The sequence below is a fragment of the Mustela putorius genome, unplaced genomic scaffold (genome assembly GCF_011764305.1).
Source record: "Mustela putorius furo isolate JIRA1106 unplaced genomic scaffold, ASM1176430v1.1 tig00003834_pilon_pilon_pilon, whole genome shotgun sequence".
Lineage (NCBI taxonomy): Eukaryota > Metazoa > Chordata > Mammalia > Carnivora > Mustelidae > Mustela > Mustela putorius.
The window spans coordinates 95106500-95249666 of NW_025421987.1; the positions used below are offsets into that span (position 1 = coordinate 95106500).

Sequence of the window (143167 nt, forward strand, 5' to 3'; positions counted from 1 at the left end):
TGCACCTTGCAGACAGAGTTTCTAAGGTCTAAATCTCCTGCCAGTTGTGCTTGCCACCAAGGACCTATTATTAGCTAACTTGGATCTTTGACCGTGCCACTGCCTTTCCAGGGCCGTCTCAAAGCCCTGTATCCAGCTGGGAGTATCCAAAGGACTTGAGAGATAGAGCAATAGTCAGGAGAGCAAGTTTCTAAACACCTTGTAAGGGTTGAGGTTGCTGCTGCTTTCAATGCCACTGAGCACTGGGGACCAAAATGATGCATTTTTTAAATGCTAGTTTTATTAAGGGACTATGCTATAACTTCATGGTTGTGAAAAAATTTGCTCAACCCCAGATTTGAGAGGCATCATCCAAAGGCTTATTTTAATTAATTTAAGCCCATTACATTGAATTTCTGAGTGTTTCTGGCCTAAACTAAGTTGTCACACTCAGATTAATTTCTCTTAGAGGAGAAGCAGGCAATTATGATTGTACACATGGTGAGTCACTCATCACTAGTAAAGGCTCTTGATATTTGAAGGACTGTTATTTACCTAAAACAGCCAGTAATACACTGTTGAATGATAATATTTCATTGACCATTAAGTCAACATACAACTGAATTCTTTCTTGACTAAATGGAGAGCTCCACCTCTGGCCAATTGTGGTTTCTCCCAAGTGTTGGAACCCATGCTGGGACGGGGTGCTGGGCTCTTTTCTGGCTCTCTACCTTGTCTCCTGCTTGAATACCCTGGATCACAGCTTTGAACTTGAAAGGACAGAGAAGTTTATGGGGCGTCAGGAGGACATCACACTGGATAAAAATAATGGAACCTCAGAACTCTAAGCAATCCTGTGTTACCCAAGCCCACCTTGTCGTTCTATATACACAGGGATGGACATTCAGGCAGGAGTGGTCTGTTTTTTTTTTTTTTTTCTGTTGTTGTTATTGTTGTTTGTTTGACAGAGAGAAGAGAGAGAGACAGCGAGCGTGCTCAAGCTTGGTGCACAAGCAGTGGGGAGGATCAGAGGGAGAGGGAGAAGCAGACTCCTGCTGAGCAGGCTGCCACTTGGATCATGACCTGAGCTAAAGACAGAAGCTTAAGGAACTGAGCCACCCAGGCACCCCAGGCGAGGTTTTTTTTGTTTTTCCCCTTAAGGTTTATATTTTAATTTGGGTATAGCTAACATCCAATGTTATATTAGTTTCAGATGTACAATATAATGATTCAACAATTCTATACATTACTCAGTGCTCATCATGATAGGTGTACTCTTTAGTCCCCATCACCTGTTTTACCCATCCCTCACCCACCTCCCCTCTGGCAACCATTAGTTCGTTCCCTGTAGTTAAGAGTCTGTTTCTTGTTTTTTCCTCTCTTTATTTTCCCCTTTGTTCATTTGTTTTTGTTTCTTAAATTCCACATATGAGTGAAATCATATGGTATTTGTCTTTCTCTGACTTATTTTACTTAGCTTTATACCATCTAGCTCATCCATCTCATTGCAAATGGCAAGATTTCATTGTTTTTATGGCTGAGAATATTCCGTTATATATATCCATCTATCTATCTATCTATCTATCTATCTATCCCACATCTTCTTTATCCATTCATCCATTGATGGACACTTGGGCTGCTTCCATAATTTGGCCATTATAAATAGTGCTGCAGTAAACATAGAAGAGCATGTATCTCTCTGAATTAGTGTTTTATATTTTTTTGGGTAGGTACCCAGTAATGAAATTACTGGATCCTATGGTAGTTCTATTTTTAACGTTTGGAGGAAGCTCCATACTGTTTTCCACAGTGGCTGCACAAGTTTGCATTCCCACTGATAGTGTGTGAAGGTTCTTTCTCCTCCACATCCTTAACAACACTTGCTGTTTCTTGAGTTTTTGATTTTAGCCATTTTGACAGGTGCAAAGTGGTATCTCACTGTGGTTTTGATTTGCATTTCCCTGATGGCGAGTGATGTTGAGCATCTTTTCATGTGTCTGTTGGCCATCCAGATGTTTTCTTTGGAGAAATGTCTGTTCCTGTCTTCTGTCCGTTTTTAAAAATTGGATTATTTGGTTTTCGGGTGTTGAGTTGTATCGGTTCTTTATACATTTTGGATACTAATTCTTTTTCTTTTTTAAAAGATTTATTTATTGGACAGAGAGGGATCACAAGTAGGCAGAGAGGCAGGCAGAGAGAGGGGGAGGGAAGCAGGCTCCCTGCTGACCAGAGAGCCTTATGCGGGGCTCAATTCAGGACCCTGAGATCATGACCTGAGCCCAAGGCAGAGGCTTAACCCACTGAGCCACCCAGGCACCCCTTGGATACTAATTCTTTATTGGATATGTCATTTGTAAGTATCTTCTCCCATTCCGTAGGTTGCCTTTTAGTTTTTTTGATTGTTTCTTTTGCTATGCAGAAGATTTTTATGTTGATGTAGTCCTGTAGTTTATTTTTGCTTTTGTTTCCTTTGCCTCAGGAGACACAACTAGAACAAATGTTGCTACCACCAGTATCAGAGAAGTTACTGTTTATGCTCTCTTCTAGGATTTTTATGGTTTCAGATCTCACATTAAGGTCTTTTTTTCTTTTATAGATTTTATTTATTTATTTGACAGACAGAGATCATAGGTAGGCAGAGAGGCAAGCAGAGAGAGGAAGCAGGTTCCCCTCTGAACAGAGAGCCCGAGGCGGGGCTCGATCCCAGGACCCTGGGATCATGACCTGAGCCGAAGGCAGAGGCTTTAACCTACTGAGCCACCCAGGCACCCCCATATTTAGGTCTTTAATCCATTTAAAAATATATATTTTATTTATTTATTTGTTTGTTTGAGAGAGGTGGGAAGGGAGGGAGAATGTGAGCAGGAGGAGCAGAGCCAGAGGGATAAGCAGACTCCATGCTGAACACTGAGCCTAGCACAGGCCATCTCAGGACCCTGAGATCACGACCTGAGCTGAGATCAAAAGTCAGGTGTTTAACTGACTGAGTGACCCAAGCGCCCCTTTAATCCATTTTGAGTTTATTTTTGTGTATGGTGTATGATGTGGATGGTGAAAGAAAGTGGTCCAGTTTCATTTTTTTGCAAGTAGCTGTCCAGTTTTCTCAACACCATTTACTGAATAGACTGTCTTTCCCACTGCATATTCTTGCCTCTTTTGTCAAAGATTAATTAACCATATAATTGTGGGTCTGTATTTGCAGATCTATGTGTCTATTTGTGACATCACCATACTGTTTTGATTAGTACAGCTTTGTAATATAACTTAAAATCTGTAATTTTGATACCTCCAGTTGTGTTTTTCTTTTTCAAGATTGCTTTCGCTATTTGGGGTTGCAAATAAAATTTATGATTATTTGTTCTAGTTCTGTGAAAAATGCTGTTGGTATTTTGATAGAGATTGTATTAAATCTGTAGATTGCTTTGGGAAGTATGGCTATTTTAACAGTGTTTGTTCTTCCAATCTGTGAGCATGGAATATCTTTCTATTGGCTCATGCCATCTTCAGTTTCTTTCATCAGTGTTTTATAGTTTTTATAGTATAGGTCTTTTACCTCCTTGGTTAAGTTATTCCTAGGTATTTTATTATTTTTTTGTGTAATTATAAATGGGATCATTTTCTTAATTTCTTTCTGATGCTTTCTGATTAGTGTATAAAAGTGCAGTGGGGTTTCTGCACATTGATTTTATATCCCACAACCTTACCAAATTCATTTATCAGTTCTAGTAATTTTTTTAGAAGATTTTATTTATTTATTTGAAAGACAGAACAAGAGCAGGGGGAGGGGCAGAGGGAGAGGGAGAAGCAGACTCCCTGCTGAGCAGAGAGCCTAATGTGGGGCTAGATCCCAGGACCCCAAGATCATTACCTAAGCTGAAGGCAGATGCTTAACTGATTGAGCTACCCAGGCACCCCAATTCTAGTAGTTTTTTTGTGTGTGGAGTCTTTAGGATTTTCTGTATATGGTATCAGATCATTTGTAAGTAGTGAAAGTTTTACTTCCTCAACAATTCCAATGATTTTATTCCTTTTTCTTGTCTGATTGCTGTGGCTAGGACTTCCAGTACTATGTTGAATAAAAGTGGTGAGGTGAACATTCTTACCTTATTTCCAGGTAGGAGAGGTTTTCAGGTCACGTGGCAAGATAGTGGCAGAAACTGAATGCTGGTTTTGGCTGTTGAGAAGTGTTCAGATCTGCTGAACAGCTAATTTACAATTAGACTCTAGAAGAAGAGTTCTTTGCAGCTTTGTCATTTTAATGCAGGCCACCGTTGAAAACTCGAAGCACTTTAAGAATGGGGAAAACCAGAACAGGAGTGGGCACCATTTTTCAAGGCTTCCCTTTGGCGCTCTCCCCTCAGGACAAAGGGGAAGTGGTAAATAAAAGCAAAAAAACTTTTGTTTCTTTCCACCAAACTCAGGAAGCAGAAATACTAGAGAGACCTTGGAAGATGAAGTAAATATGGGCACAGATGTGAGTGACTGTCCCAGACTTCTCCATATTAGCTATTATCACAGTGTCCCTCGGCTAACTACATTGCTGTCACCTCAGGAATCAGGTTGCCTGATATCTCTTGGGGGGAGTTCCTTTCACTTTGTTCTCTGCCTCTGTAAACATTGGAAGCGGTTTCAGAACAACTCTGCCCACTTGGCCCCCAGTGGAATTAGGGCAAAAGTCTGTACTCCTGCCTGGGTAGGAAGGTAAAGAGTAAAGGGGAGTAGCCTTGGGCATACCTAACAAAGGAACCCTGGGCAGGAGCTGGGGCTGTGGGGAGCAGCTGCACTCCAGAATGTTGGATTCTCCCTTCCCTCATTCCCTTGGAAAGTCTTACTGGAGTGTTTTTTTTTTTTTTTTTTAAGATTTTATTTATTTACTTGACAGAGAGAGAGGTCACAAGTAGGCAGAGAGGCAGGCAGACACAGAGAGGGGAAGCAGACTCTCTGCTGAGCGGAGAGCCAGATGTGGGCCTCCATTCCAGGACCCTGAGATCATGACCTGAGTCAAAGGCAGAGGCTTAACCCATTGAGCCACCCAGCCGCCCCTTACTGGAGTTTTTAATGATGAAGAAAGCAAGGGTGAATGTGCCTACTTAGTGTTGTTATTCCTTCAATTATTTATTTAGTAAATATCTATACAGTCCCTATTATGTGTCCAGAATTGCTTATAATATCCCCTCATACTCCTTCCAGCTGGCTTAGCCCCTTCCACTAAGTCCAGCTTGCCTGTTGCAGTGTATGACAGGCTTCCCCACGTATGGCTGTGCGCCGTCATGTGCACTGGCCACATCTCCAGGCTTGTTCCTCTCTCTCCCTTTCTCCTACTTCCCCTTCCTCCTTTGGAGACTGTGTCTTGCTCATGCCCCACCTCCACTTTTGGTTCCATATCTTAGTTCCTTGGATCCTGGAGGCTTTTGTCTGTTATTTGTTTTTTTAACCTACTGTACATTCAGTATTTGTTTAGAATGTGTGCTCCAGAAGGGTAGAAATTTGCTGTATCCAGTGTCTACATCAGGGGCTAGCATTCCACATAGCAGGGGCTCAATAAATATTTATAGAATAAATCAATGACTATTGTAGCAATTTTTAAAACTGAATAAGGCAGCACCACTGCTCTCAGATGTCTTCTTAATTTTAAATTAATACACTAGGATTAGGAGCTTAATTCCTTCTCCCTGAGCAAGTCACTAGACTTAGTGACTTGTCTCCAAAGAATGAATATGGAAACAGAAAAGTAGGGACTTTACTGGGTAGAAGTATGGCAGGCATTTCCTTAACCACGTGGCAAGATTAATGTCATCTGTGTTAAGTTATATGATATGATATGATAAGGAAGGCACTTCACCTCTGTAGTATTCTCCCCCAAGACCAAATCCCAGTCTAACCATGAGAAAAACATCAAACAATTGAGTAGTCCACAGAACACCTGATGCACTCTTTCAAACTATCAAGGTCCTGAAAATCAAAGCAAGACTGAGAAGCTTTTATAAATTAGAAGAAACTGGGAGACATGACATCCAAATGTGATGTGGTATTTTAGATTAGATCCTGGGACAGAAAGAGGACACTAGTGACAAAAAAAAAAAAAATAGTGAAATCCAAATAAAGTCTGGCATTCAGGAAATAGTGATGTGCCAATATTAGTTTCTCAGTTTTGACAAATATACTCTGTTTATATAAAATGTTCACATTAGGGAAATTTCCCATATTCTCTTCTCCTAATTTTCCCTAATATTCACATTAGGGAAAATTAGGAGAAGAGAATATGGGAAATTTTTTGTACATCTAAAATTATTCAAAATAAAAAGTTTATTAAGGTGTCAAAAAAGCAGTACATATATATTTTTAAGATTTTATTTATGTATTTGTCAGAGAGAGAGCGCAGGAGAGCCCAAGCAGGGGGAGTGGCAGAGGGAGAAGCAGGCTCCCGGCTTAGTAAGGAACAGGAAGTGGGTGAGCCACCCAGGTGCCCCTGAGCTCCATTATCATTCTAATAGCTATGATGTTAATTATCCTGAATAGTCTGGATTAATAATTACTAGGCCTGCAGTAAGAATAGTTTTGACTCCTTTTATTTATACTTCCTTTCCTTTTCTTATCTTTCAGCCTTGCCATTGAGTGTCTGGGTTTAGCGTGTCTTTCTGACACTCCTTTGGCACATGACACTGGGACTCAGCCTTCCTGCTGCAAGTCCTTCAACCACAGGTGAAGCTCTATTACTATTGTGTGTGTAGGACCCATGCTCTGAACCGGCTTCTACTTATTAGAACACTCTCCCTGCAAGCACGGCTCTCATCCTTCACTCTTGTGGCTGCCGCATCCTCACGTCATGCAAGAAAATGAGCAGCCATTTGAGGAGACACCTCCAAGAATGACTTGCTGTGCCCTGAGGAACAGAACCAACAGAATGTGTATGGATGAAGAGAGGGGTGGAAAGAGCAAGGGTTTGGGCGGGAGAGAGAGGGAAAGAGAGAAGGATTTTAAGGAATTGTAGAGGCTTGGCAAGTTCAAAATCATCAGCATAGGCCAGTAGCGTAGAGACCCGGGGAAGAACTCTAAAGAAGATTCCAAAGGTGGTCTCTTGGCAGAATTCCCTCTCCTGAGGGAGTCAGACTTCCTTTGGAGACAAGTCACTCAATCTTTCTATTTGGTTGGCTGAGGCCATCCAAGTTATGAAGGGTAATCTGTTTTACTCAAAGCCCACTGATTTAAATATTAATTTTGTTTAAAAACATCTTCACAAAAAGATTCAGAATAATGTTTGACCAAATATGTGGGCATTTGTGACTAGCCAAGTTGACATTAAAATTAAACATCAATAGCCACTCTGTCAACTTGGCCCCCATGCATAGCTCCTTAAACCATACTTACTATCCAAATGAAGACAATTAACAAGGCAACAAATCCACCTAATTTGACATGATTATCCTGTATACAATCGAAAATGTACTAACCTCTTCCCTAGAGGAGGATGCAAAGTCCTTGGATGATGTTTACTCCTCTCCTTCAAATCCCCTAACTGAAATACTATGTTGTAAAGTTAACAATACTATGATATAAAGTCAAAACATCTTCTGTTACATAAAGGAATAATAGAGAAAAGAAAACAAAGACATTATACGCAGACACACACCACAAAGTAAGGAAGAAATCCTCATGACAATTACAGTCCTTGTTTTCTGTAACTGGTCATGTGGTTGAAGCTGATATTTATAACTACCTTTTCCTCCTGCCCATTCCATATTCCCTTTGTCCTTGTCTGGTTGTGCTTCTTTACTTGGTAGAAGGCCCCGAACCTTCATTCACAGAGGATCAAGGTCATTAGTAGTCCTGCCTGAATTTGATTGTTGTAATTTTCCACTGACTTTAATGACAGGTTATGGGAATACTAAGAGATCCCTTAAGGGATCTATACTCTATTCATATGTCTATACTCTATATGTCTACATATGTCTGTATGTCTATATTCTTCCTTACCTCCATTGATGATGTTCAAGGAGTATGTTTTGGTCCCACCTTCTGACAACTAACTCTGTTTAAATTTGTTTGGCCATCTTGAAATCTTCTCAGGTCCTGATTCTGGGTCATGCTCAGGGCATTCTCCGGATATTTCTGGCAGGGGGAGCTTAAGGTGAAGTCTGCTGGAGCTGCCCTTTGGCATCATTTTTTCTTAATTTGTTCCTAATCAGTGACATTTACTCTTGACTCTCTGCTTGTCAGAGGGCCAAACTCACAGACATTTTAAGCTTAAAACAAACATTTACAAGGCTGAACTTTGCCTATTTAATGACAAACACACAAACATCCAGAACTCTAAATATTGTATTTATCATTAGTTCATTTTATTTCAAATGAGTGTGAGAATTTCCCTTCCCTGCTAAAGACTAGCATTGAAATAATACACATACATTTTGGAAGTGATTTCCAGGGGTGTGTATTATACCTTATTAACTGAGCATTAAGAGGATTCCAGGTGTATCTATCTGCCTTGTAACTTACCTGGAGAGCACCCCGCGAGCTGATAGTGCTGAGGGACGTTGTTACCCCACCACCAGCTAAGGTGAGTGAACACTGAATGCGAGAAATATCAGCAGAAGGAAAAGCTTCAAATCTTGGGAAGAGCCTGGTTGAGGGGAGGGAGTTGGGGAGGAGCAGATATGCCTCGGGAAAGAAGTTCTGGCAACCCAAAATGGAGAGGTAGCAGCCTGGCGATTTGATTTCCCTTCTGAATTAGTAGGCTCTGTCCTTGGTGCAAGAAGCAGTAAATGGTTTAAAAAATACATATTCGTTTGAAAAAAATTATGAAGATATGAATCAAAATAAGCATGTGTTTTGTTATCCCGATTTTTAAGAGTTTATTGTAACAAATATTTTTTGAAAAAACTGAATTTGAAGGTCAGAAAATTAAATCAGATTTAAGGTTTGAGAATCTTGTCCCATATTTTTCTCTTTCAAAGTGTATATGGTCAAATAGAACCTATAATTACTTTTCCTAGCTGAGGGCATGAGACGTTGGCATCTGTATTGTATTTGTTGAAAGAAATTTCCATGTAATAAGGCATTTGAGCTTCTGTTAGATCATTCACAGAAAGAATACCCAACAGGTTATAAAAAATTCTCTATTCCAAAGGCCCTTGTAAACTGGAATTTTCAGCCTTTTTTAAAGCAAGATCCTTAGGACAGTTGGTGGTAGGCTTAAAGAAAGTCTCTGAAGGGCCCCTGGGTGGCTCAGTCTGTTGAGCATTCAACTTGATTTCAGTTCAGGTCATGATCTCAGGGTCGTGAGATTGAGCCCCACATCAGTCTCCAAGCAAAGCATGGAGCCTGCTTGAGATTCTCTCTCTCTCTCTATCCTGCTTCCCTGCCCCCAGCTTTTGGACATTTTCTCTCTCTAAAAAAAGAAAGAGAGTATTTGGAATATGATGGACTTATGTGGCATCTGTCTCTGTCACTTGATAGTTGTGTTGCTTCAACTTCCTTCGGTGCAAAATAGGGATAATCTTAGGTCACTTTTAAAATCGTTAGAGATTAAATGAAATAATGCAGACAAAACTCTTGACATCGTGTCTGGAACATAGCAATTAACTGCTAAGTGGTGTTGTTGAAAACAGGGACCCAGCATTTGCTTATCACTGCATTCTGAGAACAAAGCACAAAGCCTGTGATACATGATATGATAAGGCTCAGGTGTAAACTGATAGAAGGAAGGAAGGAGATTCATGGGTTGCTCTAGCTTGGGGTGAATGGTCAGAGGTAAGGACACTGTTTTTTACCTTCTTTTTAAAAATTTTTTAATTTTTTTAAAAGATTTTATTTGACAGACAGAGATCACAAGTAGGCAGAGAGGCAGGCAGAGAGAGGAGGAAGCAGGCTCCCTGTTGGGCAGAGAGCCCGATGCAGGCCTCAATCCCAGGACCCTGGGATCATGACCTGAGCCAAAGGCAGAGGCCTTAACCCACTGAGCCACCCAGGAGCCCCTGTTTTTTACCTTCTTGTTGCGGAAAATCTGAGGTGACCGAGGAAACTCAAACAGCACACGGGAGAGCAGGGAAAGCTTAGCTTTATTAACGCCAGAGGGCTTAGCCGGATTCCTTCCCAAAGACTGAGCACCCGACAGAGTTAGGAGTGAGTTTTTATGGTTACAGGCAATGGGGGATGTTAATGGGGTGTTTTCGAGGTCTCTCAAAACCTGAAAGCGTTCCCATTCTCTCAAGGCCAAATGGCACTTTCACCTGGAAGTATAATCCATGTGGAGGTATCTCAGTAGAGTGCTGAATCACCCTGGGGACTGTTTCTTTTTCTTTCCTTATTCAAACAGGACTGGGCGTCAGGTCTTTTTCTTCTGTCTCAGCAGGAGCAATGACTTGTTATCTTATCTTAGTCAAACCGGATGGCTTTTTGGTCTTTTCTTGGCTTTAGCTGGAGCAAAGGGGAGCCAGGAATGGAAAGGGGCTGGAGCAGGGAGTCTCTATCCGCCTTATTCTCATACTTTCCCTCTTCAAAGATCCCAATTACTGCAAAGATACTTTGCTTACATTTCCAAACTACTGGGGCACCTGGCTGGCTCACTTGGTAGAGCATGTGACTTTTGATCTCAGGGTTCTGAGTTCAAGCCCCATGTTGGGTAACAGAGCCCACTTAAAAAGGAAAAACAAACAAACAAAACAAACAAACAAAACCAAAAAAACTCCTTATGCCAAACTGTGGTTAAAAGGTAAACAAAAACAAAAACAAATTATAGTTAAATATATTGGAGTCAAAAGACAGAAAGGGGGTGAGGATGCGGGTGCCTGACACGGCCCCTCTTTCTCCAGAAAGGTCCAAGCTCTTGTTTTACTTGCTCACTCACTGCAGGGAAAAGACTGGGCCTCCAGTTCTCATTCATGAGCAGAATTCAGTATTATGGTCACGTCGGGATCTAGGGCTCTTTTCAGCGCATTAAATTCTGAGCACCACCAATTTTAGAAAAATCCACTGAGCTTTTTCTTCATTTCACTGTCAATTATAGAAAAAAAAAGCTACTTGATACTTCTAAAATTCTGTAGAATTAATGACATGATATCTAGTCTCCCTCCCCCTTTTTAAAATATTTTATTTATTCATTTGACAGACAGAGACCACAAGTAGGCAGAGAGGCAGGCAGAGAGAGAGTGTGGAGGAAGCAGGCTCCCCGCAGAGCAGAGAGCCCAATTCGGGGCTTGATCCCAGGACCCTGGGATCATGACCTGAGCCGAAGGCAGAGGCTTTAACCCACTGAGCCACCCTCCCTTTAAAACAAAATTCAAATTGTATCAAAACAAAGAGAAGCCCTGTAGGGTTTGGATTAGTAAGTGGTGTTATTCTTCTCTCCTCCCCAGCAAGGCTCAGTGCTGAGGGTTGCACAGGTGGGCTCCTGGAGTGCTTCAAGGTGGCTGGCCAAAGGGCGGGATTTAACCTGTACCATTTGACATTCAACACTTAACACTGAGGACAGAGAAGACCAAGGGCATTTAGAGATGGGGCAGGGCTAGGTCTGGAAGAGGAGGGCTGGGGCCTCGGAAGATGAGGGAATGGTTAGCTTGACAGGGATTCAGGAAGTCTGTGAGTGAGGAGGCAATTAGGAACGGATATGGATGGGAGCCAACCCTGAGGCCCTCTGGGCAGTGGGATTTCTTCAAGGGGCTTCGTTCCAACTGGGTCTTTAAGGATGCTACCTTAGTCTGTCCTAAAGCCCTACTGGAAGTCCCACTACACTACACTTACATGTCCCTCTTTTAGAAGACTTACAAGACTTCTAATGATTCATTAACTTATGTACATGTCTCATCTCCTTCCTTGAAGGCAGAAGGGAAGGGCGGCTTCCCTTCCAGACTAGTTGCATAATTTGCAACAGCACCACTGGTGTTGAAATGAAACATGCTAGGTGCCACAAACCCTGGCCTGAGACTTCGTATCTGGGTAGAGGAACTGCTTTCACAAGGGGGTGAGAGGAAGAGGAGGGCAGAAAGGAGACAGAATCTTGGCACGTGCTGCACTGGGAGTGAACTGGGTCTCACATTGTCTCTGCCTCCATGTTCAACCGCAGAGCTGAGAGTTTTTCAGTTTCAAAGTCAGCAGTCAGAATCTTGGAAACAGGGGAGAGAATTAAGGAGTGTTGAGAATGACTTTGTCAGACTCTCATTTTGACCCAGGCCTTCAGCTGGTCCTATCCCTTGGGAGTCACCAATAGTCCTGCCTTTCTCTGAGAGTTTATTGGGGGATTCCCTAGAGGGCAGGGCAACTGGGAGAGAAAATGAGCAAAAGCTCAGGCTGAAAAATTCCTCATTAGCAGACGTGAGAAAGGTCTGCCGAGAATGACCCTGAAAGGTGGGCAGAGATGCCTCTTTTGGGTTAATGACTGGCTTAGTCGGGTTCCCCCAAAAAAACACTCTGAGCAAGCATTTCCATACAGTTAGTTTATTTTGGGAACAAATCCCAAGGAACAGGAATGGAAGGGTAGGAAGATCAGCCAAGCAAGGAAGAACAGAAAAAAGCAATCCAAGTGTGCAGTACTGAACTGATAAAGTTGGGCACCACGGTGGGCAACCGGGGCTCTGTCCTCTTAGGAGCTACACAGAATGCACCTCAGAACTGCCCACCGGAGGAATGTTAGAGGGGAATATTTCTCCACAGGTTCCTTCTGCCTCAATGCATGTCTCTAACAGTGCTCGCGCTTTTGCATTTGCAGTTATGCGCATGCGTCAGAGTGGGCAGGGCTTTCCCACAGGGGTCCTTGGCTGCTTTGACAGCGAAGACCAGAGCTGCGAAGGTGCAGACCAGCTGCGAGGTGCAGCTGAGGCAAGGTGCCCTCAGGTACCACCTGAATTCAGTCATTTGCCATAGCAAAGCTGGAATAAAAAGATAGGCTGGGAAGCTGTGAGGTCAGCCACAGGTGCTGTCTGATATAACTTCAGGTCCAATGTCCTTTCCCTGTTTTCTATTAGTTGAACTACATTTCCGTTCAATTCTCAGTCCAAAGTCAGGACCTCTGATTTTTCTAGGTGGAAACGGTAATTCTTCCTTTCATTAAATGCTTTACTAGCCATGCATAACTTTCAAAGTGTAACCAGCAACCCATTGTAACGATTTATGTTATGGCTGTGGCGTGGAGAGAGCCAGTATTCTGAAACACAACACTGAAGAAAAATACGCTGGCTTCAGTTTGTCTGTAAAATGGGTACAGAGAATAAAGTGAATCCTGCCTTTGTGATCCTCCCATTCTTCAAGACACTGTTGTGTTAGGAGCTGGGGATAAAGTAGAAACAAACTCTCAAGAAGCCCGTGGAACGGAGCTGACAAGTTTCTTCTAAATTCTCACCAGGCCAGCACTTCCGTCCCTTTTTCATCTGTCTGGTCCCTTTCCAATCAGCGCTTCTGTGATTTGACGTTAACATAGCCCCTGTCACTAATTTGTCGATAGTCTCCTTCTCTCCTCAGGCGGCTTTTCATCCTAAAAACTTGGCGCGGTCATCCGGCTCTATGGCCAGTTCCCCTGACGTTTATTGTTTAAACTCTGGGACCTGTGCTTAAATTACCTTTAAAGATTCATAGGAGCAATTCTTTTTTTTTTTAATATTTTATTTATTTGACAGAGAAAGATCACAAGTAGGCAGAGAGAGAGAGAGAGGGAAGCAGGCCCCCCGCCAAGCAGAGAGCCCGACGCGGGACTCGATCCCAGGACCCTGGGATCATGACCTGAGCCTAAGGCAGCGGCCCAACCCACTGAGCCACCCAGGCGCCCCCATAGGAGCAATTCCTTAAATGCATTCCATCCGATCAAAAGACAAATATAAAAACCACCCAACGAACTCCGATGAGTTCGAAAGTCAGCAAACACGCACAGAAGCTGGAAGAAGCCTCACTCCTCACCAGGTTCCTTCAGTTCCCGGTGCGGCATCTGCTCCTCCCAGCTTGAGAGCCCCAGACTCTCCAGAACGCGGCTGGCGGTGGAGCTCAGCGCCTGGGAAGGGGTTTATCTTGGGCCGAGAGCCAGATTGGGGGTACCCTCTGCGGGAGGCGGGCTGGGCGGGACGCCCGAGGAGGAAGGAGAGCGCGCAGGAGCGCTCCCCGCCCCGGCGACGCCCGCGGCCCGCCCCGCCCCGCGCTGCCAGACAGCGTGCACCCACTGTGTCTGGGCTCGGCCGCCTACCGGATCCGAAGTAGAAAGCCGCAGTAGCGGGAGCGTGTAGGACTTCGAGAGGGCAACGGCGGCAGCGCCCCCACCGGGCCGTCCAAGCCAGGAGCGCGGGTACCCGCGAAGCGTTGGGCTCAGGGGAACGCGCCGGCTGGGCCCTCCGCGGCCGGAGCCCCTCCACCCATCTGGTCTGGGGTAAGAGGAGGGGTCCGCATCTCTGCAGCTACGGCGGCATGCGCCGACGCCCCCTGCTCAGTTTGGTTTGGCCTCGCGCGGCCCCTTGGATACGGGTGGGGATGTGGCACGGATTCCTGTAGGTGTGGCCCTGCAGCTGCGGCCAGGGTAAGGGTGGGAAGATGGACGGATCCTGCCCAGATCCGTCTCAGTCCCAGGCGGCCCTCACCCACCGCCTTCCGGGGCCTTCAGTCCTCGCCTGGCTTTTATTATTAGGCAAAATGTGCTCGGCGGGAGGAGTCCCAGGTTGAACGCGCAGCCCCGAGGAGCCCAGGGGAAACCCCCGGCCTCATCCTTCCCCGCCTCCGCATTTTACAGAAGACCACCCCGGCTCCCCAGTACGGAAGGAAGTGGCCCAAGGTCATCTCGTAGTCGGAAGCCGAGCCGGTACCGAAGCTGGCAGTTCCAGTCCCAGGCTGGGACCGCCCCCTTCTTCACCGCGCCTCCCTCCTCCTGCCCCACGTTGCGTCCTCCGCGAAGCCCTGTCCTCAGGACTTGGGGAGTGCTGCCTCCCCCTTTCCCCGCACCGCCGCGGCCGGGGAAGGACGGTAGAGAGCGGTTAGGCTGCCGGTCCAACCGCCTTGAGCACGAGCTGAGCCTCCGGCTTCTGGAGGACCGAATAGGCAGCCGGACGGGGACGGGGAGTGGGGGTGGGGAGCATGGTGGAGGCGCGGCGGGGGCAGCCTGGGGATGGGATGCCTAGGTGGTGGTAGGCTGGGGCACGCCCAGTCGCGGGCGCCGACCGCCGGGCTTTGTCTGGGCGGTCCCTTCTCAGCCAATGGGAGCGCGGCTCGAGCCGAGCCCCTGGGCTCCCGCCTCCCGCCGGCGGGAAGGAACTGCGGCCCTGCGATTGGTTGCGCATCCCTCCGCGCGGGGTGGAGCTGGGTGGCGCGCGCGCTCGCGGGCCGCCCGGCTTCTGCTTGAGTCCACGAGCGTGCGAGAGAAGGTGTCCTGGCTGTCGGTCCGCAGCCGCTTCGGGGCGGGTTTGGCTCTGTTCGCGTCGTTGAGCCCTGCGCGTTTTTTTCCAGACCGTCGGCCAAAATCGGCCTCGAGTCAGCTGATGCAGTCAAGGGCTAGCCCGGGTTGGGGGTGTAGTCGAAGAGGCAAATCTTTCATTACTGACGGCTGCTCGCAGGCCTCCTGCAGCCGGGATCCTTCAGGACGCCGCATATGTCCTACTTCCTACCTGAGCCTTGGAGCCCGGCTTTGCATGGGTTTAAATACACCGCTGGCGAGCGTGGAAGCTGACCTTTGGAATTGCTGCAGATTTCATGCTCTCTCCATACACATATGCATAGAGTCTGTTTCCAGTCAGACACCAGAGTAGGTATTTTGGGGAAGGCGAAAGTCAGTGCTATAACAGGTGGACCCTATCTGTGGGGAGCGCACAGTCCAGGTGGGAGTTGGTGGAGTGCTTATAAGCAGAAATATCTAATACTTGCTTAGGTAAGTGCTGTTCTACGTGCTATTACAGAGGCACAGAAGGAAAGGATGGAATGGAACTGTAGGCGCGAGATTGATTTTTTAAAGTCAGGGCATCAGGAAAGGCATCTTGGAGGAGTATTCTTTGAATCAGGACTTGGTCTTAGGAACAAGTCATATGTGGTATGGAATGAGCAAAACATGGAAACTGGAGAGTACAGGGCTTCTTGAGCGATGGTATAGCAAATGGTAATGAGTAGATGAGAAAATTATAGTGATTTGGAGGCCCAGGTGAGGTCCGGCTTGTATACCCTGATTTGAAATGTGGTAAGAACTTATGAATAGAATGGCTCTTTAATTTGTCAGGTGTGCTGTTATAATAATAATTATAATAATAATAATTATTATTATTATTTGACATCTGCACCAAAAATCTTGGAAATACCTTTGATTTTTTTGTTCTTGCACATTCTCCTTTAAATTTGTCCGTTAAATCATATGGGGCTCTACCTTCAATAGCTAGCCAGACTCTGACCACTTCTAGTTACCTTCATGGTTTCCACCAGGGCCCGCAACCCTTCTGTATATCTCCAGAGAGTACCTTTGCACATTTCACTGGACTTGTGCAGTGCACAACCTTTATGGCCATAAACTGTGGCTCTGGATTACTGCCTCAGCATGTAAGTGGTCTCCCTGCTTTTGCCTTTGTTCATACTCAGTTTATTCTTAACCCAGTGAGGCTTATTGTATTAAAAAGTAAGTCTGATCATAGTATACCTCTGCCTAAAAGCCCCTTAAGTAATTCACATATTATGTGCCTACTGTGTAGAGGGCAGTGTTAGGTGTTGGGGGTATAACAGTGACCAAAGCAGACAAAATCCCCTGCTCTCAGAGTTTACATTCTAATGGGACTGAAAGATAACAAATAAGATAAATAAGTACAGTGTGTATAATGTTAAAGTGTAGTAAGTCGGGGGGGGGGGATAGAAGCAGGGGAAGGGGAATAGAAAATACCATGGTGGGGGTGATACATGGGGTAGCCAGAGAATGTCTTACTGGGGAAACATTTGAGTAAAAGATTAAAGTGTGAGAAGGATCCCTGTGGATAATGAGGGGGAAGAATGTTCCAAGTAGAGGGAAAAGTAAGGGCAAAGTTTCCGAAGCAGGAGCTTACTTGTCATGTTCTAAGTATAGCAGGAAGGCCATTGTAACCAAGGTGCAGAATGGTGGGGGCGGGGATGAAAACCCAGATTGTGGAGGGTCTTGGGGACAATCTACAGTGATTTTTTTGGCTTTTACTGCCAGCAAGAGTTTGGTGCCTGAATGACCCGATCTGAGTTACATTTCACAGAATCCTGCAGGCCCTTGTCGAGCAGTGTCTGAAAGGGGACAAGGGTAGAAACAGGGAGCCAAAGTTGGGTGGTGACTGCAATAATCCGGGCAAGAAGTGAAGACGGCTTAGACAAAGATGATAGCAGAGGGCTCTAGATACATTGTGAAGGTGGAGTCAGGATTTGCTGACAGCTTGGCTGCAGAGTGCAAAATAAAGAAGGATTAAGAATGAAGAAGACAGGGGCGCTTGGGTGGCTCAGTGGGTTAAGCCACTGCCTTCGGCTCGGGCCCTGGTCTCAGGGTCCTGGGATTGAGTCCCGCATTGGGTTCTCTGCTCAGCAGGGAGCCTGCTTCCCTCTCTCTCTCTCTCTCTCTCTCTGCCTGCCTCTCCATCTACTTGTGATTTCTCTCTGTCAAATAAATAAATAAAATCTTAAAAAAAAAAAAAATGAAGAAGACATAGAGAAACAGGTACTCAGTGCCATAGCACAAGCTTGATTTTGGATAGGTTTTTTTTTTAAGATTTTTAATTTATTTATTTGACAGAGGTCACATGTAGGCAGAGAGGCAGGCAGAGAGAGGGGGGGAAGCAGGCTCCCCGCTGAGCAGAGAGCCCGATGTGGAGCTCAATCCCAGGACCCTGAGTTCATGACCTGGGCCGAAGGCAGAGGCTTTAACCCACCACCAGGCGCCCCTGGATGGGTTATTATAAGTTATAATAGATAACCTATTAAACATTCCAGTGGAGTTGTTGCATGGGCAGATGGCTATGTGAGTCTGGAGTTTGGAGGAGAAGGCTGGTTGGAGGTAAACATGTAGGAGTTGGTAGCATATAAATCCTATTTAAAGCTCTGAGCACTCATGATGGGTGTGGGAAGAGTCCACCAGTGGAGCCCTGAGAGTCCCATCGTTTAGGGGTCTGACTTGAATTTGATAGGCGACCCCTATTATCCTACGGATGGAATGCCTGCTTAAGCTGGCACTTATGGCCATTTTGACAGCTCTAATACTTTCTCTTGGGGCAGGACAGATGAGAAGTGGAGAGGGGGAGACACGGTTTCCTGTTATCACTGCCAAGATCTATTGGCATTCTCAAAATGGGGCAAGCTTAAGAATTAGTAATAATGTTCTCTCTGCTTCTGTGCATTTTCACTGGTATTGTTTTGGCCACAAGGAACAGAGACTTTGAGTTTATTTCAAGTGCCTTATAGAGCACTTGAAGTCTTTATAGAGTCTCAGGTGCAGCTCTTTCAGGAGGAGGCTCTGCTGTTCTGTGTCTCTTGTTTCTCCCTGTCCATCTCTCCTCCTTGCTGCGTGTGTGCCTGACTCTTCTCTCTGCAGGTTGGGTTTCTCCATCCTCTCTGGCTTCAGGGGCAGTGTAGCACAGCTGTCTCCCCCACCCCCACCTGCTGATCACTTGCCCCTGCTCCCCACCCCCAGGATGATTTGCATTCTTTCACAGCCACAGGGGTCAGAGGGATGGGTTCTCTCCCTGACCCAGTCCTCAGTGACCAGAAGGGAGGTCTCACTGGCCAACTGTAGCTGCGGAGGCCAAATCCTATGGGCGAGAGACAGGTCTGAGAGGGCAGGGATCGGGTGAGCAGGACAGACACCCGAAAGATCACCACTTCAGAGAGTGTTGGTGCTGTGTTATCTGAGGAGAGCTGACATCATCTGACTTTAATCAGGTGACTGGACTGTCTCAGACTAACGGAAGTGCCTGCGTTAGGTTTGTCTTCACTGAACTGGGCTGTATAGGTAAATCCTTGGCTTTTACTAAAGGTCTCTGTCACAGACAGCTGTATGAGTCACCTCTGCATCTGTGATAAAATGGTAGTGAGACCATTGTCGGCTTTATCATTTAATGTTCCTCTATAATGCTTTTAGACTTTGGGTCCAGAATAGTCCTCTCTCTAAGGAATAATGGTCATCTTTTTTGAATTAGGGCTTTAAGCCTTGGTAGGTTTCCCCTTTTGCATGGCCTTACGGAAGCCCTGTTAACTATGCAGTTAGCATGTGTAGCTAAGCTGGCCTGGAACTTTCAGGCAAGCCTGTGCTAAGTAACAAGAAGGGAAATAAATGGCCAAAGGAAAATATATCTCTCTCTCAGTAGGGATTTCAAACTCAAAAGCCCATAGAATCCAGGAAGTTAACAAAGGTGATTGTGGGGAGGTTTAAGACAGATAGTAGGTGTAAACTTTGTGTTGTGTTAAAGCATAACTTAGCTGCCTCGTTACATTGCCTTTTAAAATACTAGGCTGGCCAAACAGAAACAGCCAGGTAGAGCACATTGGAGGCAGGCTGCTGGTTGTCAGACCTTCGAATTTCACTCAGAAGCTCACTGGTCTTAATCTCCTTAGTGTGGGGTTCCTACATAGGAACATTTCTTGCCTAAACCCATCCTGCCCTCAGTAGGATAGGGGTTACTTTTCCCATGTGGTAGTGCCAAGACCCATCCAGACTTCATGTCTAAAGACACATACATTCTCTTTCCTGCCTAAGGCCTACCTCCTGTGTTCCTGTTGCCTGCTGATGACCACTTTTTCCAAGGATTTCAGGATGGGGAATATCTGTCCCTTGCAAGAGAGACCTTGATCCTAATCCACAGGAATGCGACCAGCTTCGTCCTCCGAGAGTTAGTCCTGGGGAGCCCAGCACTGGGGCGAGGATGCACACACTATTTTTTTGGAGAGAAGGTACTTCCACAGGTTATGTGTGGGTGCCACATTGAAAATGGAAAGAGGGTGCCCTGGAGAGTAGACCCAGGTGCTCTTAGTATTAGAAAAGTTTTTCCCTTGGGATGCCTGGTCATTCAGCAAGTTAAGTGGAGAGTCTGCTTCTCCTTCTCCCTCTGCCCTTCCCTCTGCTTGTGCAGCACTTCTCTCTTTCTCTCTCAAATAAAAAAATAAAATCTTTAAAAAGAAAAGAAAAGAGAGGAAAAGAACACTTCCTCCCAGATTCCAGATTGGCATGTAAGCATCTTGATTTCATGACAGTATCTTATAAGTTTGGTCCCTGGCAGTCAAGTCCTCTGTGCCAAGTTCCCCTGGGGCAGCTGCCTCGGTTCAAGGCCCAGGAGACTGTCCCCGTCGCACCTCCCCCAAAGGTGCTCTGCCTTCTTGCCACACGCACCTCTTCCAGCCACCTCTGTTTCCAAACCAAAAGGCAAGTGAGGGCTTTTCAAGTTTGAGAATTTCATATTTACAGAGAAGAAAGCCCAGCACCAGGCATTAAGATGGCAAACATCCCCGAAGCCTACATGGGAATCCCACGGGCTGTAGCACTGTGTTTGCCATGGGGAAAGCAACATGTTTTAGAAACTTAAAAAGGAAGAAGAGATCTAAAATCCTACCATTCTGTGTGTCAGAGACGTCACCAAGAATGCATTATTCAAAGGGCCAAGTTTTCTTGTATTATAAGCTATTTTTACTTGAGCACTTTCCCATAGTGCTGACTTGAGGGAAAATAAAATTGAAAGCAGCCCTCTGTGTGGAGATAATACCGAAGTCGTCTCTGCCACAGGCACTGAGCAGAAGGGATGAAGGGCTTTAATTATAGACCGCTGGATTTGGAGTGCCCCAGTGGCAGTGAGCTCAGACTCCAGTCCTGAGGGGAGAGGCTGAGGTGCCTGAGCTAGGCCCACTCAGCTGCAGGGGCGGAGGAGGGGCACACTGTGGAGCCTCTGTGCCCCATGGCCTTGTGCCTTCTCTGAAGGGCCGGTTTGGGCTCTGTGTTGCTATTGCCTGCCGAGTGCTGGCTGTGGTAACTCCAGTTTTGGCCGCAGGCCACCTTTCTACACACCGCTCATCCCCACTCTCACTGAACGCCTCCTTTATGTTAGGCTTCTTCCGGGCATGAGGGATGTGGACAAGGCTCCTGTCCCCTCCGAGCTTACGATCCAGAAGGGGAGGATAAAGTAAAGAAACATGGTGGTTTGGGATTGAAGAATGATCTTACAGAGAGCAGGCTGTGTGTGCTGCCTGGGGGATCTGGGACAGCCCCTCTGAAGTCCAAAGAGTCAGAAGGACTCAGCTACCTAGAGTGAGGAAGGAGCAAAGCCTGGGGCCCTGAGGCAGGAAAGAGCTTGGCACACATACCAGAAGCTTTCAGAAGGTCAGCGTGGCCCAGGGTAGCGTGGTACCCGAGGAGGTTGGGAAGGGAGGCAGAGGCCTGTGCCCAGCAGGCATGGAGAAGAGGCTTTTAGGCAAAGAAGTCACATAAGTTGACTGATTATACACACACACACACACACGCATACACATAAATATATGATATGATATTATAAATATATATATGTATATATATTTAAGATTTTATTTACCTGAGAGAGGCAGAGAGCATGAGTAGGGGAAGGGAGATGCAGACTCCCCGCGGAGCAGGGATCCTGTTGGGAGGCTCAATCCGAGGACCCTGGGATCATGACCTGAGCTGACGTTTAACCGACCAAGCCACCCAGGCCCCCACTTGATGGATCTATAAAGATCTTTCTGAGTACAGTGCTGAGAATACCGTGGTGAGGAGGGACAGGAGTGGAAGGAGTGCCGCGTAGTGCAGGAGGGATCACACAGGCCAAGTGATCCCTATTTGTTTCCCTTTCTTAAGGATTGAACAGATCAGACAACTCCACCTGCTGCCCACAGTGAACTGTGTGGTGGCTGGCTAGATAGATAACAAATTGTTTCTCTACCAAGTGGCCCTGTTTGCTGGTCATCAGTCGGGTTCAGGTGGCAGCACAAGGGCCCGGAGGAGCTGCCTCCCAGGCACAGCCCCGTTCCCAATAACAATGGTGGAATAAACCACAGGCAGATGTGCAAAGGAGAGGCTAGGATGGTCCACCAGGAAAAGACCAGCAGCTCCTCTGGCTGTGGTTGCCTTGCTCAGCTTCCTCCTGGCTTCCACTCCCCACCCCCTTCACCCCTTCACTCCTACCCCCCTACCCCCGCCCTCCAGCCAGGAGGGCCACTAAGGCACACAGCAGTCAACAGTTAATTGTGCACAGCTAGTCCTGGTGCTGAGTAGCCTGAAGGTAACTTAAGGTGACACCCTTGTTGCAATTCAGTTGATGTGACTTAAGAGGGTGGTGGAGGGGTGTGAGACTCAGTGTGTGTGTGTTTTAATTAAGGTTGATGGAAGTGTGTCTCACCGTCTAGCTCCAGGCTCCAGGCTCCAGAGCTACTGCTGAGTTGAAGTCAGAGCCAGACCCTGTGTGTGGTGGGCTGGGGGAGAAAGGGGCTGGGTGGAGCCCAATGATTTGTGCGGGGCTGGAAGAGCTGCAGGCTGATGCCCGGGGTCACCCCAGACTGATGATCTGCTGATTATGGGGAACACATGAGAATAGGGCTCCGTGAGGCTCCATGACCCATGGGGTGGGTCCTCAAGTGTCCCCTGTGGTTGCTACTTCACTTGGGTGTCAGATCAACAGTCTGGTCCCACCTTCTCACGTTATAGGTAGGTGACAGCGCCCACGGTTGCCCAAGGAGGTGGTGGCACAGCCAGAACTAGAACGCATTTCCTGACTCTTTCCATCACAGGAAGTAGCAGCTTTGTGAGGGATGTACAGGAGGACCCTGCCTCAGCCCCGAAGGGTACGCCCATGGAGACAAGGCAATGCTGAGGGTGCATTTTGTGTTTCAGAACCGACCAGAAGGAGATCCACCATTCTACCTCTCGTGGCCACCATGCTGTCCACCCGCCTCTTCAGACCCCTGTCACAGCTGCCGGGGAGAACCCTGAGTTGCTATGACAGAGAAAATGGAACAAGGTAAGAAGCGAAAGGCTGGAGGTGCCCTTGAGGGTCACAGTTTGTGAGCAATACAGTTTGTTACACATGGATCTGCAGGAGGCAAGAAGGCCTGTCTCTCAAAAGATGTCTGTCAGTTCCTGCTGTCACCAGCAGAGGAAACAAAGGTGTCCTCAGAAGACAAAGACCTTCACAGGGCACAGAAGAGCTTTCATCCCTGCTTTGTGTTTTTCAGCTTTTTCTTTTGAAATAATTGCCGTTATGTGAAAGTTGCAGAAGGAGTACAGAGAGTTCTTGTATCTCCTTCACCTCACTTCCCCATATGTTGACCTCTCGCAAACTGTAGCGCAACCATATAAACCAGGAAGTGACCGCTACAGTAATACCGGTGAACTAATCTGCTAATGCAGATTTCACCAAGTGGCCTACTAATGGACCTTTACTGGTCCCGGGTACAAACCAGGCTCCCACAGTACCTTTAGTAGTCATGGGTCCTCAGACTCTTCCTACTGGGGATGATTCTTTAGTCTTGGTTGTTCATGACCTTGCCACTTTGGAAGAAAGTTAGGGTTTGTGTGGTGTTTCTTTGTATGTACATTCACATGTGTGTTTGGAAGGATCCCCCTTAAGTGAGGTGATGCCCCACTTGGAACATTGCATCAGGAGGCATAGAGTTTTTTTTTAAGATTTTATTTATTTGACAGAGAGAGAGAGAGAACACGCAACGGGAGTGGCAGGCAGAGGGAGAGGGAGAAGCAGACTCCCCGATGAACAAGGAGCCTGATGCAGGACTTGATCCCAGGATCATGACCTGAGCCAAAAGCGGATGCTTAACCGACTGAGCCACCCAGGTCCCCCAGAAGGCATAGAATGTTGATGTGTTTCAATCCTTTGATCACTTGGATAATTGCTGTATTTAAATCTTATACATGAAACCAGTTAATTAAAATGTCCCAAGGTTTCCCAGAATGGTTTGAGTGATTTAGAGAAAGCATTAAGTACAAATTAAACAAGTAGCTCTTCTTTGAGAACTTCTGGAATTGCTTTTTCCAAGGGGATTCAGAGTGCTTTATTACCCCATTTTCTTCTTTTGCAGCCAGGGCAAGGAAAAAACAATATGCTTTCTATTCTTTTATATTTGAGAAGAGTGAAATTAAGGGTCAGGTGAAATGTAGTCTCAGCAGCTAGAAAATCAATGGATATTTTCTCTGCCAACAAATAAGTCTGTCTGGAAGAACATGCATTTAGGCTTTTAGGACCGTTTGCTTAAAAGCATTTCCATGGGCTGCAGAGGCTTGGTTGGAAACAGGTTTCAACTAGCAGAGGACATCATAGAAGAGGAGAATGAAACAGCCTTTCCCACAAGGGCCGCATCCCCTGGAAGGGGGAATGGAGCCCAGCTCTCTTGAAGGACTCTGACCTGACAGCCTGCCCTACTTACTGGCTCTGCACAGCCCTCGGATTTTGTGTTTCTGGCTTTGGTAGAAGGCTCTGGTGCTGGCCCCGGAGAGGTGAATTACTGATCATTTCCCACCTCCGGGATCCTGGTTACACAAACCAGCTGGGCCAGTGCTCAGCTCCGCCTGCTTGGGCCTGACATGCAATACTTCAGGAGAGCCTGATCTGGGCAGAATGGAGAGGGGCTCCTTTATCCCTTCCAGCCTTGGCTCCTGTAGATTCCCTTAGCCGCCATATCCCTTCTGATTCGTGGTTGACTAGACTGTATTGTTTTTGCATATGCTGCCGCGTGAGGCCATATTTCTCCCAGGCTGCACTCTATCACTGACATTTGTCCCTCCTAGACCCCATCATCTTGGTATCATCAGCCTGTCCAATTACTTAATCATGACTCCTTGCTACAGAAAGCTGGGTTATTTTGGCTGATTCATGATGGAAGAGACACAGATTGGTAAGATGGAGAAGAAGCCAGAATTGATGCCCTGGCCAGCATGGGGTGGTGTCTCGGCAAGTGGCCCGGCAAGTTCCTGGATGCTCTGGGGACCAGGAGGTTCTTCCACAGACCCTTGGGGGAAGTGCTGGGTTGTACCTCCTCTGCCCCATCTGATTGCACTTGTAGGTTAGGACAGCAGTCGGCGAGGTTTTCTCTGAATGTGGCTGCTGCCTCTTTGGGGTTCCACCCCGCAGAAAACTGTCCTGAGCTGAACTTGTACACACCTGCAAGACGAGCATGGCGGCTGGAGTAAGGGGTGGGTTGACCTGCAGCTTGCTGCCACCTCTTCCTGCTGAATCAGAGTGTTAATGGGAGGGACCTGGGAGTGTGCATTTTAACATGGTTCCCAGATGCCTGTCAACTGAAGTTTGCGAATGGAGGTAGCGAGGCCTTCCCAGGCCCAGGGACCCTCCAGACTGAGAAGCAATCCCAAGCTGGGCATCCTGCCGCGTCTGCAATGGCTATGGGGTAAAGGGTGGGAGGCCAAGCCGTCCCCAGCAGGATACTCTGGTGTTGTGGAAGCTTCCCCATGCTACCACTGGCTCCCTTCACTCACCTTGTCAGGGTTCTGCCTCTTAGTGGTAGGGGTGGAGGGGTGGAGGGGTGTGCTCTCTGGAGAGGAGGAAATCTCCACTGACAGCTGGGTTTGATCTGTAGAGCTTACTGTAAGACACCCAAAGAGAGTCAAGTTTGGGCCCGAAAAATATTTGAGAATGGGCAGGTAGATTAGAAAAAATCTGGCAGCAAGTCAGTTTGAAATAAACTCTTTCTCTTGCTGTGACCTTTCTGTTACTTTTTATAGTGTCAAGTAGCACAAAGGGAACTTGCAGGGAAAGAACACATAAAATCTGGTCCAGGAGAGACACATTCTTTTTTTTTTTTTTTTTTTTTTTTTTAAGATTTTATTTATTTATTTGACAGAGAGAGATCACAAGTAAGCAGAGAGGCAGGCAGAGAGAGGAGGAAGCAGGCTCCTGGCTGAGCAGAGAGCCCGATGCGGGGCTCGATCCCAGGACCCTGGGATCCTGACCTGAGCCGAAGGCAGAGGCATTAACCCACTGAGCCACCCAGGCGCCCGAGACACATTCTTTTTGCAGATTAACCCCTGGGGTCTTGGGGAAAACAGTGATTCTCTTTGAATAAAGTCATTTAACTACCTTTGGGTGTACTCACACTTAAGACGGCCATGCTCCAAGACTTAAAATCCGAAGAGACTCTGCTGTGGCAATTCAAAAGGACAGGAGTTTACTTTGGCTGACTTTCCTAGTGGGCCCTCGTTTCTGTCTAGTGAACCCATTGTTCTTAAAAATGTTGGATAACACATTTAAAAAAAAGTATTTTTGTAGGGGCAGAGAGAGTGGGAGAACCAGACTCCCCTGCTAAGCAGGGAACCTGACACGGGGCTCAATCTCAGGACACTGAAATCAAGACCTGAGCTGAAGGCAGCTGCTTAACTGACTGAGCCACCCAGACACCCCGGGATAATACATTTTTATGAATATTTTAAAAGCTTTTTGTTTTGAATAGGTAATATATTCACATAGTACAAAATAGTACATAGTAAAAAGCAAATTTATCTCCTACCTCCTCTCCCCTGTTAACCAGCTGCTCAGGTGACCCTGCCACCTCCATTTACTGTTTCTGGTTTAGTATTCATTTAAAAATTAACTGTACTTTGGAGCACCTGGGCGGCTCACTTGGTTAAGCGTCTGCCTTGGGCTCAGGTCATGATCTCAGGTCCTGGGATTAAGCCCCATGTCAGGCTTCCTGCTCAGCTGGGTGTCTGTTTCTCCCTCTCTCTCTGCCCCTTCTCCCTCTCTTGCTCTCTCTCTCCTCTCAAATAAATAAATAAAATTTATAAAAATAGCTTAAAAAAAACGAACAGTACTTATCCTTCTGGAAAGATGGAGTAGATATATTTTTCTCTGTTCCTCCCATTGGATAAAACTAAAGCCCCCAGTTTATATAAAAAGGCATAACAAGACTCTAGAAGATGGGGAGAAGAAGATGGATCAGCTAGGGACCTCGGGGCCCAAGAAACAACACAGTGATGAGCCCTTTAGGTTTTCTTTGCCCTTCACCTGGAGCTGAAGTGGCTGGCAGCACAGAAATGACAGCTTAGGACAAAAAGCCCCAGTAGGAGCCTGCTCTCTCAGAAAACTGGAGACAGTAATTGCTCTACTCCCCCCAAACACCACAGGAAGTGCTGTGGCTCCACCCCTCCCTGCACCTGCAAAAGCTGTACTGAGCCTCCACTTCCAGTTCACCCCAGCTGTAGTGGGGTACCCCAGTCCCTTCAGTAGAGGTAGTATCCGAGAACGCCAAGGAGGGGCCAGGCCTTTTGTTCCTACCCAGCGGTAATCAGGCACCCTGCCTGCTTGGGTGGGAGTCCGGGAGAGTCAGGACTTCACCAGTCTCCCAGCAGTAATGAGACCCCACACTCCATGCATGTGGGGAGCAGTAGTGAGACCCTCCAGCCCCTCCCAGCCAGGCAGTAGGAGTGGAGACCTCGTAGGGAACTCCATCCCTACCCAGCACTACCACTTCCCAGTTTACTTTATGAAAGTAGTTCTACCCTGATTCCCTAGCCAGACAAAGACTGCACAAAAAAAGAGACCCGCGCACTAATATTCCTCATGAATAGAGATGCGAAAATCTTAAAATATTAGCAAATAGAATTCAGCACTACATAAAAATAGAAACTGTAAAAAATGGGTTTGTTCCAGGAATTGAAATAACACACAAAAACAATGTATTTTTATAGCCTGGCAATGAACTTGAGGATGTCAAAATTTAAAACAATACCATTTAAAATGCTCAAAAAAATGAGATACAGTGGTATAAATACAGTAAGCATGCACAGGATTGGTATTGCAGAAAACTGTACCATGCTGATGAAAGAAATCAATGGTCTAAATAAATGGAGACCCATACTAAGTTCAGGGATTGAAGAACTTGAAAAAGTAAAAATATCAGTTTCACCCAAATTGATATATGAGTTTAGCACAATCTCTATCAAAATTACAGTCAGATTTTTGTGGATAAGGACAAGATTGTTTGAAAATTTATAGGACTAAACAAGGGAAATAAAATAGCAAGAACAGTTTTGAAAAACTGTTTTTCTTTTGAAAAAGAAAAATAAAATGGGAGCAGATAGCTCAATGAAATCTAAGAGAGAATCCAGAAACAGACCCGCACAAATATCTCCAACTGATGTTTGACAAAGGCACAAAAGCATTTCAAGGCAGAAAAGTGTACATTTCCAAAACAAAACAAAACAAAAACGTTCTGGAGCAGTTGGACATTTGTAAGCAAAAAAAATAAACTTTGACCCATGTCTTACATTGTATACAAACTCAAAATGGATCATGGACCTAAAATGTCAAACATAAAACTATCAAACTTTTAGAAAAGAAATCAAGAGAAAATCTTGGGTTCTGGGATAAGCAAAGAATTCTAAAACTTGACAACAAAAGTGTGACCTGTAAAAGGAAACATTGCTATATCAGACTTCATCCAAATGAAACACGTTCCTTCTGCAAAAGACCCTGTGAAGAGGAAGAAAAGACAGCTTGCCCAATAGGAGAAAATATTTGCATCCTGCATATGTAACAGAGGACTAGCCTCTAAAACCTTTAAAGAACTCTCAGAGCTCAGTAGTGAAAGAACAATACAATACAATTAGAATATGGACCAAAGAGGGGCACCTGTTTGGCTCAGACAGTAGAGCCATATCTTGATCTCAGGGTTTTAAGATCAAGCCCCACACTGGAGATTATTTGAAGATAAAATATTTTCTTTTCTTCTCTTTTCTTTCTTTTTTAAAAGAAGAATATGGACAAAAGACACGAAGAGACATTTTACTAAAGAGGATACACAGATGGCAAATAAGCACAGGCAAAGATGTTCAATGTCAGGGCGCCTGGGTGGCTCAGTGGGTTAAGCCTCCGCCTTCGGCTCAGGTCATGATCTTAGGGTCCTGGGATAGAACCCTGCATTGGGCTCTCTGCTCAGTGGAGAGCCTGCTTCCCCACTCCCATGTCCCCCGCCCCTGCTTACTTGTGATTTCTGTCAAATAAATAAATAAAATCTTAAAAAAAAAAAAAGAAAAGATGTTCAATGTCATTAGCCATCTGAGAAATGCACATTGAAACCACCATAATCAACATGACTAAAATAAAAAAAATAGTGACACCACCAAATGCTGGTGAAGATATAGAGAAAGTAGATCACTCATCCCTTGGGGCTGGGAATGTAGAATGCTCGCTGCTCTGGAAAGCAGTTTGACAGTTTCTTAAAATCTGACTACGCATTTGCTGTATGACCCAGCAATGGTTCCCCTAGGTACTTACTTAAGAGAGCAGACTTGTACAAGAACTTACACAGGAATGTTCATACCTGCTCTATTTGTAATAACCCTAAACCGGAAACAGCATGGATGCCCTTGAATAGTTGAATGGTTAGGGGTGCCTGAGTTGGTAGAGTTTGCGACTCAATCTCAGAGTTGAGCACGAGCCCCACATTGGGCATGGAGCCTACCAAAAACAAAAATGAGCCAACAAAGATAATTGATAGTTAAAAAAACTGTAGTATACCCATACCATCGAAAACAATTTAGCAATAAGAAGACAAATTATTGATACGTGCAACAATCTGGTTGAATCTCCAGAAAATTATTGAGTGAAAAGGCAATCCCAAAAGGTTATATACTGTGTGACTCCATTTATATAACATTGTTGAAAGGACAAAATGATAGAGATGGACAGCAGATTAGTGATTAAGGAGGAGGACGTGGAGTGGACAGGAATGGGTGTGGCTCTAAAAGGGTAACGGGATCCTTGTGGTGACAGAAATGTGCTGTATTTTCACTGCATCTGTTCCAATATCCTGATTGTGATATGGTGCTATAAGTTTGCAAAATGTTACCACTGGGGGAAATTGGGTAATAAGTTACTTGGCGTCTTTCTGTGTTATTTCTTAACTGCATTTGAATCTATAATTATTTCAAAACAAAAGTTTAGTTGAAAAAAACTAACAGGGGATGCCTGGGTGGCTCAGTGTGTTAAAGCCTCTGCCTTCGGCTAAGGTCATGATCTCAGGGTCCTGGGATCGAGCCCTGCACTGGGCTCCCTGGTCAGCAGGGGACCAGCTTTCCCCCTCCCTCTGCCCTTCCCCCCACTCATGTTTTCTCTCTGTCTTTCTCCAATGAATAAAATCTTAAAAAAAAAAAAAAAAAAAAAGGAAAGAAAAGAAAAAAAAACTATCGGGAAGCAGCATAAAACCGAGGTGAAGACATTGAATTTGCAGAAGGCTCTGGTAACAAAGCTGTATTGCCAGAGGGTGATTGCTACACAGTGGCAAAAATGGCCACTGCACCTGCTGGCTGACTTTGTTGCAACCTAGCAAGCCTGGCAGACAGAGTTAGGACCATCTTCCCCAGTAGTACCAGCAGATTGTCCTCAGTGGCTTGGGGTGGGGAGCCATGGGGGCCGCACTGGTGGCTGAGGGTCCTCTGAGTTGTTTGTCCCGGGAGTGAGGTGCAGGTAGGAGCACAGCCTTTGCTCACGGCTCCTCTTCTCCCGCAGGCGCTCGCTGCTGTTTTACTCCGCCTCTCTGGTCCCTAGCAGCCGTCGTGCTTATTCCGATGAGGTGAAGCCGGTGAGTGGCAGCCCCGCTATGGTGGTCACAACCCTTCCCTAGGGGCCCCCAGCCCTGGGCCACTCAGAGCGGGACTTCAGTGCCCCTGGGATGCTTGGAACCACTTTCTCACTCTCTTAACCGCCCCACCCCCACCACAGGTGAAGTTAGGGGTTAAGAGTTCAGATTTGGGATTCTCTCTCTTCCAGTTTTACCACAGGCTGACTACTTTGGGCATTTAGAAAATATGTCTCCTCACTTGTAACCTGGTGTAATAATGCTACTTACTGTGTAGAGTTACTGTGGGGTTTTAAATAAGAAAAATGTGTGCGGAGTGCCTTGCACAGAGTAAGAAATTATAAATACTGTGGTGATGGGGGGCGTGATGCTGGGGGTTGTAGATGAGGAAACTGAGGTCCAGAAGGGGGCCATGACTTCCCCAGGTAGTGTTGTCAGTTGGTGGCAGATTTTGGGTTAGAACCTCGTCTCCCGATTTGGAGTGCCAAGCATTCTCTGCTCTATTATGGTGCTTCTCTAAGAGCCAAGGGCAGGTGGGCAGGGCTGGGACTGGCCCACTCAGGAAGCACTAATTGTCACTGCCCAGAGGAGGTTTGCTTGGTCACTATGCTTTTGGGATCCTGGGTTCCTAATGTGGGGTCTGATCTTCTGAAATAGGTTGGCAGCAAAGCCGTCCTGGTCACAGGCTGTGACTCGGGATTTGGGTTCTCCTTGGCCAAGCATCTGCATTCAAAAGGCTTCCTTGTGTTTGCTGGCTGCTTGATGAAGGTAAGACAAGGGTCATTTTTGTCACCATCGTCCTTTACATAGTTACTATTTTGTAGGGTTTTAAAAATTGTAGTAAAATACACGAAACATAAAATTTACCTTAACTTTTTTGTTTTTTTGTTTTTTTTTTTTGAGAGAAAGAGAGTGGGATGGGGAGGGGTAGAGGGGGAGGGAGAGAGTCAGAATCTTTTTTTTTTTTTTTAAAGATTTTATTTATTTATTTGACAGACAAAGATCACAAGTAGGCAGAGAGACAGGCAGAGAGAGAGGAGGAAGCAGGCTCCCTGCTGAGCAGAGAGCCTGATGCGGGACTCGATTCCGGGACCCTGGGATCATGACCTGAGCCAAAGGCAGAGGCTTTAACCCACTGAGCCACCCAGGCGCCCCAAGAGTGAGAATCTTAAGTAGGCTCCATACCTGGTATAGAACCCAATGGTGGGCTTGATCTCATGACCCCGAGATCGTGACCTGAGCCAGAATCACGAGTTGGACACTTAACCAACTGAGCCACCCAGGCGCCCCTACGTCTTAACCATTTTTAAGTGTATTGTTCGGTGGTATTAAATAGATTCACATTGTTGTACAACCATTACTCCCATCCATCCCCATAACGTTTTCATCTTGTAAAACTGAGACTGTACCCAATAATAATAACTGTCCATTTTCCCTTCTGTCTACCCCCTGGCAACCACCACTACAATTTCTGTTTTTATGAATTTATCTAAGTACCTCATATAAGTAGAATTTTATAGTATTTGTCTTTTTTGTGACTGGTTTATTTCACTTGGCATAATGTCCTCGAAGTTTATCCCTATTGTAGCATATTACAGAATATGTTTCCTTTTTAAGGCTGACTAATAGTCCATTACATGTCTATATCACATTGTGCTTATCCATTCATCTGTCATTGGACACTGGGGTTGCTTCCAACTTTTAGCTATTGTGAAAAAGGATGCTACAAACATGGATGTATGAGTATCTCTTTAAGACCCTGCTTTCAATTCTTCTTGGTATACACCCAGAACTAGAGTTGTTAGATCTCATGGTAATTCTGTTTTTAACTGAGAAACTGCCATATTGTTTTCCACAATGGCTGCACCATTTTACGTTCTCACCGACAGTGTACAAGGATTCCAGTTTTTCCACATCCTTACCAAAACTTGTGTGGTTTTTTTTTTTTTGTAGCTATTTTAAGGCTGAGGTTAGTATCTCATTGTAGTTTTGATTTGCATTTCCCTAATGATTAGTGATGTTGAGCATCTTTTCATGTGCTTATTGGTCATTCATATATCTTCTTTGGAGAAATGTCTATTCAATTTCTTTGCCCAGTTTTAAACTGGATTGTTTGTTTGTTGTTATTATTGTTGAGTTTTAGGACTTATATATTCTGGATATAAATTCCTTATCAGATATATGATTTGTACATATCATCTCCCATTCTACGGGTTGTTTTTTTATTCGATGGGTAGTGTGTCTTGATGTACAAAATTTAAAAATTTTTATGAGGTCTGATCTGCCAATTTCTTCTTTTGTTACCTGTGCCTTTGATGTCATGTCCAAAAAATCATTGCTAAATGCAAAGTTGTGACGCTTTTGTTCTGTTTCTTCTAAGCACTTTATTTTGGGGGGTCTTATATTTAGGCCCTTGATCCATTTCAAATTAATTTTTGTATGTGGTATGAGGTAAGGGTCCAGCTTCTTTCTTTTGCATGTGGACACCCAGTTTTCCCAGCACCATTTGTTGGAAATACTGTCCTTTCCCCCTCATTGAATAGTCTTGGCACTCCTGTCAAAAATCATTTGACCATCTCTGTCACTTCTTCTATTCCATTGTTCCATACGTCTGTCTTTACGCCAGTTTTAGACTGTTTTGATTACTGTAGCTTTGTGATAAGTTTTGAAATCCGTAAGTCTGTATCATCCAGGTTTGTTCTTCTTTTTCAAGATTGTTTTGGCTCTTTAGGATCCCTTGAGATTTCCTGTGAATTTTAGGACATGTTTTTTTTGCAAAAGACACCCTTCAGATTTAGACAGGTGTGGGATTAAAATCTGTAGATTGCTTTTAGTAGTAGGTACACTTTAAGAATATTAAGTCTTCTGATCCATGAATGGGGGATGTGTTTCTATTTATTTCTGCCTTCCTTTACTTCTTTCAGAAATGTTTCATAGATTTCATTGTACAAATCTTTTACCTCCTTGGTTAGGTTAATTCCCAAGTATTTTATCCTTTCTGATGCTACCATAAGTGGGATTATTTTTGTGATTTCCTTTTCAGGTTGTGTGTTGCTTGTGTACAGAAATGCAGCTGCTTCTATGTGTTGACTTGATATCCTGCTACTTCGCTGAATTCATTTATTAGTTCCAATAAATTCTCTGGGGGAATCTTTAGCGTTTTCTACATATAAAGTCATGTCATCTGAAAACATAATTTTCCTTCTTCCTTTCCAATTTGGATGCCTTTCATCTCTTCAACAGACTCCAGAGTTCCAAAATAGTGCACCTGTCTAGGTGGGGAAAGCGATTCCTGGTGCTTCCTACTTTCCTGTCTTCCCAGAATCCCACTTCAAGCTGATTATTTAATACCAGGACTACCCAGGACTTGGGCTGGGGTTGGTAGTTGTGTTTTCATTGCTTTCTTAACGATTGGTTCATCTGTCTCTGTAGACAGCCCATACCTTTTCTCTTCACGTCTGACTCACTTGTTCTTCATAGCTTTGTTCATTCATTCATTTACTTGTCCATTTGGCAAGTGTTCCTGATGTGCCTGCCCCTTTGATAGGTGCTGTGGAAGATGATACCCTGGTCCCTGCATTTAGGAAGCTCCATGTCCAGTGGTGAAGGACAGCCATGCACAGACTTACCTGGAAGAGTTAGAGTGAAGAGGGTTCTCAGAGTTGTGTGGAGTGTTTAATGAGAGTGCGTAGAAGGAAGGGGTTGATCCTGGTCTGGCAGAAGAGGGGACATCCATTCTGGACCATGGAGAATAAGTAATGCTGTCCCAGGTAGCGACTGAGGATCCTTTGCAATTCATCAAGTGGAATTTAGGGTGTCGGAAGGGAAGCCCTGGGCCGTGAGGCTCCAAAAGGGAGAGGGAACGGTTCTTCCAATTTGGAGAATTGTGCAACGTCACCATAGTCCATCACTTGGAAATTTCTCTCCTGACTGTCTGCACTTGAAGCCCCACACCAACCTCTGGTCCTAGGTAGCATGGATTCCTGTCTCTTTAGATTGGCCTTTTCTGGACTATTCCTGCATGGAATCGTACAACGCATAGACTCTTGTGGCAGGCTTTTTTCACTCAGCATAATGTTTTTGAGATTCTTCATGTTGTAGAAAGTATCAGTAGTTCCTTCCTTTTTATTACTAGATAGTATTCTATTGGACGGATATACTACATTTAAAAAACTAATTCACTAGTTGATGGATATTTGGATGAAATGTTTGGTGTTTTGGCCATTATGAATTATGCAGCTATGAATATTCACATACATGTCTCTGTGTAGATATGTTTTTACCTAATTCCTTTTAACAGAATTTAGAAACCAATATCAGTGCTCTTTGTCCCTCTCTGTGGACAGAGGTAGACGATGTATAGATAATCACAAGGCATATACATGCACACATGATATTTATTTATATTTATCTCCTTCGTGCATTTCCTATAAATACCGCATGCACACACACACACACGCTCACACACAAACATATAATTCATGAGGTTATATTGACCTTCTAGTCCTCTTCAACACAACAGCATTCTTCCTTGCTTCCCTTATTCCGTATTTGTTTCTTCCTTTTTCTGCCACTAGAACCTTGATTCCCAGCTACATCAATATATTTACTCATTTGGTCAGTCCTATAATATACACACAATTGTTTCAGAATTGCTATGTTGATACCATCACAAACACAAAACTCCTAAGTTGTGTCAGCTTGGTTCCTCCAAGAAGCAGATACCAAAATAGGATAGAATGTGCAAGAGATTCATTCAGGAAGAGCCTGTGATGGCTACAGGGGAATAGGGCAGGAAAAGGCAGGAAAATCCTGTGGATTTTCAGTGTTATTCTAGGGCGCCGGACTGGCTTATAGGGACTGTGTAATTTCACATTCCCACCAGTAATGTATGATAGTATCTGTTTCTACACGATTTCCCCAATAGTGTACTTGAAGCTTTTGGTTTTTGCCAGTCTTATAGGTGAGAAATATACCCCAGTACAGTTTTAATTTGCATTTCTTCTGTTGTGAGTGCATGTCCAGGTCTTTAAAGGCATGAATGACCCAGAAGCTGCCATATAGCAAGCTGTGGTCTCCCGCTGTTGGCCAGAACTTAGTCACATGGTCTTACCTGGCTGTGCTAGGGAAGCTGGGAAATGTAGTTCGTATTTTGAGAAATGTACCTTGCTTGAAGTCAGGGGGTTCCACCGCTATAGAAGAAGGGAAGAATGGGACTTTTGGGACATTTTGCTGTCTCTGCTCTGTAGATGAGATATTTTCTTTATATTGAAGGCAGTAAGAAACCAGAGAAGCAATTATTTTTAAACCAGGTTTAATATCTATAAAAACAATACCCATACAATGTAAAAGTTTCAATAATATAAACAAAAATAATAAAGTCTTTTGCACTGCCACAGTTTGAACATATATTCAGATCAGAGAGGGTTTATTTGTCCTTTTAATTTTTCCTTCTTTTGAATTATGAAAGTAGTATGTATTTATAATAGATTCAAACCTGACAGAAGTGGATGATGGAAACAAGTGGAGTCTTTTTACGGCAGTCTCTTGCTGCAGAGTAACTAAAATGTATGTGTGCACATTATTTGTGACCTTTGCTATTATACTCCAAGCCACAATCAATCGTCCTACACATATCTTTGCTTGCTTTCATTAGTAATTCTTAGAAAAATTTTCTAGATGTGAAAATACTGGGTAGAAAGGTGTGCAGATTTTTGGTTTCATTCAAGTCTGTCAAACTGCTGCTCCCAAAAGCCACACCAATGCCTGCTCCCTCTGACATGCATGCAAAAACCTGTTTCAGGACGGATTTGGGGGTGATGGGTGGGGCGTGCTGGAGTTGGGTTCTCCGCATAATGTGGACCTGCTTCAGCATGCCCTCGCAGGTGCTGAGATGCCACAGAACGTTTTGTACCTCTGAAGTTCTTTCTCCATGTTTCTAGCACCTGTGTCATCATGCTGGCTTGTCCAGTGGAGCAGGGTCTGTATCTCGACTCCACAGTCCAGGGCAGAGGCTGCTGAGTGCTGTCGAGTGAGAGAGAGAGAGTCAGGGCCTTGGATTCTAGTCGCCTATCAGCCACTAGCCCAGGGACTAGGCAGACGCTTCCCTTCCCCGCGCCCCTTACTTACAATAATGGGGTTGGACTGGGTGCTCTGACCTCCTTCCACCGGCCACAGCTGTGATCCTGATTTAGTGACTGGTGTTTTCGTCAAAATACCAGACAAGGTCACTGCCGGCTCATGCCTATCGGTGTTACTTGTTGACTGTTTTGGCGTCATGGTGTGTCTCCGCTGGTCAAAAGCTAGAGGAGGGGGCACCTGGGTGGCTCAGTGGGTTAAGCTTCTGCCTTCAGCTCAGGTCATAAACTCAAAGTCCTGGAATTGAGCCCTGCATCCGGCTCTCTGCCCAGCAGGGAGCCTGCTTCCCTCTCACTCTCTGCCTGCCTCTCTGCCTACTTGGGTTCTCTTTCTCTCTGTCAAATAAATAAATAAAATCTTAAAAAAAAAAAAAAAAAAAAGAAGGCTCGATAGGCCAAGGTAGCATCTTGCTGCCATATGGAAGGACGGACAGGAGTTTCCTGAGGTGGGTGCTGATAGCGTATTTGGACATCATCAGCAGTCCGAGGAAGCTGAAGCCCAGAGCCATCACAGAGTAAGAGGAGACCAGCTGGGCAGAGAAGTCAGGGCCGGACAGCGGAGTGGGGGGTGCCAGGGTGCCTCTGATACAGCTTTTATCGAGGATGCCAGCAGCCCCCATTTTGCCGGATCAAGTGGCCCCTTCGCAGACCAGAGCATACTGAACCTATACACAGCTTTAACCAAAAAAACCACTCTTTCATGTTACCCTTTGTTGCATGACTTTTGGATACCACGCTCTCTTGTTTTGCTTCCCCTCCCTTGCTAGCGCTCCCACTGCTCAGCCTGTGACCGTTACAAGGCCCCAGGCTTGTTCCTCTTCACCGTTCCTTGTGCGCGTGACAGACACTTCCATTTTACCTGGCGAGTGTCTTCATCCGGCCTGGAGGTGCTGGACCACCTAGCAGAACAGGCCGAGAGTCTGTAAAACCCTGCTGCCAGGTTCAGTCCGTCATCTGGCTCAGTGTGGTAGAAATGGAGGTGGAGAAGGTTGGAGAAGGTTGAGAGGTTGGACGGAGTTGTTACCGTGCTGTGATATTTTCCCTCTGGTCTCAGTGAGGTGGGCTTCAAGAACACTACTTGGAGAAACAGACTCTTAACTACGGAGAACAGACTGACGGACACCAGGTGGGGGGATGGCGGAAACGGGGGATGGCAAGGAAGGAGCGCACTTGTCCTGATGAGCCCCGGCTGGGTAAGGAAGTGTGAGAGTACTGAATTGTAGGCCTGAAACTGATAGAACACTGGATGTTAAATAATTGGAATTAAAATAAAAACTTAAAGAACTACTAGAGGGGCGCCTGGGTGGCTCAGCTGTTACATGCCTGCCTTAGGTCAGGTTATGATCCCAGGGTCCTGGGATCAAGCCCACATTGGGCTCTCTGCTCAGCTTCTCCCTCTCCCACTCCTCCTGCTTATGTTCCCTCTCTCACTGTGTCTCTCTCAGTCTAATAAATAAGTAAATTTTCCTTTTTTTTTTTTTTTTTTAAGAATGGGATGAATAATCATGTAAGGATGGAGAGGGTTTTTTTTTTTTTTTCTGAGATTTTAAAAGTTTATTTTTTTGACAGAGATCACAAGTAGGCAGAGAGGCTGGCAGAGATAGAGGAGGAAGCAGGCTTCCAGCTGAGCAGAGAGCCTGATGCGGGGCTCAATCCCAGGACTCTGGGATCATGACCTGAGCTGAAGGCAGAGTCTTTAACCCACTGAGCCACCCAGGCACCCCATAAGTAAATAAATTATTAAAAAAAAAAAAAAGAACTCCTAGAGAGCTTACCATTAATGCTGCGGAGTCCTCAGCCACAGAAGGGTATGTTAATATTGACCAAAAGACGCCTAGAGGCCCAAGAATGAGGCCGGAGTGCCTCATCTGGAAGCAGAGCAGAGAGAGCTCCACCAGGAGAGGGCTGTCCTGCCTGGGTTGGACACTCTGGCCTGGACGTGATGTGGATGAAGGGGAGAGCTCTTGGAGTCATCGTAAGGGCACCCATCCAGTGAGACTCCTAGGACCACCCATGTTTACCCAGCCGAAGGGGTACCTCACTGAAGCCCGGGTAGAGAAAGAAGAGGCCTGGCTGGAGGTGTCCGGGGGATGGATCTCTGCAGAATGCATGAAAGCACACCCTGCAGGGAGGGCCAGCACTCGTGCACCTGCTGTCCCTGGACACCAACAGCAGACAACAAGACCAGCCTCAGAAGACTGCCGTCTTGCCCCTTAATTTGCCAGCCCCTGGATCCAACCCTGGAAGGGTCATAGATTAAGGAAGACGTGAGGAGGACCTAGAAAATAAGGGGAAAGGCAGTCTTCACCCGTTTGGCGTCCCTGGGCTTCCCACACTCCCCAGGCCTGGGTCAGGACAGACTTTAAATTGCATAGAAGCTGGAAGACTTGGGTTTTCAAACCAGGCTTCTCTGGGGTTCCTTGATTAGTAGACTGAACTGGACCCTTGAAGTCGAACAAATAGGCTATTATCTGAGAATGCGTGGAAACACTGTAAGAATTGCCTAACTTGTCATGCAAGGGTAGAAAAGAGCTCACTGATGAAATGGAAAGGGATAATGATAAAAGTGGGTTTATCAGTCAACCAGTTCCATAGTCACCAACACAGCAGGACTCGAAGCTTGTCCCCGAGCAGCAAGACTAATGAAGATGAGGACAGAAACCCTGGAGCCAGGGACGCGGTGGGGCCCAAGCAGTGTAGCCTTGGACTGAGGACAGGTGGAGCTGGAAGGAGACCGGCCACCGTGCTCTGTGGCCCTGGGGCTAAGGGTGGTCAGCAAAGGTTTTCTCTGAACAGTGAAGGCAAGCTGACTGTCTCTGTCCCCGCTGACAAGGCCATTGGAGCGGGATGTGGAGGCCGTTTCAGAGTGAGGAGGACTGCTGGGGAGACCTGGCAGGGGAAGGGAGGAGATGGGGTTCTCTCCTGGGATCCTGAATGCTGAGCCTGAAGCTGTGAGCCGTGGGACGAATGGCTGGTTTCCTCCGAGAGCAGGTCTCAGCTGCCACACTCCAAACCGAGTTCACGTGGGGACCCTGAACCAGGTGAAGAGCCTCCCTGGGGGACCTTGGAGACATGGCCTCAGGGCTGGCTGGAGGCTCAAGGAGACGTCTGGTGTGGAGTCCGAGAGTTGCCAAAATGTGGTGGCAGGGTTCACAAAGGCCAGGAGGAGGACAGGGTGCTCAGGGGCCTATCTTCTTGGAAGTAGGGTTCAGCACCCGCTCAGGGACACGGTGTGCCTGGGCTCCACTCTGAGGGGCATTCGAGGAGGCATGACATGAAGACTGCATTCAAACAAGATGCATGTTTTCTTGGTGTCTGTGGGCACCAGCCCTTCCCTCCTCTGGACTGGAAGCTGTCGTCTCTGGAAGTTATTTGCTGGCAGACCCTCTGCAGGAACAGTAGCAGAAGCTCTAGGCCTATACATGAGATACCTGCCATGTTGTCCGGGAAGTGGGCACTGCCAGGGAGTTTCAGAGCCAAGCCTTAGACTAACCAAGCCTCACAAAGGGCTGCCCTGGGCAGAGGGAACTCTGGGTGTCATTGGCATGCCTGGTGCTGGGCCAGGTAGAGATTCAGAGGGCCACACATGCTGCTTCTTTTCAGGCCCAGAGCGGAGGCTCCCTGGAGAGGCTGACTGTTTAAGAGTGGAAGAGCTCTTGGGGACAGTGGGGACCAGCCTGATGTCTGTGTGATGCCGGGGTTTTCTCCACACCATGTTCCCCACCCTGCCCCAACCCTGACCTCCACTTTCATTGTCCAGACTCCTCTGGGGCAGTCTTGCCATCTGGATGGTGAAAATCATTACTCATTTTGGGCTGAATTTGACTTTTTGGCCCTGCTTTGTTTGGTGGGCTCCATGGGACCAGACTGCTCCTTCAATCTCGTGTTCTTCCCAGGTCCCTCTCCAGAGCGACTATCTCCAGCCCTTCTGGCCCCATTGGACACAGTCCGTTCACTACTCTCTCCTATGTCTCTCTGATGTGGTGTGATGCGAATGTCTTGTTCTGGGGTTAGGGTTCTTCTGGTTCAGACCACTTAGCAGGCTGAGCCTAATTCCTAGAGAGTTTTTCACCATGGATGTATGCGGCCATCCATATGCTTCCTACTCTTGGCCTTGCCAGGGAGGTTAGCATCAATACCACCTGTATCCCGCGCACGTCCTTGCTGAGAGTATGCATTTCCCTCTCACTGCAGCCCCTGGCAGCTCCTGCTGTCCTCTCACTAGATGCCTTCCTGTTTCCTGCACCACTGAGAAAGTCACCGCCAATTACATTGTAACTGACAGTGTTTGCTTTTTACAACGGTGTAGCTCATCCCTAAGGTGGAGAAGATACGGGTCCTAGAAAGAATGAAATATGGTAATAGAACCCGCCTCATGGTGTGCAGACTAATGAGAAATGTATGTCAAGTGCTTAGCACAGTGGGAAGCACCGTCAGCACTCAGTAAATGATGCTGGCTTTTATTCACGCCCTCCAGCAGCTCACCACCGTGCCCCAAGAAGACCCTTGCCCACTTCCCCAGCCTCCTGTGCAACGACTTCCTTATGCATCTGCTCTGCCTGCAAAGGTCTCACCGCTGTCTGAAATGTCCCATTTCCCAGGGCTGCTCTGGTCCTTGGCCTCGGCTATCACTTCTCCTGAAAGGCCTGTCCCACCTTCTGGGCAGCCTCTCCCCTCCCGCCAGCTTTCATGCCGCAAACACTGCCCACATTGTTCCCTTATGCACCTGCCCCCTTCCCGAAAATGTGCCTCTTTGATAACAGGGGCTGAGTTATTTATTTTTGTGTATCTAGTTCTTAGCGCAGGGCTGGGACATGATGGAGGCCCAGGGAATGTTCGCTGAGTGAGTGACCCTTTCTCATGTTTAGTAATGCTTGGATTTAGCTCGACAGTTTAACAGGTTTTTAATAAAGATGACTCTATCATTCCAGTAACCTGAGCAGGTCAGGACAGGTGGCATTGTCCTTATTTCTTATTTCGAAGCTGGAAAAACTGGGCACCTGTGAAGGGTTGCACCTGAGGGCACAGAGCCTGGGTAGTGATGGGACTGGAATGAGAGCTGCTCTGGCTTCTGACCATCTTGGTAGTGACAGGCCTGTGGCTTAGACCAGAGGTGACAAACCGGCAGCCTCCAGTCACATGTGGCCTGTGAATGTGCTTTGCTTTACACAGTGTTTAGTTTTTGTTTTTTAAACGTGAGTAAGTTGCCAACACTTAAAAAACTGGGAAGTCCTAATTACTAGCTTAAACATCGGAGCAGCTGGTAGGCCTGGGTTACACCCATACCCATGCTGGCAGCAGCTGGCAGGGGTGGAGAGGTAGGCATGTGCTTCATTCCCAAGTCCCCACCCTCCCCATTGTCGGACACCCACATGCCTAGCCCTGGTAGGGCCTCACTTCGCAACCTTGGCTTAGAGAGAGACTCCTTCCAGGAAAGCCTTGGGGGCTTGTGTCTGTGGCACTTGGATTGGCTTGACATGTGGTCAGTCCTGGGGTTGAAGAGAGCCACCTGCCAGATGAGCAGCCCCAGCGGGTCTCCAGAGACTCTCTGGAGTTGTTAGTAAGCCCCAGGCTCTGGCAGGGCCTCGGCCTGGTCCTGCGACTGGAGGCAGAGTGGGAAGGAGGTGGTCGAAGCAGCTCCTCTCTCCTCCCCAGGACAAAGGAGACGATGGGGTCAAGGAGCTGGATAGCTTGAAGAGTGATCGACTAAGAACCGTCCAGCTCAATGTCTGCAAGAACGAGGAGGTGGAGAAAGTGGTGGAGATCGTCCGCTCGAGCCTGGAGGACCCTGAGAAAGGTAGGGGGCCCCTTGGGGCCGCAGGGTGTAGTGCACCAGCTGTTCTGAGGGCCCCTTTCCTAAACACTACTCCCCATTTACCGGTATCTTGCAAAAGCCTGCTTGCCCTGCTGTTGAAACTCTTCCTCTCACACAGCAGGAGGAAGTGGGTTAAATTAAACACACCTGTGCAATAAGGCAATTGGAAATAAAGCCAGAGGTGCTTTCAAAACGTCTAGGAGTGGTGAACAGATGAGCACAGGGGCAGGTCAGTTCAGACAATGTTCATCGAATGCCCACTCTGGGCCAAGTGTTGGGGACACAGAGATGGCCAAGACATAGTCCTTGTTCCCAAGTACCTCTCCAAGGTTCACTGGGGGGCTAACCCAAATGATCTCCACACTCCCTCTCAGGAAGCAGCACAGGACAGAGGGTCACAGCCCAGTCCTGGGTGGGGTGGGGAGCCCATTAGGGAGAGCAGATTGTGGCGGGGTGCAAGAAGGGCATTCCAGAGTCAGGGAGAGAAGGAACAATGGTGGGAAGCACACAGGATATGCTGGGGGGGCCAAGTCCGTGGTCAAGTCTGGTGGAGGTGGTGGCAGTTAGTGGGGTTGAGAACAGAGGTCCTCCGGGGCCTGGGGCCCATAGCCGCACTCCTGAGGACACCGGGCCCACTGTTGATGCCCCAGGGGGAATGAACTATCAGTCTGGGGACTGGGGCAGCAGTGTAGAGGGTAGATTTAGAGGGAGAGCGTGAGTGCTGGAGTACTGAACAAGGGCAGTGGGTGTTTGGGGATGTAGAGGGATCAGAGTCGGGAAGGCATAGCTGGCTAGACTTGGTGATGGATACATGTGGGGATGAGGGAGGGGCACGAGGCCTCTCCTGATGCCCGGTCCCCCCCAACCCACTGCAGGAGCATGATGAGGGATGGGGAGTGCCCATAGGATGCTCTGTGGGAATGTCTGGATGGATACCAGATGTCCAGGCCTGGAGGTGAGGCTAGAGTAGGCAAGATGGTGTGCTTCCTGGGAACATGAGCAATTAGGGGTGGAGAAGGGGAGAGGCAGCTGGCAGAGAGGGTGGGGACTGTGCCCCCAGAACCTAGAGGAACAGAAAGTTTGAGGGCCAGTCACTGACAAGGTCACCTGCTGCAGAAAGTTCCAGTAACATAAGGACTCGGGTGTTCTCTCCCAGTTCAGCCCCAGGGAGGGATCTTGGTGGGAGGGGCTCTGTCCAACAGAAGGGAGGGGACCCCGTTCATGGAGCACACAGCCGTGATGATTCTGGGTGACTTGCTTCCTCTAAGGTGTTTACCTTCCTGGCCAACCAGGCAGAGAGGGTTCTCTCTTTCCCACAGAAAGGGTGGAGGCATCTCTCCTGAGTGGTGACTTCAGGCCTTAGGGGGGAGAAGGGGAGGACAGGGGACCACCAGGGGCGGGGCTGGGCTCTGTCGAGCCTTTATGAGCCGAACAGAGATACTGCTGTCAGCCAGCAGCTGCCTCAGAGCTCCTGTGCCATGTGGCTGTCAGGGAAGCTGTTGCTCAGGCTGCCAGCCTGTCCCTGACGCATCCCCTTGGCAGCCCTGGGCCACCGCCACCTCCAAAGAGGGCCATTCCCAGGCTGGTCTGCTCTCAGAGGAGAGGCCTATGAGTTCCCTAACTCACTAAACATCTATTTCATAATTAACAGGCAGAGCCAGGGCTCCTGTCCCATTAAGAAGAGGCAGGATGTGTCCCCCTGGGGTGATTCCCCGCTCTGGAGGTACAGTCCACCTCACCCCTCCTGCTTGCTTTCATCAACCAGGAGGCAGGAGTCCGTGCTGTGAGGCCACTTCATGGCAGCCTGAGGGTTTGTGGTGATCCACAGCGCCCATGGAAATAACTTATCACTGTAGACCTGAGAACAGAGTGGGGCTGCATCCGAGCTGGACCTGCTCAGGACCCTGGTCCCGGTCCCCCGCTGCCAGGGCAGAGTCACCTCCATTCCCTGTATTGGTCTGGGCCAATTCGCTTGACCGGCAAGGCAGGACAGACCCGGAACACAGGGAGAGGCACTCACCCGCACTGCCCTGGGACGGAGTTCAAACCCTAGTCCCACCCCGATACATAAACTTTTCCCTGCTGCCTTTTTCCAAATGACACATTCCAGTGAGGATTGATAAACCACAGCATGAGCTTACTTACCTAATACTGCATTTTCTGGCAAAAGATTTGAAGATTTTTTTGGTATGAAAAAGATGAGAAATCTGTTGGACATGTGGTTGTCCTGGTTTCTCTGTCCCCACTTCTCCCTCCCCCTCTTTCTCTTCCCTGTGGCCCCCACCCCTGCCCTACCCAGGGCTGTCTTTCCGGGTAAAGCCTCTGTCCTTCTCCCCTTCTCTGGCAATGCTATCTCTGAACTCCAGGTGGCGCCCTTCTAGAGCTTTCAGATCAGCCTGGGTTCCCTAAGCCTGTGCTCGCTTCCAACTCACTCTACACAGGCAGGATCCTTTCAGGAGACAAGTGCCTTTCATCCTGGTTCTGTGGAACAGGGGAGCCAGCCTTGGGGGGTGAGATGAAGGGGCTTGTCTGATTAGAACAGGTGAGCCATCTGCCACAGCCAGCAGAGCTCTGCAGAAAGTTCCAGTAACAGATGTCCGGATGGACATCTGGAGCCTGGAGACAGCACTGCCCACCCCATCCCAGCAAAAGGCTGAGTGAGCCGACCGGCAGGCTGTATGTTGAAACCATCACTTAACCTCACAGTCAGGAGATATTTATTGAGTACCTGCTATATGCTTGGTAGTGTGCTGAGCACCAATGAGGGTGTGACTTGGCAGGAGGATTGTGGTAGGACACCAGCCAGATGTAAGTTGGTGGCTTCATGGCAGGACCTCTTCGGAACCATTACAGCACTGGGGACATAGTGCCATGGATAGAGAAGACCCAGTCCTACATCTGGGACACCCTCAGTCTGAGAGTGGGAAGTCTGGAGTTATGGTGGGCTTCACTCTCTTACTAGAAGTGTGACCTTGGGCTCACACCTTCCCCTGTGTGGGCCTTAGCTTACCTATCTGTGAAGAGGGAGAAATGCTCTGCTCACATAGCCAGTGCTCATGCCTAGATCTGATCACTGCAGGCACATGAGCAGAATAACATGGGGTGAGGGTTGGAGGGCTGGGTGGAGCCAGGGAGCAGCAGAGGCAGGAGGAGCCATGAGGCAGGGGAGGGGCTGACTGTTCAGGCTTCCAGAGGGCAGAACAAGAAACCCAGCAAGGGAGGCCTCCCAAACCTACTGCGAGAGGGAATCGTCAGAGCAAGAAGTGACCGAGAGAGGACAGAGAAGGGTCTAGCTGAGGGGCTGGCCAGGATGGAAGTGGAGGACAGAAGCTGTGACAGGGAGACCTGGGAGAAGTTTTCCAGTGATACAGGATGGAGATGACAAGGCCCCAGACTAATGCTGTGGAGAGAGGAAAAAAGGCACAGATTCGATGAGATGGCAGAGGAAGCCGACAGTGGCACAGGGTCAAGCATGAGGGCTGTGTCTTCACACAGACCAGGGTCCAAATTATCTTGTCCCCCTGTTAGCTGAGTGACACTGAGTAAGGTGCTTAACCTCCTGGAGCCCCAACTGTGTCCTCCAGACCTGGGATAGCTTAGCTTTGGAACAAATGCACGCAGAGTGCTTAGCTCAGGGCCGGACCTCTGTCCTTTTGATCTTGATCAGTGATATTAATAGTTCTCATCAGATTGGGGAGAAGAGGTCCAGGGGTCTGTTAGCAAAGAGGAAAGTAAGGCGCGGGCTAGGGCAGCTGGAGCTTGCCATGCTGGTGCATGGGGAGGGGATGCTGGGGACCTGTGTGCAGGGCACTGAGGTGAGAGTGACCATCAGGAGGAGGAGACCGCAGTCGGAGGAGAGCAATGAGTCTAAGGGGTACACAGGAGCCCTTTGTGTGGTGACTGCTGGGGCTGTTGCAGGGAAACAGCCGTCGCCGGGAATGAGCAGCAGTGTTCATTTTGAGTTTATGTGGAGTGTTGGCTGAGGCCTCCTAGCTCCACAGACTGTTACTGCTTATCAAGTCAGTGGAGCTATAATCCAGGAGCCATGTGCTTTCACAGGTTAAGTTCAATTACCCTTTTTTGGATATCAGTGTCAGCTGTAATTAGTTTTTTGTTAGGGAGAAAATATGCATTTTAGGTGGGATGAGGTTTTATGTGAACCAAACACAAAGCAGCTACAAATTTCCATGAACATAAAGAAGACAAGGCTGCCTAGGCACGGAGCATAATTTGAGAGCAGGTGGTCTAGGACAGGACATTGGAGGATGCCTGTATTTAGGGGGTGGCTAGAAGAAGGGCGGCCGGGAGGATAGAAGAGATGCTCCAAGGGAGGAATGAGTGTAGAGAACCATGAGTAGAGCTCCTACTGGGGAGAGGTTGAGGGGAGTCAAGATGGGAGGTGAGGGTGATGGGGCACCCTTACCATGTTGCACCCCAGACACCATGGGTCAGCAGCAGGGCTGGGACCCAGCATGGCAGGGAACCGGGGTCTGGAGGGTGTGGTTTGTGTTCTCAGAAGCCTCTTCGTGGAGGGAAGGAAAACAGATGGCGGTGTGAAGATGTAGCATGGTAAAGAGGAGGTTCTTTGGGATCTCGGGACATGGTATCTGTAGACCTTCATTCATCTGAGAAACCCTTACTGAGCATCTAATGTATTCAACATTGGAGGGAGGGAGCCAGGGGCAAGAGAAAGGTTAACGTTGCATAAAAAGGGAACAAGGAGTGACAGCTTATGGTTTGGAAGGTGGAGGGTGACAGGTCAGTCTTGGCAGGTGGTAGGAGGCCTCTGGCTCTTCCTGGGAAGAAGAGAGTGGTGAAGACTTCCGGGGAGGACGGGCTTTGGTGGCTGCGTCAGTGCTAGGTCACTGGTGAGACCCGAGAGCCTGTGGCTGCCGCTCAGCCGCTTTGGGGAGTGAGAGCTTCATGAGCACTTTGTTAACTAGCAGTTTCCTTCCCTGATAAATGTTCTTAATTCTCCATAATTGAAGGAGAAGGCACAAGAGGTCAGTTGAAGCTTTAATTTGGATAACACGGAAGGAACGCAGCTAGAGACCAATTACTCTGTCATGCATACAAACTCGTTTCCATGATTAACTTGGAAAGCGAAGTGGGACCAGGGCTCCCACAGGCAGGAGGATAGCTCTGTCCGGAGGCTGCGGCCCATGCAGTCCTCACGCCCCACAGATGGAACTCAGAGGCCCTGCAAAGCAAGTTGGCCTCCTTGGAGCCTCCTTCCCTCATTCTGCTCTGCCTCTGACCGGTTGCGCATGCTGAAGGGCCTCTGCTTCCCTGGTGACAAAAGTAGCTGTCAGAGCTCCAAGGATCCTTCTAGCACCAGGGTTCCCGGGTCTGCGGAAACCAGCTGTCCCCTCTCTGGTCTTATAGGAAACAGTCAACCCAGGTTACTCGGAGAGTGTCTGTTTGCTCTAGCTCTGTCCTCTGCCTGGGACCACACAAGGCTGAGGGGTGTTTTCAACCAGCCGAGACCAGGCGTATACACACGGGTGGTGGGGCTCACCAGGGATAACAGCAAACAGTGCGTATTGTGGGAGGGGAAGATCCGAGGTCACGGTCAGGGGCTCAGGATGGATCAGGACTGGGGCTGGACCTGAGGTGAAGTCTTAGCTGAGCCTCTAACTGCTATGAGACCCTGGATACTGGGTCCCCTCCCTAGGCCTCCAGAGAAGGCTTGGCCTGGAAGACTCCTGGGGTTCTCCAGGCTTTTGGCCAGAGGTGGAAGACAAGCGAAGGTGCAGGGGCAGGAATGGAGACACAGTGCAGGCTGCGGGGAGGTGACCGTGTGGAGCCAGTGGGAGTGACCCCAGGCTGCAGACATTTGGCAGGGCTGGGTCATTGTGGGCCCAGAGAGACCATGCAGGGAGACGTGAGATGGTAATTGGATGTTTTAGACTTAAGACAGGGTCCCAACCTGTACCATAGGCCTCTCTGTCTCCTGTTACTCTTGCTGATTCTAGGAAATGTCCCAAGAGCCTTCGAAGTGGCAAGTTTGGAGGGAAAGGGACAAAAGTGAGGAGAGGCATAGCTTCAGGGTGATGGGTGGTGTCCGAGGCCAAGGCTGCATGGTGACAGTGATTCTGTTCCATCCTGTCCAGGCCTGTGGGGCCTCGTTAACAATGCGGGCATCTCGACTTTCGGAGAAGTGGAGTTCACCAGCATGGAGACCTACAAGGAAGTGGCAGAAGTGAACCTCTGGGGCACCGTGCGGATGACGAAATCCTTTCTCCCCCTCATCCGAAGGGCCAAAGGTGAGTTGGAAAGGGTTTTCCTCCCATCCTGTCTTTTCATCTTTGCCTAGACTGGAAAGAGGTCTCTGCAGATCCAGCCTGCGTACCCCAGTGAGGCTGAGCACAGGACTTCCCGGGGGCCATGCAGGTCTCATGGATGGGGGTAAGGCGAGCTGTCTTGGCCAGGCAGGTGGAAAGGTATGTGTGGTTTTCAGAAAGGAAGGCGGCTGAGAGGTCTCAGTCTCAAAGGCTCAAAGATTACAGCAGCCGTCCTGCTCTGGGGACCTAATCTAGAGAAATAACCACCTTGTGCTTGGGGCTGTGTCTATGTACAGCAACTACCAAGAGAGGCACTGGGAAGTCCATGTTAGTAGATCCATTCTTTGGGTCACTAGGCTGTAGTTACAAAATAAGACTATTGTGGTAGATTGTAAAATATAGTAATAATAATCTTCGAGATTAGGAATTTGGAAAGTAGACAGAGCACTCAGACCCTGTTAGGTAGCCAAAGAAGTCACTGATTTGGATGTTCTCTCTAGATAGCAAACAATGATGGCAAAAAGGGGGTGATCCCATAGGATCTCTCCCAAAGTCTCAGCAATGATAGGATGAACTCCGAGAGCTTCTGTAGGATTGTAGAAGAAAACCCCAACACTCCAGAGACTTCCAACTTAGAGGTTTCTGAAAGGCAGCTCCCCAAGGTGCCCAGGTTGGGGCTGGGTCTTAACTTCCCGAGGGCATTCCCAGGACAAGCACGTCCCAGGTCCGCTTGGGCTTGCTTGGACGGGCTCCACCTCCACCCTGCTTCCCAAGGCCAGGCCTGTGGGAAAGCCTCTTGAGGTCCTCACCGTCTTCTAGTACTGAAGACTCTGTCCCTCTGTCCTAGCACTAAAACCAGGTTCAGAACCCTGGCCTGGGCTGCCTGCCGCCAGCGCTCTAGCATCCATTGCGCATTACCCCACACCCTCCTGAATGCAGGCCGGCTCATTTCTCTTGGCCTGTCCTGCCTAGCATAATCAGGGAAAAGCTGGACATGTGGCCTGAGCCGACCTCGACTGTGTATTAGAAGGCCCCCCTGAACCTGGGTAATTCAGGCATCAAAGCAACCTGCCTGGCCCCACCCTCTGCCCGACCAGTCAGCGCCTTGTAAGCAAGGCTCTGCCGTCTTCCTCCGCAGGCCGCGTCGTCAACATCAGCAGCATGCTGGGCCGCATGGCCAACCCGGCCCGCTCGCCCTACTGCATCACCAAGTTCGGGGTGGAGGCCTTCTCCGACTGCCTGCGCTACGAGATGCACCCGCTGGGCGTGAAGGTCAGCGTGGTGGAACCTGGCAACTTCATCGCCGCCACCAGCCTCTACAGCCCCGAGCGCATTCAGGCCATTGCCAATAAGATGTGGGATGAGCTGCCCGAGGTAGTGCGCCAGGACTACGGCAGGAAGTACTTTGACGAGAAGATCGCCAAGATGGAGACCTACTGCAACAGCGGCTCCACAGACACGTCCCCTGTTATCAACGCTGTCACCCACGCCCTGACCTCTGCCAGCCCCTACACTCGCTACCACCCCATGGACTACTACTGGTGGCTTCGAATGCAGGTCATGACCCACTTGCCCGCAGCGGTGTCCGACCGGATCTACATACACTGAAGAGTTTCCCACCCGCCTCTGCTTGGGGGGCCCTGGTGGGAGGGAGGGAGGAGAGCCGGAGGGTCGGAGGGAGGGTCTGGTGACGCCCCTCTTGGTGGCCTGCTTGTGCACTATCCACAGTCCCAGGAGGACCTACTGCCAGTTGTAGCATTAACCACAGGGGCTAGCTCAGCCCTACCTGGGTGCACCGTGAGTGGTGTGGGCTTCTCCGTGGGGGTGTGGAGTGGTGGGTGGGGTCCTTGCACCTTGAAACATGGTACGTCCATCTTTCTGAAGCTGATTTCATACAAAGACTTTGGGAAGACACGTTTATATTCAACACGAATTTATTATAAAATACAATACAGATCCTTTACATTTTAAAGCCGAATGACAGTTCAGGAATTTCTCTCATTTGATCCTGAAACCAGCCTCATGGTTTAAGGTAAAAAGGACAGATATTTTTTTCTTTTCTTTCTTTCTTTTTTTTTTTTTTGTATACGAAGAATCTGTGGCCCAGAGAGGATAGGTGAGTAATCGTCTGTGGTTTGTACATGGTCCAAGCTGTGTAATTCTGCCACCGCAGTAGAAACGCTTCACATTTTATGTTCCTGCCTGCTCTGGATCCAGTTATCTGAGGATCCTGTGATGGGCTCTGTACCCTCGCCTGAGCCAGACTCCCTGCATGTCCACTGTGCACCCCTGTACATGTCCATGGTACCTGTGTGTGTGGCCCAGAGCCAGCTATTCCAAGGGGTGGGGCCATTCTGTAAATTTCCATTTGGGATTTCTGCAGCCTCTCAGGACTTGTGTAGAGGGGCTTGTTGGCTGAGAGGTTGTTTCTGGTTTGAGTCTGTGTAGTTTTGCCTGGGACTGTGTTGATGGGGCACCCTTGGCAGAAGCCATGGTACACAGGCCTGCTCCTGGGATAGGTGTAGGTTCCCGATCTGTGTCATGTGGTACACACACACACACACACACAGCACACACACACACAGCGCACACACACATTCAGGGGGCCTTCGCCATATGCTTGCCTTCCTGCTGTGGCCTTATTTTTAATTAAGCCAGGTTACTGATAGGTAGAATCTGTGTTATCACTTCTTGGGTTGGGGTTTGAATGCTGCTATCCCTGCAATTGCCCAGAGCCTGGATGTTTGGACCCAAACCAGGCACCACGCTCTCTCCCAGGCGGCTGCAGGTGGCTGTAGGCAGTCAGCCCCGTGAACCAAACTAGCACTTCCGCCTTCTCCCTGGAAGGGCCAGGCCTGCCGCTAGAGGGCGCTCTGCCTCTTCTGCTGCCTGAGCGGCCTCTGCTCCCGACTTGACTTGGTTGCTTCCGTCCAAACCTGAGGTCTCAGAGTGTTCGCGATCCACCTTCCGGTCCGGGCACAACGAGCAAGACCCCTTTAGAAACAGCGTTCCTGCTCTGCAAGTAGCTGCTTGTAATAAACGTGGAACCTGGTGCCAGAAGGCAGAAGAACAGCTGGGCAGCCAGGCATGGCCTCCGGGGTCAGGCAGTGCCAAGGAACAGGGTGTCTCACAAGGAGGAAATTAGGCCTGCCTTTTGGGCTTTGGTCCCCTCTGTCTTCAATCAGGAATGCCCTGCCCAGCCACCTGTCTGCAAGGTGAGGCCACGAGGGCCGGTGGGGATGACAGGGTGAGTGGTCAGGGCTGACGCTGTCCGGAGTTGGACATCCTATGGCCATCCTGTTCACATTACGACCACATCCTTTTGAATCTCAGAACTGACCTTTCAGAGTTGCATTTTGCAGCTTGGGAGATTTTGTTATCATGCTCGATTTTATGAGAGCTGGATGGATGTAATGCTTGGAGTTATGCATGTGCATGGATATCCAGGAATTAGAGGGAAGGGGAAGCAGACTCCTGAGCACTGGACAAGCTATGTCTTCCTCTGCGGGAGTCTCTGGGAGTAGGACAAGACAGGCTGTCTGGGAGGCCGCCCTGAGATTTTATTTTTACCCCAATGACTGGAAATCCCGGAGCACCTTCTTTCCAGATAACCTCACTGCTAATTAAAAGCTCACAGTGACCAAATTCACTCTGGTGGCCTAGAGCCTCCCTGGGAGCAGGTCTAGTTCTGATCCCTACAAGAGACACAGAGGTAGGCAGAACAGAGGTGGCTGTTCCCATTTTACAGATGACATAACTCAGACCCAAAGAGGGAAAGTGACTCACCCCGTGTCACAGTGGATCTGTGACAAAAGTCTCCTGATTGGTGCTCTTCATCATCACCTCACCCCAATAGTCCTGGGAACTAACCCGGCACCCAGACCCTCCCTGCTTGACTGTCTGCAGAGAGCTGCCCCTTCTTGGTGGAGATTGGTGGGGGGGACATTGAGGGGAGAGAGGAGGCTCCCATTCTGCGGGGTACAGATGGCGTCCATGGGGGCTGCCTCAGGGAGGAGCATGATCTCTAGGGTGCCTTCATTGATGGCTGGAGGCTGGCTGAGAGCTCCCTGCAGGTCGCTTTTGACAGGGGGCGCTTACCATGCCACGTGGGGCCAAGAGGCTTGTGAGCAGGCTTGAGGCCAGCCTGGCCCTGCTGGCCTGGGGCCTGTCTCTGCTGCCCCTGCCAGGGGGTCCACCAGACTCCCCACTTGTGTGACTCATGCACTTCCCGCATCTTAAACAGGGCCTGGCTCTGCGGAGCCCTGCGGAGCTGTGTGGAGTTTGGTGGAGCTCGGCTGGGGCAGGTGCAGACAGGAGCGGGCAGAGGCTCCCTCACTTGGGTGACACCAGTCTCAGGCTGCCAGATGACAACAGGCACATCTGTGCGGGGCTGGCTGCCTTACCCAGCCGGTTCGCGGCCTCTCCCCTGCGTCCCGCAGCGGCCCTGTGAGGGAGGCAGCGTGGGGTTACTATCTCACGGTACACAGAAGGAAACCGATGACCCAGAGTCTCTTGCCAAGGGAGAACTAGAACTGGGTGGCCGAGCCAGATCTAACCTCCAGCCCGGAGCTAGCGATGCATGAAAAGCAGGGCAGATGGCACCAGGATCTAAAATAAGGAGGGGAAAAAATACCTCAATTATGTAACAGTGAGAAAAGTCTGTAAGCATATACACAGTAACAAGCACAGAGTCCTGCCACATGAGCCAGCACCTCCCTCCCGGCCCCCTGTGGGAGAGCCGGTGCTGGGGTAGCCCGTCTGCATCCCTTCAGGAGGAAATGTGCCTGGATGGGGCCAATGCTGCCCTCCTGTAAGGGACCTTTCTGAGGGCATGCTCTAGGAACACTGAGACCCAACCTTGGACAGAGACAGAGTCTGCAGGTGCTTGCAGAGTGCTCGAGGGCTCTAGGAGCCTGGGGCTGGAGGGTCCTCAGATGAAGCTGTGGAACAAGGAGAGCCATGGGGCTTGGTGCTCTGCTGGAGACCACACAGGCAAGCCCAGAGCATCCCAAGGCCCTCCTGGTGTGTGTGCACCCTAAGGAAGATGGTCTGTGAGTGGCAGCTTCTGACGGACTGGGTGAGCCCTTGCTGGGCTATGGACCAGGGACCAGGGCTTGGACTAGGGCTGGGAGCACCTGCTAGGATCCCCAGAACCTCAGAGAGGGAAAGGGGATTCAACCACCACCAAGCCTGACTCTCAGCCTCCAGGGAGCTGGCCAAGCCTTGAAGCCCTCCTGGGGCAAGGAGCTCATTACTTCCTGAGACAGCATGTCCTTGGGGAGAGGCTGAGGAGAACTGATCCAAAGACTGGCCTAAAATCTACCACCTCAAACATAAGTCCTCTGGCAAGGAGCAAGGAGCTCATTACCTCCCGAGACAGCATGTCCTTGGGGGGAGGTGGAGGAGAACAGATCCAAAGACTGAGCTGAAATCTACCACCTCGAACATAAGTCCTCTGGCACTTGGCTGTGACCCAGAACTGCACAGAACATCGGGTGTTTGGAAACGGCCAGGTCAGGTGCAAGAGCCCAGGTCCCTCACTTGACAAGGTTTCCATACTCCTCGCTATCTGAGCAGGAGGTCTCGGTTGTGGTTATCCCATCTCTTGTTCTTGAGGACACACACCAGGCTGAACGACCACCTGCATCCCTTCCAATGGCAAGGATTTGGACACAGGTTTTAACACCTTTGGTGAGAGATGCTGACAACGTCTCACACGTGGCCTCCTGGCTACTAAGTACACTCATGACTCCTCTTACATCTGTTCCTCACAAACAGCTTATGAGTTAGGTTGGACAACCACTGCCATTTTACAGAGAAACTGAGTCTTGGGGAGGGGAAGTGATTCACCTGAGATCACAGGGCCAGGAAGTAGGAGAGCCTGGCTTCCATCCTTGGGGCCCCTTGCTTTACTCCTGGGCTGCTTCAGTCTCCCCATCAGGGCCCTTGACCCCACTCAGTCAGAGGCTGGCCAGGTAGTCTGTGAAGGAGGGATGAGGGGAGCACTGAACTCAATTTCTCCTAGCCCACAGTTTTGCAGAGAGCAGTGTGGAAGGGAGCCTGGGCCCTGGGTCTCACTGGAGCTGTGTCCGGTTTTCTGTGGGACCTGCCGGGGGCCTGGGTCCTGGTGGAGGGACTGAGGGGTGGAGAGAGCAGGGCCAGGGAGTGTTCCCAGGGCCGGGTGAGCACCGTTGTGCCTCACCACTGATGGACGTGTGTTAGAGGAGAGAGAGTGCAAATGGGGACCCACCTCAGGGGATGCGGGGGCCCAGGAAGGCCCTGTCCTGCTCTCTCAGACTTAATTACTCTATAAAATGTTAGGCTGCTCCCACTTATCAAATTATGGATGAGCTTAATTACAGCGCACTGAGTAACCACAGCGGGCTCCTGGCCGCTCCCCTCAGCTTCAGCTGCAGCCACCCCAGCTTCTGGGGGAGCTTCTCATTGTTCTCAGGGCCTCGGTGTGGCTCAACTCTGCTCTCCCACAACAAGAGTGGGCTTGGCGGACCGTTCTGTGGGCCATCCAGCCTTGTCTTCCGTTACTGGGTTGTTTATACTGCGGGGCCCTCTCTCTCTCCAACGTCCCTTGTGTTCTGGCCGGAGGCTTTGGTTCATCATGTCTGACCGAAGGTCTACAAAGTAGCGTGGGGCCTGCCATGACAAACGAAGAAACAGCATGGGGCTGGATGGATGAGAGCGCATGTGCTCTGTGAGGCTCTGAGGGTACCTTCAAGGAAACGGGGTGAAGAGCAGCAGGTCACAAGGCACTAGTGATGTAACAAAGGACATTGTGAACGTCTCTGCAGCTGGCAGCATAGACAGACTGGTTCCAATGGAAGGAACTGGTGGAAGGCACAATGTGATTCCAGGGGGCTTTGGTGGGAATGGAGGAGTGATTGCTGGTCATCATCCAAATGGTCCTTGTGTTCCCATATTCAGAGGATGAGACCCATGGTCAGTAGCATCTGCTCCCTCTCCTGCTGCCTGCCCCCCGCCAAAATACTTGAACCTCTTCTTTGTGCCAGACCCTGTACTGGGCACAGTGGGTCCAATGGCAGGCAGCCCACTGCAATCCCAGAACCCCTGGGCTAGCCCAGAAAGCAAGAAACTTTAACCCAGGGTGACAGGTGTCATGATTTGGAGGAGGCAGTGTAATACTTTATTTTACCAGAAATGAATAAAAGTAAAGCCATTTTTAACCCACATACAACCTAATTTGGCTTCTTCCTTGCATAACTTTGGAGCCCCGGGCAACAATAGGTTGGGGGGTGGGGATGAAAGGACAGGGGCCCTTCCCTACTTGGGGAGTCCCCAGCTTTCCCAAAGGAAACATAAAAGTGAATGTCCCTGGAAAAGCACGGCTGGGCCTTGTCCAAATGCCAAAAATGTAAGGTAGCCAAGCCAACAGCGCTGGAACCACTTGAAGAATGGCAAGGCGGGGGGCTCAGACACACGGGGCTGGGCACGTGATCCGGAGGCTGAAGGCAGAACCAGACCAGATGCTCAGGCTGAGCAAAGATATGGAAGAGGGGACACCACCTGGAGGAACGTGACGAATTGGAGTTTTTAGCTTTGGGTGTTTATCTTCTGTGAAGCTAAGTGTACAACAAAATACAGTAGGGCACTAAAGAGGTGCTCTTGGGAAAGCCGAGAGAGGAGGAGCAAATCTGGGGGTCCCGGAGCTGGCAACCCCTCGGGAAGGGAGCCTGCTGGTGGTGTCCCGTTGGAGATGGAAGGACCTCGGAGATCCTGCAGTCAGAGGGTGGGAAGGAAAAGGCTTCGTTGGAAATTTCATTCTGGGTGAGTTTGGGTAGAAAGAAGTCAAGTCTTAGAGCCGGACAGACCTGATTTTGAATCCTATTCAGCAACTGTCCAATTGTACAGTGTTGTCAAGTAATCCAGCCTCTCCCAGCTTTGGGCTCTTTCTGTCTATGGTGGGGATCATAGTGGGTCTCCTGCAGGACTGTTACATAGATTGGGTAAATGTGGAGACTTCCAAGCCCAGTGCCTGGCACACAGGGAGAGACTAAGGAGAGTCACCAGTCAGAGTAGCTGGTGCCCAAATAACCCTCTCCCATCCTCACCCACCCGACCTTGGCCTTTCTGAGAAATGCATAGGCCTTTGTCCATGGGTGGTTCAGGGCCAGAGACAGAAATTGGAACACATTCAAGGCTGAGCCACGGTGGCCAGAGCCCACCTTCCTGCTCACCCTGCTCCTTCTGGGGGCCCCGGGGGAGACGAGGCAACTTCCTCCTCCCAGTACCCCTTTCCGATTGCTAAACATAGAGCAACCTGGACAGCCCTATATCACCTTGCCAGAAATCCCTGAAGGGGATGCTAGGTGTGGATCCCAGGTAGAGAAGGGGGTGTTTTCCAGAGCACCCACTTTAGCAACTGTGCAGAGGATCACCCCAATTGTTCTTCTTAGGGGAGGAGGACAGTCCAGTTCCTCCTGCCCCCAGTTGTCTGGGTTTGGGATCTTCCTGTTGCCTCCCCGATGTGCCTTAGCCAGGCCCAGCTTCCTTTCTATCTTTTCTTTCTCAGCATCCAAGTTCTGAGGGTTAAGCCCTATCTAGAATCCTGCTGCAGGGGATCTGTGGTAAGATCTCATTCCTATCCTGGAGGCGCTCCCAGCTGTGGGGGGCAGGTGGGTTGTGCACCAGTCTACGGGAGCTGACCATCACTCAGGACAACCCGTGCTGCCCTAGATGTACAGCCATGTGCGGGAGCCCAGAAAAGGGACAGGGGACTTCTGACGGGGCCGGTTATACACGCTGCCTGGAAGAGGTCAGGTGAAGAGGATTTTGGCAGGATTAGGAGGCAGGGCACTTGGCTGGGCACTCACACCGGAGGAAGCAGCACAGTTCAGGCCCTGGGGCTTGCTGCCCTGCTCTGCCCCTCCGAACCCGTGCTTTGCCCAGGGTCCTCTCCTTAACCAGGAGGGGGCAGTCAGCTGCCTCTCCTGGAGCCTTCCTGCCTTTGGAGTGGAGGCCAAGAAGGGTGTGGGAGGTCATTAAACAGTGGCGGGAGGGCTAAGTTCCAGTTCCCGGTTCTCAAGGGGCAGAAGGAGCCACTAGGAGTGGCCGAGGAAAAGCAGCAGGCTCCCATTCCTGTGTTTTAGTGCTTTGGAACCTGGCTTCCGGCTGCCTGGCTGGCCTGGACAAACCAAGAGACTTGGAGCAGAGAGAGTTAAGAGTCTCTGCTATCCATTCTCCCCTTCTATAGGAACATAGCCACAAATGTTTAGCTGGGCATATGGTTTACCCATATTAAAGATTTCATTTCCCAGCTTCCTTTGCAGTTAGAAGTGGTCATGTGACCATGTTCTGGCCAACGGTAGTGCAACAGCTTTCAGGAACCTTTCTTAAGTGATCCACCAGTAGGCATGCTTTGGCTCCTTTATCTCTTCACTTGACTGACTGGTTGGAACCTGGATGCTGCCATCTTGAATCATGAGGTCAAGGCCATGTGTGATATTACAAGATAGCGTCTCAATTCCAGACACTGGTGAACTACTTTCCTCCCTTGACCACCCATTTAGATTTTATGTGAGAAGAAATAAACTTCTATTTTTTCTGCATTACCCTGTTTTGAGATTATTTCTTTGCAGGCAAACCAGATCTTAACTACTGTAGGTCCTTGATGGACAGAAGATAGGGAAGCCATTGCACACACATGTGGGCAGGAAGCCACACTTGATAATAATAGTAATGAGCATTTATTGAACACTTCCTAGTCGCCAGGCCCTGGGATAAGCACTTTATATGCAGTGTTCCATTTGATCCTCCCAGTGATATATGAGGCAAGATTTATAATCCCAATTTTATAGACGATTAAACTGAAGCTTAGGTTTAAATACCTTGCCCAGTCAGTCAGAAAGTGACAGGATTCAGAAACAGACTCTCTTTAACTGCTGGGTGCCAGCACTGACTATTCCTCAGGCAATGATGAGGGTCCCTGCCAGCTGGCTGAGGCCTCCCTGACCTCGCCTGGGCCGTTGGGGCCTGTGGCTCAACTTAGATTGAGAAGACAGATTCATGAAGTTGTGACTACATTGAACTTGACCACAAACCAGGCTGAGACCCCAAGCAGCCCACCTTTGGTGCTTAAGTCATGAGGGTGGAGGCCTCAGGAATGGGATTCATGCCTTAATGGAAGCAGTTCCGGAAAGATTCCTAACCCCCTAGGACACAGTAGTGAGAGGTGCCAATTATAAACCAGGAAGAGGGCCCCGCTTGGCCTATGCTGTTGCTTTGATCTTGGACTTCCAGCCTCCAGAACTATGAGAAATACAATTCTGTTCTTAACCAGCCACCCAGTCTGTGGTACCTTGTTATAACAGCCCAAGCTGATGAAGACACCATCTTCTGTTGAACGGCTGAGCTAAGAGGGTTCAAGACCTTTCTTCCCCCAACTCTTCCTCTTCTCCCTGCCTTCCTTTCCCTCTCCTTCCTCCTCTCTTCTCTCTCTTTCTCTCCAAACTTCCCCCTCTTCCTCCATGTCCTAAGATTCATGGAGGTTGTACCAGAGGCTCCTTATCCAGCATGGTTTCTTCCAGATGGGCTTTTGTTTAATTGCTAAGATTTCCAGGGAGCATCAACCACAAAATGCCCAAGATATAAAGGACTCATCTGGGCAGTCAGGAAACCTTGAGTCTACTCCCCACTCTGTTACCAAGTTCCCATGTCACCTGGGCAAGTCCCTTTTCTCTCTGGGCCTCTTTCTTCTCATCTTAAGAGTAACAACAACAAAAACAACAATCTTCCCATTTTTTTTTTTTTTTCTGTGACACAGGCACAACATGTTCTAAGTGCATCTATGTGCGGTAATTCGCTTAATCCCTGTAGCAACTGCACAAAGGAGGCACAATTACTATTCTCATTTTATAGAAGAAGAACCTGTGTCCAAGGTCATGCACAACAAAGTCGAAATGTGAACAATTGACTTGAAAGAGGAACTCAGGCTTGTATTTAGTAACAGTCTCTTGTTTAAATGACATCTCATGCGTGAAGAAGAAAGTGGGGGTGGGTCTTGGGTAGAATGGGGTTGAGATAGATCTAAACTCTCACCCCTTGACCTCCTGGGGGCTGTAGAACAGTGTGAAGGCTACAAAACTCTCTAAGCGCCCTCCAGTTGGAACATCCTGAGAGTCTGGGGGTAGGGGGCGCTGAACAGAGCCTGGGGTGCCCTGCCCTCCTTGCTCTGCCTGGGATTAAGGGCTTGATCAGAAGGTGCCTGGGAGTCCGCCTGGACGATGATGACCCCCCCCCCCCAAATAGCCTATTTTCTAGGTGAGAAACTCTACACATAGGAGAACTGGGGGACCTGGTCTTCTTGCTTGACCTCAGCTCCTTGCAAAAAGTCACTTTGCTTCAAACTACTGGCCGCAACCCCTCTCCCGAGCGGCGCAACGCAGGCGGCGATGTCCTTGGAACTGACCCGAGGCAGCCGCTCATCCCATCCCGGGCAGGCGCCGCTGTCCCTGCCACCTCCCCGGCGTCGCGCCGGCCTCGGGGCGCATTCCTGCCACCCGGGGCGCCACTCCCCCGCCGCGTCCTCAGCTCCACTGTTGGCACTCGGACACGCCGGGCCCTGGAGGCGGTGCAGCCCGCGGGCCCGCCGCCGCCGGAGCTGGGCTCCACGCGTCCTCTCCTGAAGCTTCCCAGTCAGTCGCGATCCTCCCCGCCTCCGGGCTGAGCAGCTGGGCCTCTGGGAGTCCGACAAATCGGAGGCAGCGCCCTGCCCCAGTTGGACGGTGGGACCTGAGTCAAGTCTCACCAGCCACGTAGCAACGGAGCCCTGAGCGTGGCTTTCTGTCCTTGTCGTTCCTTACCTCCCCTGGGTGGAGGGCACCTCCCTTCCAGCCCCTTTGCGGTATTAACATGGTGGGGTGGTTTGCGTGTCTGACTCTGTCCACTCCCCATCTCTCCAAGCTGTCAACTCCCCTTGGCAGGAAGTCAACCCCAAAGGCCCACAAAAAAGTCACTCTTCGGCTCATGGCTCAAGCAAATGCCCTGTGGACTATTGGTGGGAGACACCAGGGGCACTTCTGCAGGTGGATCAGTCTCATGCAGGCCACTGGCAACACCTGGCTGCCAGGGCTCCAGGGAACCGTGGAGAAGGCAGAGCCAAGGCAGCTGGAAGGAATTTCCATTTGTCCATTCTTGCCAGGCCTGCTTCTGCTTTATGTCAGCAAGGGGCTCAGTGCATCAGAAACGTCCTGCCAAACATTCTTATTTTCAAAGGAGATAGTGAGTCCCTTGCTTCCTAGCTGGATTTGTTTATTATAACTCTGTCAGTACATCCCCCTCCTCCATTCGCAAGCCATACCGCCTTTATAAGCCTCTTTCCTCAGGCTGTGTAAATGGCCTGGGGATGAAGGAAACTTTTTCTTTGATGCCACACTGAGCTGGAAACACCTGTGCTGTGGGTTAGAGACCTGTGCTGAAGGTAGTTTTAAGACAGTTAGGGACCATGGGATCAAGCCCCAAATAAAAAATGTTGGGCACCTAGCGCACATTCTGTTGGCTGCTACCGTGTTTTTGTTTTGTGCTGAAAGCTTCATTTTGCACATCGACGCCATAAATCAGTGGCGCTTCCTCGAATCTCAGCAATTCTTCAGAAGTAGCTGATAAGGGATTTGCTTTAAGATCTTGTGAAGCAAGTATTCTGCTTTAAAAAAAAAAAAGCTTGAAAACCACTGACCTAGATGACCTCATACCTGCGTCAAGGAAATGTCTCCTTGGGTTTCTGACTGAAGACTTTTCTTAGGCTTAATTACTGTGAGGTCCTAGGGTCTGGCATGTGGTAGTGAGTGCCTTGTGCTTGATAGTTGTGCGATAGAAGTTTCTTGTTGGGGAATGAGGCACAAAAATGCCAAGCAAACTACACGGCTGGTCATGTCTGTGTACTAAGTTGGACTGGCTCTTCCAACGCAGCTATGCCACTTTTTATAACCTGGGGCTGTTAGATGGGGCTTCTTAGGATGTTAAATATTACCAATGTGAAGATGTACTTTGAGGATTAGGTAATGATTGTGATAATTTGGTCCAATGCTCTATAAATATCGAGATGAGAGAAATGAAGGGGTGAGGAGTATCGAACAACAAAGGACCTGCTGACCCAGGGTGGCCCCAAGAAGAGACAGGAATTCAGTCCTTCTGCAGAGCTCTCCTGCCTCTTGGAGTTGCAGGTCATTTCTGCGCCCACCTCCTCTCCCTCCCTTTCCAGGATTCTGTCTTTTCCTACAAGATAACCACAACGAAGCCTTCCTACATCCTGCTCTTATTTGACACAGCAAGCCTCTAATGGAGGGACAGGAATTAGTTCCCCCATTTTACAGATGAGAACACATGATCAAAGAGGAGGGGAGTGAGCAAGGTGACAAAGCAAATTTTGAGCAGAATGGTGTCAGAAGGCTGGCGTCTTGGTAACTTCAGGTGAGCCAGGATTCCTGCCAGCGGGGGAGATGGCTCTGAGAAGTGTGGCTGTGGCGAGATGGAGCGATACCATCTGAGTGAATCCACCCTCTTGAAACTGGTGTAACAGGCTGTGGCATGAAAGGGTGGGGTGTGGCTTTTCTTGGTCCCCTGGGGTCCTCTGGACACTTCCTAGGTGGCCTGAGCCAGGACACTTTGAGAGACGGACAAAGGTCTCCAGCAGAGGCAGACCAGAGATAGGAAGACCCTGATCTGGTGATCCCCACCCCCACACACGCACCTGGCGGTGAGGGGGGGTCCTCGTCCATGGCAGGTTCCCTGACACGGGAGTGCTGTGTGAGCAGGAAGGACTGCTTTGCCAGCCAGCCCACAAGGCTCTGAGAATCTCCCCTTGAGCATTGCTGGCAGCTTCTTAGCTTCCTCTGCTGTTTCTAAGATGAGCCCAGCACGTCCTCAAGGGACCCTGAGTGGAAATCAGGATTCTAGTCACATCTCCAGTGTCTGTAATCCCTCCTGCTTGGGCAGCACGTGGGAGTTTCCAAAGCGCATTCACAGCAGAGGCCAGGGAGGCAGGCGGGGTGGACAGCAGAGAGCAGATTCATCCCCATGGTATGAACTGGACAAAACAGAGAGGCAGGGAGAGAAGGGACCTATCTAAGCTAATGTGGCATTGGAAGACCCAGGACTAGATCCCTGAGCTGCTACTGTGTCAGGCCCAGGGCCTTGCTGTGGCAATTCCTGGCTTTGCCTGTGAGGCTTCCTACTTGGCTAAGACCACAGTAGCCTTGTCCTACTCCCCACCAACCTAGGGGAGTTGGAGTCAGGAGGCTTGGGCATGCCGTCTGGCTCAATGTCCGACTCTCTGGGGGCCTTGGTCAGGAGGGCTTTTTTCTTTCAGCCTCAGTTTTTCCCCTGGAAGATGGGATGAAAGAATAAAATCACTATTCTCGAACAACTCATATTAGGATCACCTGGGAAAGTTTGTCCAAAACTCATATCTTGGGGTTTTACCCTAGACGTAGTGTATCAGCTATGGGGATGGAGAAATCTGTGGGAATCCACACTGTTAACGAGTTCCCTGGGTGATTGTGAGGCCCACAGATATCAGAGACCACAAGACTACATGGTCCCAGAGGCCTTTCCTGCTCTGACATCCTATTATTTGAGGCATCAGGAAGTGTGGTAAGTGCACTATGACTCTTTGCTTATTTCCTTCCATATTTTATTCTTTATAGTGGACTCAGGGTCCTAGAAGTGGAAAATATCTTGAACAGATTACCAAAGTACAGCCTCTTCAGGAAAAGTACAACAAATACGAGAAGGCCCAGGAGGGGCAGGACTTTGCATTCCCATGAGGCCATGAGCCAACTGTGGGTTCTCTGGGCCTCCACCTATCAGGTGTTTCCCAGGCCACCAGTTTGGGGTGTATTAGATGACCTACCCCATAGGGATATCCCAACAACAGGATGAGTTCTGTGATGTGGCCTTCACCCACAGATTTATGGGAACCCTGATTCCATCCAAAGGCTCTGTCTGGCCCAAAATGGCCACCTTCCATCCCTGTTCCCAAGGAGCCCCTCACTTGCAGCCTACCCAAACAGTCCTGCCCACTGCATAAGTGTCTGCATGCTTGGCAGTCTCATGCATAGTTTCATGGAGAGGCTAGATGTCATTGCCCTGCTGGTCCCAGGTAATACCATCATGGTTCTTGGCTGAAAACAACAGAAACTAATTCCGCCTGACTTAAGATGAGAGAGAATTTATTCAAGGATAGCGGGAAGCACTGAGACTCACCAGCAAGGCTAGAGAGCCAGACTTGGAAAACAGGTAGAAACCGAGCTGACTGCCTCCCGTGAAGATTTATCCTGTAAGGGGTTCCCCAAAACTAAAGAGGGGATTTAGATGCTGTGCACCCCACAAAATGACAGATTCTCTACTCACCTGTAGCGGGAGCAGCCTGATAGACTTCACCGAGAGAAACACTGGTAATTGTTGCCATGACTGGCGCCAATAACTGCATTTCTTATTCTTCTAGTGAAATTTCAGAATCCCATGTCCATCTCATCTGAGAAGGGTCCTACCAGGAATCATCTCCTTTGCTCTACCCTATTTATTCTTTATGATGCTATAGTCATGTTTTCCACACTCAGCTAGTGGAGCTGCTACCTTTTGGCCCCCAATTCCAGGTCAACCCTTGCCTGCCTGCCCAAACACTCATGCATAAACACCCTATCCCATGTCTCCTTGATCTGCCCCACTATCCCAGAAGAAGGGCCTCTGATCTCCAAAACCATTACCAGGCTTGTACCTTTTCCTCCAATCCCTTCTCTCCTTCATCCAGCCTCTCAGTGATGTTTACCAGGTAACTACTATGTGTCAGTGACCATGCTGGGTGCTGAGGGCTAGGACAACCCTGTCTGCATGGAGCTTATAGTGCAGGATACGGCATTAATCAAAGAATCATATGTTATCTTATTACCGACTGGGATAAATACTAGGAAGGGAAAGCTCACCAAAACCTTGAATGTGTTAGCAGGGGGACCTGATCTGGTCTGGGATGCTTCCATGGAGAGGGGCATTTGAATTAGGATGTAAAGGATAAGCAAGAGCTAGCCAGAGGAGGGGAAAGGAAGGGCATTCTATGTATAGGAAATAGCATGGACAAGGATTCTGAGGAAGAACGAAGCTTATCCCCTACCAGAAATCAGAGGAAGTACGGTGGTTGGAGCTCCTACCATAAAGGGGTAAGTCATGCCTCCCGAGACTGGAGAGGTAGGCATGGGCTGGACCAGCAGGACATTGGATTCATCACGGATTTTAGCTTTTACCAAAGAGCAACAAGGAATTTTTTAAAACAAGGTTTAAAAAAAAAAAAATGTAAGGAGGAGAGTTGGCTGGCAGAGTGGAGAACAGATTGGAGATGGCAAAGGTGGACAAGGGGGCTTGTCAGAGTCCAGGTAAAAAGTAATCCTGTCTTGGCCTACTGAATGGTGGCTGTGGAATGGAACAAGGCAAACAGATTCAAGACATATTTAGGAAGTGAAATTGATAGGACTTTGTGATGAACAGGATATGGGTTAGGGGTGGGGGAGTGAGGGAAATCATGTGTCTAAGATGACTGCAAGACTTGGGACAGACGCAAGCAGGTGGACGGTGTTAGGGGAACACTTGTTCCCCACTCCTCATGTTTCCAAGTGGAGGGACTTCTATTAGAGTAACACTCCTGGGCTAGGTCTGGGTGGCTCCTCCTTATATGATCGGAGCGTTAGGGAGGAGGGACTGGGCTAGAGTGACTCAGAGGCTTCTGGGTTTTTTGGTCCGTTCTGCCTGCCACAGACAGGTGTGATCCAGAGTGTTCTTCCGTGGTGGAACCCTAAAGTCTGGGAGGCGTGTTCCATTCAGGCTGACATAACCAGTTCAGCCAGCCTCAACCCATGGCTCTGCCCTGGAAATGGAGCCGTTCCACACCAAAGCCCAACAGTGAGAGGCGTATTTCCTGAGGTAGGGAACACTGAAGGAAGAGTAGGTTTTGAGTGAGACATCATGAATCCAACTTTGGACCCCTTTCCCAGCCACTTTGATTTCTTCACGTTGGCTAGAATGTTCTACTAAATCTGTACACTTGCCCACGTGCCTCTTTTTAAATTATTATTATCTTGGGACATGAACTACGTCAAAACGAGGATTTCTAAAATTTTCCTGTGCTGTTGTAGCTCAGCCCGAACTTAAAATGTGAGCTAAGTGTCCTCAGAGAAGTGTAAACCTTCACCCCATTCTGGAGGATTATAACAGTGACGAGCACCTGGACTGGGCACTTGACACCCCTCCTACTCTACTACACTTCTAACAGGATCTCATTTCATCTTCACCACTTTTTTAATGCCCACCCCGCAGATGGAGAAACTAAGGCCCAGAGAGGTTAAATGGCCAGAGGCAAGGCCATCTGGCGAATGGGAGCCGAATCTGAGATTCCAAAGCTCTTGCTCTTAAACACTACTAACCTGGAGGATGTTCGGAAAGATTTTTAGCGAACCGTGTTCAAAGTAAGAAGCACAACTGTCTTTGATGCTCTCGGCCGAGGAATCCTAGGACCTGTTAACCTCCGCTTTTCTCTCCCTGTCCCCACCACTGCTTCTGGTCAATCCCACGACACGAGCCTTTGAACTCAAGCTCTCCTTTCCTCTCTCCAGACGTTTTCCAGACGTCCCTCCCCTCCTCTAATGCAGAGACAACCTGTCTGCTAAAGCCTCGCAAATCCAGCCAGAATCATCTGGAAGAGTTTAGCAGGCAGGCAGGCAGGAAGGCCAACCTGAAATTGAGTTAGCAGGGATTTTGCCCGGGGCCTTCGTGTCAACTGGGCAACATAATCACCACCCGATGCAAAAAACAGGTGGTTCCGGAGCTGGTCATGAAATCAGCTCACTGTGTGTTGTCACTGGCTTGTCCTCATTTGCATCAGGAGGGAAGGCCGCCATGAAATTCAGTCTCTTAAAGTTCTGCATCAGAAGCACGGAGGGCGCGTGAAACCCCCTCTCCACAGGCATTCTCCCCCACTCCCACCCCAGGACCCCAGCCAGGTGCTCTGTGCTGAGCCTCGCTCTGCAGTCTGGGCACCTGGAGGCAGTTGGAACTGGATCCTGGGGGGAAACTTTTGGGGTCTCTCCAGGGCCTGTGTAGAAAACCAGAACAATTGTGCCAGCCCCAGGGAGCTATTGTGAGGATATTGACTTTATAAATGTACATAGTGAGTGTAATGAAATGGAGGGCTGTCCTGGTCAGTCTCACCATCCTCAGTACTTGGTTTCCTGCCTTTGTTTCTTTTTCTTTTTTTTTTTTTTTAAGTAAAACCGAGTGCCATATGTATGTAATATTACTTATTTGATCCTTCGTTTAAATGAACTTGAAATAAACTCACTTTCAAAACATCGCATCCTCCCAAGCAACAGTGTCCCTGAAACCACAGGTTTGGGGGTTTTAGTTGTATTTTTAGAGGCGTATTACAACAAACGGGTGGTACTGCCCTAAGAAGGCTCACCCCAGAGCCCCCTGTGGCCTTGTGCCCTTTCTCTGAGGAGCACCCCGCAGGTGAGAGAGTTGGCACTCATCTCAGTTCTCTCATCTGTAAAATGGGTGGGACATGATGATGATACTGCTGCCCAGCCTGCTGTCTCTATTCTAGGGGCATGTCAGCCGTGACCATGGTTGGTGGCGTGCCATTCACTAGCCACGCTGACACCCTGTAGGTGCCCCTATCCCCGGTCTATTCCAGGTTTGCAAAAGAGCTGCTTGTCCTAAGCTTCCTTGTCCCCAAGCCTCCTCTTCTTGGAATATGTTGGGTTGTCCCTCGGGGTACAAATGCTTTTTCTCGTGTGTTTCCTCTCCTCAGGCTAGCACAGCCCCCCAAACCTATTTTAATCCTCCATCTCTGTTCTCATCCCTCCTTCTTATCCTGCCTCCACTGAGGATGTCAGGCTAAGCGAAAGGGACAGCACCTCCAGCCCGGCCCCTCCAGCCAGCCCTGGAGTCTGACCCAGGGTTCAGAAAGCAGACTTTCCAGGAGTTTTATCTCCACTGGTATGGGCCCCCCTCTTACTTCCTTGTCCACCTAACTCATGGGCCTGGAAATGCCTTTTGTCTGGACCTTTCCAGCAGAGAGAGCTGTTCAAATTCTGCTCTTTCCTTCTGCGTAATGACCCAGTAGGCATTCCCTCTGACCTGGGGCTCTTCCCCTCTTTCCACTTGGGCCAAGAGGGTGAATCTCCAGGAGAGGCCTCAGGGTGCCCTCAGCTCTAAGTGGAGAAAGCGGAGGCCTGGTGGTGCTGTTCTGTGGGCAGAGGAGAGGGTGGGAGTAAATTCCTGGCTGACGCTTGGGTTACTTTGCATTTCTCTGAGCTGTCCTACCTAGCCAGCACCCAGGGCTGTCCATTTGGAAGTTCTACCCTGCTTGTGTGGTGAGGTCCCTGAGACTGGCTGGCCTCTGTGAGACACAGGAAAAGTAAAGGAAGTCGGCACTGCCTTTAGAAAACTGATGACAATATGATTCCTTTTATTGTATGAGAGCTAGGTGGAAAATGCATATAAAACAAACCCAGAGGAGCACCTGGGTAGCTCAGTCCGCGAAGTCTGACTCTTGATTTCGGCTCAGGTTATGATCTCAGGGTTGCGGGATCAAGCCCTGCATTGGGCTCTGTGCTCAGCGCACTGTCTGCTTGATTCTCTCTCCCCCTGTCTCCTGCTTACTCTCTCTCTTTCTCTTTCTCAAATAAATAAATAAAATCTTAAAAACAAAACCAAAAAACTGCAGCTTCTTCCTGAAGAGTGGAAGGGAAGAACAGTTTTCGGTTTTAGTTTAACTCTTAGCCTGTCCATGTACCATGGAGTTCAAAGAATGTCCACAATAGCCCTTCAAGTGTGCCTTGTCTCTTCTAAACCAGTCAGAAGCTAGGAGGTCGGGATCAGAAGTGGCTTTTTTACTCCAGGGGGTAGTCCCTCGGCCTCCCTAGGCCCTTGGTCCTTGGAGCTAGGCCGAGGTAGACTGGGGGGTCCCTCCCACTTGACCTTCTCTCTCTTCAGCACCTCTTCCCCAAATCCTGCTCCTTCTGACTCTCTTACCCCACTGCTCCTGCTCCCAGGTCCCACCTGCATCCGTAGTCTCCAAGACAGGGCGGCGTTTGGTCACCTTGGGTTCTGCTCTGCCTGGGCTGGAGAAAGAGGCTGCAGGGTCTGTAAGGTGAGCTGAGCTTGCTCTTGGCGGCGCTGGCCTTCTTGCTTGGAGCGCCTCTGTACTGATGCGCCTGTGGGTCTCTGCTCTTTCTCCCCCTTGAGTTAGCCTTGGGTTTGTCAGGCCCCAGGAAAAGAGAGGAGAATGGGATGAGGGTTTGTTATTGTTTGAACACTCGTGCCCCCCTCCAGATTCATATGTTAAAATCCTAACCCCCAAAGGGTACATATAAGTAGGTAGAGCTTCAGCAAGTGATTTGATCCCTGAGGGTAGAGCCTTCATGAATGGGATTAGCTCTCTTAAAAAAGAGATCCCTCGGAGCTCCCTTGCCCTGACCATGCCAGCACCAGGCTACTAGATGTCCGGCCTCCGGAATGTGAGCAATAAATTTCCGCTGTTTATAAGGCACCCAGCTGTGGTATTTTGTTAGAGCGGCCTGAATGGGCTAAGGCTTAGAAGGATATAAAACCCATTCTGCCCTACACATATATTTAATTATTTGGTCAGAACACTGAATTTCATTTCTCCATGACATCTGTTTCATTGCATTGGTAATTGTTATCTCTTCATCCTAAATGGGGATGGGTCCAGCTTACAGAATTGGGTCCAACTTACAGAATTCTGCAGAAAAAAGCTTCCAGAAGAGTGATATGGTGTACTTCCTACAAAATTAAACAGGTTGATGCTATCTGTGAGCCTCAACCCTCACTATGGCAGCCTCGGTTGCTTGGATAGTTAGTAGGTGATATGGAAACCTTCATAATAGAGACTATAACAACAATAAAATAATAGCGCTTATCACCAAGCTACAGCTGAAGTGCTGGACGCAGTGATGGATAGTGAGGGCTCAGACATTAACAAGATGGGATCTCTGTCCTCAAGGGCTCTAAGTCTGGTCATTTTGACTCAGACGTTTGAAATGACCCCACAGATCCACTCTTCTGTCCCTCCCAGCCCAAATGGACAGCTGTCAGCATGCTTCAGCCGGACGCGGGTATGACTGAGGGTTAGGCTCCCTCCCCTTTTTATTCCTTCACAATGTTGTATTCTCAGATTTCGTGCACATGGTGTGTGTCTGCCTATCTTTTTTACATTTCCATCCACACCAGGATTTGGGTTTTTTTTTTTTTTTTTTTTTTTGCTTCTTAGCTAAATTCCCAAAGATGAGAGGAAAGCGTGTTTATTCATGTAAATCACTTTGCGCCAGGATCTGCTCGGCTGAACACCTGGATCACATTTTGATAATGATGATGTTGACAAAGCCTGATAATTCAATAACTATGTAATGTGTCCTATTTTTCAAAGACAGCTTGGCTAGAGCCGAACTTAAACCACAGACAATTCAGAAGAGCGTTCTTTTTAAGAAAACCGCGAAGGAAAAGAATTTGCAAGCCCGCCAGGTGAGAGAACGGCACTCCTCCCAGCAGTTTTGCGTGCCTTTGGCACTGTCCAGGTCCCCCCTAACCCCCAAATGACTTACGGTCCCTGTGGTCCTCACCCTACCTGCTTCTGTCTGTCATGGCCCAGGGCCCCTGGGTCCCTTAATGCGAGCCTTCCCCCACCCCGCCCCCATGGGTCGCCATGCCGCAGCTCAGAGTGTCTCCGTGCAACCTTCATCATTCGCCTTGGGGTTCATCCAGAAATTTCAGGAAGAAACTTCAAGATACCATCCTAGGCCTACTCCAAAGCTGTCCTGAGAAACAATAGCACTGTTGAAGATGAGCGTTACTTCCAAAGTTAAATGTAAAGCCAGACAAATACAGTCCTGAGGTATTCTGTTGCCCAAGCTGGATGCTTTGATACTAACCTGTCAGAGGCAGCAGCGACACCCCGAAAGCTTCTTGTGCTGGTTTCCTCAACTCCTTGTGTCCAAGACTGATGCTCAGCTGGTGTGTGGGAGAGAAAGCTCTTTCCCGCCAGCTTCCACATGCCCTCTCATCTCCGAAAGTTCCCAGGGAAGCAGCTAGAATGGCTCCCGCTTGGACTGAATGGCCAGCAGACACACTGCACATTTAGAGATGGAAACCTCCAAATCCATTTTTCATCACAAGCCTTGCAATAACTCCACAACTACCCCTTAGGTTTGCCTGGTCACGTTGCCGTCTCTGGCCTGATGCTCCAGGAGAACAATGCTGTGCAAAGTGTTCCGTGAGCCCCTGTGTTTCTGGATACCTGAAAAGGCTGCCCTCCTCGGCCAGGGAATTGCCTTAGAGGAGCTGGGACTGGTTAGTGCAGTATCTAGCCCTTCCTCTGCAGATGATGCAAATGTAAGGCCAAGACCTGGAAAATTCTAGAAGATAGCAAGAAGACACAAGTGTAGGAAGCAAAGAAAAGGCGAGTGACCGAGACTGATGCATACATCTAGACTGGTGAAAAGACACTGGTTTCCTGGAGGAGGTGGTATTCCACGGGTTCTCACCCCAAGCTGAAGGCCTTCTGCTGGGTTGGGAAGACATCACGGGCAGGTCCAATAACCTGGGTGTCTTCTTGGCTCTTTGCTGGATTTCAGCTGGAGGAACAGAGAAGAGAGAAGATGGCTGGTGCGTAGGGCAAGTGTGGGGGAGAGAAAGATGTGGACGTGAAGGAAGGGAAGTCTCCAACTAACATCTGAGATGGGCCACCTGCCAGAAAAACATTAGCGAAGAATGATCCTAGGCCACAAGATGTGGGGTTCTATACATCTGTGGAACAGTTTCCATCTGACAGCTTCTTACCCTGGAGATGTATTTCATATTCCTTAAGTCTGAGACAAGGAAGAGAAGGAGGTGGATGGACCTGGTGGGCCTGCTGATGTCAGAAAGGGCTTGAGTCTGGTGCTGGCTGAGACTCCAACAGTCTAATATGTCTTTATTCGAATCCATCTTGGATCCCCTCGACATGCTGGAAATAATCTCTGACAGTTTTAACATGGTTTGCTGGTGGACATAGCTGGGAAAATGGAAATTTGGAGAGTAAGAACCAGACCTCAATGCAATTCAAGTCATTGTTTATCACTCACTCTACCCTGTGGATTACCTGCTGACAGTGGCCTACTGCTTCTCCAACCCAGTGAGAATATGCGGTCTAATGTGATAAAAAGCATCACATAATAGTGGTTTCTTTTATTATTATTTATTTTATTTTTTAGAGAGAGATAGAGTGCATGTATATGAGCATGGCGGGAGAGCGGCAGAGAGAGAATCTTAAGTAGACTCCATGCCCAGCACAGAGCCCAATGCTGGGCTCAATTCCAAGACCCTAGGACCAAGAGTCGAATGCCCAGCCGACTGAGCCACCCAGGTGCCCCCACAGAGTAATGTTTAAATTGAGAGGATCATAGAGTATCGGGGCCAGAACTCCCTCATTTGCAGATGAGGAAACTGAGTCCCAGGGAGGAAAATGACCCAGTTATTGGTTCACATTCTGATTTCACGATTATTATTAGATTCCATAATTAGATTAGATTATGAGACTTCGACAATGAGACCCAGTTCTCTAGGGTCAGGACTATGTTTTTGAAGCCTCAAAGTCTAGCTAGGGTTTGGTCATTAGAAAATGCTCAGTAAATGTTTATGACAAAGAGAAAGTGAGGGAAGATGGGTGGAGGGAAAGAGGACTTGCCCAAGGTCACGCACGTACCTGGGCCTCTATCACTCACAAAAGAGTCACTGATACCAGACCACAAGGCATCTGCTGTTCCACAGCAGGGCTTGGGTTGGGGCACCCGATCTAGGATGTGAACAAGCCTGCTTTCTACCAACTCTTTTGCTAGGACAGGCCCTGGGACATCTAATTAGGATGGTGTCTGTGACAATGCAGGACCCAGGGCTGGAGCCTGAGGACCAAGAGTGAGGGCCCCAGAGTACCTCCAGGACTCAGGCAGGATGGAGATTTGCAAGGCATTTATGCAAAGGGACGGAATTCTGGAATTCCAGAATTCTGGAAAATCCAATGAGGCAGGACATCAGAAACAGAGGTCCAGAGAGCAGAAGCCACCTGCTCAAGATCATCCACAGTCAGAGGCAGAGATGCGAGGCAGGGTTGGTCTCTTCAGGGGATGAAGAGGTAGGCTCAGAACAGAGAGGAAGAGCGGCAGCCGGAGCAACGAGCAAGTCCCTGAGGAAACAGAGGAGAGAGGAAGATCCTGTTAACAGAGCAGCAACAGCGTCATCCCAGGCTGGGTAAGGGGAGAGGGAATGGGCAGTGGGGAGTGGGAAGACATGAGAAGAGGGAGCTGAGCCAGTCTGGATCCTCTGTGTTGTCTCAGACTTGCCCCAGTTTCTGCCAGCCCTGGGAAGCTACCTCTCCTCTATGTCCCTTCCACTGCCCCCATTTTGGGGTGGGGAGGCCCAGAGTTGGGAGTGACCCTCTTCTAGGCAGCCCTCAACCTCAGGACCCCATTAGGGGTGTCATCTTCTGCAGATGAGCCCAAACACCGCACGTTGGCATGAGGTTCTTGAGTAAAGTCATTGTAGCAAGACTACGGAAAAGCTCCTCACAGGCCCAGGGGGCAGGAAGGGTGTCCAGGCAGCTTTGGAATTGGGTGAAGGCTGGTGTTTTTAAAACTTTTTTTTTTTTTTTTTTTTTTTTTTTTTTTTAGCAGTAGAATTCTTCACCCCAGAAAAACATTACTCAGGATGTATCAAGCTACTCAAAGCAGAAGTGCTCAGTTCCTCTTACCCCAGGGTTAGTCCCCAGAAAATGAATGGAGCTATATGGCTGGACCAGTTCAACCTCCTTAGCAGACCAGCAGGGAACCCGAGGTGTAGAGAGCAAAGGGGACATGTTCACTTGCTCTCACAAGCAGAGACATATAAGAACTGAGGTCTGTCTTCTCTCCTCAGCTGAGGGCTTCTGTGGGGGAGAACTGATGTCCTCCAGGATAGGGCCAGACTGGAGAGACCTTCAGGCTAAGGCATGTGGGTTCCACGAGAGAGGGAGCCATACAATGTGTTTGGGCAAAGGCCTCCTTTTTGGCATTTCAGTGATCTCCTGGTGTCTCAATCCAGCATATTTGAGAAATATCTGAGAAAGAGCTCCAATAATGCAGGGTCAAAGAGATTGTGGGGATGGTGGCTTGGGCTCCAGAAGGACAGATGTCATTGGTTAAGTGTTGATAAATAGATGAATTGTCAGCAAACAAGTTCAATGGAAGAATCCATGCTTCATTAAGCTGCAGGAGAAATTGGACCCATTCATTCATTGGCCTAATGTTGTGGCTTTAATTAGGAACTCAACAATGATTTTTAAAGCCCCATCTTGAGCTTGCAAGTATATTTGGAAGCCAGACAAGAATCTCTGCTTTTTTTAAAAAAAGATTTTATTTATTTATTTGACAAAGATCACAAGTAGGCAGAGAGGCAGGCAGAGAGAGAGGGGGAAGCAGGTTCCCTACTGAGCAGAGAGCCCAATGCGGGCCTCGATCTCAGGACCCTGAGACCATGATCTGAGCCTAAGGCAGAGGCTTAAACCACTGAGCCACCGAGGCACCCCAAGAATCTCTGCTCCTTGGAGTGGGCCTTCCCTGGCTTTTAGGACAAGTGTTAGTTTTGGTTTTCTGGTGGCTTGGAAGGCTAGCTGGGACCTGGAGCGAGGTGGAACACCTAAAAGTGGGCAGCACATGCAGTTCTTCTCCTTTTGATTTGTTGCTTTTTTTTTTTTTTTTTAATATCCCTGAGCTGAGAAATGCTTGACAGAAAATATCAGTCACTTCCTGAGGTCTCATCGTCAAACCACCCCCTCCGCAGTCACCCAGGAGAACAGCTCTCTCAAACCCTGACCTCTGACCCCCCAGCCAGCACCACCTGGTACATTACACATGTAGAGGGCCATATAGTCTGTAAAGAGCTATCCAGTGCATTCACTCATTTGAGCCTCACAAAAGGGCCTGAGGCAGACAGGCCAGGTGTTGTCTTGATTTGAGAGGTGGTAAAAACCAAAGTTAGAGAGGGAAGGGCACTGGCTCAAGATGATGTCACTAGTTAGCATTTATTCAACAAATATGTGTTGTTTTATTTGAACTTATTTATGAATGATAATTTGTTATTCCAGCATACAGCCAGATCTGCTGACTTACTTCTCAGGATGCTTTCAGCAACACTGGCTCTTTCTTCTAGGGATATAAATAAAAATGGATTTTCCACTGGAAACAGGTCAAACGACTTAATACAGCCATAGACAATTCAGAGGACCTGGTAAATCCTAAATGAGTCATGCTTCATTTGAATAACAAACCAGAGGAACTCTCAAGCTTACAGCAGAAAGAAATAGAATTATACAGTTGGAGGGAACTTGATTATGGAGAGCAGTGACTTTTAAACATTTTTAAAGCCCCAAAACCATTCTTAAAATAAAATCTTACCATGCAGCTCAACATGGAAGCCTAGCCATGCAGCATCTTTATACCATGTGAGGCCTACTTAATATCTGTAGAAAACTCTCTTATTTATAGATGAGAAAACAGGCCCAGAGGCTGAGGGAGAGGTCCCTTGGGGAACAGGTGCCTGGCGAGGGCTGGAACCCCACTGACGGGTCCCCATGCAGAATGAGCTGCTTGTCTCTACTCACTTTCTCATCATGTCCCTCACTGTTCTCCACATCACTAACACATCCAATCCTATCTAGTCACTTTTGATCAAGCTGTTCCTTCTTTTCAGAATGCATTTCCACTGTGAAACTTGTATTTCGTTCCTTCCAGACCAAGGTCAAAGGGACTTCCCCTCCTCTGTGAAGTTTCCTTAAGGATCATAGTGGGAGAGACTCAGTCTCACTTCCAAATCCCTCTGGAACTTTGGTGACAATCTTAGGATGTTCTGCTTTGTCTTAGAGCCATTTGGGACTTAATCCCACTCCTGAGCTACCATCCTGCTTGAGGACAAGGGCCCCTTCCTCCAACCTAACAGTGTTTTCCAGCTCGAAAATACTATGAAGCTGTGATTTCAAAAGATGTTACTGGGTGAGAAAAAATTTAAATTCAGTTTCTAATATTTTCAAAAATGGTGTAATACCCAACGATGGGTTTATATGAATGTTTTCTTTCTAGGGTGTTGCTTTGGCATTATGGAGTTATAGACCTCCTTCCCTTGCAGGGGCAGCCCCACACCCTTGTGTTGGCTGCTCTGGAAATCAGAGTCCAGCTTAAAATACTTATTCATTCTCAAAAAAATTTTTTTTAAGATTTTTATTTATTTATTTGACAGAGAGAGATCACAAGTAGACAGAGAGGCAGGCGGTGAGAGAGAGAGGAAAGCAGGCTCCCTGCTGAGCAGAGAGCCCAATGTGGGACTCAATCCCAGGACCCTGGGATCATGACCTGAGCTGAAGGCAGAGGCTTAACCCACTGAGCCACCCAGGCACCCCTCTCAAAAATCTTTTTGAGCATCTACTATGCTGGGCTGTTATGGGTTGAATTGTGCCTCCCACCCCCAGAAAAGATATGATGAAATCTTAGACCCTAGTCTCTGTGAATGTCACCTTATTTGGAAATAGAGTCCTTGCAAATATAATCAGGTCAAGATAAGGTCATACTTGCACTTCCCCGATATGACTGGTGTCCTTCTCAGAAGAGGAGACCCAGAGCCAGACCCGAAGGGAAGACTGTGTGAGAGTTGGGGGCAGAACTTGGAGTGTTGGTCCCAGAGCCAAGGCGGGCCCAAGGCTACTGGAAGCTGGAAGAGATGAGAAAGGATCCTCTCTGAGGCGGCTTTAGAGGGAACATGATCCTGTAAGACCTTGATTTTGGATGTCCAGCCTCCAGAAGTGTGACCGAAAGAGTTTCTGTTGTTTCAAGTCACTTACTTTGTGGTACTTTGTTATGACTATCCCAGGAAACCAGAACACTGGCGGAGTGGGGCTCTGCTGGTGAAAAAAGACAAGCAACAGGCTCTCAGAGAACTCACGTTCTAACGAAGGAGGCATGGCCACAGACACCCATGGATAAATATGAACATGGCAGATTCAGATACTGAGGGGACTGAACAGGGACTTGAGCTATTTTAGTTCTCACTTGAAGGAAGAGAAGCCCACGGAGGGGGAGGCAGGTGGAATCAGATCACAGAGGGCCTTGCTATGGGAAAAAGGATTGTCATGGAGCCAGAGTGACTATAGACAGACTTAACTGGGTTAAGACTGTGACGGCCTGGAAGAGAATGTTGGCAATGGAGATGAAGCAAAATGGGCAGGTCCAACCTATCTCACGATGACAGAAACGAAGGACCTTGCCAATGGACTGGCTGTGGAGTTGTGAGGAAGAGAGGAATCAAGGATAAATCTTGATTTGGGGCTTAAGCCAAAACCATTTATTTCTGGAGGGGGTGGTGAGGCCATTTATTAAAATGGAGAAGGTTAGGGAAGGCACGTGTTGGAGGTGAGAGGGAGGGAACCAAGAGTTCTGTTGGCTTTAAGAAGCTTGTTAAACATCTTTGGGGAAAGGCGAGCAAGTCATTGGCTCTGTGAGTTCAGTGGCTGAAGCATCCCCTTACCTAGGGTCTTTCTTCCTGTCTGGTGACATTTTTCGAAATCCCAAGGTCTCCAGGGAGACAGGAGCGTGGTTCTTCCTACCAGAAGCCTCCTCTTTCTCCAGCGGTTCAGCTGAGCATAGGTACCCTGCAGGCTGTGAGAACCATGGGTATGCTAGGGAACTTATAAGTAGCCCAGAAGTTTCCAAACTCCTTCACCTACAATACTCCTACAAAGTATTTTGTACTTCAAAAGCTTCCTGCAGCATCTTTAGTGCTGTGTCTAGCTTCAGCAGAGTTAGGTGTCTTGGGGCTTCAAGGATAAACCAGGTGGAGGGATGGGTGGGGACTGGGGAGGAGCTGCAGGTGACCCTGGACAGTATTCCCAGGATGCCAGGCTCCAAGCTGCTTGGTTAATTAAGAAAACAGAAGAAAGCTTTTGCTTTGCTCAGACCAGCTTCCTGCACAAAGAGCCTGGTAGGGGAAAAAAGCCAGAAATGCCTGCACTCAGGGCAGGCCAAACCTCATGGAAGGGCGCTGACTCAGAAGTAGCAGCTGCGTGCCCTGGAAGCTGGCAGTTGTGGGCACAATCGAAGATCTATTAAAACACTGGTATGCTCCCCACACCAGTCCCTCTGCGGGTACTTCCTCTCAGTTTCAGCTCCTCCAAAGGCTTCTTTGCTGTTTAATTAACCTAGAGCCTAGGGGCCCGAGAAGGGGGCAGTCTGAACAGGCAGAGGGACGCTGCACGGGGAGCCTAAGACCCAGGGCTTGTCTTGCTTCCTACCCCCTCGCCACCCCCACCTCCCACAGGGGCCTGCAGTTCCCCAACTATGAACCGATCCGCCTTGCCCTCCTCTGCTTCCAGGGGTCATCCCGAAAGAAAAGGGAATGCACATGGCCATACTCTGTTAAACTGTCAGCTCCTCTCCAAGTTTAATGGTTTCCGTGACATAGCACCTGCACAATAGGACAATGCATATATGCTTAACCTATCTTAGAAGTCATCCTAAAAGAAAATTAAAAGAGATCCTACTTTTCTGGTTGTAAAGCAGTTGAGGAGGGCAGAAACGGATAATTCCAAAATTCCTAAAGTTTCCTGCAGTTGATACTACCTCTCCCTGGCCCCAGGGAGGGGAAGCTGTAACTGGGTGCCGGAGAATGATTGCAGGATCTGTAAAGAAAGTGCTGTCAGACTGAGCAAATAAAAACATGAAGCCTCCAGTTAAAATGGAATTTTATTTTTTTAATTTTTTTAAAAGATTTTATTTATTTATTTGACAGAGATCACATGTAGGCAGAGAGGTAGGCAGAGAGAGGAAGAAGCAGGCTCCTTGTCAAGCAGAGAGCCCGAAGTGGGGCTCGATCTTAGGACCCTAGGATCATGACCTGAGCCGAAGGCAGAGGCTTAACCCACTGAGCCACCCAGGTGCCCCTAAACTGGAATTTTAGATAAACAGCAAATAATTGTTGATACAAGTATGTTCTAAATATTGCATGGGATATGCTTATACTATAACATATTTTTAATTTTATTTATTTATTTATTTATTTTTCAAGATTTTGTTTATTTATTTGACAGAGAGAGACACAGCAAGAGAAGGAACACAAGCGGGGGGGGGGGAGTGGGAGAAGAAGAGGCAGGGTTCCTGCTGAGCAGGGAGCCTGATGTGGGGCTCCATCCCAGGATTGTGGGATCATGACCTGACCTAAGGCAGACATGTAGCAACTGAGCCACCCAAGCACCCCTATACTAAAATATTTTTATTGTTTGTCTGAAATTGGAATAGAATTGGGCATTTTGGCTTTAATCCGGCAAGTCTACAGGATGCTTGGGCATCAAAGAGGGGATTCAGCAGGCCTAGAAGCCACTTGGATCACTACTGTGGCTTACCCATGGCTCCAAGAGAGAGCTCTGCCTTCAGGGTCGGGGCTCCTTACTTTTAAGCAATTTGGATTAAGGAAATGGTCTGTCTTCGTTAACTCAGTCCATCTGTGTGAGGGCCTCCTAGGTACAGGAGGGCATTGTCTAAATATGTAAGGCTTCAGACCCAGTCACCAGCCACTCAAACCTCAGGAGTTGAAAGGGAGAACAGAAGATTAGACTCAAAGGAGAAGCCAGGTAAGAAGAGTAGGAGGCGCTTAGCTGGGGAGAAGGACCAAGGAGAAAGCAAGGTTGAGGGGTTTCCCATCTTGTGAAGCCACTTTCCCCACTGACTGGAGACTTGGGTCCCACGTCTGTCATGTCCTTATGCAACTCTTCCCTGCAAGGTCCACGTACTGGGGCTGATAATGGGCTTTGGACGCAGGCTTTTCTGTGAGGTGAGGGGAAGCAGAGAGAGAGAGAGAAAGAGAGAGCACGCGCATTACCTCAGGCAAATGCTGCACCTGAGAACAACAAATCTGGGCGCCTGGGTGGCTCAGTGGGTTAAAGCCGCTGCCTTCGGCTCAGGTCATGGTCTCAGGGTCCTGGGATCGGGCCCCCCGCATTGGGCTCTCTGCTCAGCAGGGAGCCTGCTTCCCTCCCCCCCTCTCTCTGCCTGCCTCTCCATCTACTTGTGATCTCTCTCTCTGTCAAATAAATAAATAAAAAATCTTTAAAAAAAAAATGAACAACAAATCTGAGATTTTCTGCTGTGGCTTGTCATTGGCAACATCAGAAGTGCACACAAAGGAAACGAAGAAAACTGGCCACTGACTGCCAGATCCTAGGCACGGAAGACACTTGTCTAGACCCAGAGTCTCCTTCCTTCCCTCCCTTCCTGCCTTTTCTTATTTTTTCTTTCTTTCTTTTTTTAAAAGATTTTATTTATTTATTTGACAGAGAGAGCACAAACAGGGAGAGCAGTAGGCAGAGGGAGGGGGAGAAACGGCACCCACCCCCGCTGCCACTGCTGAGCCAGACGTCCTACGTGGGGCTCGATCCCAGGACCCTGGGATCATGACCTGAGCCGAAGGCAGATGCCACTGAAGTGGCCCTCCTCATTATTTCTTGACCAGCCACCAGGTAGAGGGCCCTTATCTGACTCAGGGGAGAATCAGCCAGAGTCCCACAGATAAAATGTTTATAATCAGAGGCAAGAAAATTAAGAAGGGAACAGATTGAGGACTGAGAAATCATGCCCAGTGGGCAATGCAGGAAAGCTCCCTGGAGGAACTAGCGTCTTGTTCCGAGTCCTGAAGAACACGTGGAATTTAGACATGTGAAAATAGGGAAGAAAGAAGACACACATGAACAGAGGACAGAGGACAGAGGGTGAGGCAAGGAGCAGACATGCAGAAGCCCAGAGGCACATGAAGAAAGCGGTGGTCAGGATGATTCCAGACCGTTCTGAAGTCGGTTTCAGGGTTTAAATCAGGGACTCAAGGGAAAGCAAAGTTTGCATGGTCCTGGGATGCTCAGAGAAACGTTCTGACCCACTTGTTTACCGGCTTTTCTCTTTCCCCTCTCTTGGACACATCTTTCTCTGTTGGAGACTCATTTATAATTCAGGCAGCCCCCTTCAGAGGGAGCAGGTGTTTCTCTGGGATGAACCACCTTGGGAAACGGAACGCACAAGTGGAAAAAAAAAAAAGCATGTCACCGCACAGCCAGGCAGAGAGAAGCCCAGGTTGAGGCAAGGACAGAGCCGGGAGGAGGCCAGTTGGTTCGAGGTGACAAGGCAGCAAAGCAGAAAGTGATTCCCTTCCCACACCCCACTTCTGAAATCTGGATTGACGTTAACCCCCTTTAGCCCCACTGGGCGAGAGTCTATCATTAGGCTGCCTTTCTTTGAGTCTGAACACCTCCTCCTTCAAGAGGTCTCTTTTAAAATGCTCACATCCGCATGAAGGACTGTCCACCTCAGGATTCTCAGAAAGCAGAGCCCGGGGAATGGCACAAGGAGATCAGCTTCATTAGGGGGCGGGATCTCAAGGAGCGGAAGTGAGGGAGAAGGGGTGTGGGGCTGAGGGAGAGCTAAGAGAAAGGCATATTCTGAGCTGGCCACAACCTGCAAACCACAGCTGCTCATTTCGTGACAGCATCGGCTGAGAGGTCATAGGATGAGCACACTCAACGTTCCTTCTCAGTCTAGAGGAGGAAGAGAGAAGAAGCATCCACTGGCTCCTATCTCTTAACGGAGACATTTGGCCCACAGGGCCTCATTCCTCCACTCCTCTCCACTGCACATGCCTGAACATCAGGAAGGCTGCCAAGCATTCTATGTGTTAGGATCAACAGGGAAGCTCCGTGACTACGGGGCAAACGGCGTGGCCTTGAAGTGAGGCACTGTGGGGTCAGGCCCAGGTGAAGGTTGTTGGGGCCCACATAGAGCTGGTCGCTGCAGTGAAGACTGGGGTTGAAACACTTGGCCTTTGGAGAGGACAAAGAGTGTCAGGGGATGCCTAAGAGGTATCTGGTTCAGGGACAGTCCTACACTTTGCTATGAGCAGCTCCCACCTAGGTGACCAGTTCTCTCTTTAGCAGGTGCCTGCCCGCAGGGGTGAACTGCTGAGAGAGAGCAGAAGTTGGACACAGACTGGGCCTAGCTGTTGGGAGGACAGGGGCTGGGGTCAGGGAGGGCTGTGGGCAAGCTCACTTCCCCATGCTCTGACCCAGGGTAGGGTGTGGCCTGGCTGCTTCCCTGGGAGGCCCCCAGACGTCTCCTCCGGCCTCTGCAAACAAATACAGCCCCCCCCCCCCGCAACAAAGAGCATTAAAGGGACTCCTGAGGTCCCAGCATTATTAATGGCCTATTCCATCAGGGGAAATCAATACCTGTTTAGAAAGGGCCTTGGGGAAGAAACTAGTTCTGATTGAGAAAAGGGAAAAGTGAATGCCTGCATTCCACGAGGATGAGAGGAGGAGTCAGGATCTCCCCCAGACTCACAGTGTCTCTATAAACCTTTGACTGACACCTGCCAGGAAAGAGGGTCTGTGTGTATGAGTTGAAATTAACCACTAGACTGATTTCTTAATCTGATTTTCCCTTACCTATTCAGAGATTCCAATTCCAAAACACCCAGTTTTCTAAAACGCAATAGGACCTTCTTTCCCCAAACACTCAGGAAATGAAATAGGCTTTTAAAGCTCTGGAGGACACTTTTGAAATGCTGCGTGCTTTGCTTTCCGTTTGGCAGCGAAAGTGAAAACAAGCCCAGATTCCATCTGAATGGCACAGTGTTTATCTAATACTTTTCTCCAGGAGCTCCAAGCTCTGCTGGAGGTAAACATTTTCTTCTTTCCCCCCAAGGGAAATAGGTGGTCAGCATTACTGGCTCAGTTTGGCCGCCGGAGAAGCAAAGCCCGTGATGAGCGAATGGTCTGTCCAAAAGAAAACAGTGACCGTGTTGGCAGACCTGTTCAACACCTCCTGTCTTCTCCATTAAGGTGCTGTTTCAGAGCAGAAATTACTGTAAAGACCCTTGATCAAGACCCTCCTTCTAAAGGGTGGGGCCGGGGTGGGGTGGGGTAGGGAAGGGGGCACCACAGATCACAGAGGGCCATTCCTTCACGGTCTGAAATTTTTTGCTTGCTTCCTTTGTCCCTCGCCCTGCAGGACTAAATCTGGGTGCCCAGCATTCCATTAACCCAGTGAGGGCTCCCCTGGGGCCACCCCATACTTTGTCCAGATTAGGAGGCTGGCATTCACCCCAGTAACCTAGAGTGGTTTATGTCATGACCTAATGATACTTGAGTTCAATTCCCCTCTGTTAAGGGCCTTCCGTGTTCTATTCTGAGCATGCACTAAGCGGCTGCATGAGGCTGCCCTTGGCAGAGGCAGAAGAGAGAACCATTCGGTGCTGACTCCGGTGACTGTGGCTCCTCCAGGGACTGTGGCAGGCACGGGATGCTGGCATTCTGCTACCAGCCTCCTAGCTACAGGGGAAAGCCGTGTCGGGCTGTGGACAGTTGTCCCAGCTTTGGTTCAAACCCCAGTGCCCTCATAATTCTTGGTCTTGGGGAGGTGACGTGTTTTGCCTTGCTAAACTTGGGCTTCCTCATCTGTAAAATAAAGGTAGTGACCTCTACCTGAAGAGTGAGAGGATTCCATTGTATCCTATCTGTATATTCGTGGCACCCAGGAGGCATCCAATAATCTGGGCATTGTTATGCCTGTTTTAGTTCTGAGCGTTTCTAGGTGATCCGGTTTTGTCCGAATGGAAGCTGTGCTTCCCTGGTTCCCTTTGTCCGTACTGTTCAGGCTTGTATCGGTCAGGGAGGTCCACAGGTGGAAAATTACAGGCATTCTTGAGCATGCCTCAAATCACACCCACTGTTCCCACAGGAAAATCAGGAAGCTTCCATTGTAGGACCCAGGCCCCCGTCTGCAGGGCAGGGTAGAGCGGTGTTTGAACACAGTTGTTTTCCTTTGCAGATCTCTTTGGAAATCCAAAAGGGCAAGGCCTGTTGCTAATGAGACAGTGTTTTCCATCTCTGTCTTCTCCATCAGATGTGGTCTATTAGACTGGGGGCGGGGGATGGGTATCTGATCTCCATGGACTCGGGATCTCTCCCAGATTTCCTTACTGGCCAGGAGCAACTCCTTAGGAAAAAGAAAAAAATCATCAGGGGAAAAAGAACAACATGGTTCCTGGGGAAGCTACCCGGCTCGCTTCCCTCCTTCTCCTATTCCTCCCCATCACTTCAGCAGCTGCTTTTCAGATGCCAGCACAGCTGACCTTGACACTGACAGACAAGCCCTACCTCCTCCCACACAACCCAATCCCACGGGGCTGCTCTCCCTGAAAGGTATAGCATTGTACCATTTGTGCCCTTGCACAGGCACACACAGCCATGAGTGGGCCAACACATGTTACAGATGTGTACAATTTGTGCAGGAGAAGGGTGTATCTTTATCTTCTTCTGGTGTTGGGGAGGTTATCTATGGGCTTTTTTATTTTTTCAGAGGTTACATGAGGAACTGGGTACCTTCCTTGTATGAGCTGAATCGTCCCCCTATCCCCCTGCCCTGGCAAATTTGTATGTTGAAGTCCTAATTCCTAGTATCCCAGAATGTGACTGTATTTGGAGTTGAGACCCCTGGGATGGCTTAGTTGGTTAGGCATCTGCCTTAGGCTTAGGTCATGATCCCAAGGTCCTGGGATCGAGTCCTGCTGAAGAGGGAGCCTGGTTGTCCCTCCACCTGCTTTGCCTGCTAGTCCCCCTGCTTGTGTGCTCTCTCTGTCCTCCCCCCAACAATGACAAATAAGTAAAATCTTTTAAGAAATTAAAAAAAAAAAGTAATTAAAGTAAGATGAGCTCATATGAATTGGCCCTAATCCAGTATGTCCGGTGTCCTCAAGAGGAAACTTAGACACCAACAGGGACAGATGAAACACACAAGGGAGGGTGGCCACCCACAAGCCAAGAACAAGGCTTCAGTACTAACCGACCCTGCTGACGCCTCAGTGGTGGACTTCTAGCCTCCAGAACTGACAGAAAATTAATTCCTGTTGTTTAAGCCCCCCAGTGTAGCGACTTTATCACAGCTGCCCTGCAGGCCATTTGTTGTTTTGAATTGGCAATCTTTTTCCTGAGTTTGAGGGGTATATTCAAAGGGAGCTGGTTTTATTGATGAGGAAGGCGTATTAGAAACCACCTCGCGAGCTGTTGGCAGATTTAGGGAAGGACAAAACGCATGCCCCTGCTCGCCAATGTTGGTACGTCTGCGTTGCAGACCTTCAACCGTAGCGGTCATCAGAAAGGCTGGATCGATTTGTCCCAACATGTAAGGTTGTGAGTTCATGAGAATTGCCCTGCCAGGAAAAAATGAACAATTATGGCAGCAAGTTCTTCATCTTAAAAAGTGATTTACAAGCATCATTAGAGAACTCAATATTTGTTTCACTTAAAAGGCTCTTTTCTTTTATTTAATAAGAAGTATGTTTCTGCCAGTCGTAATTCTAGTTAACCTAATACAGTGTGTTCTGGGCTTCAGTTTTTCTTTCGATTGTTGATAATTTGATAAACACTTATTACATCTACGGTTCTTTCTGGGGCCAGGAGATTCCAGAATTTTTTATAGTAATAACTTTCTTTTGAATAGCCCTTTCAAAGAAGTCTCATAACAGTCCTGTGAGGCAGCACATGTATGATTACTAATAACTAGCGTTTGTGTAGTGTTTTATCTTGTACAAACTGTCTTGTTTAATTGCCAGGGAAAGTAAATGAATCGGTTGAAGATACATAGCAATTTTTTAAAATGTTTATTTTTTTAATAAACATGTGGTGTATTATTAGACCAAAGGGTACAGGTCTGTGAATCACCAGGTTTATACACTTCACAGCACTCAACCATAGCACATACCCTCCTCAATGACCATAACCCCACCACGCTCTCCCTCCCCCCTTTCTCCCAGCAACCCTCAGTTTGTTTTGTGAGATTAAGGGTCTCTTATTGTTTGTCTCCCTCCCGATCCCATCTTGTTTCATTTATTCTTTTCCTACCCTCCAACCCCCCCACATTGCATCTCCACTTCCTCATATCAGGGAGATCACGTGATAGTTGTCTTTCTTCTATTGACTTACTTCGCTAAGCATAATACCCTCTAGTTCCATCCACGTCATTGCAAATGGGAAGAGTTCGTTTCTTTTGATGGCTGCATAGTATTCCATTGTATATATATATATATATACCACATCTTCTTTATCCATTCTTCTGTTGATGAACATCTAGGCTCTTTCCATAGTTTGGCTATTTTGGACATTGCTGCTATAAACATTTGGGTGCACGTGCCCCTTCGGATCACTATGTTTGTATCTTTAGGGTAAATACTCAGTAGTGCAATTGCTGGGTCATAAGATAACTGTATTTTCAACTTTTTGAGGAACCTCCATGCTGTTTTCCAGAGCGGTTGCACCAGCTTGCATTCCCACCAACAGTGTAGGAGGGTTCCCCTTTCTCTGCATCCTCACCAGCATCTGTCATTTCCTGACTTGTTAATTTTAGCCATTCTGACTGGTGTGAGGTAGTATCTCATTGTGGCTTTGATTGATACATAGCAATTTTTAATGTTGAGCTGGGATTAGAACCCAAGCCAGAGTTTTTTCCATGACACCGTCTATTTTCTTCAAAGATAGGCTTAGTGTTTTGGCCTCTGGTGGTCTAGAAGTCCTGTGACTACTTTATACCCATCCTTCCAGGCCCAGTCCAGATGCTACCCATTCTGGGCAGACTCTCCAGGTATGCCCAACACGGAACAAATCGCTCCTTTATCTGTAGCTCCAGCACACTTTCTCAGGCCCTTCCTCAGAGCTCTCACCCACTGTGGCTTCTCTTCTGATTATCTAGGTGCCCATCTTATTATCCCAATAGACTGAGCTCCATGAGGTTGAGAGGAGGACTTAGCCTAACCAACCTGGTACTTGACTGACAGTGCTTGATGTGGGTTCCAGGTGTGAAGCAGAGTAGAACTTACGTGCCCCAAATGTTAGGTACAGAGAACACTCCTTGGCCAAACAGGAGGTCATTGCTTCCCAGAGTGGTTGGGGACATAGACTTCTCACCCATAAGAACTGGATACATTTTTCCCAGTGGGAGGGTGTCTAATTCAAACCACCTTGCACCTAGGCCATTTTCCTGCTACTCCCAACTGCATCCTTACTTCGGTTTCTTAGTTCTTCTGTCCTTTCCTAGGGTAAGTTTCAGAGGCTCTAACTACCCATCCTTCATTCTTCAGCCTCACCCCAGCCCGGTCTGCAAATGTGGAGTGGCATTCAAAATGCAGACCCATTAACTGTCAAAATCCAACCCAGTGTCATCAAGGAGCCAGCAGCAGCAAAAACTCAGTGGGGTTGGGACCTGTTAGTGACATTAACCCTCTGTTAATGTCTCCCAAGTGTTACTAGCAATAGGACGTGCTTTAGAAAAATTTCAGTCCCTGATTTTCCAGAATGGTGGAATATAACTCACTGTTACCCATTTCAGCTGCTAAATGTTCTTGACCCATATAAATATTTCCCATCACTGGTTTCTCTATAGTCTCTAGGTTCTCTAAAGGTGTTAGCTGGACAATAATAATGGAACTTGCTCTATAATCTGGAATACTGCCAGCCCCAGGACCCCATCCCAACCCCCAGGTCTGATCCCTTCGGTCCCTCCCTCCCCTCAGCTGGGCTCCAGACTCTCAATAGCTTCTTAGTTTGGGGGAAGATTTCCTTAAAACCACAGGCTGAGCTGCTAGTGCCTGACAGGTCGGCAGACGGTGGGCTGCACGCCATTCTTCCTGGGCAATTCACTCTGAGCAAAGAGTGATCTTTTTTGAGGCTCCCGAGTTATCAATATGAGGCTGCTTTGCTAAAATGCTTTCCGTCTCTCACAGTCAGAGAAATCTGCTTGCCTTGAGCTAGCCTCCAGTTTCTTGTTAAGAGCTAATTTTAGAGCTAATTTGGGTTCCATTAGTATATAGTTCTGTTGCAAATCTGACATTAACATGGGCGGCGTGATGAGTAACAAAGGGAGGAGAAGCCTTTTACCCCAACTGCAGCCATGAGGCACATATGGTGCCATTTTTCAAGGAACAGATTTTCTTCTTTCATGCCATTTCAGAGCTGTTTCCCTCTGAAAATTACCAGCTCTAATTTAATGCAGAACATGCCTGGATGTCATTGCAGAGATTTAGTTAAACTGCGAGGGCTGGCAGGTCCCACAAATTTGCAAAAACAGTGTTCATTTGTATAGTATAATGCTCCCCAAGCCCATGCCCGTGGACTGGGAATCAGAGCAAGTGGGGGGTGGGAGGCTCCGTTCTCAGAATAAGAGCCAGGGAGTGATTCTGTTTCTGAGATGGGGGCTCTCCTGTTGCTGACCTTGGTGAGGGGAACTGAGAGCATTTCACACACACACACACCCCTGGGTCAGTGGGTCCGCCTCTGCTCCCCACGTGCTGGGGCCCCCATGACTGTAACTTGGGTCCTCGAGTCCAGCTGTGGTTGTGGTCAGGGAGACGTGAGACCTGCTTGCTAATTTGAACTCTGCCAGGAGCTGGCCAGTTGACTGTTCCTTGAGCTTCTGTGGCTTCACTTGTAAAAGGCGGGAATCTGAGATTCTTTGATAGCTGAGTTCAAGGCCCTGGGAGAGTAACTCCCATATATCTTCCTGTGTATATGTTTTTTAGGTCCTGTGATCATCACAACACCCTGTGAGGCAGGCATTCCATCCTACCGTTGGGAAATGCTGACTCAGAGAGGCAGGGACACTTGCCCAGGATCACACAGCTGCTAAGAGGGAGAGCCAAACCTTGAACCCAGTTGGCTTCACTCCCAGTTCAAAGCTCCCAGAAGTCAACAGACAGAAATCAGAAACTAAGTTTGAACGCCATATCTTATCACCAGGGGCCATCTAAGAGAGCAGATAGCCATGCCCAACAGGCCTATACTGTTCAAACTTTAAGATTGCACAATGACTTGGGAGATTACAGTCCTGATTTGGGACGTGCAGGATCATGAGTGAGCACCCCGGAAGGGCCTGAAACATCTGAGGAAATGCACAAGAGCTGGTTCTAGCCTTAGCTCTGTCTCAAGTTGCTGTGTGACCTTGAAGAAGTCACTTGGCTTCTCTGAGCTTCAGTTCCTAAATGAGACAGGTAGATGAGCTGCTTCCACTTTTTATAGGGATAGATCTAGGTTATAGATGTTTAGATGGATAGGTGCATGGCTCTATGGCCACAGGTTCAACATTAAAACTAAAGAACATATGGGATGCCTGGGTGGCTCAGTTGGTAAAGTGACTGCCTTCGGCTCAGGTCGTGATCCTAGAGTCCTGGGATCCAGTCCCGCATCAGGATCCCTGCTGGGGCGGGGAGTCTGCTTCTCCCTCTGACCCTCCCCCTTCTCATGCTCTCTCTCTCTCTCAAATAAATAAATAAAATCTTAAAAAAAAAAATGTAAAGGACACAGTAGCAGGCATAAGACTTGGTCAGGGAATACCTTTCAGGTCTAAGACATGCAAACTCTGAAAAAAAAAAATGCTCCAGACAGTTAAAAAGTGAGACTGATATAAAGAGTGAGCAAAGCAGATTACTTCTCTAAGTGACGAAACAAATGCTGAAACAGTGGTAGCACTCAAATCCTGCGGGAGCCAAACGAGTTCGAAGGGAGGGAGGCAGTCCCAGTGGCGGACACTAGGGAGTGATGGGAGCTACAGTCCGTTGGCAAGCAGTGCGTGACCACACGGCACGGGGACTGCTCTTCTCCGGGCAAGTGTTGCCAGGTGGGAACGTAGATGGGGTGCAAACAATATTCCAACTTTTCCAAAAAGAATCGGAGATCGTATATTCATGTGAAATATCCTAACTGTTAAACATTGGAAACAAATCCAAAGACTTAAAAACCTTTTCATGCCAAACCAAATGTGTCTGCCAACCATATGCTGCCCAAAAGCTCCAGTTGGCTGGTCCTATGCTAACATCTTCTGGGCTGGTTTGTGTCTCTCTGTGCCTTAAACAATCTCAGAGGGCCTGTTTCCTGGCCTTGCCTGGGAGCATGCTGCAGGAGTGACCAGCCAGTGCCGTTGCGCGCCAGCAATACTTTGCATGACACAGATCTCGTTTTCCTGTCCTCAGCCTCTGAGGCCAGACCCGTGACCGGGACCAGCACGCACAACTTGTTCCCACTCTTCGGGTCTAAACATCACCTTCTCTGGAGAGATAAACAGCAGTGAAAAGAGGAGGAGGGTGGTTTGACCTGGCTAGGAAGGTAAACAGATGAAGTTATTCTCTTCTTAACTTCATTTCTACTCTATCGGATCACATAACCACTTTTCTTGTTAATTTAGGTACAGATTAATTGCCGTACAAATGAACAAAAACACCAATGAATGCCCTCACCATGACTTGAAACTTAAATGGCAATTACTCGGCTTTGTAATCCAATATAGTAAATATCCGTGCAGTGTGGGGCATCCTCCATCCCAGGGCACTGCTAATGGGAAGAGTGGACATCCCTGGAGATTTCCCAAGAACCTGAGCAAACCTGCTGAGAGGAAGGTGTTGCCGACCCCGGAGCCTCCCTGTCTTCCTGTCTCCCTGTCCAAGGGCAATTGAATCAAGACGCAGGGGATTTGACTGTATTTTCATGTCCTGTTTATTCCTCTGAAAGATTTCTTATTACGCTTTGTTATTCTATACTTACTTTTCTCTTCACAGTGGCATGTAAAGTGTCAGTCCTAGAGAGCACTTCAGAGAGGCTCTTGACCCCAGACCCCCAGCCTCAGCGTGAGAGCCCTGCTCTGTGCTCACACAATCCCCATACCAGCCTCCTGAGGTCCTAATCACACGGGGCTGGAACTCTCTAGTTATTTGGCAGGGTCTCCCCTGAAAGTACAATAAGCACCTCGAAAGCAGGGGCAGTGTCTTACCCATCTCAGTGACGGTACTCAGGGCGTATGGCACCTGGTATTGGTTTCCTGAGTGATGCTCAGAAACAGAACAGAGTAACTTGGGGCCTTCCCCGCCCCCCAATCTGTCTGGGGCACGCCCTCGGTGTACCCTCCTTACCTGTACATCTCACAAGCAATTTCCTCCTTTGCATCAGGCTTTTGTAATTTCCTGCCTAATTTTGTCATCTTCCATGTAACAGCGACAGTGAAAATATCCTTCTAGAAATACCTCCTTGGTTTCCATTTGCCAAATCAAACTCATCTCCCTCTAACAAGTAAAACATAGCTACTTTTCGATCAAATGAAAAGATATTGCGTGAATGATGGAAGTGTATGGTACATGTTACTTTTGAGACAAGAAGAAAGTCCCTTAGTGGCCAGCAGTCAATACCAGACTCTAGATTAAATCTAATGAAGATTTTTTTTTTCCCTTGCCCTTGAGATTGTTGCATTGGAAGCTCTTTTGAAATTTTTATGTTGTAGATTATAGATGCTCATCACAAAGAACTGAAAGTAAACTGTTTCATTACTCGTTTTCTCTGAACACTATAGCCATTTGAGTGCTTGTTTAGAATTCAGAGAATTTCTGAGTCACTTGCAGGAAATTTTCTTAGTCTGCATACTTTACATTCCGATAAAAGAGCCCTTACTCCTTGTCAAAAGTGGATTAAAGCATCAATTGTAAGCCAGTCATAATGACTTTCTTGTAGTTGTTCTTGATTTCCTTATAAAGGTTCATTGCATGAGTTTGTGCTCAATGGACTTTTTCTGATTTGAAGTCTTGTACTCTACACAGAGCCTAGGACAGTGCCCTAACATTTGATCAATGTTTGTTGAATGACCAAATGGCTGGATGAAAACATGAATGTCTTTCATTTATTCTGGAGAGTTCTTTCTTTGTTGATGCTGATACAACTCATAGATTTAGGTGAACAATATCAAAGATAAAATAATGCAGAAATATCTGATTCATTCAGCATTTTTTTTCACTTTTCAGATTTAGAGAGTGAGGTTCAGAAAACTCCAGAATCACCTGAAATCCTCAAGGGGAATTTCAGAAAATTGTACCAAATATAGATCTTAAGGTGAGCCTGGTTTTCATGGCGACTTAACATGGGGCGGGGGTTGTTCGTTATTTTCTGGTTTGTTTTATTTTATTTTTTACCTTTGTGAAATTCTCACAAACTAACTGGGATGCAGGAGTATATGAAATGATTAGTTCATCAAAGCTCATGAGTACTTCTGGTAATTCTTCATCCACCAGTTACTACGGATTGGAGTTCGGTGTTTGGTGGGTCAGATCCCTCCAGAGTTTCTGTGACTAACTCAGGAGGAGGGGATAGAGCTCTGGGTCTCAATTCCGAAGATGAGGTCCAGGACCCAGCCCTACAAGCAATAGATCCAGACCTTGACCTCATTCCTAAAATAGAAGGGCCCCATTCTACCTTCCTCACTGGTGGCTAGAAGAGCCAGTAAGATAATGGATATGACAATGTTTTAGAAATTGCAAAGCATGCAAGAGGTTAAGGTTATTCCCCTAGGAACAGAGTAAGCAGATTCCATAGGGGGTATAAGGCAACCCTGGAGTGCTGTGTCTCCCTGATCGAGAACTCAAAATTATGGGAAATTAACTTTCTGAGTGTCAAACCAGTGGTTCCCAACTTTTTCCAGGATAGTCCTCCTTTTTATCGTCCAAATACTTCCCAGACCCAGTCCCAGATGATAATAGTTATATTTTTATTATTTATTGAGAAAATATATATTGGCACAAAGCTCTTAGGAATTATGACCACTTTTCCAATTGTTTCTATTTTATTAATTACTACCTCATAGAAATACTTTTGACCAATTCTGGTCCTAGATCAGAGCAAACCATGTTAGCCACTGAACCTCAGGCACTCAGAGATGAGCTGGCTTCCCGAAATAATTCCCTCTGCTCTCAGATCAGGGAATTCCTGCATTAAAGTGTACAATGTAAACATAATGAAGGGATCGGAGCCAAGTAATGCAATCATCTTAAGTAGACTCTGGCCTCAGGTCAAAGTCAGACTTTACAGATGACATTAACACATCCAAAGAAACAGGGTGCTGGGCAGGAGAAGACTTGGTTGCCAGGGGAAGCCAGCAGGAGCAGCTCCACCCAGCACCCTCCTGGTCCTGCCCAACGAAGACAGGCGTGGACCTTAGAGACTCCTTCTCTGCTCCCTTGGAGAAGCTCCTGTCTCACCATAGGCTCCGCTGAGGGTGTTCGCTGCCTGCAGAGAGTAGCCAGACACACCAATTGTTACGGTTTACTGCATATGAATTTCCCGGCTTTAGATCTTAGAACCACATCCTAAGAGCTTAGATAAGGTGATACCAGTCCCAAGGGATGGCTGAAAGGCAGGCCTCTGAGCCTGGCCCAGAGGGCTTGTAAGTAGCCTTGGGGAAGCTACCCTACCGGCCCTCACATTTTTTTGTATCATGTTGAGCCATGATTCTTCAACTTCAGCACGACTGACATTTTGGGTCCAATAATTCTTTGTCGTGGAGAGCTGCTTTGTGCATTGTTGGATGTTGAGCAATGTTTCTGGTATATCTGCCTACTGGAGGCTAGTAGCATCTCCCTTCCAAATGCCTAGTTGTGATGCCCCCAGATGTCTCCAGACATTGCCCAGTAGTTCCTGGGGGAGGGGGTGGAATGCTCCCCAGTCCCCAGGCTGAGGACCCCTGGTACAAACCATTCCAGGGAAATGTCCGCAGGATGCAACCACATGAGGTTCTTCTCAAAAGAACTCATTCCTGAATGTGTAATACATTCTGTTTCTGTACAGTGTTGCCTTTATTCAGAGGATGTTAGAATTCTTGAAAAATCAATTTCAGGAGATTGGGGTTAATTTAGAAATACAGTCATGCTCTACTTCCCCATAATGCAAAGGAAATAGGGATTCTGGCAGCTGATTGAACTGAAACTTGCTTTTGATGACCTAGTGATTCAAGGGTCATCCTTTAGAACATCAGTTGTTCCTATCATCAAAGTGTATATTGGGGTGGATTGCGCTGGCCAGGGGAGTTCCTGGAAGCTGTTTTGTTGTTTAAAAAAATAAATCCTTGATTTGTTTTCAATTCTTTATTATATACCTCTACTTCCTAAAAACGGTACAAAAAAGATATTCCAGTTACCTGAGAAATTCAGTTAGTTTTGTGCTGATAAATTGAGTATTTTTGCTCAAATGGCTCCCACTTTTTCTATACAGTTCTTCCATCAAATAGTCCTTCATTTGAGGAGAGCATTCCCACCATGGCCCACCCCCTTAGCAGTGTATGGTCCATCACTGCTCCTACTTATAGAGAAATCTCCACCTGGTTCTGTTTAGGGGCAAGGTTTTCCATGTTAGCCTCATCCCTACTCCTGGCTCCCAAGGCCACCATTTGCTGTTCCAGACCTTAAAAGCTCCCAGCACTGATGGTGGACAGGGCCCTACACCAAGCCCCATGTGAGTGCCCTCTCATCTGCTCCCTTCTTCCTCCGCCCCTCCCCCACCTCAAGGACCCAGGTGTCTTCACTCCTCCAGTCTGGGCCCAGCTACCTCTTCCGGCTTCCCCAAGCCCAGGTTTGTCTGGTCTTTGGGAGCAGAAAATCTGGTTCTGCAAGCATATGCTCAGCCTTTGTGTCTAGGCCTTGGCCGTGCAGTTTCTGTGAGTGTGTTTTTCTGGTCACTGTGAATGGGGGTGCCCTTGGGTACCCACGAGAAAGCAGAGCGAAAGGGAAACACACAGATTAACTCTGGGAGACAAGAGTATGAATTAAAACTTTTTTGCCTTGGGGGTGCCTGGGTGGCTTAGTCAGTTGAATGTCTGATTCTTGATTTCAGCTCAGGTCATGATCTCAGGGTGGTGGGATCGAGCCCCATGCTGGGCGTGGAGCCTGCTTGAGATTTTCTCTCTTTCTGCCCCTCCCTACTCGTGCTCTCTCTCTCAAAAAACAAACCAAAAAACCACCTTTGTGCCTGGTCTCATGTCTTACAAACGATGTGAACAAACATGAAGACAGAGAACGGTGATGATCAAGACTGCCCGGCCCAGAAAGCCTCTTCCCTTGGGAGCCGCATGCTGAGACTGCAGCATTTCAGGGTGGCTAGGACCTTGAACTCCACCTTTTAGTCCTTTACCCACTGGAGGAAAGAAAAAAAAAATCCCTGTTGGCTCTTCTTCTGTAGCCCTAGGATATAAAGGTTGAGGTTCTGAGTTTGAGACCCTACAAATCATGCCAATGGGAACCCTGATAAGAGGAGGAATGGTTGCCAGAACCCAAGTGTGGGCAGACTAGCCCCCACGCTGGGAGACCCCTCTATGAGAAAAGGGGAACCTCTAGCTACAGCAGCCTCTGTCTCCCTCCCCAAGGCCTCCCAGGACAAGCAGGAGAGAAGAACCTGGCCCTCCAGGTTCTTGTAAATGCTTCTCTTCGAAGTGCCATTCTCTCTTCCCCAGCAGGTGGGCCTGGTTCTGGCACAGACACCCAGCTGCTGTGGCTTGCCCTTATGGTGCCCTTATGGTGCTTTTGTGCACAAAGGGACACGGCCTTTGTGCAGAAAAACCCCACCCAGGGCACCTGACCTGGAGCGGAGTGCCCATGGTATGGCCGCCTCCACCCAGGGGTTTAGCCCAGAGCCTTCGGCCAGACACAAAGTGCACAACCTCCCCGAGGCAGCCCTGCCCTCAAGGGCATGGCTCCCAACTCCCCTTCCCACCCGGTGAGAAGCCAGGGCAAAAAAGACTCAGCCTGCAGGTGCCAGATATGCTATAGATAGATACATACATACAAATATAGATATGATTTATAAATCATACATATAATTATATATTTTATGTAATAATATATAATATTTATATATATATAATTTCAGTTAATCGCTCAATAATTATGTGAAGTAGGCATCGTTGTCCCCATTTTATAGATGAGGTAACCAAGATTTCAGAGGTGAAACAATTTGTCCAGAGTCACCTAGCTAGGAAGACAGGGTGAGTCTTCACAGAAAAGGACTGACCTATAGGCTCTCAATGGCTTCCTGGTTCACGCTGTTGAGGAGAGATTTCACCTGCCTTCTGAGGCAGAAATGCAGTAAAGGGCTTTGCCTGGGAAGCTCTATCACAGCGGTTCTCAAAGTGAGACAGGACCAGCTGCATAGAATGTCCTGAGAAAAATCACCATTTTTTCCAGAAGTGCACTTTTTTTTTTTTTTTTAGATTAAAAAAGTCTCCAATTTGGGGAACCTGGGTGACTCTGTTGGTTAAGAGGCTGACTCTTGATCTCAGCTGGGGCGGGGGCGGTCTTGATCTCAGAGTTGTGAGTTCAAGCCCCATATTGGGCTCCATGCTGGGCATGGAGACTACCAAAAAAAAAAAAAGTCTCCAATTTGCTTCTCATCTGTAATTTTATTATGATATTCACAGCAATAAAATGGCTTGAGGGCCAGTCAGGGGCATCAAGAGTGGGTGGGAGGAGGTGGGGGGAAGCTGGGGAATTTTGCATCCTCATCTGAATCCAGGATTGACGGGAACCCCTGAGGGTGGCAAGGTGGTGGCATCTGGAAAGAAAAGACCAGGCCCTGGGGGTCTGGGAAGAAAGTGGTAGGGACCCCAGAGAGAGCTAAAAGTGGGTCTGTGGGGGAAGGGGGGTGCTCTCTGCAGGAGGCCTTGTGTGTTCATCTCTGCCGCAGGCCTGCAGGCCTGCAGGGCTGAGTGTGAAGAGCTGCGCTGAGCTCCGGCATCTGGTCGGAAGTACCAGTCTGGAGCTCCTGGCTCGGAATGCTGCAGCTGTTCTGGGGATCCGCACAATTAGAATTCTCCTAGCGCTCAGTGCCCACAGGAATCCAGTCACGTGGTCAACGTGGTGCCTGGAGCTGGGGTCAATGAGAGCTCAGTCTGAGAGAAAAAGCGTTCCTTCCCTCTGAGACATATCTGCTTTGCTTGTGCACTGCTGGGCTTTTGCTCACAGTAAACATAACCACTTGCCGGAAAAGGATCCTACAAACGACCCTGCTGGGTTTCGGGGTCTAGCCTGGGAGCTCTCAGAGCCTTGGGTGGTAAATGTGGGACAAAGAAAATCACTTTTCCTTCTGAGCAGGATTCTGTCAGCCTAACGTTTCTATATCAGAGGCTCTTTATGGATACATCTCCTCCTTTAATTCATGTTCCTCTCTACCACAGTACGGACTTCTCTCCAAGCATGCTGGGATCTGGTTTCTGGATAACTTTTTAGGACCACAGCTTTAGACAGACCTCTTCTTTCCTATCCTGCTCTCTCAGCCAAGAATATATAATTAATTAAGAGGGCAAAAGTTTTCATTAGAATCTCCTGAATCAAAACTAAGTCTGTGATTTCTGGGTTTGGGGAACTGAAAAAGAACCAGATCCCCTTCTCTTCCACTTCCACCCAGGGTCTGGGTGACAGTGCATTTCCTAGTCACTTATGCTCGCTTCTCTGATATAAATCTCTTAAATACTTTCCCTCCAACCCACTCAATCCCCCTCTGTTAAATGAAATATTGGACCCATGATCTTGCCCAGTCTGACCCTTCCCTGATCCAGCTTGTTCTTATTAATGATGAACCCTCCCACTAGAACCTAGGACCAACAGCTCTTTCTGGAGAGAATTCATTTCTCCCCGTTGTTTCCCCTTTCTTCTGTGCTGCTGCTTTTTGTCCTTCCTAATCAACACCTTCATTCCTGTCAAAGACCTCCTGTCAGAAATCACTACTCTCCTGTGTAATGGGCACTAAGGTTCTGTCAGAAATCCATGCTCTTGCTATCAGCATTCACTATTTTTCTGTCAGAAAGCACTGTTATGTCAGAAATGACCACTCTTCTTTTAAAAGTCACTGCCCTAAGAGAAATCACCACTCTCTTCAGAAATCTTTGTTCTCTTGTCAGAAGTCCACTAACATCCTGTCAGAAATCAACATTTTCTGTAAGGAAATCCCTGTTTTCCTGTCATAAACCATTGCTCTCCTGTCAAAAATCTCTGGTCTCCTGTCAGAAATTCCTGCTCTCCTGATCCCTGTTTCTTGTCAGAAGTCATTACTTTCCCATAGGAAATCATTGCTCGTTGCCTGAGCCTTCTCTCCACAGGATATTCAGAGCTGTTCGTCATGCTTTGACATGGGTAGATTTCCTGTGACTTCTTCACTGCTGGTTGTTCACACCTGCTTTGCCGCATCTTTTAAACTCAGTTCTGGGGCACCAGGCCCACCACTGGGAATGCACAGTCCCTTATGCCTCTCCTGAGTGATTACAGACAAATTCTTTTTGTCTGTGGACCCCTTCCTCATCTCCTTGATAATATCACCTACTCTGCCTATTTCACAAGGTTATTTAATTCAGATCAATGATAGTTCTGACTTTCAGAACCGCTACTTTGATTGAGCCGACATCTCTCTGCCTATAATTTTCCATCACTGTTGTCCCACATGGCTAGTCTAATACTTCTGTGCCACAGCCTTCTGACCTCACCCCTGAATCTTCTCTTCCCCAGCGGAAATGCCCCCAGTTCTCTAACATCTGGATTAATCTGCTCAGTTCCTTGTATGGCATGGTTTCCAGACCTGTTACCAGCCTCCCGGTCCCTCCTAGCCCCTGACATGTTCTAGTTTGTCTGGGTTTCCCCTGGAGTGTGGTCTGAGCAGCTCAGGGGAGAACAGGATTATCATTGCCCTCCTTCTAAAGCAGAGTATTAATATGGCCAAGATTGCATGAGTTTTTGTACTATCTACCTTGTAGAATCTTCCCAGCCAGAAGCTCCATTTAGTCAAGTAATTTTTTTTCCTTATCAGAAGCTTGTAATTTTCTTTGAATAGATTTTGCATGTCCTTTTAGGTTAATTTCAAAAAACTTAATGTTTTGGAGTCTTTAGGGAATTAGATGTATTTTTTATTGTATTTTTTTCTAGCCTTCATCATTGGAATTTAGAAATGGTATTGATTTCATTTTAATCTTACAATCTGCAGTGTTGCTGAACAGATTTGTCATTTCTATTAATGTTCCTAGAATGCTCTGTATCTTTCTTGGAGTCCTACTCATTCTGTCTTACAATGGGGAAAGCTTTGTTTATGGCAAGCTAGAGCAGTGCTCCATGCCGTGGCATTTTCTCTTAAGAAACACTCAAAATGGGCGACAATACTCTCTTAAGCAGGTGTTTGGCTGGCTACGTCTAAAAAAGTATATCAGGGGAAAAAATGAGGATGGCATTATTAGAAGGATAATTTTTTTTTTTTTTTAAGTAAGCTCTACTCCCACTGTGGGGCTTGAACTCACCATCCTAAGATCAAGAGTCACATGCTCTACCAACTGAGTTAGCCAGGTGCCCTTAGAGGGATAATCTTTAATTAATTCTGGTTTCTATTTTTAAAAGTACATCATTCAATAACTCTGGTAATTCAACCATTAATAGCAACAAATTGCTTACCACACACTTCACAACTGAGCAGTGATCACACCAAAATTGAGAACACCTGGCCTGATGACTAAGACAGGATTTTCACTTTTAAAATGGTGAATTTTAAGGTATGTGAATAATACTCCCTCCCCCCCCAAACCCACAAAAGCTCAGGAAAAGTTAAAAAAAAAAATAAAAAAAACATAGGCGTTGGAGGCAAGATGTTGAGTTTTTATCCAGCTGTGCCTCTAATAGGCTCTATAGCTTTAGGCAATCACTTGATTTTGAGTCTCAGTTTCCTCTTGTGCAGAATGGGATTATGAATTACCTCTCCTTCACTCTACTGAGAAAAGAAACTCTCCTCCCGCACCCTGTCAACATGTGGAGTAGCCAATCAAAACATCTCCTTTTCCTAGACTTAATGATTGGTGCAGATGTGCCCACATGATCCAAAGAGGATCAGTCGGGTCAAGAAGGGGGGCTGATGTGGATGTTGACTCAGGGGACTCTTCCTCTGAAATTATAAACTGTAAGGCTCATGGAACCAGGGCTACTGGAAGTCTTTTTTTTTTTTTTTTTTTTTTTTTAAATCACAAGGAAAGAACATACTAGGAAGCAAAGCTAACACAGAGGAGAAGGAACGAGTGAGAGATTCTGACAACATTGTTTGAACACATGGATCCAGCCTAGCCAGAGCTGGACACCCCCTGATATTTTCATTTGTGTGTGGAATTAAGTTCCTTTTTTTCCTAAGCTTGTTTGAGTTGAGTTTCTGTCATAAGCAATCCATAGAGACCAAACATAGAAATCTACTTTATAAGGCTATTGTGAGAATTATCTGTGATAATAGAGGTAATGTGTCCAATGCTTGTATATAACATGTATTCAAAAATTGAAACTTACTATTATCATCATCAAGACCACGCAAGAGATAGGGACAGTTTTGTGCTTGCTTTCTGCCCTACAGTAAAGACAGTGGTGCATAGAAAGTAAAATCTCAATAAACATCCTTATGAACAAACTGATATCTTTCTTTTAGTACAGAATTAAACAATGAATTAATCTGAAATTTTCTCTCCTTTCTACTCTTAAGAGATGGAGACAAATCTACAAAATGGAATGAGTTTTGAACCCGGGGGTCAAGAGAACAAGGTTCCGGTTCTGACAGTGCTACTTACATACTGGGTACCCTCAGGAAACCTGTTTTCTCTCTGGGCCTCGGTTTCTCTGTTTGTCAAGCTAGGCTATTGGTGCTAGATGATCTTAGTCCCTTGAAAGCTTTAACCCTGAAATTCAAGGGGGAAGACATCAGGGAATTCCTTCAATTCCCTATGGTTTGGGGGGTTAAAAAATTCAATCTCATGCCCCTTTGGCATCATTCCCCCATGGCCTCCCACAAGAACACATGGTCAGGGATCAGGTACTTGCTGATGACTACTTTGAAGATTCTGTAACTCCGTAGGAAGATTCGAGGAAGTTCGGTACTCTGCTTGCTAATGTAGAAGTGTTGCTGAATACATGTTAGGATGATTTTCAGCCACAATGCCTGAAATATAATGTAATATCCAGAAAAATCAATGGAAACAATATTTTTCATTCATCAAGCATTCCTTTAGGGCCTTCTAGACACACACTGTGCCAAGTACTAGGGAAACAAAGGAACTGAGTCCCTGTCCCTGAGGTCTTATGAGGACTGTTCCCTGAATGTCGTCTTCATCAAGATTTCACTGGAGTTCAGAGGCAAAGAGAGATCTTGCTAACCTTCTTGGGGGCCCGCTGTCTGCCAGGCACTGGACAGTTTGTGTACATTGTCTTGTCACTTGGTTATAACCTTCCTGCCCTTGTACCTCCCAGAAACACTGATCTGCCAGAGGCACGGAGGCATAATACGTTTTGGTAAATCCTTCACACAGAACCCTGACCCTCCCAGCCTCAACCTCTCTCATCCTGCTGTCTGACCATACATGAAGCTTCCCTCTGGGGTCGAGCCTGGAGTGCAGGGCCTTTAGGCGTCTAAAGCCCCAGCTTTGTGGAAGATATGATTTTTACTCAAGAATCTGAGTAACCACTTTTATATTGGAAACAAATATTGATAGATCACTAAGTAAACTTGAGGATTTGCACACATTTGAGATTTATCTGTTTTTTTCCCAGCAAATATTTATTGAATGACTACTGTGTGCCAGGCCCTGGGGATTGAGCAGTAAATAACCAGTTTAAAAAAATTCTCACATTCTAGGGAAGTAAACAGACAAAAAGCGTAGTATTTCAGATACTAACAAATGCTATGGAGAAAAAGAGAGCAAAGAAGGGACCTCATCAGCAGGTCTGGCTTGCAGAAGATTGATCCAGGTTTCTCTGTTTGTCTCCTTGGGGCTCCTTGTCCTCTGCCTTAAGGACTGCCTGGGTGGGGGTGGGGTAGGAGGGTGGTAGGGAGAACCAGAGATCAGCTGGCCGGGGAGCTGCATCTTGAGCATATGGACCAAAGAAGAGGAGATGCTGAAGAAAGGGAAACTGTAATCTCGCCCACCTGGCGGTACCTCATGGCCCAGAACCCACACTCTACGGGGCCTCAGTCTGGGCTTAAGCCGTCTGCAGCGGGTTTTCTGTCTACATTTCTGCCTCTTCACTCAACATCCCTGCTCATGTTTCTTGGATGCCTAGGTGGCCGCCCTAGAAACCCTCCTTCGGCTGATCACTCCCCTTCACCCTGCTTGACCCAAGCCCTTTGCTCTTTGCCCTTTGGCCCCCAAACTGTCCTGCTCTCTGTCACTATCCCACCTCCTATGGCTATGGAGCTTTACAGGGTGCCAAGCAGTCTCCTGGCCACGCACAGTGGTGGTTTCTCATGGCTCACTGCAGGGCACAAGAGAAGGCAAGTCAGAGAAGGGCAGTAGGATATAGGGACAGTCTTACCAATAGGACGGACACAGCAATCCCATGGCACTCAAACTTGACGCTGCATCAGAGCCACCTGTGTGCTTGTTCAGCTAGAGACTCTGGGTCCCACCCCCAGAGTTTCCGATTCAGTAAGTCTAGGCCCCCTGTGGTCTAACAGGATCCAAGTGAGCCCTGTGGTCTAACAGGATCCAAGTGAGCCCTCGGCTTCTGCTCTTGCTGGAGCCGCAGGGAGCTTCCTGCTCTAGGTCAACTGGTGTGGCATCCTGGCTGCCTTCTGTGCCCTTCTGGGCCTCCTGCTGGGCCCTTCCCTCCCCTCTAATTCATGAGCCCTTCTCTCCCTCCACTGTCTTCCCTTCCTAGGCCATCTGGCTTTCACGCTCACTCTAAAAAATGCTTTTGGAATGTGACCTGCAAAAAATTCTACTAAGTGGCAAGTGGCTGGTCACAGCTATCATCCCCTCCAGGAATATTTGAATTTTGACTGATCCGTAAATCCCTGAAGCTAAATAAATAAAACTCCGATGGTAGGCCTCAGAGGTCAGCTAGTGAATGGGGGCTGTGTTTGGGGGCCTGGAGCCTCTGACACTGCGTAGGTGGCCGCTCATCATACCTCCCGCTGTGCGCCTGTGGGGGACCCTCTCCCGCCCCACCTGGGTCAGAGCTGAAATTCTGTGACCCTCTGCTCCAGAAGCAGGGAGGCAAAGATGCCATTACTGAGGAGGAGAGCCACTAATGGCAATAATTAAATCCCCCAAGGAGACAGGATCCTCAGTGTCCTTTGTGTTCTGGGAGTGTCTCTCGCTTTGGTGGCAAGAAAGAAAATCTGCTGTGACAGGCTCGGATGCCCCCGCCAAGGGACGTCCTGCTGTGCTTGCGTCAGGGCCTGGGTTTGACTCGGAAAAACACACAGAACAGGATTTGAAGAATTAAGGTCATGCCCCGCTACCCCAGGGTTTCAAAAAGAAAGAGTGGGCCGGCTCAGAAGGGTCAGGCAGGGATGCTTAAAGAGGCTGGAAACCAAGGTGCGTGGAGGGAAGTCCGCTATAGCCAAACTGCTCATCCGTCCAGAATTTCACCCCCGAGCGCTTGCCTTCCAATCCTGAAAGGCATGTCTTGGCCTCACTGCCTCTCACCCTGCTCCTGAGAGGCAGCTGGAAAGAATGAATCTGCTGGCAAGACACGGGGCAGAGAGGAAGCAGCAGGGTCTGTAGGGAGTTGGCGGGGGTTGTGCCTCCAACCTGATGGGAGGTCAGTGATGGTGGCCCAGTGGCATGCAACTGCCTGCAAGCCAGAGGGCCAGGTTCTTGTCCTGTCCTGTCCTCTTACCACCTACCAAGGAGTTAGGTGCCATGATTCTAAAGATTCCTGCAGACCCTGAAATTCTCTGACCTCTGCCACCATTGTCTGCTGTGAGGGGTACTTCAGGTAAGAGCTCATGCATGAGAACCACTCAGATGACACTCTATTTTTTTTTTTTTTAAATAAATCTCTTCTCTTGACCCCAGATGGAATTTGCACACAATTCCATGCCTGCGGCAAAGCACTTCTCTGATCTGATGTCAGTGGTTGTTTCTGAAGCCGCGTTCCACACTGGGGAAACCCTCCCCGTTTTCTCCCCTCCGCTCTGCCGCCTACCTCTATTTCCTCCTTGCTGTTCTCGTTGGTTTTGCCCAAGGACCTCTGCGATCATCCCGTCTATCCTTGTCTGCCCCTGAGACATACCTCTTTTCACGGTGCCTGTGACAACCCAGGTTGGAAGCAACCAGAGTGTGAATTTGTTTCGCAACATGTAACTTTGGTGACATTCCTGTGTGTGTGTGTGTGTGTGTGTGTGTGCGCGCGCGCGCGCTTGTGTGCGGCCCAAAGATTTACACTGGAGGCGCTGTTAACATGGAGGTTAATATCTGGGTAAGGTTTTGGCATCACATACACCTAGATTTAAATCCTGCCTCTCTGGGGCACCTGGGTGGCTTGGTTGGTTAAGAGAGTCTTGATTTTAGCTCAGGTCATGATCTCAGGGTTGTAAGATCGAGCCCCACAGAGGGCTCCGCGCTCTGCCCCCTCCCCCACTCTCTCTCTCTCAAATAAATAAATAAATCTCCCCCCCGCCCCCCCCAAAAATCCTGCCTCTGATACTTATTAGCTGTATGATCACGGGCAAACTGCCCAACCTTTCTTAGCTTCAGTTTACTTATCTGCAAATTGACTATAATATGTACCTTAAGAGTTTGCCGGGTGTCACTCCCTTCTCAGAGCACAACACTTGTTTCGGAGATAATTAGAATGTTCTATCGGTGTCTTGGGCATGCCTCCTTTCTTGTGGATGGCAGCACTTCTTTCTACTGCTGTTATCTCTTTGTGGGGCACCCAAAGACACCTGGAATTTGGAGCCGAAGTTCCCTAGGTAGGCTATGCCATCCAAGAGGAAAGCAAATAGAAGAGGCCTCTCTTTTCCTGACCCACTGGCCCATCAGCCTTCATGAGATCACATGTCAGGCACACACAGGTTTCTTTCCTGATGGTTTAGGGGGACTTCAGAGAGTACGAGCAGAGCCTAGAGAACTAGTGTTGTGGAGCTTTTTCTTAAATCCATAAGGAAAGACTTCGGTCTTCCTATGGAAGGCCTGCTTGGATGCCAGCCCCACTCCTGTGACTTTGGACCTCCAGGGCAGAAGCACACTGTCCTCTTTGTCTGTGCAAGGCCCTGCTCTCCTGTTAGTTATTCATTTCCTTCTCCCCACCCTCCCTGGGAACCCCTCCCATTCTCCTTCCCCTGTAGGCAATTGTGGATTTACTCTGCATCTTTTTAACCAGTTTCCTGTGATGTGTGTTTATTTTAAGTAAATGGTTCTGTGTCATATTGTGCATTCTTTTTCTCCCTTCTTCCCCACCCCCACCCCCAGCACTATGCCTGTAAGTTCCATTTGCATTGCTGTACTCACTTCTGGCTGGCTTTCCTCCTCCACTTACCCCACAGTGGATTCTAGGTGACCTTCAACTTCCCGCCACTGAGAGCGATGCTTCAGTGAGCTTCCTCTGACGGCAGCACCTCTTCCCTCTCTGAACCTGACCCACCTACTTTCAGATTGGTCAGCACAATCTCTAATCTTGGGGTCCAACAATCCATAGAGAATGCTCTCTCCCCATATCCTTCTTGAATCGTGAAGACCCTGAGCAGAGAGAATTGATGTTTGTGCCACTGTGTCTCATTGGGCCCTCGGGGAGGGGGTCCTAGACCCGTGGTCCTCAACAACAGGAGCTCTTACATGGAGTCCGTATCAGGCCTCGCACTTCTTCAATTGGTTGACCATTTCAAGGAAGCCCTTCTCCCAAAAGCAAACAATTTCCCTCCCTCAGAAACATAATGTATCCTTCATCTGCAACACATTTCCTCTGCCCTTGGGGTCATCTTAAGGAGATTTTGTGGTTTTGGGGGGGCTGAGAGGGGGCTTGGGGAGGCACAGGTAAGCGTTGCTGGCATCTCAGAAGAGCTTCATTGGATTTTCATGGCGCTCTGGGCTCTTATGGGAAAGGGCATTGGCCTCAATTAAATTCTTTCATCAGTAGTTCCATTCTAATAAGAAAGGCTCAGTGGTTTGCCAGTTCCTCCCAAAGCTTTATCAGGATTAAATACTGTTCACTGAATGATATCTATTATTATTCAGCAAACTTTTTTTTTTTTTTTAATCCTTCTTGTCCTTCTATACTCTGGCTACTTCCTCGGTCAAACTGTCTCTTCTTGGGTGTTCAGAGGAGCTGCATAAGACTCAAGGAGCCCCTCACAGGGAGCCTCAACCCTGGTCATGCCCTTGGCTATTGGTCTGTGTGTCCCGGCTCTACCGGCTTGATCTCTCAAGGCCTCAGTTTTCTTGTTAAAATAAAGGGGGCTGTTGGAGACTTGAAGCCTCCTGGCTCCTGATGTCTAGGAGTTTACAAAGTGTTCAGTATTCCTTGGCATTTCCAAGATGTAGCACTTTTTCTCTTCTGACATCAGCTGTGACTCCCAGCCTCAAACCACTATGACCATAGGTGTGGAATGAGAGAGCCCCAACTCTCTGCCATGTCCTCCTGCCTCTCTAGCCCCCAGACCCTTTCTGAGGACTCTCTCCATCTCTCACCTCTTTTTCCTGCTCCTTCTCATATGCTTTCCTCATGGAATTCCCATCCCCCTCTAGCCTCCCTCCTTGAAAACTGCTCAGGCAAGCAGGGTGCGTCCCACCTTTCCCAACCCTCTCTGCAGTCCCACTTCCCACGTCCTCCCCAGGGTTCCTGCTGGGTAAGTGGAAGCTGAATGTGCTTTGAAGGCACTTACCTTGACCTAGACTTACCCCAGATTCTTGAGGCAACTCTTCATCAGGAGTAATCTGGGATGTGCTGGAGCCCTCACTATCATGTCAGAGTCTCAGGCTACCCCACACCTGCTTCTTAGGCGAGGAGAAGACAGGGACCAAGAAATCTCCTTTATGGCAGACTGATAGGCCTCTGGACCTTTCCCCAGTCTTTGAAGAGTTTCAGGCAACTGTCTCCGCTACAGACTTGCTCAGGCATCCTTTCATGCATCCCTCATTCATCGAATCTGGGGACAACTGCTGAGATAGATACACTGCAGAGACGTGGCCTTCCATAGCTCAGAGAGGGGATGCATGGATAATGGACAGCGAGATGCAGATAGGTCCCATCCCCTGCTACCTCTTGCAATGCTTTCTCCTGAAGAGTGGGGACCAGGAGGCAGGTTGGGGTTAGGGGAGGGTCTGACTGAAGCTCTTTACCTAAGCTATCAACTCTCGATTGCAGGGTTGCTCACAAGTATGCTTGTTTCCCTAGACACAGTGGCCTAGAGAGCAAAGTGCAGGAATCAGCAGGAGGAAAAAGCAGAGGACTGTGCTGTGATAAATAGGTATGCTCGTCAACTTGCTCTTCTGTTGGCGCTTTCTCCCTTCCACGCCACCTTGCCTTCCTTTTCTTTCAAGAACCCATTCCGCTACAATCCACAGGGGAGGGTAGGAGGCTGGAAGACAACCCTGAGGGGACATATCTTAGCACCCGTGGGGACTCTACTATTGGCTCTGTACAAGCCAAGCAGGGAGATGTCTCGTGTTCTTAATAGAATGACCTAGACTGAAGTACTCTTTCAAGCTTGGTGTTACCTTGGAGCCACATCCATTTGCTAGATACCAATTTTTAAAAGGATTCTAAAGACACCCAAACTTTCTGGTGTCATTGGTAGCTTTAACACTATAACATAGATATTTTTATGAAGCTTTCTCCTCAGAGATAAGATGAAAATGCAGGGGTTTTTTTCGATGACTGATCTAATCTTTCTCCTGAGTCCTGTCCCTGTTAGGGAATGGATGTAGAGTTAATGGTGACTTGCCAATCAACCATTTCACAGTCTATTCCAGTTTTGAGAGACCTGTTGGGGTGAAAGCTTTGAAGTTCTGATTCCTTTCCCCTTCCATCATCCCAGCTCTGGGTGGGTGGCAGGGTGTATGGGGAATGGTCTTGAGCTCTTGCTTATCACATGCTGGCCTCTGGACCCTTATGGGCTCCTGTAGCGGGCCAGGTGTCTGACCGGTGTCTGGTTTATACAGGAGACCTTGTGGTTCAGTCAGGACCTGCAGTGCCTCCCTTGCAGGCCCATAGTCTCTGAGTCTCAGCCTCCTCCACCATCAACCCTAAAGCTGCTGATGTGGATTCACCTCATTCCTTATCATGGAGACCCCTGTCAGGCCTGCTTGCTTGTACCTCAGCTACCATCTCAACTTCCCCAGGGGGCTAGGGAACTTCCGAGCCCCTCCACAGCACATGACTCTCCCCATGAGGACAAAACAGCCTTAAAGGTGGAAGTAGCCCAGGGAATGCTTCCAGAAGTTTCCTCTCTTTTCCCCCAGCAAACGGATCTGTTCACCACCCTCACCAGGACCAGCAGCTGCAAGAACTACAGTTAGAGCCCCTAAGACGTAGACTGTGAAGAGCCAGCGGCGTCTAGAGCAAGATGGCGCTGGGAAGGTGGATGATACACTCTTTAGGCCTTGGTGTGAGGCTGGGAGGCCATGGGTGGTTGGGGGCGCATTAATGCAACAAATACTTATGGAGGCGACCGTGTATGTTAGGCTAGTCTAGAATACTAGACATTGAGAACACAATGGAGAGAGGGAAACGGAGAAGGGCTCTGCTCACCCTACATTCTAAAAGAGAATGCAAGCATTAAATAAGTGGAAAAAAGCAAACTACGAACAAGAACTATTAAAAAATCTCAGAGAGTGGGAAGTGCTACACAAGAAATGAAAGACAGTGATGGGCTAAAGAGAAGTCGGGGGGCCTCTTGGCGGAGCTGGTCAGGGAAGTTCAGCAACATATATAATAGTTCTTGTGGACCTCTGAATTGAGTATAAATGACCCCGTAATTATTATTTGAGTAAATTATGTTAATCGTCTCCACATGCCCTGGAGCGTTTATATGTGTTTTTCTTGACACCCACAGTTTAACTATTTAGCAATAATTCAGTAACAGGCCAAGCTTACCTTGTTTTCTTCTAAGCTTCTGTTAGATTGGATTGAGAAAGTTCTGTTTCTGGTTGAAGTGGATAGAGTTTTTTAAAAGTTACTTCTTTGGCTCAAACTGCAAATAAGTTTTGCCCAGAGAGCAGTTGCCATGAAGAAAAAAAAATGGGGGAAGCCATCCATTCATTAAAGAATGAATCAGAGGAGAGGAAATGGCGGTGTTGGGTGTAGAGAATATGGACCGTAAGTCGTGAGCATTCTTCTCATTTAGAGTGGGTGGGAATATTACACCTCCTTTCAAATTGGTCATTTAACAGAGCCAATAATCAGCCATGGGTCATTTCCACCTAAAATAACCTCTTGTTTTCTCTGAAAGGGTCCTCTTAAGAAAGCACAAATCTCAGGCACTAAGAAGATCTAGCAATAACACCCGACAACAGTATCAGCTGCTGCGACCTAAGGGTTCAGACTTCACAAAAAGAGAAAAGCGAGTGCAGGGAAAAGGTCAGCTCATACCAGTTTGGAGGCTGGCCTGGCACCGGGTGGGCGGAGGCAGCCTTCGCCTCTCCCAGGGAGGACTGGCTCATTCGCTCTGCTCCGTGATTTAAAGTGCTATTGATTTGTCTGTAACATTCAAGTATTTCTGAAGATTAGGATTTAAAATATTCAGTTTCAGAGCATTTTGCCCCAAATGACCAAACCTAATGGAGATTAGAATGATATATAGAAATGAGAGGAGACTTGAGCAGTATGCCTTAAATCTCATTATGCTTTTACTAGACCCCTTAGCTTTCTGGTCAACATTCCGCTTAATTTTCTTTTCCTCTATGGTAAGATCAATAATCTTAAGTATTAATTCTCAAAATTTCCATTACCAGTGGGAGCTTCAATCAGCAAATAGCCACCACATGCTTAATAGCTTAAACTCACAATACCAGATGGGAGGGATCTAATTCTTCCTTTTTGTTCTGTGAGAAGGAAAATTCACTAGGACTTCAGAGTGGGAAATCTAGGTCAGGATTTGTAAAATCCATCTTCTAGTAGGAGGAGACATTTGTATTTTGGTTTCTCAGGGAACTAGAGCCCTCCATGCCAAGCAGAAGGAGGAGTGCTAGATATGTGGGAGAGGGAGGAGCGCATGTTGGTCCAAGGAAGCTGCCTTCTTTATGCCATTTGGGTCAGTTGATAATAGGAACCAACCCGCTGAGCAGGGAGCTAGAGCTGAGCCTCATATTGCCAGAGTTGGCACATTGGAAATGTAGGTGGTTACACACAGGCATACCTTGGAGATATTGTGAGTTCCATTCCAGGTTGTCTCCATGAAGCAGATATCACAGTAAAGCGGGTCAAATGGAATTTTGGGGTTTCCTGGTGCATGTAAAAGTTGTGTCTACATTACACGGTAGTTTATTCAGTGTGCAATAACATTATATCTTTTAAAAATGTAAATACCTTAATTAAAAATACTTAATTGCTAAAATATGCTATCATCTGAGCTTTCAGCAAGTCAGTCACTGAACATGGATGACCATGATGAATATAATAATAATGAAAAAGTTCAAAATCTTGCAAGAATTACCAAAATGTGACATAGAGACACAAAGTGGGCAAATGCTGTTGGAAACTCGGTGCCAATAGACTTGCTCTGTACAAGCTTGCCTTAAACCTTCAATTTTTAAAAAACAAACAAAACAACAAACAAACGCAGTGTTTGTGAAGTGCAATAAAGCTAAGAGCAATAAAACGAAGTAGGCCCATACATGGGAGTACTGGCATGCAGACCCTCTCCTGAGAACCAGCCCCTATCCCCTTCTCCGAGAATCTACTCCCTAAGACCCTTCACTACCCACTCCCTTACCTTCTGCCACTGCTGATTTGACCATGTGTCGACAGCTAGACCAATCAGATGCTCTCTCCGGGGCATTGTGGAATTGGGTCTCAGAAACATTGTAAATTTCTGCCTGCCACTTGAATTGATGAGGATATGAAGCTGGGATTAGGGCACCCATGTTTGGATGTGGTTAAGTGAGCAGAGAAAGACAATTATGAAAGCAAACACTTGCAAAGTGCCAGACATTGTTCAAAGAACTTTCTGTATATTGATTCGTTTAATCTCACTACAATCCTATGAGGTGTGTACACAATTACCTTCAACCATACCTTATAAATGAGGAAACTAAAGAAACTTAAGGAACTTCCCCAAGGTATGAGCAATTAAATGGTGGGGCTAATATTTGAATCTAGGCATTTTGACTCTATATATTGTCCTTAGCCATATGCCAAACTGCTTTCTGGAGCACTGGAGGGAATAAGAGAGAAAGGGAGAGAGAAGATTGGGGCATGTGTCCCTACAGAGTCAGGTGTAAGAGACAATATAGCTCTAGAGAGAAAGATTTAGAGAGACAAACCAGTCTTGAGTTTTGCAGTTTGGGGCCTCCACCCTTATGAAACCTGGCCACACTTCTTGCCTTTGTGTTCCCTTAGATCCCTCTATTTCTAATCAATTTTCTTTCTTGCTTAAGCCAGCTTGAATGGGTTCTGTTCATTGCAAACAAATGATCTCTGACTCAATAAAATGGAATAGGAGGGAACATTTTCCAGCAGGGGGCCTGAGATTAGATAAAATTGTGTTATGTTAATCAGCTAGAGAAGTATGTGAGAGATGTTTTCATTTTGTTCTTTCTGAAATTCACAGAGTATACTAAGCAGGGATGATATAATTACTTTAATAACCAAGATCAAATACCATTAAAAAGTATGGTTTAGAAAAAGGAATGAAATCTCTGCCTGATAACTGGGGCCTAATACAATCGTAGCCTCACTTCCACCTGAATAGGAATTGGACCTAAATTATAGGGATGGCTTTTTAGAATGACAGTAAACCAAGGACTGATCAGTATAGGGTATAAATGAAGGATATAGATGATGCATTCTTAATTAGTCTTACTTTTTGTCCCTTATTTACTGTGCTTTTAATTAGTGCATGAATTCCCTATTGCTGCATTACAAATCATCTCCCAAGACTCTGTGGCTTAAACAAACATTGCATTATTCTCTTTGATGGATTCTGTGGGTCAGGAATTCAGATAGGACAAAGCAGAGATGGCTTGTCTTTGCTCTGCCATGTCTAGGACCTCAGCTGGGTGTGACTGGGGGCTCTAATCACCTGATTTGTGACTTCACCCAGGCTGTCATCCAAAACACAGACAGGGGACTTTTCCATGGGGTTTTTCGATATGATCCAGTTGATCTTTCTCACAGCACTGCTCTTGGGTACCAAGAGTGAAGATCCTCAGAGGGGACAAGATAGAAGCTGCATCATATTTTATGGTCTATCCTTGGAAGTCATATGACATCCCTTCTTCTACAGAACAAGCCAGCCCGGTTTAAGAGGTGGGAACGTAGATCCCACTATTGAAGGGAGAAATGTCAAAGTCACATAATAAGATTAAATTGGATGGAAGATGATGTTGCACATATTTGTTGGAAAACTAGCACAGAAACAAAATACAATGACAAATGCTGGCTTTTTAAAATAGGCATTCTGTGGAAGTTTATAAGTTCCATATCTTTTTTTTTTTTAAAGATTTTATTTATTTATTTGACAGACATAGATCACAAGTAGGCAGAGAGGCAAGCAGAAAGAGAGGAAGGAAAGCAAGGTCCCTACTGAGCAGAGAGCCCCATGTGGGGCTCGATCATAGAACCCAGGGATTATGACCTGAGCTGAAGGCACAGGCTTTAACCCACTGAGCCACCCAGGCACCCCAAGTTCCATGTCTTTTTTTAAAAAGCAGAGCATTTAGTAAATTCTTTTGTGGTCTGACTGAGAATCTCATCAGCTGAATGGAACAGTTCACAGCAAGAGGAACCGATATTCCAGACTTAATCCTGCCAGCAAAGGACTGTTACTGATGTGAAACTCATGAGAGTTTGGGAAACAGTGCCCATTCCACCAAAGAAGGACAAGTCAGATGTACATCTTCAGACTTTCAACATAGATGATCTCATGGTGAGAACCTCCAAAAGGGAGTATGGCTAAAAAAGGTTGGCTCTAAAAATAAAATTCTGAACTTAAAATTGTGAATGATCCTAATGAGGAAGGAAAAGAAGAGATATTCTAAAGAAAACAGCATTTTCTGCTGATGAGCTCTGATTTTAAGAGGACACATATAAAGATGGAAGGATGTATATAGAAGAAGGTCACAATTTGTTTCAGGTTGCCAGAAGAAAACCAAAGCACATTAGAAGTCGAGGTTTCAAGGACTGGGAAAAACTAAAGATCAATAGCCAGGAAGATTCTCCTGCTTTCGTACAGAAGAACAGGGAAAAAACTACCCATTTCCAAGCTCATCAGATAGTTTGTAAAATAACTAGAGTTAAGAAGGAAAACCTTCACAAAAAGATACAATTTTGTAAAACTTCCTACAATCCACAGAAAGGAAGCAGAATGTCTTCACTCCTATTTTGCTTTCTTCTTTACCATCATGGACTTTAAAATTTAGGAAGACCGGACGTCCTAGGCTGTTTAAGACAAACTCAACTTGTACCTGGGGCACAGGTATAAAGTTAATGGCGTTCGTATCATTCTCAGAAGTCCCGCTGGGAACAATGGGCGAAATAGGATAGAGACGGGTGCATAATTTGCTGGACCTGGTGAGAAAAGTAAAATGTGGAGGTCCTTGTTCAGAAACTAAGAAAAAAATGCTGTTAAAGGTACTAAAACATAAAACTTTTTCCTTTTTCCACAGTTTCTCGACTTGTCATATTTTCTATGTGTTACTTTACGTTGTTCTAGGTAAAGAATAAATAACATTTTAAGTTACTAACATGAATTTTATCTTTCATCTTTATATCACGTAATGCCATTTTTAAAGGTATTTTAAGAGCTTATTTTTTTGAGAGAGAGAGTACATGAGAGAACCTCCTGGGGGTGGAGGAGGGGCAGACAGAGAGGGAGAGAATCTTAAGCAAGCTCCATGCAGCCCCATCTCACAGCACTGAGATCATGATCTGAGCCAAGATAAAAAATCAGAAGCTTAACTGATTGAGCCTCCCCAGATGTCCCAACATGCAGTATGAGAGCATTTGGCTGACATGTGGAATCACCAAAATTGCCCAATTCCTCTTTTGTAGGTCATACATGTATATGTATTCTATTCTTATCAAAAAGTGGAAATGTGGCGAAACATTGAACTGTTTCTATTTAACTTTTTGACATGTGCACATTCTATCAATACTCACCTTTGGCTTACTGAGGAGAAAGAAAGGACCAAAAGCAAAAGGAACTGTAAGCTGTCCTATCTCTCCTCTTCCTTCTGTGTCATAATTTGCAGTGTAATTTACTAATATGTGGAAGAAACATGTATGAAAGGGTATGATAGAATTCCTTGGTCTTTTATGTTTTTTTTAAATACCACTGTTGGGGTTCTTGGGTGGCTGATTCTTGATTTGGTCTCAGATTATAATCTTAGGGTCAGGAGATGGAGTCCTGAGTCAACCCTGAGTTCAGTGGGCAGTCTGCTTGAGGATTCCCTGTCTCCCTCTGCCTCTCCCCTGACTCATGTACTCACACACACACACACACACACACACACTCTCTCTCTCTCTCTCTCTCTCTCAAATAAATAAATAAAATCTTTTTAAAAACTACCATTGCCTTCTGTGCCCAGAGCAAGTCTGGTTCAAAGGGAGAACATAATTTCTCAGATCTGTTGTTACTCACACACTCAGTTGTGGGTGTTACACACTTGGTACTCACTGGAGTCTGGCCAAACTCCATGCAGTATGGGTCTGCTGGAAGCCTGCTCTCAGGGCTTCAGGAGCACTATTTGTGAATGGAGGCTGAGGAGCAGTGATGGACACACATATTTGGCATCTCTCCTTCGTGTGCCTCTTCCCCTGCCTTATCAGACATCACTTGCAAAACATAAGTTCAAAGATAAAAACCAAGAATTTCAAGACAGTGATAAGGAGGTTTATGGTCATGTGCCCATGAAGCCAGTTCTGGTTAAGGATTGTGGGTGTTTTCATGAACTTGAGGGGAGGGCTTGTGAAAACACAAGATTATTGGGTACCTCCCCAGGTTTCTGAGTCAGTAGGCCTGGGGTGGAGCTCAAGAATTTGCATTCCTGGGGCACCTGGGTGGCTCAGTTGGTTAAGCGTCTGCCTTTGCTCAGTTGTGATCCCAGGGTCCTGGAATAGAGACCCGCGCTGGGCTGTCTGCTCAGCGGGGAGCCTGCTTCTCCCTCTCATTCTCCCTCTGTGCTTTCTCTCTCTCTCAAATAAATAAAATATTTTTAAAAATTAAAAAAAGAAAAAGAATTCGCATTCCTAACCAATTCCCAGGTGATGCTGATGCTGCTGGTCCTGGGGCCACACTTTGAGCCCCAGGAGTGAAGAGCAGCGAGTCTCAGCCTTGGTTGTGCACGTACATCAGCAGGGTATTTGTGAAGATGCAGACTCTGATGAAGCAGCTCTGGGGGTGGGGGTGAGAGGCTGCCAGTGCTGATCCAGACACCATGCTTTGAGTAGCAAGGGTCTAGAACCTACAGTGAACCATAGGAGGAAGAGGGTGGGACTTGAACCGGACTTCAGAGTCCAGGTAGGAGCTGCTTCTCTGACAAAGAGGACAGAATGCATCCCAGGCACGGCAAAGGGGAATGTGTAAAGAGAGGAAGCAGCAGAGTGCTGGGAGATGGATTTGGCTGGTGCAGAGGCTCTTGCTGGAGAAGAGGAAAAGGGCGGAAAGACTAGCATGGACTGGGGGGTTGAAGGTCTCCCCGGAGGTGGCCATTTTGGAGAGTCTGCTTGGGATACAGGAAAACAATTCTCCATACCCATTCTCATTAAACCCTGATCTGATAAGGGGCCAAACTAGCAGTACCTGAGGGACCGAACACTCCCGGAGCTTAATTTCCTTCAAGGAGCACACTGTGCTGAGCTTTAAGGCAGCGTGGAGAGGGAGCAGAGGCTGGAGTCAGAAGACCTGGCTTCAGGATCTGGCTTGGGTAAAGGTAAAGGTCTGTAGGATCCCTTTATGCTGCAGGAGGTCTTAGATGGCCTTTCAACTCTCTAAACAAAATTATATCCATAACATTGGGTACCTGGGTTTCTGCCCCTGTAGACACCCTTGTCAGGAGGGTCAGCCCTACCCAACCCTGGTGTGGTCAAGGCTGAATAGGAGCATGGGAAGGGGGCTCAGTGGTTCCCAGAGCAAGAAGAGCTCCATGGTGCTCCTGCAACCCCCTTTGTCGTGTCTCTTTACAGTAGTATGTGCGGAGTCCCCAGGAACTGAGGCAGTTTCAGCTCTCAAAGCAGCATTCCCAGGACTTTTACCTTGACCATTAAGACATAAAGTAGCTCCAGGTGTCCCCAGAAAAGTGTAGAAGGTGGCATTGAAAACAAATTGCCAGGCTGTGGCCTGAGTTAATTCAAAATACCCTGCAGCTCCTTCCCACATCCTTCTCTGCTCCCTGATACCCCAGACTTGCGGTTTAGGGGGGCTTCCAATGTCTTTGGTGGAGACTGTGGCTTGGGTTCATCCTGTGTGGGAGTGAAGTGAAGGTCATTGGCCAGTAAGTAAACAGGATTCTTGCAACTTGTAGATATAACTGTACAAAAGATCAGAGAATTCCTCTTTGAAGGCTGGAAGACAGAAAAGTTATCTCCCTGCTGCAAGAACAGAAGAGAATGTAACTTAAATGATCCCAGCTCCTGTTTGACTCTGCTCTTGCCATCCAAAAAGGCTCCAGACCTCCTCCTTGCCCCCCAGAGAGGTGGGTAAACCCACTTCACTGAGGTTTTTAATTCCTGGGGTAATCCCTTCCTTCCCAGCCAGGTGGGGGGTGGGGAGACCCCTTGCATCCAGATCTTTGATCTGAGTTGAAGCAAAAGAGAAAGACTTCTATAAAACTGTCAGGGAGATGGGAAGGGGCCTTGAAAGAGGGCTTGTAAATGGCCAGTTCACCTTTGATCAGTAGCCCTGGACCCTTTTTATAGCCTAGGATTATGGGTTTAAGTGCCCTTCGTGTGTCCCCACAGGAATCCTGTGATTTAAGAACAATTAGATTATTCTAAATATTTAGAGGGATTGTGCACAAAGGACTTTCATTTTCATTAAAGGAGAAAGAAAAAAAGAAGAAAGAAAGAAAACGAAAACATCCATCCAAACCATGAAGTTGATTCCTGAGCTAGTAATAAACTGGAAACTCAGTCTGTTTCTTTCCATGTAATGGGATACTCTCTGGCCTGGCAATTCCACTAAAATCTATTAATGACAGGGGTATGAGATATAATTTATTCCCCACGCCCCCACCCCCCAGACAAAAGAAACAAAGCATTTGTTGTCTCTCATTGTTGGATTTTTTTACTTCATGCTTTTAAAATGTCAGAAAAACAGAAACTTAAGAGTCTGACTTTCTCCACTTGGGTATAAACAGATATTAAGGTTGACTGCTGATTTCCAGTTAATTTAATGCGTGTGGTTGAATGCCTCACAGAAAGACCGACTCATCATGGCTGTGTGTATCTGCGTGTGTTTCTGTGAATCACCTCCCCCCGCCCCACCCACCCGATACCACACGAAGGGGAAGAAGGTTTATAATCTGGTGTTTGTCTCCAAATCTGGCCAGCAAAAGATGAAATATAAACAGCTTCATGTCAGTGTTTAGGGAAAGTTTGTAACTTGGAAGACTTTTCAAGTGTGGGGGAAGGGGCAGTGGAAGAGGGAGAAATAAACTCCTTGTCTGATTTAGGCCTCTGGGGTCATGACCTGAGCAAAAGGCAGATGCATAACCGACTGAGCCACCGAGGTGCCCCTAAATCAGCACCTTGATTATCTGCCTCTAAGTGCCTTCCTCCTTCTCCAGTGCCTATGGCCCCCACTAAGATAAAATAGGAATTGACTATTCCATTGGCCAGTGCTGAGCTATGGGTTCCACCTTTTCTGCAGTGGGTCTAACCCTCATTATGGAATGATCTGACACGTGTCATCATCCCTGAGAGGGGACAGCAAGCATCTGAGGGACAATTAGGATGCTCTTCCTTGTGGTAAGAGAGCCAGGGAATTAAATGCCATCATCATTCCTACACAAGGCCCTGACATCTGCAGAGCTGGACAAGCAGACACCAACCTCTTGAGAACAGGAGTGTCCTTACAAACTCACCTTAAAGACTGATTGATTGGTGATGAGAACTGCAAGGGATGGGGTCCTCTTCGAGGGACCTGATTAGCGGAGTCCTCGTTAGGGGAATCCTCATAAAGAAAAAGAATGAAAACTTAAAATTTTCCACTTTTAAAATAATTTTGTTTTCTTCCCCATCCTTAGCTACACACACATTCATCTCATGGCTATCAACAAGGACGAGAGATTTTTTTTTCTTGCCTCTGACCATTAGAGTATAGTTTCCTATGGTGCCCATGACAAGGCCATTTGTGATTTCTATATACTTACACATGTATTTAAATATTTGGTGCCTGGCCCTTTATGACCTCAGAAACCTCAGGCAGCTGGAGACCAGTCTAAGTATTCACATATTCATTTGTTCATCCAACAAATTAATGCTTACGTCTTGCATGTGCCAGGAACTACCCAGAGAATACAGAGGCAAATAAGACATAGACGATTGTTTGGTGATGCAGAGGTAAGCCTCTGGGTGAGTTCATCTGATTTCTCATATTCTTGCTGCTGCTTTGGCTCTTTACAGAGCCTCCTTCTGTGTCCTCAGTCCTGCTGAAGCCACCACAGGCTGTCAGCTCATGTCTCGGGTGTGCACAGTATGGGAAACTTGGAAACAGTTTTTCCAAGTTTCCAACGCTTGGAAACGGGGCACATTCCCAGTCAGTCTCGTGGTGATGGCATCTAGGTGCATCTCGTAGTTTTACGATCTTTCTGCTGGAAGTTACTGGTTATCGTAAGCTTGTGACTGGGAAAGCAGATTGCAGAATGAGTTCTTAGTGATACCCAATGAAGAGGCCAGATGGCCCAGTCCTGCCCAGAAGAGGAGGGCAAGGCAAGCTGGGAAAGGGACCTGCTTTTTAGAGGGTATTGTTTCTGCCATGCCCAGACTCCTCTGGGCTCAGTAGTAGTAAGACCTGGAGCCCTATTTGGTCTGCCACGGCAGACGGCGTTTTGCTAAGTCATCTGGGAAGTGACTTACCTTAGGATGGAAAGGGATGGGAAGTGCACGGATTTGGGTGGTGTGGGCAGACTTGCCAAGTGCAGGAGACAAAGCTGAGTCTAAACCAGAGGGAGGAGCTGAACCAGTGAGACAGAAGCAAAGGCCTCTCATATGAATGATTCCTCATGTCTTGTGGCCCAAATGGACCCGCTTCTCAGGTTCTCACCAGGGAAGGCTCTCACCACTGGCAGGTTCTGAGTCATGATGGCTTGGAAACTTGGATCCTGGCCTGGGGATCCCTTCGCAGCTTTCTACCCTTAGCAATTCCTCAGGTCAGCTGTCTAAGTACCAGCCCCGGGAGGAGGTGGAAACCCAAAGAGAATCCCCTGATCATCATTCTTATCTATGGAAAACCAAAACATGCCAATCCCCCGTTACCTGGTAAAGCCAAGAGAAAAACTCTATGGTGACAGGATTTGCAACACAGCTTCATCAGCTTTATGTATTCCATTTTTATTGCAATAGGGTCAGAAAATACTTGCTGAGCACCTGATCAGCCTGATCAGCTCTTCCTCCTTCTCTGCCTCCTTCTCTCCGTCTCTGCTCCTTTTCCTCAGCCCTCTACTTCCAGGTGAAGTCCTCCTCAACTCCCTTCCAAACCCCATGCCATCAGACCTAGAACATCCCTGTCATGGCCCCCTGTGTCACTGGACCCTTCACTGGTGTGTTCCCCCGCCACATTCTTTGGTCCTGGGGGCGGAGGGTGAGAGCCCTGACCTGTTTCTCTCTCACCTCTCTCAGTGCCTCGCGCTACACTCAGCCCAGAGCAAGGGGATCCACTAAACATTTGTGGGGCAAGTGAATGATGTCCCCGATACGGATACGGGTGACTGCGGCAGACGTCGATGGCCAGTTCAGCGTAAGTGTGCCTGGCATGGTGCTGAAAGGACATGATTGCTGCTCAGTTGCCTTCCTCCTGGCCAGAAAGGCTCCCATGCCCCTGGGGCTTACCCCTCGTAGGGTACGGGTCCCCCTGCCCTCCCCAGGCCCGGATGAACACAGAATGAACACTCCTTCAGACGGCATACTCATCAGTTTCCATTTGAATTGTCCTCTCCTGCAAATTAGTCTTTTCTTCCCCTGGGCGTGTATAATAATCCCTGCAACAGATTGTTTCCTGTTCTGTAAAATGACTCTCTTCTGCTTGCCACATCCCTGCCATGGCATTACCTTCTCTCCATGATTTCTACAGTCCTCCCTTGGGCTCCTTCTTCTTTTTCAAACAAGACTCTCTGTCCCTCAGCCAGAGCACAGCTCCCCCAGCTGACCTTGGAAGTTCTTCCAGGCTCAGGTCAGTGTCCCTTGGCTTCACGTACAGATGGCAGGAGAGAATGATGCTGGGGCACGAGGGTGGCTCATTTGGTTGAATGTCTAACTCTTGATTTCGGCTCAGGTCATGATCTCAAGGTCATGAGATGGAGCCCTGAATCGGGCTCCGCAGTCAGTGGGTAATCTGCTTGAGATTCTTTCCTTCTGCCTCTCCCCAATCCATCCCTCTTCCCCCCACCCCCATGCTCGGTCACTCTTTCTCTCTCTCTTTCGCAAATAAATAAATAAACAAACAAACAGACTTGAAAAGAGGAGGGTCAAATCTGTCTCCTCACGTGCAAGCCCTCCGCTCCAGGACTGTTTAGCCTGGGCAGTTTCTGCATCTAATTTCCCAGCAAACTTGGGACAATTGAAGATTCAGTCAGAGTGGGGAGGCCTACATGCTGTGCCAGGGGGATTCACTTAGGTCTGAAGATCTTATCCTAGTTAGAGCTCCCTGCCCTGCCCAGAAGCCCCTCTCACTGGCCTGCTGATAGCTAGAAGGGCAGCCGGCACTTGTGGTTGGCCAGCAAAGAGAAACAGGACTGGAGTGGAATGGTTGAGAGAGAAGAGGCTGGGGCTGGGAGGCAGGAACCAGGGCAGGGTTCGAAGGAACCGGGCCGGCAGTGCACTGTGGGTCAGCCTCTGCAAGGCCAGAGGCACGGGGGCACCGGGGGCTCCTACCCAGGGCTAAGATTGAAGGAAGCATGTCCTGGGAGGGACTCAGATAACACAGGCACACACATATACGCACAGAACAACAAACCCTCTGGATTTACCCTAGGCTCGAAACCCAGATTGGACTGAGGGATTGGAGTGGGGTGCCTGGTAGTGGTGTCCACTCAGTCACTGGAGGGGGCCAGGACGGATGCTGGTTACGTTAGGAAGGAATCAGGTTATCAGGCTAATTTAGGATGAAGTTACGTGACACAGGAGAGCTGGCTGCCCCTCTAGATTCACTCTCCCTTCTCTCCCCCCCACCCTCCTCCCCTGACTGCCCTGAGAGAGGACACCATGGGAGGTCCGCAACCTCTGGCTGCCCACTGGTTTCAGCCAATGAGGAACCTCAGCCATTAGAGGGAGAGGAGAGAGCTGTCAGGTGTTCTCAGGTCTCCATCCTTGTCACATGGCCTCAGTCCCGCTGAGTCCCTTCCTTTCAGTGCATTCCAGCTCTGCACACTCTCTCTTTCCTGGTGCTGAGCCCCATCCTTCCCTGTGCCCAAGGGACGCAGGGGCAGTGACAGTCTGGGGCCGCGAGCCCTGGGTTTCTGAACCGCCTGTGTAGTTCTCCCATACTCCAACCTTCCACCAGCTGGTAGTTAGCCCCTTTATAAATAAAACCTCCTTGATTTACCCAAAGGGACAGTACTGTTTGTCTCCTGTTGGGACCCGAACTGATACAGATGGAAAACTGCATTTCAGTGAGATTTCTGTTTTGTGTTCAAAAATATTGTCAGGAGCTCAGCAGAGCCGAGAGAGGTGAGACACGGGTGGGGGCTCCCACCCCGGGCTAATAACGAAGGAGGCATGTTCTGGGAGGGACTGAGATGAGAAGACAGGTGTGTTAGTGCACACACATTCGTACACACACCCAGAGTGGGAAAAGCTGGTTAAGGCAACAATGAGCCCAAATGAAATTAACTGTGAAAGTTTTAATCACTGTGATAGGATAAGCTAGAGGCAAAAACCGGAAAAGACGGTGACCCCCTTGTGCCTGTCCCCCCCAGAAGGGATACATGGGGAGAGGGTCGGGGTGATCAGCGCAGATGTGGGCTTTTCTCATGGCTGAGGGAGCCCCCTGTAAGAAGTTGGTCAGTTTTATGGCCCCTGGAGAAGGGGGAGGTCTAGGAGTGGAAAAGCTCTGGGCTCTGAGTCACTGTGGGCGGAGTGTCTTCAAGGCTCTCCCTCCTCGCTCTGGAAGGAAATCTCTGCAGAGGCCCAAGAAAAAGATGTCTGCCCAAGGTCTCAGACAAAGAGACCTACGAATATGAATATGTGAAGGGCATGCTGGCCAGGGGGACGGAGGCCCAGCCTGCTGCTCCCTCCAGAGACAGCGGCGCGCAGGCGGCCTGCCAAAGCTGGGGTGGGGAGGGCCATGCTCCTGGTGGGTCCTGCCAGCTAAAGCCTCTCTAATTGCCCACGGTCAGGCTGGGAAAAAAAAAAAAATCACACAGAGGTTTGTAACCAGGAGCCAGAGCTCCTCAAATACAGACACGTACACAATGGGGGAAATACATCCACATGTTGGCAGTGGTTTCTCTCCATCAGGGCTAGCCAATAGAAGTGTAATGTGAGTCACATATGTGGTGTTAAGGTCTTGAGTAGCTATAGGAAAAGAGAAACAGGTGAAATTCATTTCAATAATACATTTTAGTTAAGCCAATAAGTTTAAAATATCACTTCAGGCATATAACTATTTTTAAAGTTACTAGTGACATATTTTCTATTGGTCACCTTGGTCCAGCTTTGGAACGTCAAGAAGGGGAGGTGTAGTGGGGGGCAGGCAGGCTATGAGGGGGTGAGCACCTGCGCCAGCTGGGCCGGGAGCACGCATGCGGAGAGACGGCTGACGGCATGCGTGCTCTCCGCATGCGTGCTCCCGGCACGGTCTGAGCACCACGCACACCAAAGACACCCTGCCCCACTTGAAAACATGCAACTCTTTTAGCTAACCCTCAATGCCTTTCAAGGAAGAGGTGGAACAGTAAGTTTCAGTTCCGGAGATGGAAGGAAAACTTAAAAGATGCAGGTCAACTCTGTTCTGTGCCAAAAGGTGAGTGTTTGCTGTTGCACTTTGGGACAGTAAAAACGACAAATAAATAAATAAATAAATAACCAAAGAAAGAAAAAAAGTCATTATTTGCAGCAGAGCGCATTGTCCTAAGCTCACAGGGAGCACGGACAGGGCGGTTGGCTGGTTGGCTAGTCGGCAGTCTGGCTGGTTTGGAAACAGAAGGTAGCAGAGAATTTGGCCCCAGGGCTGGAGGCACTGTGGAAATAGAAAGAACCCTGGAACAGGCGCCAGGACTCCTTCCCCTCCCCCACCTCTCTCTGCATGTGACCTCAAGTAAGGCCCTTCCTGGCCTGGGACACGTCTGTTTCTCCACAGACTGGGGATTCAGCAAGGATCACGAGATGATTTCTGAGACTGTTCCAATGAAAGCAGTTTGTTATTGCCTCTAGAGGAAGCATTTAAGCGGCCCACAGCCCAAAGGTGAATGTGAAAACGACTTCCAAGTGCGCATCCTGGCACAGCTGGAGCCAGAAGAGGTGAGAGTCTGCAGTTAGTTACCATTAGGAGCCTGGGCAGGTGCAGAAGCCCTGCCCTGGAGCCGAGGTTCTAAAGAGGCAGGACATTGGGTGAAAAGTGCCTGGGCAGACAGTGTTAGCAGACACAATACTGATGATTTTTTTTTTCCCACTGGAAAATTCCTTTTTCGTCTGAGGCAATGTTTTCCACAGCTCCAGGGGGCTGTGGTCATTTCCTAACAAGATTTTTCCTATTTTGTGCAGCTGTGGTCTGGTATTTGCAACACCGGGTATTTTTAAGCTGAACCTCACTTGGGTCCTCCAGGGCCAAGGGCTGAGGGGTGAATGCAGGCCCCGTGCATTCCAGCTTGTGTCCCTGGGCCCTCCGACCGCAGGTACTCCCTCTTCTCCAGTCGCTTGGGATTAGGGGGTTAGATGCATAAAATTACAAGATGTCAGAGGTGTAAGGACCTTGAAAGGCCATTTAGTGTAATCTTATTTCTTAAGAGGGGAAACCGCCAAGGCCTGTCCACTGTGCTTCCTCCTTTGCAGACATGGGGAGAGAGCTGTCATGGGGAGAGAGAGAGAGGCAGAGAGGGAATTTAACTTGCTGTGAATGGTTTAATATGTTTCAGGACTATATTTTTACTTCATTATCACCGAATACCTCTTTCTTGGTTTCCTGATTCCTCCATTCCTGTCCTTTGGCTTTTGGTGTTTATTAGAGATGGGAGATGGAATGCATGGACACGCAGATTCATTTAATAGACCTTCGCCAAGAGCCTCGAGCTGCTGACGATGCAGGATAAGTAAGACACTGGTCCATTGTGGCCTGGGAGATTTGTTTTTCCTGCCAACCACAGTCCAAGGCAACAAGCTCTGTTACATTCACAGAAGGCACTGCCTGGGAAGCCCAGAGGAGAGGTGGTTTGTCCTGTCCGGAGCAGGTCCGAGATTGCAGGAGAACCATCTTAGACTGGCAGATAGAGATCTACTTGTACGTGATAGGAACTGATACTTTGCTTATTTGGTAAAGGAGTTAAATTCAGCCTGCAGTGTGGGTAGATGTTTGTATTTGATCCACAACCATCAGGCAAAGGCCATCTGAAACAGGACCTCCTCAGACTCCGTCTCATAAAGTTCTGCCTCAGTCTTTTGTTATGTGGCCCCTTTCTCACCTTATCTTTCTGGTGTTCGATTTACACCGCTGATGGCGATGCTCTTGGCTTACAGCCTGAAAGCCTCGGCCAAAGCTGTTCTAGCCCCCGCACAAGGGGGATCAGGTAGCCCCTTGAGCCTGGACCCTTACACTGAGGCCTGGGCTCCGTGGCGGAGAGGGGCAGCCAGACAGCCTGTCCTGGAATCAGCCCCAAAGAAATGGCCCAAGGTACTGAAGATTTGGAGATGTTAGTCCTCTGGGAGTTTAATGCATCCCCTTCCTGAGAGTAGTTCCTAACTTTTTCCCCTCAGACATACAAAAGATGACAACTCTTTAAACACATGATTAGACAGAGGCTTTGATGCCCAAGCTTGGGTTTCTACCTGGCAACTGCCCCTGTACCAGGCCCACTGCTCTCAGCTGCCTTCTTTTCTATGAGCTGAGCTCTCTCTTGGTTCTAGTCTGTTAATGGCCTCCCCCTGCCCCCGCACCATATGCTTAACGACATCCTGTAAAGAGGATGGATCTCTCTTAGCTGTCCTCTAACTTTTGGAATGCACCCTCCCCTCCCCTCCGTAGTGTTGGGAAAAAAAACAAATTAAGCCCAAGACAGCCAGAGCTAATGGACCTGACTCTCCCAGGGAAGGGAGAACAAAGGCTCCAACCCTTTGCAGCTCCTGAACATCCTGCGGAGAGGTGATCAGTCTCGGGCCCCTAACAAGCTCAAATTCACCAGCTCAGTCATTGTCCTTGGCTCACCTCTCCTCTGCCACGTGAACCGCCTTCCCCACGCCAGACACTCTGAACAAGGAATTTATCTCAGGGGCAAGACATGGTATCTTGTCATTGTAAATCACTAGAGTAATGTCTCGAAATTCAAGGCAAAAAATCTGTGCCATTTGGCTTATGATGAGCTGGTATGACCAGAAACATTTTCAGTGCAGATTATTTTAAATGTGAGAATTCTTTTTTATTGGGTCCTGTCCTTTCAGATCACGGACTGATCATTGACTATTTTAATAGACTCCAATTGTATTCCCAATAAATGAGGTTCCCCTCAGATATCTCCAAACTACTACTTTAGATGAAATACACAGACAGAAATGAGTCAGGTTTCGGAGAAACGGCTTACCCTCCAAATCTTGCATAACTGCACTATAATCTTGGCTTTGTTCCTATCCTGATACTGGGCTGCACACTGACCAAACAAGCCAGCCGATTCAAACCAAGATCTCATTTGACTATTTCCCCTTTCCAAGCCCCCACCCCCCACCGCACACACTAAATTAGCACATTTCTCAGGCATCATTTAGAACAATGGTTCTCAATCCTGGCTGCAATTAGAATCATCTGGGGAGCTTTAAAAAAAAAAAAAAAAAATCAATGCCCAGGCCCCACTCCAAATCAATTAAAATAGATTTTCTGAGGGTGGGCCTCAAGCATGGGAATTTTTATAAAGCTTGCCTGGTTATGCCAACATCGAGCCATGGTTATGAAACACTGCTTTAAACATGAGCAAAATTAATGATTATAGATTTTGTTTGCATAACGAATGGCTAATTTAATGTTTGTATGAAACTTAACGTAGTCATGCTTTCAGTCAAATAAAGCCAAGAGGAAGGCAGAGCTGTCTATTGAAAGGTAGAGATAGGGGCTTCAGCGCTATCTTTTTTTTTTTTTTTTAAATAGAGATCACAAGTAGGCAGAGAGGCAGGCAGAGTGAGAGGGGAGAAGCAGGCTCCCGCTGAGCAGAGAGCCCGATGCGGGGCTCGATCCCAGGAGCCTGGGATCATGACCTGAGCCTAAAGCAGAGGCTTTAACCCACTGAGCCACCCAGGCACCCCACTTCAGCACTATCTTGATTAGGCTACCCACATCATTGGAGGTCATAAAACAATGACATAAACAAGTTTGGCCAACTGAGTTTTAGCGCCCAACTTCCTATTTGGCATGTTTTTGAAGAGCCGGGGTATATGAATGTGGGAGGTAGTCATGATTCACTCTTTATTCTCTCCATTGAGGAGCCTGGGCCATACTGGGGGGTGGGGACGGCTGAGATGAGACTCAGGACACAGCTTCTTCCCGGGACTGCAGATGACTATGGCATCTTCTGGAGAATTCAGTGACAACCTAAAGGATGTTTTCCTCACCACCGCACCCGCCAGCGTACACACACACACACACACACACACACACACACCCTGGCCAGTCCTGCCAGTGATTCTGTGTACTGGACACCACCACACTCCGGAAAAGGCATCCTGGCTGCTGCAGACCTGTAACTTCCCTGCTGAGGCAGAGCCTGCTTTCCTGGATTTGGTCGCCAAATTCATGTGTCCCCAAATGGTCCGATCTGCAAACCTTACAACACCCCCATGGCTTTAAAAGAATGGAAGAAATGTCTGCTTCTAATTACCACATTTACAGCTCCTTCCCTCCTCCCCCTCCTATAGAAAACAGACCCGGTTCCTTTTGAAAACTTGCAAATATTTCACATTTGTTTGGAGTGCAGATTTTTTTTTTTTTTCCAGGTTTTTGGAAAGCTGAAGTCACCGACACATGTCTGCCTGGGTGATAGTGTTGCTGAGTGCAAACACCCTTTGTTCCTAGCACAGCCACACCTGCCTTCTCAGCCCTGCTGATGCTCAGGGAAGGGTGAATGTGCTGCAGAACTGCCCCTGGGGCTGTTGGGGTGGTATTTTCTGTCTGCAGGGACCTCAAAGAGAAGAATTGAACAGAGATAGAGTGGTCTGTCTTGAGCCCTGCACCCACCCCAACTCCCTTTCCAGGCATTGGTTGATTCTAGTTCAGACCTATATTTAGCCTAGGACTAAAGAGATACATTGTGACCCTTTGGGAATACAAATGGACTGGGTATAGATCCTGGGAGATTAGGCCTCTGGTCTGCTTCTGTGTCCATTCTGAGTCTGGTCCCAGTTGTCATTTGGCTCCCATTAATCTGTTGGACCTTTTCTATAAAGGGCACAGACAGAGCAAGATCTAGGCGGGGATAACTGGCCACTGAGGTCAGGTGCTTTGGTATCCTATTCGTTATTATGATCACCTTGGTCCCTAGGTCGTCAAGTCTACATCTGTGTGTCTTCACGATGATCAAGTGTCACAGGGGTTGCGAGACTATTTACAATAGACACCAGAATGTTAGCACTAGAAGGAACCCCTTATGTTACAGAGGGGACTGCGTCTCACCCAAGACCAGTGACTTTCTCAAGGTCACACCTAAGGCCAGAGAGAGGATGAGAACCCAGAAATCCTAACTCCCAAATCAGTGTTCTTTCTACCTTTGGCTGTCAAATTTTAATGAGAACCAGAATCCACTTATGATTTGATCAACATATTCATTTCCCAGAAGAGAAGCCTACTTGGGGAAATAGCGTTAGTCATAGGATGTTATTTGGAATAGATGGAAGGCTAGTCCCAGGTTCGTGCTGGCAAGAAATGAAAAAAGCCAGGAGTCCAAGGTAGGAAAAAGCCATGCTGAGAAAACCACCCAGAGAGACACTCACTCCTCACGCTGGGTCCAGGGAAGACCACAGCGGCCAGGAAACTTTTTGTAACCATAATGGGTAGTCAAGAAAGAAGCAAGTCTCCAAGAGGAAACTAAATCCCTGAGTTGGAAATGGAATTATTCTGAGAGAGAAGAGAGAAACCAACAGAGGGAAAAGTTAATCCCTTCTTAACTGTTCTTTGTTCCTGGACATAAGCTGAAGCTAGTGGGAGGAATTTCCAGCCCAGAACCCCCAGTGAGAAAAGTCTGGTCAGTTGTTTCATTTAATCTACTGGCCAGTCCAAGAGAGGACCTCTGCGCTGACTTAAAGGAACACTGCCATTTTATGGGGGAAAAACCCCACTTCGGAATGAAGCTAGAGTTGTATTTGTTCCCAGGTCTGCCCAATGGCCACAGCTGGGGGGTGGGGGTGGGAATTCCATTGATGCCAGGCATGGGGGACAGAGTCTGCAGGGGCGTCTGGTAGGATATAGCTGCTCCCTCCCGGACTCTCTGGAAAAATACCAGCATGGAAATTTAAACTTCGCTCTTGAATAAGCTCATTTTGTAAATCAGTGTAACTTGAATACCAGGCAAACCCCCGGGGCCCAGTCTTGGGTGACTTGCCCCTTCAGCAGCTCGGGAGACAGCCAAAAAGGGCTGGCCACTCACAGCCCAAGCCCGGTGTCCTCCCGCTCCCATCCAAGCAAACTACGATGAGTGACTAGAAAACCATGTCTGATGGGTTGGAGGTCAACCCTAGGGCACAGACCTCCACTTCACACAGGAGCCAGAGTCCTATTTGACAGGATTCCCTAAAGGCATTCAGGCAACAAAGAAAATGAGTTCAGGAGGAAACTTCTGAGAAAACGGTGAGGCTTGTATCAAATCAAGATGAGCTGGAGGTCACTCAAGGGGAGCCCTGAGCAGCTCCTCAGGGCCTCACACTGGGGCCCTCACACCAGGGCCAACTGCCTGGGGACTTCCTCCACTGAGGTTCCTTCCCTCTTCCCCACAGGGCAGGATCAGAGCTGGGAGTTTAATTCCAGAGGCTGAGAGTGGAAAACCCAGTCTCTCCTTGTGTCCTCAGTTCTGGTCACTGTACTGTGGACAGTGCGCTCTCCCCCCGACTTTCTCGGTTCATTCCCAGATCCTGAGTGATAGCACTGCTGAGCAAGGGAATATTATGAAACCACAGAGTCAAGGACTCTGACGGAGGACAGGCACAAAGAGAAGAGGGTGACCTGAAGCTCCAATGTCCTCAGTAGGCAGCCAACTCCCACTGCTGGGGAAAGAGCAGGAGGTATCTGTTCTCGTCCAAGCAAACCCTGAGTTGGAGAGTACTGGCTGCTGGCCTCAAAGCTATGAGGCTCCACCCTGAGGAATACTTGGGACCCTTTGGGGACAGTGCTGGTCAGTCAGCATGGATGTATGGCTTCTCTCCTCTGTACCTCTGGGTTGGCCCCGGGAGACCACGGGGAGGAAGCCAGACACAGCCCCACACTCATGGAGTTTACATTCCTGTTAGGGAAATGGACAGTAAACTGAAAATCACAGGTACAACAAGTGTGAAGGAGATAGGGAAGGGCCAAGGAAGGTCTCCCCCAGGGAAGTGACATTAAATCTGGGATCTAGGGATGAAAAGTCATCAGATAGGAGCGCCTGGGTGGCTCAGTCAGTTAAGCATCTGCCTTGGGCTCAGGTCATGATCTTGGGGTCCTGGGATCAAGCCCCGCATCATTGTTGTGGTCAGGCTCCCCACTTAGCTGGATGTCTGCTTCTTCCTCTCCCTTTGCCTCTCCCCCCTCATGCTCTCTTTCAAATAAATAAATATACACTTTTTAAAAATAGTCATTAGATAAGCAAAGGAGGGTTGGCAAGGACTGTGAATTGTCCCTCAATATCCGTCCCCTCTTATTTCATAATCACAGAATTTTCAGTTGAGGACGTGGCTTTTCAGAAAATGATTCCATTTCCCACCCTTCCCTACAGCTGGCTTCGACTTCGTGACCTCATTCTGGACAATGGGAAATAGAGGAAGCGAAGTAGAAAATTCGGAATGATGGGGAAGGGGCTTGCCCTCCCATTGCCCTTTGCCCTTTTCTCCTAGCAGCAATGAGGGAGTGGTGAGGCGACTTCTTGGAGCCTGCAGAGGAAGGGAAGACCCTCGGCAATAAGACAGAAGGGGCCTGGGCCTCTGACGACTTCTCTGACCAGGGCTGCCATGTCAGCTTGGAGTTTTATAAGAGAGAGAAATAATTATCTATGTTGTCTAGGCCATTGTTATTTTGATCTCTGCCATAGTAACCAAAGCAATACCCTAATTTATACTGGTCATATCTTAATTTCATCTGATTTTCCCAAGAACCCCATAAGTAGGGGACTAGGGTCAGCCTTTTAGTGTCACAGAAAAGGAGGCTGAGAGAATTTTCTTCTCCAGGGTCACACAGGGACAGAGCCAGGGACTCACAACTCAGGTCTCGATCCTTCCAAGTCCCAGGAACAGGCACTGGATCGTGCTGCCTCCCTCTCTCTAGAGTGGGTTTTAGGGCTTCCTCCATTCATGAGATGGGTTTTCACCAAACCATTGGCACTACACACACACACACACACACACACACACACACACACCGCCATGTAGCCATCGGTTCATGGTCTTGAGGCACACACCTTGACCAACCCCGTCGACTTCCAGGTCTGGGCTGGAAGACTGCTGTCACTTTTCTCAGGGAAGCTCTTACATGTTACTCTAAAAGGGAATATTTGGAATAATCCCCCCTCTGCAGCTTAACTTGCCCTCCCTTGTATGAAGAAAGGACCCAGGAATTCTTGATACCAGCACTTGGAGAGCCCAGGGAACCCTCTGCTCCCTCCTTAGGGCAAGTTGCTTCTCTCCTTATTACACTTCCTCTCCTCCAGGCTCTCCTCAGGACACTGTGCAAGAACAATTCTGTTATTTTATCTTTTGTTAGCCCTTGACTGATAGCAGGAGACATCGTGGGCTAAGCCGAGTTCACACAAATCATCAGTGGCTGCTCTCCGGAGGTGCTCCTCAGGTTAGAAATCACCTCTGAGGGATAACATCTGAATAATTCAGATTTTAGAATACAGATTTTTAGTCCTCACAGCCAGAAGACAGCTTTATACCTGCATTTGGCTTGCAGGGAGCCTAAAGTCAGACTTAGGGCTGGCATGGGGTCCAGGCCTGAGCATAGGTTCAAAGAAGCAAAAATCCCTTAGCTCAAGCAGGCCTCTTCTGGAAGTGTCTCTCTCTCTCCTCTTATGAAGTCTCCTTCAGGTGCCTTTGTTCCTGTCCTGAAAAATCCAGGTCCCCTCTCTCTGTACTGCTATTTCTCTCTCATTGCTCTTCTCTTGACTTGTAGTGCTTTGGGACAAGAGGCTGCTTTTAATTGGCAATAATTCTGAGGCACCCAGGATTCTTTAAAATGTTTGGGAAGTTTTCACAAAGGATGATTGGAGCTTGTAGACGGCCCCTTTCTCTTCCCATCCCACACCTTCTCCTTGGGTGATTCGCCCACTCACACAGTTTTAGCCTCTGACCCTGTCCTCTAGAGGCACCTGGACCTGCATCGTGGCCAGCTCCCTTCCTTGAGCTCTCAACCCACATGTTCATCTTCCTCGTGGATCAGCCTGGATGGTCAACCTTCCCATGCCCCAGGTGGAATTCATTGTCTTCACCCCAAGCCTGTTCTCTCCCTCAGATGAGGGCTCCACCCACCCAGTCACCCAAGGCTCAGTGTAGCCATCTATTCACTGAATTCTGGCAGCTACTTTTTAAAGGTCCTTTATGTCTATTCTCCTGTATATTTACTTTCCAATTATGTTCCAAATAGTCTCCTGGTTTATCTTACGGCATTCTTGTTCCTCCAAGCTCCTTTCTACACTGCTGTAAGAAAAATTCTCTACAAAACAAATCTTGTCATTGTGGGATTTTAGAATTCTCTCAGTGGCTCCCTCATGTTCTCAGAGAAAAACACAAATTCCTCAGCAGGGCCATTTGAGGCCTTTCCTGACATGGCCCTGCCTACATCTCTATCTGTCCCTCCCGCTCACAGACACTGACCTCCCAAGCTACTGTGTCCTCACGTCCCCGCACTTCCACCTGTTGTTGCTCTGCCTAGAGAGGCATCCCTCCATCCCCTCACCTGGACAGTTTTCCCCAGAACTCAGTTCAGTTGTCTCATCTTCAGGAAGCTGCCATGATTTCCCAGCATCCCCAGCAGCCTCTGCACAATGCCCGACACACATATCACGAGCTAATCTGAGAGGTCCTTAAAGTCGGGAACTGTGTCTTGTTTTGTCTTGTCCTAGAGTCTGGCAAATACATTGCATGGGAGCTGGTTTGGAAAATTTAGGAAGAACTTTCTGTCAGTAGGAACTATTCTATGTTATGAGATGGTGATGGTCAATAAGTTGTACCACAGAAGCTTGTGGAAGAGATTTCTACAGTAGGTTCAAGGAGCTGAAGCCAGAGGACCTTTAGGTCCTTTCCAAATCTGAAATTTCATCATTTGAAAAGACTGATGTTGGTCCGAAATGTTTAGCTGTCAAAATAAGGGGCAAATTGGTTATATTCTCCAGGAGAGACGAGCCGATACTGTCACCATGGCAGTTTCGCAGTGACTCTACCCTAAAATTTGGGTATGTGGGGACTTCTCAGTCTCCCCTGGAATGTAATCTCAGCTCCTGACCAACTCGGACTCTTGGGAGGAACTCAAACAGCAAGAGGAGGAACCGGTGTTTGCAAAAGAAGAGAAATTCACAATCCTCCTGGACTGATTGGTAAGTCCATTTGATAAAATATTATTTAGCTGAGAAAAAGGATAAAGTAGATTAATATATACATGGAAGATGTAAATCAAAAAAAGAGCAAATTAGAGAATACCATAGGTGGTATGATCACTTTGGTGTATTTTTAAGAGAGAATATATGTAAATATTATGCATAATTTTTTTGGATGGAATTATAAGAAACTTAATAGCAGTTACTTATTTTGGGGAAATAGTTATTTACTGTGGATAGTGGGAATGGGAGAAAGTGACTTTCAATGTTCATCTTGTATGTTTTCATGTCACTTCTGCTTTCTAAAGTCCTGTTTTTTTAATGACAACCAGGTTCACCTAGATTGTAGGATTTGACTGATTTTATACTTCTTTATAGTTTTCTATTAAAAAAATAAAATCTAGGGGTGCTTGGGTGGCTCTGTGGGTTAAAGCTTCTGCCTTTGGCTTGGGTCATGATCCCAGGGTCCTGGGATCCAGCCCCGCATGGGGCTCTCTGCTCGGTGGGAAGCTTGCTTCCTTTCCTCTCTCTGCCTGCTTCTCTGCCTACTTGTGGTCTCTGTCTGTCAAATAAATAAATAAAATCTTAAAAAAAATGAAATCTAATAATATTTTGTGTTCCCTAGAGGCTGGAGAAAAGGGGATGGGGGCTAACCTGGCCACAACCAAAACAGATTTTAGTAGCTCCAATTCTAAACATGAGAAACTAGCGTCAAGGAAGCAGGGGGCTGGGAGAAGGGAGAGCCCCTTACCTGGGACCATCCTGTGAAAAGGTGTTGGAGCCAAGAACAAAGACCAGATCTTCTGGGTTCCAACAGGACTCCTCCACTACACCAACAAGGAAGGAGGGATTAGGTGGTGGGGCAGGGAGGTAACATTTATAGAATCCCTACTGTGAAGGCATTTTATGCTGTCATCAGCCAATTTCTGTCCTTAGAAAGTCTTTACCCAGCAAGATACAACTTACCATGAACTTCCCAAAAGTAAAAGTCTTAAGGAAGGCACAGAAGTTTACTCTCTGGACCCAGAAGGAAACACAATAAAAATGGTAGCTATGCAAACTCTCTTACCATATATCCTGAGTCTTGTTTTTTCTGGGGATCCTATTCACTGCAGAGGCTTTTTTGTGGAATACAATGCTGATGTCTCAAGGAGACCTTTCCTATAGTGATAACTGAAGAAGGTATCATCTGGGCAAGTGAGGGTTAACCTGGGAGTCAGGGCCTGCTACCAATCAGAAGGTTTAGAGCAGTATTTGGGGGCACTTTGATATTCTGGCCTTCTCTCCATCATCTCTGATCAGCACTTCTCTGCATCCCTGGATCTTAATCTCTGTGTTCCTCACTTTGGACAGGTAACCTGACCGGTCCTCAGTTGCCTATGGGATAGAGTTGGGGACTTCAGGGACAGCAGTCAAGGTTTGCAACAGCTGCCACAGGGAATGGGTCCCAAGACCAACTGATAAGCCTCATTGTTCTTCTAGCTCTCTCAGGATCTCCTGTTTTCAGGGACTGATGGGCAGGCAGTATCGATTTCACACATCCCCCACTCCCCACTAGCAGAGAGAACTTGCCAGACAAGTGGATCAAAGTTAGCCCACCTCCCTGTGGGATGAATGTCACCTCATTGCTCTGGGCCTTTTCCCAGGTGGGCAAGATCTAAGACAATGCTCTGAGTTCACTGTGTTTCCTCTGTCTTTCATACAAGCTCTGATCAAAGAGGGTCATTGGCAGTTAGTTATGTCTACCACATCTTGGCTCAGCTGATGGCTTTGATTAGAAACGAAGGTGGGGAAGTTCATGTCAAACAAAATGAAAAGGCATCCTGTGAGCAAAGCCATTCTGCCTGAGAGACGCATGAACCTTTATCCAGGTTCCAACCTTTTCCTCCCACGGAAGATCGGAGGTGGATGTCATTTCATTCACAGGTAAAAAGGAGGGAGTTCTGTGCTGTAGGGCTCTGCAATTTTCCAGTGACTCAGCCTGTGCCCTTTTGGGAGAGATCTCAAAGGGATCTTGGGCTTGCTTCCCAAGGTTCAACTGGTGTTTGTCACTGGGGCTTGTTTTAGAAGGCAGGTGTTGTGAGTTGAGTGACTCCAACTACTTGAGTCCGGGGTATTTGTATCACTGGTCCCTGTCAGACCCCTCTCTTGAATTTATTTACTTCCTTATTCCTTTTTTTTTTTTTTTTTAAATTTTGATTTATTTTAGAAAAAGCACATGCTGCTCCCGCTAAGCAGGGAGCCCAATGTGGAGCTCGATCCCAGGACCCTGGGATCATGACCTGAGCCAAAGGCAAATGCTTAAGTAACTGAGCCAACCAGGTGCCCCTTCCTTACTCCTTTTATTCCCTGTCCTGCCATTCCATTCCCCTTTCTCATACACAGTGATTTTTGTGTCTGTGTTCATCCTTTTGTTTGCATGTTTCATACAAACAGTGTTTGTTTGCAATATGTTTAATTTATGTATATATTCTATCTCCTTGCTTCCTACCTTTTTTCACTGTTTCTACCCCTGTTCTTTCCACTGCCTTAAGCATCCATTTGCTCTACGTACATCTGATCATTTGTTTCAGTCCTCCTGCCTAGCCCTGCCTGGTGTTCATTCACTAGATTTTATTTTTCAGACTGTTGGAAACTCAGATGGCCCTCAAATTCTACCACAAGTAACCGTGCACCAAACAGGTGTACACATGTCTCCGAAGCCAGCATTGTCTGAGGATTTCTTGGGATGTATACATAGTAGAACTGCTTGTAGGCTACATGGAAAAAGGGACTCATAATGCCAGATCAGCACCCCCAGAATGTTCACCAATGCACTTCTCTGATGTCTATCTTCCCACCAACAGCGTGTGAGCGCTCTGCCAATGCTTGGTGTGACCCTTCTTTCTCCATTTTGCTAATATAAAGGCAGACAGTGATAACTCTTTGTTGTTTTAATTTGCATTTTTCATGCTTAATGTCAAAGCTGCTGCTCACAACTCTTCATCTCAAAATTTGCTTCCCTGGAAAATTGACCTACATCAACTTGTCCATGGTTTGGAGCAATTTCTTCTGTATGATGTTTGTTTATATCCTTTCCCCACTGTTTCCATGGCAGTCAGAGATGTTTGTGATCTTTGTATATGCTTTGTATCAATCCTGTGTTGGTTTTAAGTGTTATAGATCGCTCTTCCTCTTACATCATCAGTCTGTTAACGTCATCCAAGAGGTCTTTTGTTGAGTAGAAAGCCTTAAGTTTCATGTAATCAAGTTCACAGAATTTGTATTATGGTTTATGTTCTTGAAATTTTGTTTTAGAAGAGCTTCCCCGAGTCACAAAGATACTTCCCTTCACTTAATTCTACTAACTTTGTTTCCATTGTTTTCCTTGAACTTTCTGTACTCTGGTCTTTAAACTGCCCAGAGCCCTCTTTGTGTTTGGTATTAAGTAGGGATCCAGTTTTGTTTTTTGGATTTCTTTCCCTCCACATAGGAAGTCAGTCTCCCAACTGCCATTTTCTGAATGCTCTACCCTTGCTTCCACCAATTTGTGGTGCCATCTTCGTTGTATTAAGTTCTGACACTTATATGGGTATACCTGAGCTCTCTCCTCTCTTCTGTTGGTCTATTTGTTATGTTTTCTCAATTACTGTTTTTATCATGTTTGCTTTATGTCTTAATATCAGAGAGGGCAGGAATCCCTCTTCTCTCTCCTTTTTAAAAGTTGACTTAGCTGTGCTTCTGTATCTGAGTGTCTTTCTCTGTTCTGCACTGCCATAATTGTGAGCCCAAGTTTAGTTCAAGTGTTTAGGTTGAGCTGAGCACAGTGGGCCTGCTAGCCAGCATGCCAGAATGATGACTCGTGTCATCAACAGTGCACACAGAGGCACAGGGGAGAAACTTCAGGAAGAAGTCAAGCCAAGAGATGGTATCAGGCCATGCTGGACGCTAGAAAGTCTTGACAATTCTCTGCAAAGTGGAATCCAATCTGATCCAAGAGAAACAGTCAAAGGCTCGCAGGTCTTAATGAGCCTGGGAACCTAATCAGAGACAGTAATGAAGGATATTAACAGTACAGTCTTGCCAAGGAGAAAACCCTATCTGCGTCCTTGGTTGCTTGGCCCATGCCCCTGAGGATTACAAAGGCCTGTCCAAAGGTTAGCTCATTGCTACCCTGTCCCTCAGCTGCTTCTGCTGCTCTTCCAATGCACTGTTCCCCAAACCTCAGATTTTAGGCATGTAACATTTTTGTTTTGTGATAATTAGGAGCCTGTGAGCAGCCCATGGTTAGTCATCCGTGGTGTGAAGATGACGGGTGCTTCAGCTCTGGAGGTGCTTACGGGTTCAGACACGTCAGGCTAGAGTTAAAGACAGAAGCTGATGAGGGAGAATGAGGTGACTCATCACCAGAACCTTGAAAACCAAGTTCAAGGAGAGGGCCAAGGCTTTCTAAATGTAGAATCTTCTCTCTGGTGGTGCCAAGGCTTCACCTGGGCTGGGTTATGCTGTTAACTTCCATTTTCTTCCCACTGAGGACTGTAAGGCCAGAGAATCAGCTCTGTTTGGCTTAGTCTGGACAGCTGACTTAGCATTGACCCAATTCTGTTAAATCAGTTCTGGGTGTTTGTGTCTCCCCACCCCCTTACTCTCGTGATGTTCTCATCTTCTGATGCTATATGATGCTCAGGTTCCTTCCCTTTCTCAGAGCTCTTACATCTAAGTTCATAGTCTCTGAGAACCGACAGTTTCAAGTGATTTGTATGAATGATGTTTCTTCCCCTGAGTGGCTCTACAAAATGCCAGTGTTGGCTGCATGCATTGACCTTGATCTATGTGATGTAATGCGCGAGTCTGATCATTTGGCCCCATGACTTGCTCTGTGTGTATCCCTGTCCTGCACCCATGCTGGATCCTACACTGTGGGGTGGAGGGGTACATCATCTGCTCCCTTTGGACAAAGATCACATCCTGATTAGGGACTGACCTGGGCAGGGCCCTCATTTGACCTACGTAGCTCTACTGAGCCCCAGAAGCCTGTAATTCAGTGCCTTTAGTGCTTTGCTTCTCTGCACCTGGGGAATAGAGCAAAGGCCTCAATCTCTCCTCTTCATTCACCCCTCTTTCTTTTGCTCTGAGTATATTTTGAGAGCTCAAAGCCCTTATCTTTCCTTTAAGTCTCCTTTAAATGCGACGATCAGAATTCAGAACCTCTACAGGCTGCATCAGAGACTAGCACGGTGTCCTGAACAAATTCAGGTGTGGCTGAAGGACTTTTAGTCTCCTTACTCTGAGGGATATAGGAGGGCTCTATCCAATGTTAGCCTGGCTGGAGTGATAGAAGGTAGGAAAGAGATTGGGGATGGCTTCCTTTCTCAGAATCAGTGAGGGAAGGAAGCAGGCTAGGCTGTGTTTTAAGAGACTCGGTGGAATTGTCTAGGAAGAGTCCATTCAGAAGTCCCGGGATCCAACACATAAGTAGGTAAAAGAGTCACAAAAGGAGACATCTCAATGTTGGGGATCAACTTGTTGACTAACCCCATGGAAAATTAGATCATCCATTCCCCATCCCCATTCTCTTTTCCCCCATCAGTCCCAGCTTTTCAGGAGGAAAGAAGGATTGCAGTCCAGCCCTTGGTCAGGCCACGAGACAGGACGCTGGGCTGCCTGAGAGTTGTTCCAAGTTTGCTCTAGTGCCAGTCGGATGCTGATCAGATGTGGCAGGAGGACAATGACCTCATGTGGGGCTTTGAGGATCCTGAACTGTTCCTTTACCTCTAAAGACTCTGTTTCTCCACATGTCTTATTAAAACTAGAGAATCTCCAATCCAGCTCTAGAGGGCTGTGAGTTCACCAAATATTTAGGCCGAGATGCTCTTTACAAAAGGAGCAATTGCATCCTACAAATTGGCTTTCCCATATTTGGTCTTCTCTCAGGGATATTAAATATAACTTTTCATATGTCGCAGGCTTCATGTAGCAGACCATGTGGCCAACAGACTTGTTGGTATGGGCTCTAAATTTGGCCCAGCAGTCCCTGAGGGGATCTCTGAAAGTTAGGCTCTCCTAAATGGCTCTGAAAAGAGTGGCATGTGGGTGAAAACAGGTGGGCAAAGACGGAGAAGGGCCCAAGTAGGTGTGTATCAGGATCTTCCCTCGGGCCCACCGTTTCAGCTCCTTGGGTCACTGCGTTCTCCCTTCAGCTTTCAAGCAGCTCATTTCAGTTCTTATCACCTTGGCCAGACCAACTGCAGCCAGGAAGAGCTGTTTTTCCAGGAATGGCATTTGGGAGCCACTCTGGTATGCCTTCTTGTGAGCAATGGATGCTGAGAAGCTAGAGAGGAAAAGTACTTCTGCTCCTTTATGATTCAGGGGCTCTGGTTTTTGCTTGAGAGAGCAGGGGAAAGAGACCTCAGGACAAGGAATCCATGATAACGGCAGGAGGATTGCAGATAGTAAACTATCCACAGAAAGAACCATAGGCTGGCTAAAAAGGAAGAGAGGTGTGAAGCTAGAAACCAGCCTCAGGCTCCACTACACATTTGTTAAACTGGTATCCATTGTGACTCTAAATTTTCAACCCGGGCCAGCCCACAACACACCCAAGGACAAACGGCCATAAAAAGTGCCTCTCATTCACTGTTTCACGCGAAGCATTTGTCGTAGCTTCTGCGCAATTCTGCGTCTTGGCTTCATCTTGCAAATCCTCTCCCTGGACTCCTATCCTGTATTCCTGACTCTCTCAGTCTCCCCAGTTTGCCAGGGCGGAGGTGACTACAAATGACAAAACTCAGTGACAGTTCCATGCCGGGGAAAATGGCGCCTTTAAATGGAGCTGGAGACCTTACAGATCAGTTGCATCTTTCTGGAGAGTAATCTGGCAACAGCAGGAGCTGAGTCCTGGCCATGAGCTACTCATTCCATCTAGGGGAGCACATCTGGAACAAATAAACACAATGGGATAAAAGAATGAGTGGTACAAAAATAACCATGTTGGTGTTATTAATACTAATGAACTAGAAATGATACAGACATTCACCCCGAGGCAAATTTTGATGTGCCACATAATGGACACAGTATTAAAATTTAAAATGATAAACGTGAGGACCTCTGACACACACACAAAAAAACCCTGCATTTCAAATAATATTAGAGAAAAAACACACCGAGAAGTATGTCCTCACATTGAGGGTACAACATGAAAACTGGATAGGTGTTAGAAGGGAATGAACAGAAACATAAGCACATAATAACATACAATGGGTTTTTGCCTCTGGGAAAGCTGTACAAGTTCACTAAAAAAGTGTGCCTTAAATAAAATGGAAAGTGTGAGGACAAGACCACCTCCTGGTAGGTGTTCCCATGCTGGCAGGGTGAGAGGCGTGGCTCCTTTTCCTGTAAGTTTCATTTTTGTCCCGGATGTTCTCAGCTCAAGGAGAGGACAAGAGATTTACTACGGTCTCTCACCTCAGTGGCACCGCCTTCTACCCTCTGCTTCTGCCATCCAACAGTTTGGTCTGCTGAAAACCCTTGGCTTCCTTTTCCCTTTCCTAACTCATTTTTCAAATCAACCCAAGCCAGGGTGCCCAGGTGGCTCAGTCAGCTAAACAGCTGCCTTTAGCTCAGGTCATAATCCCAGGGTCTCGGAATTGAGTCTCATTGGGCTCTCTGCTCAGCAGGGAGCCTGCTTCTCCCTCTCCCTCCACCTGCTGCTCTCCCTGATTTTGCTTTTTCTCTGTCAAATAAATAAATAAACTCTTAATAACAACAACAACAAAAATCAACCAAAGCCAAGAGCCTAGAGGATGTTTGTCTACAGCAGTGGGTAGTTGAGATGGCCCCCAAACCAGAGCTCAGAGGGCCACGGTTCTAGCCCTAAGTTTTGCCACTGCCTTACTGGGTAGTCGTGGACAAGTTGAGGTCATAGTTTCTTCACCTGGAAAATATAAGTGTTGGACCAGGTGATTTCTAAGGTCCTTGAATTTCTGACGTTCCTATGGCTCTATCTTTATTGACCGAGGACTTGGGAAAGAATCCTGAAATGGAATCCACATCACTCCTCAGAGTGGAGAGCATCTGCCACCCAGAGCCCGCTTCCTGGAAACATTGAAGGTCCAAGTCCCTCCCACTGTAGGTAAAAGGGCCTGAAGCTTCCAGCAAAGAGCAGTTCTCCTATAAAAAAAAGACCAGGAGAGCTCCACTTGACCTTGAGTTCCCAGAGCGAGCCACTGAGCAGCTCTGAAACAGCTTACAGGGTGGCCACAATCAGAGTGTGGTGTGTAACTATTCCTTTCATTGCACCGGCCCAGAGAACCAGGCACACTGAACGGGAATGGAGTTGCAGAAGCTTCGGCCAACTGGAGAAAGAACACTTGAAGTGGGTCAGAATTCTTCCAGGTGCACTGTGATCAAGCAGAAAAAGTTTGGTGAGAGGGAATTAGAAACTAAGGGAAAGTGGCTAGCTATGGCATGAGGGAAGGCCCCCACAACCACTTTAGTCCCCAAGTCTAACGAGCCCATCTGTCTTTGTGAAGCGCGAAGGCAGGGCAGACAAAGGGACGAGAAGAGGGGCAAGCTATTGTCTGTTTTTGACAGAGAGTATAAACGGACTCTTGGTTGCTTCCATGGCTGGGCTGCCGACGAAAGTGTGGGTAAAGCTCTTCTCACTAAGAAGAGGGGCGCTAGGGCCCAGGAGCGTCCTGCCTATGGCAAAGATCTTATGGGAACCATAAATAGACCATATTTGACAACATGGAACTGTCTGAATTAGTTTTCACTAAGTAACAAATCATCCCCCAAAGTGGCTAAAAACAGCAACCATTGATTTGGGTCAGAGTTCTGCGCGCTGGCCGGGCACTCCCGGTCTGGGCCAGCTTGGCTGAGCTCTGCTCTTGTGCAGTCTGCCGTCAGCCGGGGAGTCGGCTGGCAGGTGAATGATTGAGGTCGGCCCCACTTCCATGTCTGGCGGCTACCAGGCTGTTAGGAAGAGTTATGGAGCAACTGGGCCACATACCTCTCAAGAGCCAACAGGCTAACATGGGTTTGTTTATGTGGCAGCGAATTTCCAAGAGCAGCAAGAGAGGAAGCTACAAAGCCCCTTGAGGCCTCGCTGAAACCTGTACATTGTCATTTCCAAAGCGTTCTCTTGACCAAAGCAAGACACCAGGCCTGCTGGAGTGACCAGCTGTCCCAGTTTGCCTGGGACTCAGGGGTTTCCCAGGACACGGGAGTCTCAGTACAAAAACTTGGAAAGTTCTGGACTGGCTGGGACAGTTGGTTACTCTAACGGTCAGCCCAGATTCAAAGAATGGGGAACTTTCCCAGACATTTCTCCAAAGAAGATGTACCAGCGGCTAGTGAACACATTGAAAGATATGTACTAATCCTTAGAACAAGGCAAGTCAAGCCACAATAAGATACAACTTCATACCCATTAGGATAGCTATTATGCAAAAAACTGAGTAAGAGGTGTTGCAGAGGATGTCGAAACATCAGGACTTTGGTGCATTGCTGGTAGGAATGTAGAATGGGGAAGCCACTGTGGAAAACAGTGTGGGGAGTGATCAGAAAAATGAAACATAAAGTTACCATATGATCCAGCAACTCCAGTTCTGGATATATACCCAAGAGAATTGAGAGCAAGGGCTCAAGTAGAATTTGCATGCCCACGTCCACAGCAGCATTATTGACAATACCCAACAGGAGAAATTAGCCCGGATACCTAATGGATAATCCAATATGACTGAATCCCCAAAATGTGGAATGTACATACACTTGACCATTATTCAGCCTTATATAGGAAGGCAATTCTGATCCAAGATATAGCCTGGTCGAACCTAGAAGACATTAGGCTCAGTGAAACAAGCCAGGCACAGCATTGACACCTACTGTATGATCCCACTCACACGTGGTACCAGGAGGAGTCAAATGCATGGAAATGGAAAGTGGAGTGGTGATTGTCAGGGGCTGGGGGGTGGAGGGAAGGAGTGAGCGTTTAATGAAAGTAGCATTGCAGTTGGGGAAGATGAAAAAGTTCCTGAAACGGGTAGTGGTGATGGTCATAGAATGTGAATGGAGGTCAGGGCACAGCGCTGTGCATTTAAAAAGGCTTCAGATAGTGAATTTTATGTTAAATGTATCTTACAATTAAAAAAAAAAGGCACAGGGAAATAAGTTTCCCTAGAAATAAGAGGAACTACAAACTCTTGTGGACACTTTTTGCCATCTACCAACAGGGTCGAGAAGGAATATAATCAAATAAGGTTGAGCTACTGCAGTAGACAGTTTTGTGGGGATTTTTTTAATTTTTATTTATTTATTTGAGAGAGAGAGATGACAGAGAGATGAGTGAGCTGCAGTGGGGGGCGGGGAGGGCAGAGGGAATGGAAGCAGCTGATGTCCCACTGAGCAGGGAGCCAGATGCAGAATTCGATCCCAGGACCCTGAGACCATGACCTGAGCTGAAGGCAGACACTTAACCAACTGAGCCACCCAGGCGCCCCAGTAGGCACA

The 143167-nt window shown here is 47.8% G+C and overlaps 1 protein-coding gene across 6 annotated transcripts; it reads left to right on the top strand.

Annotated features, from left to right (window-relative positions):
- Window positions 1-8313: 8313 nt before the first annotated feature.
- On the top strand, window positions 8314-50676 carry BDH1 (3-hydroxybutyrate dehydrogenase 1). 6 transcript variants are annotated; one of them, XM_004745303.3, is made up of 8 exons: window positions 16246-16464; window positions 19619-19812; window positions 22751-22877; window positions 30393-30465; window positions 31120-31230; window positions 42255-42396; window positions 48528-48680; window positions 49837-50676. In XM_004745303.3, the coding sequence occupies exons 2-8, from the start codon at window positions 19785-19787 to the stop codon at window positions 50304-50306; spliced, it is 1104 nt and encodes a 367-aa protein (XP_004745360.1). In that variant the 5' UTR covers window positions 16246-16464; window positions 19619-19784; the 3' UTR covers window positions 50307-50676. The 6 variants fall into 6 exon arrangements, with proteins under 6 accessions (XP_004745364.1, XP_004745363.1, XP_004745365.1 ...); XM_004745307.3 differs by lacking the exons at window positions 16246-16464; window positions 19619-19812 and adding an exon at window positions 8314-8536; XM_004745306.3 differs by lacking the exons at window positions 16246-16464; window positions 19619-19812 and adding an exon at window positions 14083-14323.
- Window positions 50677-143167: the final 92491 nt, after the last annotated feature.

Bases quoted from the DNA above. Each gene is read 5' to 3' on its own strand.
- BDH1 (XM_004745303.3), top strand. From the start codon at position 19,785: ATGCACACACTATTTTTTTGGAGAGAAG. The intron at 30,466-31,119 runs GTGAGTGGCAGC...CTTCTGAAATAG, and splicing joins ATTCCGATGAGGTGAAGCCG to GTTGGCAGCAAAGCCGTCCT. The intron at 31,231-42,254 runs GTAAGACAAGGG...TCTCCTCCCCAG, and splicing joins TTGCTGGCTGCTTGATGAAG to GACAAAGGAGACGATGGGGT.